Source organism: Arvicanthis niloticus, chromosome 5 (assembly GCF_011762505.2).
Source record: "Arvicanthis niloticus isolate mArvNil1 chromosome 5, mArvNil1.pat.X, whole genome shotgun sequence".
In the NCBI taxonomy this organism is placed as follows: domain Eukaryota; kingdom Metazoa; phylum Chordata; class Mammalia; order Rodentia; family Muridae; genus Arvicanthis; species Arvicanthis niloticus.
In genome coordinates this window covers 61,444,666-61,553,412 of record NC_047662.1, presented here as the reverse complement: position 1 = coordinate 61,553,412, position 108,747 = coordinate 61,444,666, and the positions used below count along the sequence as shown (strand labels likewise).

At 39.8% G+C, this 108,747-nt stretch overlaps 6 protein-coding genes and 1 long non-coding RNA gene across 7 annotated transcripts; all 7 read right to left on the bottom strand.

Annotated features, from left to right (window-relative positions):
• Positions 1-20,698: 20,698 nt before the first annotated feature.
• Ifnb1 (interferon beta 1) lies at positions 20,699-21,253 on the bottom strand. The gene has a single exon (XM_034504119.2). It carries the CDS (start codon positions 21,251-21,253, stop codon positions 20,699-20,701), a length of 555 nt encoding a protein of 184 aa, XP_034360010.1.
• Positions 21,254-22,683: 1,430 nt separating this feature from the next.
• On the bottom strand, positions 22,684-39,601 carry LOC143442229 (uncharacterized). The gene is made up of 5 exons (XR_013110242.1): positions 39,181-39,601; positions 26,172-26,308; positions 23,451-23,703; positions 23,226-23,344; positions 22,684-22,872 (listed from the first exon to the last, which is right to left on the bottom strand). It is a non-coding gene; the product is annotated as an uncharacterized LOC143442229 (long non-coding RNA).
• Positions 39,602-60,342: 20,741 nt separating this feature from the next.
• LOC117709023 (interferon alpha-9) lies at positions 60,343-60,915 on the bottom strand. The gene has a single exon (XM_034503076.2). The coding sequence runs from the start codon at positions 60,913-60,915 to the stop codon at positions 60,343-60,345; it is 573 nt and encodes a 190-aa protein (XP_034358967.1).
• A 12,035-nt stretch (positions 60,916-72,950) lies between these two features.
• Positions 72,951-73,523, bottom strand: LOC117709072 (interferon alpha-1-like). The gene has a single exon (XM_034503177.1). It carries the CDS (start codon positions 73,521-73,523, stop codon positions 72,951-72,953), a length of 573 nt encoding a protein of 190 aa, XP_034359068.1.
• Positions 73,524-76,955: 3,432 nt separating this feature from the next.
• Positions 76,956-77,471, bottom strand: LOC117709083 (interferon alpha-12-like). The gene has a single exon (XM_034503195.1). It carries the CDS (start codon positions 77,469-77,471, stop codon positions 76,956-76,958), a length of 516 nt encoding a protein of 171 aa, XP_034359086.1.
• A 5,970-nt stretch (positions 77,472-83,441) lies between these two features.
• On the bottom strand, positions 83,442-84,017 carry LOC117709081 (interferon alpha-12-like). Its single transcript, XM_034503194.1, has one exon. The coding sequence runs from the start codon at positions 84,015-84,017 to the stop codon at positions 83,442-83,444; it is 576 nt and encodes a 191-aa protein (XP_034359085.1).
• Positions 84,018-96,326: 12,309 nt separating this feature from the next.
• LOC117709454 (oogenesin-1-like) lies at positions 96,327-97,833 on the bottom strand. Its single transcript, XM_034503849.1, has 2 exons — positions 97,427-97,833; positions 96,327-96,834 (listed from the first exon to the last, which is right to left on the bottom strand). The coding sequence occupies exons 1-2, from the start codon at positions 97,831-97,833 to the stop codon at positions 96,327-96,329; spliced, it is 915 nt and encodes a 304-aa protein (XP_034359740.1).
• Between the last annotated feature and the right edge of the window lie 10,914 nt (positions 97,834-108,747).

The window sequence follows — 108,747 nt, the reverse complement described above, 5'->3', positions numbered from 1 at the left end:
ATTTCCCAATAATGATAAAGGTTTATGAGAGCATAATTATGTTTTAAGATTTCATGGATGTATAAAATACTACCATTATGCGATTCTCAGAAATTAAATTGGAGTTTATATCAACTAGAGCTTATTTTCATGTTCTTGGGGACATGGAGCAATAAATGGAACACCAGGAACCAGGACTTGTGGACTAAGATTACAGTCAATATGTCTCAGTCTTAAAACTGTGATAGCTTTACTGTTATTAAATGATTATAAAAGTGATTATGTGCTATTCAGTGTGTTACATATGAAAGAGAAATAAACTGTTTCTTAAATCTCAGAGACAATTTCTTTAATGTTTTCCATTTGCATGTAACAATTCTAAGCTTTATTCAATGCATATCTATAGATGATTTATGAAATAGATCTACAGTATACTTAATATTTGTAAGTGTATCATTGGCACTTAGTGTCTTGGCTATGGAGCAGTTTCCAAGTGAACACAAGAGATAGAGTGATAGAATGTGTGTGCATAGGTATGTGTTTGTGTGTGTGTGTGTGCGCGCATGTGTGCATTTGTGTTTGTGTGTGTGTATGTGCATGCATGTGTGTATATGATGTATAGGTATGTGTAGGTGTGTTGTTGGTCATGCGTGTGCTGCTTGTTTGGAGGCCAGAGGTGGACATTGGATATCATCCTTTATCTCCAGTTCTTATTTTGTTGTTTTCAAAATATTACTTTTCATCCATCTTATTTTTTGAGGCAAACTCTCACTGAACCTGGAGTTTAATGGGCTGGCTAGGCAGATTGGCTAGTGAAGGCCCTTCAGCTCTGGATTTATAGACAAGCAACTCCACAACCAGCTTTTATGTGGGTGCTGGGGATCCAAATTCAGGTCCTCATTAGCAAGCCCTTTACTGATCCCAGTCTTCTTAGCCTCACTGCTTTCAATGGATACAAATATTTCCAATTTGAAACTGTAACAAATTCAATTGATCTAGGCATTGAGATATGTATTTTATTCCCCAGCTGTATTATAAACTCTTACTAATAGACATCACTACCAACTCTCAAAGTGTGTCCAATAATTTCCTTAGCAGAAAATTACAGTACAGCATGGACAAATCAAAGAGTAAACAGTTTTTACCTGCTATCACCTTCCACAGACATACCATTTGCTAAATATTTGAGTATCTCAAACAATCCAACCTGGAATCCATATTATTGTGTATCTAATACCTGGTTTTTTAAATTTAATTTTATGGTTTTTTACTTATTCACTTTACATCCTGCTCACTGCCCCCCTCCTGGCCACCCCCTTCTATAATCCTTCCCTCATTCCTCCTCCCCTTCTCCTCTGAGCAAGTCTCCCACCCCGACCCTAGTATCCTCCAACCCTGGCTTTTCAAGTTTCTGTGAGGCTAGACACTTCTTCCATTGAGGCCAGACAAGGCAGCCCAGCTAGAAGAAAATATCCCACATACAGTCACCATCTTTTGGAATAACCTCTGTTTCAGTTGTCCCAGACCCACATGAAGACCAAGCGGCACATCTGCTACCTATGAGCAGGAGGCCTAGGCCCAGCCTGTGTATGTTCTTTGGTTGGTGTTTCAGACTCTGAGAGCCCATAGGGTCCAGATTAATTGACTCTGTTGGTCTTCCTGTGGCGCTCCTATCCCCTTCAGAGCCCGAAATCCTTCCTCCTATTCTTCCATATGAGTCTCCAAGCTTCATCCACTGTTTGGCTGTGGTGTCTATATCTGTCTGAGTCAGCTGCTGGGTGAAGCCTCTCAGAGGACAACTTGCTCTTATCTGCAAGCATAACAGAGTATCATTAATAGTTTTAGGGATTGGTACTGGGATTGCCTGTGGGATGGGTCTCAGGTTGGGCCAGTTGTTGGTTGGCAGTTCCCTCAGTCTCTGCTCCTCCTCCCTTGCCTGCATTTCTTGTAAGCAGGATAAATTTGGGGTTGAAAGTTTTGTGGGTGGGTTAGTGTCTCTATTTCTGCACTAGGGTTTCTGCCTGGCTACAGGAGGTGGCCTCTTCAGGTTCCCTATCCCCAGTGTAGTGAGTCACAGCTAAGGTCACCCCCATTTGTTCTTGGACACCTCTCTATCACAATTCTCTGTCTCATCCTGAAGATGCCCCTACTTCCTCACCCCTGTCAGCTGCAAATTTCCCCTCATTCTCATGGCCATCACTCCTGTTCTTCCACACACTTGGTCCTGAACTCCCATCCCGGTGCCCTCCCTCCTTCTGCCTCTTATGACTATTTTATTCCCTCTTCTAAGTGACATTCAAACTTTTTTGCTTAGGTCTTTTTAGCTTCCTCGGGTCTATGGAGTGTAGCATGGTACCTGTATTTTATGGCTAATATCTACTTATAAGTGAGTACATCCCATACATGTTATTGTGAGACTGGGTTACCTCACTCAGGATGATATTCTCAAGTTCCATCTATTTGCCTGCAAAATTCATGATGTCTTTGTTTTTAATAGCTGAATGGTATTCCATTGTGTAGACGTAGCAAATTTTCTTTACCCATTCTTCAATTGAAAGATATCTAAGTTGTTTCCAGTTTCTGGCTAATTATTTTCCCTGTGGTTTTGTTTTTTAATTGTTAGCTTATAAAATGGAAAAGCTATGTTCTTAATTAAAAGTACTGTTTCTGAGCAATCTTGATTTTCATTATTTTTATATTTTCATGGTTTTCAAATTTGTTGTAATCATCTTATTTATAAAACAAGAAGAAACTGTGTCATTGAATGTGTACTTCAGAATAAGAAACATGATCTAATAATAGGAGATATTTGTCTGGGGTCAGTTTTCCACATGCTATCCTGGAAAAATGAAATTCCTTCCTTGGCAGTTTGTGTTGATGTCTTGTCTACAGATGACAGAATTGTTTACTTCTCAACATTTTACCCAAGCATAACAATTCATATTTGTTGGTTTATGGTTCATACCTTGTGTTCTTGCCTAGAGTTTCATACACTCCTAGCCACACTGATGATCACATGACTTTACTCCTAGAGGAAAAAAATGCCATCTTTTCTGGGGATTGCATCCTAGGAGAAGGGACAATGGTATTTGAAGACCTCTGTGATTATATGAACTCCCTAAAAGACTTACTCAAAGTCAAAGCTGACATCATATATCCAGGTGAGTGATGTCTTTTACTGAAAGTCAAAGCTGACATCATATATCCAGGTGAGTGATGTCTTTTACTGAAAGTCAAAGCTGACATTACATATCCAGGTGAGGGATGTATTTTGGTCTAGCAAGCCACTCTTTTCCCATGACAAGGACTGTCCATTTGACTTACCTCTGAGTTGAAACATGAGACAACGTGGAGATTTTGTATTAGCATATACTAATTGTTTGAGTACTAGGTTCGATGATGGCATTTTCATGCACGTATTATATAGCAGACCTTGAGTGGACTTACCTGCATTACCCTTTTCTACACCCCTGTCACTGTTCCTTTCTGCAACTTTCATTTCTTTAAAGATTTTATGTTTTAATAATATGTGTTTTGGGGAATGCATATCATGGAAGCTGGAAGAGGGTGTCAGATCCCCTGGAGCTGGAATTGCAGGCTGTTAGTTGTGATCCTACTGACTTGGGTGCAGGGAACGGAGCCCAAGTCTTCTGTAACAGTAGTACATATTCTTAACCTGCCAGCCAGCATTCCAGCCTCTCAGTGCTCTTTTTTTTTTTTTTAAATAAGTAGATTCTGTGTATGAGTGAAATGTGATAGTTGACTTTCTGAGATTGACATATAATTCATCCATTTTCTAGCAGATAAAATGATTTCATTCTTTATAGTATAATAATATTCTGTTGTATATAGATACTTGTTTTCATTTTCTTTCATCCATTGACAAGCACTAATGCTGATTCCAAAAACTTGCTATTGCAATTAGTGTCACGATGACATGAACATTTAGGTATGTGTCTTGGCATGAAACTGTTGGTTTCTTTGAGTACATACCCAACAGTGGTACAATTAGATCATGTGATACTACTATTTGCAAGTTGATTGTCTGGTTGGTTGGTATGGTTTGGTTGGTTAGTTATATTGGATTGGTTTGTTTGTTTATTTGGTTGGTTGGTTGGTTGGTTGGTTTGGTTTGGTTTGTTTGGTTTGGTTGTTTTTTTGGTTGTTTGTTTGTTTGTTTGGTTGGTTGGTTGGTTGGTTGATTGGTTTGATTTGGTTCATTGGTTGGTTAGTTTGGGTTCAGTTGGGTTGGTTTGTTTGTTTGGTCCGTTGGTTGGCTTAGTTTTTTACAGTATTGAGGATGAAACCTAGGAACTTTTACATGATAAGCAAGTATACTACCTCCAAGCTATATCCCAGCACTGTTTTTCATTTTATGGGGAACCATATTGCTTATTTCTGTATTAACCACACCAATTTACAGTTTCATGAGCAGTGTTTAAAGGTTCTCTTTTCCTATATCCTAACTAGCATTTCTTGTTTTTTTCTTTTCTTTTCTGAAGATAGCTCTTCCAACTGGAATGAAGTAAAACCTCAGTGTAGTCTGGATTTGCATTTCTCTGGTGGCTGATGGTATTAAATATTCTTTTCATGTATTAGCTATTTGTACTTCTTTTGAAAATTGTTTCTTTGAGGCAGTTTTGGTTATGATGATGTGTGCTGCAACCATAGTACTTAAGGCAGGAGGATTACATGATAAATTACTATAAATTCAGTAACACAGCAGATACTAAGCCAGGCAAGACAATGTAATGAGATCCTGTCTCTATTCATTTTCCCACTTGCTGACTGCATTATTTGTTCTTTTGGTGTTTTGTTATTTATTGTGTATGTGTGCATGTGTGTACATATGAGAGAGAGAGAGAGAGAGAGAGAGAGAGAGAGAGAGAGAGAGAGAGAGAGAGAGATTGATTAAGAAAGTGACCAACCTCCATGGCAGGTCAGTGGCTGGCAGTTCCTCTCAGTCTGGAGGCTTCCTTCACACTACTGATTGTTTCCTTTTTGTCACAGAGCTTGTTTGTTTGTTTTTGAGACAGGGTTTCTCTCTGTAGCCCTGGATGTCCTGGAATTCACTTTGTAGACTAGGCTGGCCTCAAACTCAGAGATCTACCTGTCTCTTCCCTTCACGTGCTGGGATTAAAGGTGTAAATCACCACTGCCCAGCTGGCACAGAGGGTTTTAATCTCACATCTTCATCAGTTCTTGTCCATTTCCTTGAGCTGTACAGTCTTTTTCAGAAGTCTCTCTATGTTTTCCCTTAAAAGTATTTGCCTCATGTTTAGCTCGAGTGGTTTCAAAGGTTTATGTCGTACAACAAGATCCTTGATCCATTTGAGGTGTTATGGTTTGGTTTGGTTTGGTTTGGTTTGGTCTGGGTTTTTGTCTTTTTGTTTTGTTTCTTTTTTGGTACAAAGTGAGAGACATAGATTTTGCTTCATTCTTCAACTTATGTGTATCCAGGTTCCCTCACTGAGTGCTGAGCAGATGTCTTTTTAACATGCTGTTTGGCTCTGTAGTATAGTATAGCTATACTACAGTATACAGAATACTGTAGTGTAGTGTAGCTATGGGGTTTACTTTGAGGTCCTTCAGCAGGCTGGGATCAAGTTTTGTGCCAGACCATACTGTTTTGGTTGTAGTAGCTCTGTAGTATAGTTTGAAATCAGATTCTATGATGCCATCTAGCACTGCTCAAGGATGCTTTGATTATTTGGGGTCTTTTGTTAATAAACTTGATAACTGTTGTTTCTGGTTAGATAAAGGATGTTACCAAAATTTTAATGGAAATTTGAACTGAATCTGTTTACCATTTTGGGTAATATGGCTGTTTTCACAATATTAATTCTGCCAATCCATAAACACAAATTTATGTCTTCTTCCAGTTATTTCTACAGTGCTTTATAGTTTTCATTATAGAGGTCTTTCATGTCTTATGTTAGGTTTATTCCTAGGGTTTGGTGTGGTTTTGTTGGCTTTGTTTTTGTTGTTATTGCTGCTGCTGTTATTGTTGTTATTGTTGATCAAGAGTAGGGAAGAGGTTACTGTGAGTAAGATTGTTTTCCTGGTTATTTATCTGACCCAGCTTTCTCCCTTAGGTCTTAGCGCATTAGGTCATGTTGTCTTTACGGAAGGATACCTGGGTTCTTCTTTACATTTGCATCTTCATATACTTGTTGCATTGGGACCATGGTACCTTAATCTAATAACAAAAAATGCTTTTAATTCACCTCCAGGCATTCTCTGATGGCAAGTGTGGTCAGCTTGACAGCATCTAGCATTTCCTTGGCTGTAAGTCTCCAGGCATACCTGGTCAAGTTCCAGTATCAACTAGAGCCAATCATGTCAAATCCTAAGAAGATGGCACTGAGGCATTGTTTCTGGCTATTATGACTAAAGCTGCTGTGAATATAGTTGAACAAGTCTCTATGGGATGTTGGAGCATCTTTTGGGTATATGCCCAGAAGTGGTATAGTTGATTCTTGAGGTAGAACTATTCCCAGTTTTCTGAGAAACCACCAAATTGATTTCCATAGTGGTTGTATAAGTTTGCACTCCCACCAGCAATGAAGAAGTGTTCTCCTTGCTCCACATCCTTGCTAATATTGATGTTGTAACAAAGCCAGTAATCTCAAACCAGACCAATGACTGGTTGCAATGAGCATTTGTGAGTGAAGATTGTTGGGGTCTGGGAATCGCTGTACAAACCGCACATACACCAACCTCAGTCAAATAGGGATGGTTCGTTGAATGCTATACCTCAAGATTATCAATCAGGGCCATGTTCCAGACTCGGGAGCTGAACTATGACCTCAAGTTACAGTCCTACAGGGCTTTCTAAGCCTGAGGTCTACAAACATCTGTGCTTAGTTATTCCACCAATCAGGATTTAGAAATAGGGGATTTTCTTTAGGGGTAGGGAAACATGTCTTTGTTGTACACTTATCCTGCTACCATTGGTTGGGTTATTCAACTGCGGCAGGGGACTTCCTTGCTTAGCTTTCATGTCTTAATTTGTCAACCTTAATGGGACTTCAGTTACCCATGTACAAGTCTCTTTCTGCCAAGAAGGATGCCAGTTCCCAGGGAGGTCTTGGGAACCTATTTTAAATAGTTTCTTATATCTCTTATGTTGGGGTCCACCTCAGAGGCAGCTTATAAAAACAAATACCATAAAAGCTTATACACAGTTACAGGAAGTATAACTAGGTGGTTTGTTCAGGCCCAAGCTTATTGTGAGTAACTATACAAATCAGTTTTACCAACTTGTATCATGATAGGTTTACAAGGGCACAGAACATAACAGAATATGTAATCAATTTGGGCATGAGAGAGTTTCCTAGTAGCAGCAGAAACATATGAGAAAGTTTCCTTATAATGGCAGACTAGCCAAATAACAGTTATCTAGGCCTTAACAAAGATGTGTAGGACAGAGGGATATACTGTGGAACACACTGTGACATATTACAACTTTCATGATGAGATGTTTCTATGCTTTGTTTTGTTGTTGTTATTTGTGTGTGTGTGTGTGTGTGTGTGTGTGTTTTATTTGGTGAGGAGTTTGCAATCCCATGAGGGGATGGGATTTACAATGTGAAATTCACAAAGAATCAATAAAAAGTAAGAGAGAGATACAGAGAGAGAAAGAGAGAAAAAAGAGAGAAAGAGAGCTCTCGAGAGCTCCAGCTTCTATTCCCTCAAAGGATCTGAGTTCAGTTCCCAGCACCCACATGAGATAGCTTACAAGAAAGTGCCTGTAACTCCAGCTCTATGTGATCTCATTCTCTCTTCTGGCTTTTGTGGACATCTACATGTATGTGTAAGTTCACACATAAAGCTACATACACACAGAGAGAGAGAGATAGAGAGAGAGAGAGCGAGAGAGAGAGAGAGAGAGAGAGAGAGAGAGAGAGAGAGAGAGAGAGAGAGAGAGAAAAGAGAATAATTACTGGCCAACATTAGCTCCAAATGCCACCTCTCTTTTATTGCCCTTTTCTCTGGGATCTTCCCTTCCTGTCATATAGCTCAGATGTTCAAAAAAGCCAGTTTTTCTTTCAAGGCACACAGGCATAGATAATTAGAAAATCTGGTCAGTCTCCCAGGCCCATCTGGCATTTCTTTTTACTATTGTAAATCGACAGCATGAACAAGCCAGGTGTCTAGCTCTTCTCCATGCAGTGCTTAGAAAGGGAGCCACTTAGACAGAGAACCACTTCGACCTGTGACCACTTAAAACTAATAATTACTGTGAGGTCAGCCAGTTCAGGAACTAGATAGAAGAGATATTAGCACTAAAGGACATTCATCATTTTGACCTCCTCCACTGTGTGTGTGCTTGTGTGTGTGAGTGTGAGCACACACACGTGCATGCACTAGCTACTGTGCAATTTTCCTTATTAGCTATCACACCCTGGACTTCCGGTGCTGAAGTTTTTAAGTGTCACTCACAATTATCCACTGTTTTCAAGCCACAGCCTGAAAGTGTAAATGACTGGGCCTATATAGACTACACAAATGTCATGTTGTCAGCCACACGGATGCCCTGAAGGTATTTTTGCCCATCTGCTGTGTAAGTCTGTTGCTGGCCTAGCTCCCTCCCTCTCTCATGGCGCATGTCCTGTAACAACCACTTGGAAGTTATGGGAAATTCCACTCTTCCAATAAATCCCATTTTCACATAACAGGTTGAAGCTGAGCTTCCCTGTTGCGTTCAGCTGATAGATGCTGAAGGTAGCTTCTGATGTCCCAATCTGTCTTTGCAAGGCACATGGGATGCTGGGTGGGAATAAGGGAGGCCCAATCAAGTTAAGGAAGAAAGGAGTGCCTTATTATTTTTGCTCAAGTCAGGCTGGCCGCTGAGGTGGTGTGTCTACTATACTAGCTAGGAGAAGTGGTCATGGGTGTTGGGAAAGATTTGTCTCCATCCTCTATGCGTTGGTAGCTCTCTCATATCTCTGTGATGTCCTTATTTTGCCTTTCTGCTCATTTTTACCTCTAAATCAGGGCTCCCTGTAGATAGGCCTTATGTCTCTGATATCCTGAACGCTGTAAACTGTCCAGTTCAGGCATGTAGATTGATGGATGCATATATGCACAGAAAGTGAATGATTTCTCTGCCGTCATCCATCCATCCATGTGAGGGTATTCCACACACAGTCTCCACTCACCAAATAGAGCTACAAAACACTGACCTGGCTGGAGCAATCAAACAGTGGCCTAAATCTGAATCTTGCTTTTGGTCCTTACCCAACACTTAAAGAAAATACCAAATTTTAATGCACAGATCTCTAGTATGCACGGGGACTGACATTTAGAGGATGTTCTGAGAAAGCTCATTATTCCCAGGACATTGTGACTTAGAGGTGTAGTTAGTCACATGGCCAACAGGTTATGTGCACCTGCCTGAGAACTTATATCACTTTAGAAACTTATTCCTGTATAAACGACTTGGGGCATTTGTAAAAGATATTCCTGCTATTTTGGCTTAGTTGAGAATGAGGGAGATCACTGATGGACATCCACCAGAGGCAAAATCCATTTTATGTACAACCAAGTGAATGACCATTATTCTTGACTGTCCAATATTTTTACTCAAAGCCTTTAGAAGGCCTTTGGCTCTAGAATTCCTAAAGTACTTAGTTTAAGGGTTATCTGTGTTTTGGTTTTCCCACATTGTGATCTGAGAAGTAATATGAAAAAGGCAAATGAGAATGTAAAGGGCTGGTAACAATCCATGTAATAAAACTTCTAAAGATGGAGGAGTGCCTGTATTTATTTCTCTCTCTGTCTCTCTGTCTCTCTCTCTCTGTGTCTGTCTCTCTCTCTGTCTCTCTCTGTCTATCTCTGTCTCTCTGTCTGTCTCTGTCTCTCTCTCTGTGTGTGTCTGTTTCTCTCTCTGTCTCTCTCTCTGTCTTTCTCTGTCTCTCTCTGTCTCTGTCTCTCTCTCTCTCTCTCTCTCTCTCTTTCTCTCTGTGTGTATTTAAGTTCACATACATGCACATTTTCATATGACTGTATAGGGAGTGTGGTCAGCCTTGAAGTCCAGGGTGGGGCACAAAACCCATTGAGTTTTCCATCTGTAGTCTGAGTTTAGGCAACAACATCTGTGGAACTGTGTGATGAGAAACAATGAGCTTCTTGGACATGGTGTCCAAAGGCAGGAGTCTATGTCATTCTCTCATTCTATAAATATATATTTGATAGCAATCAACATGGCATTTTATTGCCTAAATAATGGAATTACTGTATTGCTGTTCTAAACTATATAGAAAAGAATATGTGTTTAATCTAAACTTTCTACTTTGGCAGAAGAGTTGGGTTCTTAGTGATAGACACTGCTGTACTTCATAAAGAGAATAATGAATAATAATTTCCCAAGGAGAGGGTGGAGTGCTACCAGTTGTTGAGCACCTATTACACGCCAGGCATTGTTTGGGAAAAATACCTCTCAAGTAGCAGATGAAATATGTGACTGCCCACCACACTCTCCTTACAAGCAAACAGGAACTTGGGGTGAAACTAAAGGTTTAAAATGAAGCAATTTAGAAGAAAGAAAAAAAAAAACCAAATTTTTTTCAATCAGAGAAACCACCAGAATATGGCTCAGAAAGCTTGAGATCTTTGAGTTTAGTAAATTTTAGTCCATAGAAATAAAAAATATAGATAAATAGAAATAGAAAGAAAACGAATCCCTCATGTAGGCCACATTTATTACTTTAAGGGTGTGGTTTAGGACCAATATTAAGCTATGAAATTCAATGCTACGTCAGAGTTTAGCAAAGATCATGTTGTACCCCACAGGACCCCTCCCTGGTGTAGCCTGTCTTTCCTCAACTGGTATCAAGATTCCCACATACCCAACAGAGACAATTGGTCCCAAGCCAGCTGTATTTTAAGCTATTGACAAAGTTTATAGCAACCATGAGAGAGGGGGTAATTTTAGCATCTTTTGAAGAGCTCTGTGGCACTTGAATTGTTTGTTTTTCAAAATGAAACAAATGGGTTCATTGCATCATTTTAAGGAGCGTCAATGTAGTTTGTGCTCTAGCTTCCTGCTGCTGCAGACGAGGAAGCTGAAGTGTCTGGATGAATTCTCTGGACAAAACCAAACAGAAGAGTGGACACACAAAGTGATGCCCAGGGAGAAGACCGAAGCTGTCTCCTCCCTGTGTTACTGGTTGAATTGTCAGCTTACCACCCACATGCTGAAGTGTGAGCCCCTGGTACTTCACCACTTTGACCTGTGGAAATAGGGTTGTTGAAGGTAAATTTGGATGAGTCCTGCTGGAAGAGGGTGGGCCAAGAGAAGCGCTACCCTTGTATAAAGGGAGAGATTAGAGGACACATACACACAGGGAAAAACATGATAGACCGATTGTCAGCAAACCTTCAGGAGTTAGGAGAGAGGCACTAAATATCCTCACAGCCCCTAGAGAGAGGCAACCCTTCCAACACCTTGCCCTAAGACAGTTATCTCCTAGGACTGTGAGGCTGGATGTTTCTACTTTTCTACGCTACCAACTTGGGGGACTCTGTTACAGCAGCCTAGAAATCAGATATACCTCCTTTACAGTCAGTTGAAAGTTTGATGATATCCTTCATGGAATGGGAAGGCTTTCTACTGTTTGGAAAACAATTAAAATCTAATAGAAGCAATGCCCTGTGATGGTCTAAAGTTCACATTTATGGGAAAGAAATCAATCCATGTTAAGTTCCTCAAGTGATTTCTTAGGCCCAGCCAGTTCTGGAATGTCTCTGCTGCAGACACCCTGATTAGCACTCTTGAAGGTTCTGAGAGCATGGGAATTATGGCGGAGTAGCATCAGCTGCTGCTTCCGGTCTGATGAAGAACTGCACTTTCAGTCCCTTCAAACATTGGCCATCTGAGAGTGGTGAGACTGTATTGTGTCTGTGGAAAAAGGGAAGCTCAGATGAAAACTGAGAGGTTTACAAAGACCGGATCCAGTGATACATGTCTACAAACTCACTCTCAGTCTTGATTCAAGCCACCACGTTTTTGACCCAGCTCTTCAGCAACCTCTCCATTTCCGTCTTGCCCTCTTTCCATCTATCCAAGCTGACCACGCCACTTAAAAACCAAGCTTGCTAGGTCTTCAGCATGCACCCCAACTTTAATTTTCAGCTCCACTTCTGCCTGCTCCTACCTGGTCCCTGCTTTCTTGTAGCACCATACTTTATGACATTTCCTGGATTACCATGATAGTCTTTGCCCCTGTCTTTTCATTTAAAATGTTAGTACGGTTTCAAGTCCTAGTTCAAATCTCACCTTTATAAGTCTGGTCAGATCCTATCAGGTAGATGGAGTCGCTCTCCGCAGGGTTTCTGCAGGAAATTGCTCGTTGTTAGAATGGCGTTTATCAAGTTACCAACTTTAGACACATCTGTTTCCTTGTGGAAATGAGCTTCTTGAGTAGAGTGCCTGTATATGCTTATCTGTGTGAGCTCAGGGCTGACACAGCATCGGCTACTGCTTGCACTGAGGAAATGCTAGTTGAATTTCGTTGAATGACATAGCCATGTGCTTCTACTACATATTATCTGAATAAGTAAAGAGGTCAGTTAAAGTGAAAGCCCTAGTCATCTTTCTTTAGGTGTTCTACTGTACCTCAGGTTAAAATATCCACTAGGGGAGGGCTGAAGGTTGCTTCACAAATCCTTGACTTTGGTTATAACACAAGCATCAGTTTGTGGAGGCGGGGCAAGGAGTGGCCCAACCCGGCATGAGTTAGAACTCCTCTCTATACTTTAAAAGGTAAGCATATGGAGTAATCCTCACAAATCTTGGGTTATACTGAAAGATGGGTCATTGCCTGGGTCCATAAGTTTCTATATTATTTACAGATACCTTTACTATTTTCAGACTTAGTACAAACATACTGTGAGATTTATCTACTTCAGATACAGCTAAACAGTATTTTTATGCATGTGTCTTTCCCTCTTCTGTCCTTAGAGCTGGTTTTCTTTAATCAGGCCCGCCATAGAAGGGCACCACCTAGAGGCCAAACAAGCACAGGCTGCAAGCTGGATGTGGCAACTTGACCCTAAGAGTTAACAGTGGGCACACACTGTTAGTGCTTCTTCCTCCAGCATCCTAGCATGATTTTGGCCTATCCTATTACGTCCTATTTTGGGAACACATGTCTATTTCTGATTAGTGTTTGTGGGAATGAGATACCAACAAGAGGCTCAGGCAGGACAAATGTCCAATCAGAGAGTTAGGGATCTGCCCGACTCTCACAGGAAGAACTGATGGCCCTGATGCTGCTTGGCAAAAACAAGTGTCTCGTACAATGTGGAAAGTGCCACATGGTTCTCCTTCCTGCTCATGCTTCCCCATACCTGCATCCATCCTTTATCCACCTTTACCTTGACATTCCACACACTTGAAATAACTGGCCTTGCTTTTTAAGTAGCCACATATCGAAACTGGAATTCCAGGAAGGCGTTAGCCATGTGTACTATCATACATGTTCAACATATGAATACTTTCCCAACATCTGCCATTTTGGTAAAAGGGACATTTATGTAGATTTCATTATGACAAGAGTTCTTCATCAGCAACCTGATTATTTGGACTTGATTTTAGGAAGGGTGCTCTAGAAAGCACATCTAATTTGATATTAAGAAATTCCCATCATCTTTATTTGCTTTGAAGTTAAACATTGGACATTTTTTATTGGATCTGTGCTGGACTGAATCAGACAGCCTACTGGCGTCTCACAGCAACCCTGAAGAGCTTGGGGTAGTATTATTTCTAATTTACATCATGTCTCCAATATAATCCACTTAGCAAGTGGCTGAGTCCATCAGCTCTCAGATTTGTGTTACCCCATATTCTGGGCTTTTGTCAACAAAGTATACCCAGCTTTTCTTTTTTAAACATTTGAACCTTTAAAACCATAGCTTCTTATTCATTCATTAAGATTAGTAACATTTTCTGCTTTGAAAGTTGCCTGACCTCTGGATTTTTCCGCCAATACAATACATAAAATGAGCTAATCTGTTAAGAAGTGAAGGGAAAGAGAAATGTGTTGAGTCTCTCTACGGAACAGTGCAGCCCATTCTCATTCTTTAACATTCCCATGAGATAACGAAAGCAGCGTGGGTCAGACTTGAAAAGGAAACTGCACGCAGAGGTTTCATGCTTGTGCTGGATAAAACTGGCATGGTTGAAAGAAGGAAATGCAGCCAGCCAGGGAGTGTGATGACTCAGTGCAGACGGTTACCTCCCAGAACCTTCAGAGTAGAAGGCGGAGGAGCAGAAAGAGATGGGAATTTCTAGCTCCTATCCCTAGAGAGGAGGGAAGGGGGACTGCTCACTGCTCTTCTGAATGGAGATGGAAGCAGCCCCTTCCGTGATGAGCCTGAACAAGCCCCTAGTGGTTAGTGCGACTCTTGGTGCAAAGCCAGGGACTGTAAAACTGCAGTGTGAGCCACTGGGCAGTAGAACTTCATACCCCATCCCCACAACTATGACAGTGCTTTGTAGATGAATGAAAATATCAGTTGACTTGGAGGTAGACAGTAGCAGAGTGTGTCCTCTGGTACAATGATGCCTCTGTTTTTTGCCAGCCGATGCAGCCTGCTGAGCCTCATTGAGCCTCTCTTGGTTTCTTTGTATACAGAGATGCCTGAAAGGGTATCAGGAAGATTACGTAAAATTACCTATCTGATGTCTCTAAGATATCTTTCAGCAGAATCCATTGCAGAAAGCAATTCCTTAAGAAATATTATTTATCACTGTTATGTTTGTGTCATGATGAACTCAGGTGATCCAGCAGTTTTCCTTCTGAGCATGCATTGCAAAGAAGTCAAAGATGAGACTTGAACTAATGTTTGTATCCTCATGTTCACATTAGCAGTATTCACATTAACTAAGAAGAGGGGCAGAGACTGGGATAGATAGATAGATAGATAGATAGATAGATAGATAGATAGATGATAGAGAATGTTTGAATAGATAAATACAATGTGGTTGAGTGGTGTGTGTGTGGTGTTTGTGTGTTTGTGGTGTGTATGTATAATGGATATGGTGTTTTTTCTGTGTTTATGTATTATGTATGTGTTGTATATGTGGGGTGTACATGTAGGATGTGTGTATGGCATTTGTGTGTGTGTGGTGGGTCTATAGGATCTATAGGGCCTATAGGGTGTGTGGTTTGTAGTGTTTGTGTGTGTGCTGTGTGGAGGATGTGTGTATGCGGTATGTTGTGTCTGTAATATGTTGTGTGTTGTATCTATGCTGTGTATGTGTGGCATGTGTGAGTGTCGTATTTGTACTTGCACAGAAGAACTTGAATTTAGTTAAAAAGTAAAACTGACACAATGAACTATATGTATCTACGACAAATACTTTGTTAAGTCTTGACAAGCATGTACTTTCTGAAACCATTACCACAATTGAGCTGGTGACCATCCATGTTCCAAGGCTCTGTGTCTCACATGGTTTCACTCCTTGATGCAACTGCCCAAAATTCCCAGGTAACAACCAATCCATTTTATGGCATGTAGATTAGTTTTTATTTCTAGGAATAGATTGATACAGAGTTTACTCCTTTTAGACCACTTTCTTTTTTAAAAAAATAATATTGTGCCTTTTCAAATTCTATATAAAGTATTTTGAGCATGTTAACTTCTCTATTCTCAGACCCTACTGCCCTACCCAACCCAACTTTGTGTCCTGTTTTGAAAAACTCATTCTTGGGTGTGGGGGCATCCCTGGAGTGTGGTCAACTGTCTAGTTCAACAACCCTTTTATATTCAGCATTATTATTTAGAGACTCATTAATGTGTCTGCATCTACTGGTGATTTATGGTTTCATGAATAGCATTTCATTATATGGATCTAATCATTCATCTATTTGAGATATGTGGCTTGTTTATTACTAGTTTCAGACTATTATAAAGCTCCTAGAATATTTATGTGTAATTCTTTGCTAGATAAAGCATTTATTTGAAAGAGGAGTTGTTAAATAAGATGTTTGATATCTATCTATCTATCTATCTATCTATCTATCTATCTATCTATCTATCTATCTATATCTTTTTAAGAAACTCCCAAATGGCTTTCCAAATCAGTCTACAGTTCTTATTTGGGAAATAGTGACGGAGAGTCACAGTTACTATATATTTTTGCCAATACTTGATTCTTCTTTCAACCTTGGCCTTCACAAGAAGTCTGTAATGTACCTCTTGTGGGTTAGATTGAATTAACTGAGCCTTGTCAAGTCTCACACCCTCTTGTTGTACCCGCCATGTATCTTCTTTGGTGAAGTGGTGGTTCAAAAATCTTGCTCATTCTTTAGCGGGCCATATTGCTTTTATACCACTGAGCTTTGGGAGTCTTTGTTGCGACGAATCATTTATCAGCTATATGTGACTGGAAGATCTATTCTTACAGTGTGTTTTGTCCTTTTATTTTTGAGTGAGCTGTATTTACTTTAAATTAATTATGATGGAACATGATTTAGAGTGTGCTTGGGGGCATTCTCAGAGCACTTGCACAGGGAGTTGTGCAACAGCAGGGATTTCCAACAACAGCAACTGACGCAGTGTGCTGAATGGAGAGAGTGCTTCGGTGGGAACACATTTCTGGAGTACTCTCCATCAAATCAATGAATGAGTTAAGTAATTAACTCAATCCCATTAATTAGGGGAAAGCTGTATGGCACTTCTAGTCCTGCACTGGTGTTTGCTTAAAACTATTAACTCTAGGAGACTTAAGCCAATTAAACCGGCATTTTAAAAACAACATGGAGAATGAAGGGATTCAGGGAAGAGCTCCTTTCAAAAGTCAACAGGCCTTGCAACAGACTTAGAGAAAATGTATGGATACAGCATTTATTTGGGAGAGGACTTGTTGAATCAGATGCTTGGCATATGTTTACCTTTTAAAGAAACTCCCAATGGCTTTCCAAAGCAGCCTACAATTCTTATTTGGGGAACAATAAACGAGAGTTGCCATTTCTGAATATTCTTGTCAATACTTGACTCTTCTTTAGCCTTGGCTGTCATAAGAAGTGTCTTCAGTGCATCTCTCATGGGATAAATTAAATTAACTGAGCCCGGTCAAGCCTCACACCCTCTTGTTCAACTTGTCAAGTGATGGGCAAGGGCGTAGTTCTGACCTACCTCCAACTGCTTGCTACCTCTTCACTTCTCACAATCAGAGAGAAACGACAGAAGTCCAAATTGGTTAGGACCTTGTCACCCCTACTAGGCAAATCTGCCAACTTCACACACAGATGCAGCCAAGCTGAGGTGGGCTGTCCTCAGAAGAGAAGTGACGACAGCAGGCCCTCATGATAGAATTGGCCACTTCACATTCCTTCCTAGCCTGACCCACTCCGAGTCTCCAAGCATGGCTTTACTATCTCTATGTATTTATCTGATTCTCGTGCATCTTATTTGATGGAGCCACCATTTAAATATATTACCATTTCATTGGACTGTTTTCTAACTATTGAATTTTCAGAGTATTTTAAATATATACATATGCAAACATTTTATCAGATAAGTTATTAGCAAATATTTTCTCTCAGTCCATGGCACACTCTTCCTTTTCTTAGAGCATTTTATAAGTAGATCTATAATCAGGTGTTATCTGAGTGCCTGGAAATGCTTAATGCCACTAGAATATCTAAATATTGGGGTTTTTGTTGTTGTTGTTATTAACTACAAGAAAGATAATGCCAACATGAGCTTATGCTTCACTGCATCTACATGCCCACACTGACCATGTGTCTAGGCAACACTTCTATATTTACATGTAGCCCATTGCTTTTGAGGATCTCTATACAACTCGTGAGCTTGAGAAGGCTGCCCTTACTAATCCACATCTGTAGAAACAATGGAGGCCCGAGAGGTGGAAGGGAGAGACAGTGTTCTGTCACTGCTTAGTCTTTGTTTTTCGTTTTTGTTTTTTTTTTTTCCTCACAAGTTTAGTTCATTACAAAAGTCTGGTCATCCACTATGCTCTTTTCCCATACTATTTGACATGTGGACCTGGGTGCTTTCTGTGATTTATATGCATTCTGCACACAAAAGGATTTTGAATAGTTTTATTTTGAGATGGAATCTCATGGGATCTCACAATGTAACTCTGCCTGGCCACCATGCCCAGCTCAAATAGCTGTCTCTGCTGGAGGTTTGGAAGAGATGACAGAGAGTGTCCTAATATCAGCATATACAATGGTGAGTTTTGAGTGACACTATCTGTTCTGAAGAGCCTGTTTTGTTTCCAACAGGAAGTTGTTACTTTCTGACTGACTTCAGGGAATATCACATAGCCAGGCAATTTGGGTTGTTTCCTCTGTCTCTCTTCTCAGAACAAATGAACACCTACAAACATGCTATCCTAAATCTTTTTATGTTTCTGTAACATAATACCCAAGATTGAGTAATTTGTAAATAAGAGAGGTTTATTTTGGTTCCCAATCAGGCAATCCCTAGAGTCTCATAATGGGAAGCAGAAGCAAAGATTGGTATGCATATGAGAAAATGGTTCTGAACATCCACTACACCTGGGTCATGCCTTCAAGAAACACATTAATTCACACACAGCAGTGCTAGACCTATAAGCCAAACCCCAGGTCCTACCTTGTACCACAGCTGCACTGAGGAGGAACTGAAGTTCTATTCATGAAGACACCAACATGCTGATTCTTAAACAGCATCACATAGATGCCTTTCTGTCTTTTGTGGTGCTATACTTAAAACTTCTAGGACCACCCTTCTACATCAAGTCTTTGTAGGTATCTTCCTAGACTATCATGCTTATGAGCGTTCTGATGCCAGCTAAAATAATATTACCTCACCACAGCGCACATGCACAGTTGCCTGCTTCAGCATATGGAGCTTTATGCTTGGGTTCTTCTGAGAAGAACTTTGCTCTTTGGAGGATTTTTCACTTATTCTCCGTTGGTGATGGACATACTTTCAGCATTCTGGATAGCTAGTAAGCTCAGCCAGGACCTTATTTTAAGTTATGCAGAAATAGCTTCCTCCCAGTTTATCTGTATGGCCCAGAGAAGACAGCAACATACACCATTCTCTTGGCTGTTCTGGACTCTGCCTAGCCTATGCACTTCTGTAGGCTGAACTCGTGCTTGACTCCCAGGCAGAAGGAAGCTGTGCTGAAGAAAAGCTCCTGGGAGGGCTGAGGTAGGAAGCTGCAGAAGACAAGAACTGTGTTTTCAGGGCATTTTATTGTTTTGGACTCACGGGTGCAGGCTCCTTGTTAGTTTCACCCTTCTTAGTTTCACCCCGTGCTGTCAGCACAGTAGTAGCTTGTCCCCTGCCAGAATTCTACTAAGGAGGAATTTTTAGATGAAGATCTTAAAGTTTTGTAATGGTCTCAGAGAAAATGCCTCAACCTCCATGATTCTTCACATTGTACTGCCTCTGGAAACCCTTCGTTTGTTAGCAAGAAGAACTAAGAGCAATTACTACATCCTTTTGAGACTTAGGTTCCTGGCTGCCCAGGAACATGAAGTAACAGAATTATTTCCACCCAAGAGGCATGTGTGAAGGGGATCAAATCACTTGTGTCCATAACTGTTTGCATGTGGCAGTAGGAGTCATAAAAGCCCAAGCTTCTAAGGGTTGGGTACAGGAACAAAACCTCACCAGTTGGCATATGCTGGCCAGATACCAGAAGAATTCCTTAAAAGTTTGATTTTTCTCAAGACAGTTGTTGGAGACATTGGTGTTGCCTGTCTTCCCTGAATGTCCCTTTTGCATATACTGTCTTGCTTCCCACTTAGAGACCAGGTTTGATTTGATCCATCCATCTTGAATTCGGCTCTGAGAGTTGCAGAAAAGATGGAAGCCAGAAGAATGAACCCAGGACTCTGTGTGAACAAAGTTGAGGGGCCAGGAGCAGATAATTCTGAGAGGTAGATGAAGAACAAGACTATGCAGATGTTGAGTAAAGAAGGGGCAAATACCCTCAGCTTCCCCAAGAAATCATGAGGAGCAAGGTAAAGGCATTTGCATTTAGTAAGGGTAGGAGTGTTTAGGGGCTCCTCATCCGTAGGCTTGGAGGCATATATACATTTAATAAACCTGCAGGGCAGATCATTTCTCTGATAGCAAAGATTTTTGGGTAAATAAAACAGCTGATATGTTCTACTGGGCCACCTCAAATGCCCAAGCAGGTTCTAACTTTATAAGCTCAGAGCCCCAGGAATAGGGTAGAAGCAGACAGTACCCCAGGTTCTGGCTTCAGAGCCACCTGCTTGCCACTTCCTTTATCAGTCCCATAGCAGGTGATATCACAATCATTTCCCTAGAAACTTTAGGTTTCCCATTGTTTCTTACCTTGTATAATGCATGTGTCTTCCTTTGATTTTAAATTCCTCAAATGCAGGAGCCAGAAACTACACTACTTTTTTTTTTAGGAGTACTTTATGAAAAACCCTTTATAAGAAGTGTCCAGCAATTATTAATATAGATGGCTAAAGAAATCAGTAGAAATTAAACTGCCATGTTGACTTTTGTATTATAAATATTTTATTTTTCTGAGGTTAAAGGTTTAAATAAAGAGTAGAAAATAATTTAAATTATAAATTAATAAAAATTCACTGTTTTCCTTTGACCTTTCAAATGCAGTAGGTTCACTACCAGTCACAAAGTCAGTCTCTGATGCTTAAAGATCGCCTGCGACCATCATCAGCTCTCAGAGGCATCGGCTGACAGCTCTTCAGTTCTGGAAGTTTCCAGTAAGTCTTAGAATGATGTTAAAGTTCCTGAAGATTTCTGCTCGGACCACCATCCAGGCATAGCTGTTGTACTTCTTGTCTTTAAGGTAACTTTGCATCCTCCAGTAGTAGCTCTTCAGGCGTCGAATCGTCGTGGATGTCTCCCAAGTCAATCTTTCCTCTTGCTTTTCTTCTAGTGTTTTATTCAGAAACTCTGTCTGCTGGTGGAGTTCATCCAAGAGGCTTTCAACAATAGTCTCATTCCACCCAGTGCTGGAGAAATTGCTTCTGAAGAGAAGAAAGACATTCTGGAGCATCACCTGGATGGCAAAGACAGTGTAACTCTTCTCCATCTGTGATGGTTGTATCGTAACCATAGGGTTCTTGAAGTTCGTCCTGTAGCTGAGGTTGATCTTTCCATTCAGCTGCCTCAGGAGCGTCTCACATGTCCGAATCCTTGTGCTTTGTTGGAACTGGAGCTCCTCATAGTCGATGGAGAGGGCTGTGGTGGAGAAGCACAGCAGGAGCGCAGCGTGGAGGATCCACCTGTTGGTCATGATGGAAGCTGAGCTGGTGATGGCTGATACCTGCAAGATGAGGCAAAGGCTGCCAAAGGCTGCAGTGAGAATGATCTTCCTTCATGGTCCGTGCTATTTATAAGGGATGGTCCTTTCTGCCTCAGAGGAATTTCCCACTTTCAGTTCTCCCTTTCAGTTTTCCTCTGTCATTTTTTTCTTATTCTAACAGCTCCTAATATTCATTTTTATTGAAGCTCCTGGCTATTTTATATATTATGTACTGGGTTAAAATACATATAAACTGTGAGGATTTATAAAACTTCATACAGTTTTACTAATTACTGGAGCAAAGGAAGAGAAATATCCAGGAGAGAAGAACGGAAAGCAGACAGCCCTGAAGATAAAAGGACTCATAATCAGCCCAAGTGTCAACTGAAAAGCCAGACAGAGTAGCTGCTCATTCAGGATGGCACAGCCTCTGCCCTATGAAATAGTGGGCTGGCTGGTGGGAGAGGGTCTCGGTGAGCTCCGAGGGGGCTTACAATAGTGTACTATAGGAGAAACATCACATCGATGAGCCATAGCTTCCCTTTGTGAGAGGACCCCCCCATGCTGCAGAAACTGCTTAAAGTGGGATCCTGTTTGAGCAGTGTAGGAATAAAAGAGACCAGGGAAGAAAGGGCTATTACATGGGCAACGGAGAAGCAAGCAGCCAAGTTTCCCAGCACTTCACCAAAGCAACAGAAGAGGGAGCTCTGAGAAGTGAGAAAAATCAACTCGGGCCACTTCTAAAAGAGCAAGGACAATAAAGGGCCACAGGAGAGAGTAAATACTGATTGGTCCAAATACAGAATTATTAGTAACACAGTGTCTCTAGAACAATGAAAATATTCCAGGATCTCGTGCACATAACACAGATCTCAGCAGCGATGCTCTCATTCGAGAGCTTGGCATATTAAGGAATTATTTAGAATAGTAAAAACCAGAGTGGGAAACGCTAGGAAAAATATCAGCATCTAGAATCCAACAATACATAAACATTATTAGATATTGACTAGGGGCGAAGTGAGCTTTGTTCAATATTGCAAGATACATAAAACATATGAAGTTGATTAGAAGGTCAAATGACCAAATAAAGGAATATGAAAAATGACATTGCAAAAAGGGTGGTCTATTGTATCAATACATGAATCTCAAGGCATAACAGGAAATACTGATAGTGTGACTGTAGCCAAATTATACATTTCTAGAATGGCAAAGCCACCCAGAAAGTCAGAGAAAGGGCAGTGTCAGAACCACCCTGGTGATGAACAATGAAAAACATCACTCTCTGCCCTCTCCAGGAGGTTCCCAGAAAATTATAAATAGCCAGGAAGAGAAACTTGAGGGATTGATAAAGATGATACCTGCCCACTGGGTTTAAAAAAAAATGTAAGTTAAACCAAAAAATAAAGTAGGCATTTTTATTTTATAATTTTAAATACACATTTATTTGGTGGGGTGAGGGGGGCAGGAATGAGGGAGTGTGAGTGTCACAGTGGGCAGATGGGAGGTAAGAAGACAACTTGTAGAAGTCGGTTCTCTCCTTTGATCATGTAGAATACTGGGATCTGCTGAGCCACCTCCCTGGCCGAGGTAATCAGCTTCATTAACCTTGTCTGCAAAGGGAACAGAGCAATCAGAGCTTTAATGTGCCATCAACTCAAAAGTTATACATTTATTCAAACATTGGAAGCTTATAGAGTTTGCTTTCCAAAGCCAGATGGAACAGGAATTCTTCTGCTTGACTTTAGCTTCGCCCACTGAAAGGTGTGTGTGGGGTGTCTGTGTTTCCTCTTGGGTCTGGGCAGACTTACATGTTTAAGAACCAGTGATGATTTGGAGGCTGGATCAGAAAGGTGAACATAACTTCTAATTTGTTTCCTGGAATTCTTGCTCATGAGGTTTTCAGCAACTTAGTATAAGCTATTGAGTAAGAAAGCCCAAATAAGCTGGTCATGAAGGCACAGACCTGTGGTCTCAGCTCCTCGGAGTCTGAAGCAGGAGGATTACAAGACCAAAGCCAGTCTGGTCTACACAGCAAGTCTGAGGCCATCTGTGCTGAATAGTTTTATGTTGACTTGACATAAGCTACATAAGAGAAGGAAACCTCAATTTAGAAACACGGCCATAAGACCCAGCTGTATTAATTAATAATTGAAGAAGGAGGGCCCAGGCTATTGTGAGTGGTGCTAACCTTGATCTGGGTTCTATAAGAAAGCAGGCTGAACAATCTGTGGGAAACAGGCTGTTGAGCAGCTTGTCTCCATGGCCTCTACATCAGCTTCTGGCTCGGTATCTGCCTTACTTGAGTTCTTGTCCTTACTTCCTTTGACGATGAACTGGCATGTGGAAGTATAAGCTGAATAAACCCTTGCTTTCCCAACTTGCTTTGGTCATGGTGTTTCATCACAGCAGTAGAAACCCAAACTAAGGCTACATTTGAAGACCTGTTTCAAAGAAACAGACAAACAAAAAAAGATCAAACAAGCTCACCAGAAAAAAACAATGTGGAAATTGCTAATTTCTTTCTAATTTAACAATTTAAACCAATAGAATTGTCCCTTTACCATGTCATATCATGACTGTCTTTGCAGAAGTGTGTGCTACATTGGTACAACAATGACAAATTCTCGTTACAGTATTTATCCAGTTTAAAAACAAATATTTATCTTTTGGAACTAATTAAGTAATACTATATTACAAATGAAATGGAATACTAGTGCCATCCAAGTGGAAGATTAGCTGACATGGGACTATGTCACATTGTTATTTAATGAAAATAACAATGCACGTATTAATGAATATAGTCTTATTTATTTGGTAAATTAAGAGAAAGGTGTATATGTATGTTGGTGTACGAATATGATTTTTTGGCAAGTACATACAATCAAGTATCATAGATGTTATAATGTGAAAAGGTTTAAGAAAAATCTTTTTCTCTTTCTCTTTGTACCTATAAACCTACTATGCAAGAGTGTAATGTCCTATAGTTGCAGCAGCATGACACAGGTCACAACTTATTCTATATTTTATGAAGAGCTAGAAGAGAGTCCCAAAATGAAGGCATTATACACATCCAAGAGGTTGTCTGACCATGCAGTTGTTAAATGGTCTCTGAAAGATGCTGTCTCCATGGAGGGCCCATTGATATAATCTTTAGGAGATAAGGCCCAGTACGAAGTCATTTGGTCATTGCTGGAAGGGAGTGTGACTACCCATTCCTCAGTTTGCACTCTGGTTGTGAAGTTTGTCAAAGTGCTCCATCAGGCCTTGATTGGCTGCATCACAGCCCCAGAGCAACGGAACCAACCAGCCATGGGCCTGAGCAGCAGAAATAAAACTCCCCTCTTTGCAAGTTCACTCTCTCAAGTGTGTGTTGCAGCAATAGAATGCTAGCACAGATGAAATTCTAACTACCTTGTTGCAATTAGTACACATTGTGTACACATAAGATTGCCACAGACTAGCCCATAAATATATACAGATATTGTTCGTACTAAACACCCAGTCATACTGAAAAGCAGGGCACAAAAAGCACTTATGATACAGCCATATATCCACAGAGGGAGGAAGATGAGCAAAAGGAGGCACAGCGACATCGTTACAGTCCTTTGTTTGGCTTATAAATGGAATGAATGGACTTTGCCTGCTTTTGTTCATTGTGTGGTTTCCTAACTTTTCACTGTTGAACATGTATTTTTCTTAAATAGATTAACCTACAGCAAAAAGTGGTCAAGGAGCCTTAGCTTCTGAGTCTATTCTGTCCCTCCTATAGCTTGCATTCTCTTTCAGACTTTTGGCTTTCTCATGCTAGCTCTTAGCTACTTCCTGATTTTAGAAAAAAAAAAAAAAAAAACCTACTCTCTGAATAAGTTTCTAAAATAATGATTTTTTTTCAAAAGCAAAGCTATCTGTCTGCTGTTGCATTTGTACACATCTAGTGACATTGGGGAGGCCTTAAGCCTGAAGCTAGCTCTCTTTTTTCTCCCCCACCTCTCTCTCTTTCTCTCTGCATCCTTGAAGTAACCTGGGATATACACGGCACACAAACCAATGTAGGGAGTTTCAGAAGTCATTCAAGGTAGTCAGCTTATTCGTTTTAGAAAGAAAGAGACTTGCAACATCACAGAGGGTTGTCTTTCGCTCCTACACACAGTGGCCTCAGATATTCCTCACTGTGTGGCCCTTGGAGAGCTCAGAGTCTGCTGGTATCACAGAAGGAGAGGCAGTGGCAGAGATGGCACATTACTTTCCATTTTTGAGGCCAGTTACTATGCCCTGATCTCTGAAAAGTTCTCATAGTAAATATTCGAGTGTATTTAATAGTCCACATAATGTAATTAGAAAAATACCAGAGGCAGGTTAGTTTTTACAAAGAGAACATTTGACTTAATACATAGTTGAGGTTCAATGTTCACAATTGACTAGCTATATTGGTTTGACCACAATGTGGCTGGAGAGAATAAAACTCTCTAAGGGATATTATGTAGTCCAATTTAGGATACTCTAAGGGTAGTGTATGAATCACTTATAACTACTGTATAAAGAGTAAAATGGAAAGTGCTTAAAATGAAACTACAGGTATAAAATCTGTAAACATATATAAAAATTACATCACAGGGCTCAGTGGTTAGGAGCACTGGCAGTTCTTCCAGGGGACTCAGATTTAGTTCCTAGCCCCCACATGGTAGCTCACAATTGTCTAATTGTTTCAGGGCATGTGACACTTTTTTTCTGGCCTCTACTGCATGTACACGATTCACATGCATAAGCAGTGGTAAACTCCTCATAGACATAAGTGAAAAATAAAGGTTTAAAAATAAATACAGTAACATTATACATAAAGTACAGCGTGGAGCTAAATGTGCCACATTTTTACATATGACTGAATTATGCCGTTAACAGGTTAAAGTACCTTGTCGTGCCTGTATTTTATAGTTGGTGTGGTGGTTCATGCCTTTAATTCCAGCATTTGAGAAGTAGATGCAGGGGGAGTACTTGAGCTCAAGAGTTCAAGGTTATTCTATTCTAGACAATGTAGCATGGACAAGTCTAAAAACAAAAAGAAAAACAAAAAACAAAACCAGATAACTCAATGGGTAAAGGTGCCTACCATCAAGCCTGATGACCTGAGTTTGATCCCCAGGACCCATGTGATGAGAGGAGAGAACTGACTCTTGAAAATTCTACCCTGACCTCTACTGTCAGCTGTGATGTAGATATGTCTCCAAATACATGCATACATAGATAGATAGATAGATAGATAGATAGATAGATAGATAGATACATACATACATACATACATACACACATACATACACACATATATATGTTCCTATACATACATTTTTAAAAGGTAATAACATAAGAAATAATAGCAAAGGCAGTAATTCTCATGATTACTACAGGGAAAAATCTGCATTACTATAAAGACAAAATAATAAAATGTAATATTAATGTAGATCACTGAAAACATTGAGATAAGAGGAAGAAAAGAGCTAAGAAAAGTTTTTATCTACCGATATTCATTTTAAATGGTAATGGCCTAAATTCTCAAAAACAAACAAAACAAAACCCTGGCATGGCTGAAAAGGTTTTTTAAAACACTTGTATAAAAACCACATTCACTGAGAGCAATTAGAAAAGTTATTCTCTGCACACAGCAATCAAGAGAGAACACAGACACATTAGATTAGAAACAACTGGGTTTTAAATACAAATCTCTACTGTGAGACAAGGAAGATTATTACACAATGTTAAAGGGACAGATTCATTAAAAGTGTGTGATTCTTGTAAATGTATATTCACCAAACACAAGAACACCAAAAATGTAAAGACTCTAGCAGTAGGTCTGAAGATGACATGCATACCAGTAATAGGACAGAGGGGCTACAGTATTTAGGACAATGTGTTAAGGAAAACAATAGTGAGGAAGGAAATAAATATAGCAATAATAATTAGAAATTTAAAATATAATTATACATAAAGATAACTGATAAATAATAAAAACATGATGGGTATGAGCTACATTTTAGGATGAGCTGGATTCACATTCATTTTTTTAAAAAAGATTTTGTCATACAATAGAAGAATAAATAAAGAACATAGACTCTCTTCTGGGAAGAGTATATTTTAGGCCACAAAGCAAGTCTTAATAGACCTAGGCAGACCGAAATGGCAATATTAAATATCACTTCTAATGGTATAAAACTCAAAGTTAGTAGCAGGAGGGAACCAGGAAAAAAGGTTGAAGTTGAAGAGCAGACTCCTGCACAGTCAATGAGTCAACAAGAGAAATTAAAAAAGGAAAGTAAAAACTGCCTGGAGGCACAAATAGAAACAGCACACCAAGCCCATGAAGTGTGGCAAAACTGGTTCTAAAAGGGAAGTTTATTGTGACAAGAAAAAAGGGGCATCTCAAACAACAAACCTAACTTTAAACTCCAAGGAGCTGTTAGAGAAGAACCAGTTAATCCTGTAGTTATAAAACAAAGATGACAAGGATAGCATGTCATACATGAAACAGAAACTACAAAAACAAGAGGAAAAAAACCCAATCCAGCCTTCAGTTGGCAGAATTTTGAAAAGAACAACCTGTGTGTCTAGAAGAAAAAAGCCCACCAGAAAAAAGAAGGAGATATTTCAACTGCTAACAGAAGTACAAAGGATCGTGAGAGACTACTGTGAAAAACGGAATAAGGCAAATAGCCAAAAATGAAATGGTCAAAATGCTTGTATACCACGTGACCCAAGTTGTGAGCAAGTAGAAACAGAACAGATAAATCCTGGCGAAAGAGACTCCAATCACAATCCAAAATCTCCCAGGATGGGAGGTGCTTTGCTGGAAAATTCCATGGATAGTTAAAGAGTGAACTCAGCACTTCTCAAGCCTTTCCAAACACTGAAGAGGATAGAACATTTTCAATGTACTTTATGAGGCCAAAACCACTGTGCTAGTTTGCTTCTCCACTGGGGTGGTAAACACCACTACTAGAAGCAACTTTGGGGAAGGAAAAGATTTATTGAGTTTATAGTTTGTCATCCATTAATGAGGAAAGCCAAGCCTGGAACTCAAGCTGGGAACCCGGAGGCAGGCACTGAAGCCAAGACCATGGAGGAGATGATATTTCCTAGAGACATGGTCCCAGCTCAATCAGACGGAGGCAATTTCTTGGTTGAGGTTCTCTGTTCCCAGGTAATTCTGGGCTGTGTTAAGTTGACAGCTGAAAAGCTAACCATGATATGATAGAAATGAAAAATTAATGAGTAGTATACTTAATGAGCAAAAATGCAAAAGTACCAGCAAACCAATTCAGCAACACAGCAGAAGGATGGTGTACCTCAGTGAAGTGGAATTTTGTACTATGAAAATCAGATGCCTGTGACAGCGTCTCTAGTTTGTACTGCTTGAGAGTCTAGACTTCTTGCAATTTGATTTGATGTCTGACACTAATTTGAAAAGATTATGACAGCATTTATTCTCTTTCTTTTCTCTGGCATCCCCAGTTTTATGCCTTACTTTTTATAATGGTAGTAAATTTCTGGCTAGTCTGGTCTGCTTCTTCCTACACAAGGCCTTGTTTTCACTGTTCTTTGGCACCAGAATTTCTGTTTGTATGTCTTCCCATTCAGGGATTCTTCCTTCAGCTTTTTCTTTTCTCCTAACAAGTTCATAGAAGGCACTCTGCATTCCCTAAACACTGTTCTTATTTCTATCCCCCTTGGGGTTCCTGTTAGTCTTGCTCTTTAACACTATTTTATCTGTTGATGATGAACCTTTGTTGTTTAAATTTCTAGTCTGGTAATTTCAACATCACAGACATTTGTGTTTCTTTCTGTCTCTTCAAATTTGTTGCCTTTCTTTTGTTTGGTTTTGCTTTCTAGTATGCCTTGAAGTTTTTCTGCTATACCTAGGACTTGAAAACTGGAAAAATGTGTTGGTAGGTTGGGCAGGGAGTGAGTTTTGTAGTCTTTTCATGACTGTTATTCATGACTGCTCCATGTTGTAAAGTGTTCCTGATCTAATTAAACAATAATGAGACTAAAATAACTCGCTTTGTCTCAACTTTTGCCCTCCTGGACCTATCATCCTCCAGTAGTGGTTGGCCATGAAAGGGGTTTGTAAATAACCTGACATTCTTTAACTGGCTATTCTACCTATTTCCCCGGCTATTCCAAGCAAGAGCCTACCATGGGACAAAAGAGAAATCTTCATGCCTCTCCCCCCTTGCTCCCTTACTGCCATATGATTAGCTTGTAAGCACACTACTGGATCTCTGGTTTCTTAGAGTAGAAAGTGCCCCTCTGTAGACCTCTTCCTGAGTGAATGATAGGTCCTCTGTCTATCTTCTTACTAAGTTTACTAGGAGGCTGTGCTGTAAAACTGAACTTATAAGAACTGCCCCACCCCCATCCCATTAGATGGAATAAGATGGTCAGAGTCTACTGGGGGTGGGTGGTCAAGGTCCACTGGGGATAGGTGGTCAGAGTCCACTGAGGGTGGGTGGTTAGAGTCCACTAGGGATGGGTAGTCAGAGTCCACTGGGGATAGGTGGTCAGAGTACACTGAGGGTGGGTGGTCAGAGTCCACTGAGAGTGGGTGGTTAGAGTTCACTAGGGATGGGTTTTTAGAGTCCACTGGGAATGGGTGGTCAGAGTCCACTGGGGATGGTGGTCAGAGTCCACTGGGGATGGGTGGTCAGAATCCACTGGAGGTGGGTGGTCAGAGTCTGCTGGGTATAGGTGGTCAGAGTCCACTGAGGGTGGGTGGTCAGAGTCCACTGGGGATATGAGGGTGGGTGGTCAGACTCCACTGGGGATATGAGGGTAGGTGGTCAGACTCCACTGGGGATATGAGGGTAGGTGGTCAGAGTCCACTGGGGATATGAGGATAGGTAGTCAGAGTCCACTGGGGGGGGGGCGGTCAGAGTCCACTGGGGATAGGTGGTCAGAGTTCACTGGAGGTGGTGGTCAGACTGGGGGTGGTGGTCAGAGTCCACTGGGGATAGATGGCGAGTTCACTGTAAATGGGCACTTTTTTCTTCCCATGTGGAAAACTAGGACAAGCTGGATTTGGCACTTCCCCTTTGCCATTTTGAAGGTCAGAACTGAAAGCAGTGTCACACTTCTCACATCCAGTCAGTCAGGGCCAGTAAAGTAAAGTCCCAGCTTGTTAGTCTCCAGGCAACTAGTTTCTCCCGAGGGAAGGTCTTAGGAAGAAAATGGAATCCTACAGAATGATTTATTTTCTCCTCCCCCAAACAGAAGCTGATGTTTACTGTAAGGATCAAGAAGAAAAAAGTATGGGCCATGCTGAAATTTTAATTCTTCATCATCTCCATGTCAATCATTTATTTATCAGCTATGGTCTCGTCTTCCTACCTCAGTACTGAAACGCAGCGGCTTCTACACCCTAGTGCTTAGCAAGTTCTCACCCCATGCATCCTCTCCTCAGCCTTTCCATTTGGGCAGCAGTTTAAGCTTTGTTTTCATTTCTTATCCACTGAAGAGAGCTGTTTTGTTATCTATTCTGTATTTACCTTTCAAACTTCTTATATACATGGTTGTCTTCAGAATCTCCCTGCCCAGAACATAGTGTTTTCATTGTGGTTCCCAAGGTTCACAAGCCCTCTGGGTTGCTGAGCAAAATGGTCTAGAGTGAGCAGGGCTTTTGTTGAAACCTGCACTGTTCATATGGAGGATTTTGATTTATTTGAAAGTAAGATGTCCAGAAGCCATGAATATTGCTATGTTGTTCTTTAAGTTGGTACAGATTTTTTCCCATCTTGTTAACCAATGAGGATTAAGCAACTTATTTATTCTTTGAGAATTTCACAGGTGTGCAATATATTATTCCCCCCTCCCCGCCACCCTGCCTTTTGCAAGGTCCTCAGGAAACCTCTACCCAACTTTGTGTGTGTGTGTGTGTGTGTGTGTGTGTGTGTGTGTGTGTGTGTGTGTGTTCCAGTATGTCCAACTAGTACTTCCTGGATATACATGCTTGTGGTTCATTCCTTGGAGCATGGGGATACCACTGTTATATTTTAAAGTGTGTGAGGGACGTTTAAGGATATGGTGACAGAAGAACATCATTGAGAAAAATCTGATATTGACAGAGGTACCTGCAAGGCCAAGGCAAATCAGCTGCTTTGTTACCTGAGAAACCACATTGATTTATTGAAGAAGTACTTGCTACTTACTAACTTACCAATGAATATTTACTGAGTACTCCATAAAGAAAATGCCTCTTATTAGTTAAATATTTGATAGCTTATATTAAGTGTAAAAATTAATTCTTCCACTTTATGAGCTTCTTCTGAACATATCTCCTATGTTTTGCTGTTGGCTTGATTGTCATATATCTGTGCCAACTTCCTGGGGTTTATATTTTCTGCTGATATTTTTTAACACTTCAGTACTGTGCACAAGAGCAAGGTCATGTTTTCATTACATACCCTAGTTTACCCTTATTTTGAATGAAAATAATTTTTCATTTCATGTACATAAGGTTTTATTTCAAATGAATATTTAAAACATTTCAATTTTAAATTGTAATGTGAAAAATATGCACATGTAGAAATACAGAAGAACAATCTCTTTAGGTTTTTCAGACAACTGGGACACCTCCCATTTCATGCCACCAGAAAAGTCACTGCTAGTTACTCCAGCCTGGTCCTCACAGACACAGAGTGTGGGATGCCTTGAGACTGCATTTGCTTTGCTGTTGTTTGCAAGTATTTTTAGTCATAGTAAATTAAAGATGAGTACTGTGGGCTTATAATATTAATTTTTTTCCTTTACTGACTCCCTTTTCAAAACATGGAGAAACAAATGTGGGTTTTTGTTTTGTTTTGTTTTGTTTTACTTGTTCGTTGGAAAAGGTAGCAATCATGACGCAGCTCCAGGCTGTATTTGAAGAAAAATTATTGGGGGATGGGAGACAAGAAAGACAAATAGTGGGAAGAGCATAGCTGAAAATCAATGCCCTCTCTGCTGACAGTTATGGCTTCACCCCAAACCCTACTCACACCAGAAAATTTTTGTTCAGCAACTCAGAGAGACTGTGAAACCAGGGAATCCCTCCAAGTCTACCTGCCCCCTCCTGGGGTGCCTGAAAGTGCTTCTGTCCAGGATTGGGGTTTTTCTGTATCCACAAGCAACATCTGGTAGAGGGAGATCTAGCTTTACTCTTGCCTTCCACCTGACAGATGATGTAGCCACCGACCACATGTTGATGGTTCCAGATACTTTCTATTCTTTTGTTTTGTTTTGTTTTGTTTTGTTTTCCCCAGCAGGGCTATCTTGTCATAAGCCTATCACCAGACTCATCTTTTGGGTTTCCCTTCTTGTCATTCACAGATCCAGCTGTTCACAGGCCACTTTACTGTGAGTTCTGTCTAAGTCTTCTCTTATTGTGGTTCAAGATGAGTTATATGTAAACTTCCCGTCTGAGCCTGTGCCCTTAGCAGACCTTGGGCATTAGCTCTGCACCCAGTCCAACAACATGCAGTAAAAACTCTACGACCATGTGCTCTAACATACCCAGGATCATAGGTAAGGAGGCTACAACATCTGCCCCATCACCTGGAGTAACTGGGAATGGCAGGATCTAGAGACACAGGAACCCCTGGCCAGCCAGTGGCACAGGTTCCTTCTGGTCTGAGTAGACCTTGCTGGACTCTCAGGTGCTCTAACATGCAGAGGATCACAGGATCTCAGGAGCTTGGTCACACCAGAATTTCAGAATCCCAGAGGTAGCTTGAATCCAAGGGGCTCTAACATACCCAGGATCTCAGGATCACAGGATCACAGAGACAGCTGGACTCTGAGGAGTTCTGACACAATCAGAATCATAAAGAGAGACAGGCTCCAGTCAGAGACAGCAAGGGCAGGTAGCACTAGAGATAACCAGATGGCAAGAGGCAAATGTAAGAACATAAGCAACAGAAACCAAGGTAACTAGGCATCATCAGATCCCAATTCTCCCATCATAGTAAGTCCTGAATACACCATCACAATAGAAAAGAAAGATTCAGATTTTAAATCAATTCTCATGATGATGATAGAGGACTTTAAGAGGGACATAAATAACTCCCTTAAAGAAATACAGGAAAACACAGGTAAACAGGTAGAAGCCCTTAATGAGGAAAGACAAACATCTCTTAAAGAATTACAAGAAAACACAATCAAACAGGTGAAAGAATTGAACAAAACCGGCCAGGATCTAAAAATGGAAGTGGAAACAATAAAGAAATCACAAAGGGAGACTACCTTGGAGATAGAAAACCTAGGAAAGAGCTCAGGGGTCATAGGTGCAAGCATCACTAACAGAATACAAGAGATAGAAGAGAGAATCTCAGGTACAGAAGATACCATAGAAAACATTGACACAATTGTCAAAGAAAATGCAAAATGCAAAAAGCTCCTAACCCATAACATCCAGGAAATCCAGGACACAATGAGAAGACCGAACCTAAGGATAATAGGTATAGATGAGGGTGAATACTCCCAACTTAAAGGGACAGTAAATACTTCAACAAAATTATAGAGGAAAACTTCCCTAACCTAAAGAAAGAGATGCCCAAGAACATACAAGAAGCCTACAGAACTCCAAATAGACTAGACCAGAAAAGACATTCCACCCATCACATAATAATCAAAACACCAAATGCACAAAACAAAGAAAGAACATTAAAAGCAGTAAGGGCAAAAGGTCAAGTAACATATAAAGGCAGACTTATCAGAATTATAGCAGACTTCTCACCAGAGACTATCAAAGTCAGAAGATCCTGGACAGATGTCATACAGACTCTAACACAAATGCCAGCCTGGTCTACTATACCCAGAAAAACTCTCAATTACTATAGATGAAGAAACCAAGATATTCCAAGACAAAACAAAATTTACCCAATATCTTTCCACAATTCCAGCCCTTAAAAGCACAATAGAGGGAAAACTCAAACACAAGGAGGGAAACTACACCCTAGAAAAAGCAAGAAAGTAATCTTCTATCAACAAAACCGAATGAAGATAGCCACACAAGCATACTTCCACCTCTAACAACAAAAATAACAGGAAGCAACAATCACTTTTCGTTAATATCTCTTAACATCAATGTACTCAATTCCCCAATAAAAATACATAGACAAACAGGCTGGAGATGTAAACAGGACCCAGCATTTTGCTCCATACAGAAGACACACCTCAGTAACAAAGACAGACACTACCTCAGAGTAAAAGGCTGGAAAACAATTTTCCAAGCAAATGGTCCCAAGAAACAAGCTGGAGTAGCCATTGTACTATACAATAAAATTGACTTTCATCCAAAAGTTATCAAAAAAGATAAGGAAGGACACTTCATACTCGGCAAAGGAAAAAAAAATCTACCAAGATGAACTCTTAATTCTGAACATCTATGCTTCAAATGCAAGGGCATCCACATTCATAAAAGAATTTTACTAAAGTTCAAAGCACACATTACACCTCACATAATAGGGGGATTTCAACACCCTACTCTCAGCAATGGACAGATCATGGAAACAGAAATTAAACAGAGACATAGTGAAACTAACAGAAGTTATGAACCAAATGGATTTAACAGATATCTATAGAACATTTCATCCTAAAACAAAAGAATATACCTTTTTCTCAGCACCTCATGGTACCTTCTCCAAAACTGACCAGTTTTGTGATAATCAGTCACAAAACAGGCCTCAACAAATAAGAAGATTGAAAAAAAATCCCATGCATCCTATCAGATCACCACAGACTAAGGCTGGTCTTCAATAACAAGAAAAACAATGGAGTCCCACATATACATGAAAGCTGAACAATGCTCTATTCAATGATAACTTGGTCAAGGAAGAAATAAGAAAACAATTTAAGACCTTTTAGACTTTAATGAAAATGAAGGCACATCATATCAAAACTTATGGGAAACAATAAAAGCACTGCTAAGAGGAAAATCCATAGCTCTAAGTGCCTACAAAAAGAAACTGGAGAGAGCATACACTAGCAGCTTGACAGCACACCTGAAAGCTTTAGAACAAAAAGAAACAAATACACCCAAGAGGAGTAGATGGCAGGAAATAATCAAATTCAGGGCTGAAATCAACCAAGTAGAAACAAAAGGAATTATACAAAAAAATCAACAAAACAAAAGGTGGTTCTTTGAAAAAATCAACAAGATAGATAAACCCTTAGCCAGCCTAACTAAAAGGCACAGAGACAGTATCCAAATTAATAAAATCAGAAGTGAAAAGGGAGACATAACAACAGAAACCGAGGAAGTAAAAAAAATCATCAAATCCTACTCCAAAAGCCAATACTCAAAAAAATTGGAAAATCTGGATGAAATGGACAATTTTCTAGGCAGATACCAGGTGCCAAAGTTAAATCAGGATCAGATAAACCATCTCAACAGTCCCATATCCCCTAAAGAAATAGAAGTTATTAAAAGTCTCTCCACCAAAGCAAGCCTAGTACTAGATGGTTTTGTGCAGAAATCTATCAGACCTTCAAAGAAGACCTAATACTAATACTCTTTAAACTATTCCACATAATAGAAACAGAAGGAACACTTATACCTAAACCAGACAAAGAACTAACAAAGAAAGAGAATGTCAGACAAATTTCTGTTATGAATATTGATGAAAAAAATACTCAATAAAATTCTTGCAATTCAAATACAAGAACACAGCAAAACAGTCATCCATCATGATCAAGTCAGCTTCGTCCCAGGGATTCAGGGATGGTTCAGTATATGGAAATTCATCAATGTAATCCACTATGTAAACAAACTCAAAGAAAAAAAACCACATGATTATTTCATTAGATGTTGAGAAAATATTTGACAAAATTCAACACCACTTCATGGTAAAAGTCTTGGAAAGATCAGGAATTCAAGGCCCATACCTAAACATCATAAAAGCAATATACAGCAAACCAGTAGTCAACATTAAAGTAAATCGAGAGAAACTTAAAGCAATCCCACTAAAATCAAGGACTAGGCAAGGCTGTCCACTCTCCTCCTACCTATTCAATATAGTACTGGAAGTCCTAGCCAGAGCAATTAGACAACAAATGGAGATCAAAGGGATATATATGAAAAGAAAGAAGTCAAAATATCACTATTTGCAGATGATATGATAGTATACTTAAGTGACCCCAAAAATTTCACCAAAGAACTCCTAAACCTGATAAACAACTTCAGCAAAGTGGCTAGTTATGAAATTAACTCAAACATATCAGTAGCTTTCCTTTACTCAAGGAATAAACAGGCTGAGAAAGAAATTAGGGGAATGACTCCCCCTTCACAATAGTCACAAACAATATAAAATGCCTTGGTGTGAGTCTAAGAACTTCAAGTCTCTGAAGAAAGAAATCAAAGATCTCAGAAGATGAAAAGTTCTCTCCCATGCTCATAGATTGGCAGGATTAATATAGTAAAAATGGCCATCTTGCTGAAAGCAATCTACAGATTCAATGTAATCCCCATTAAAATCCCAATTCAATTCTTCCTAGAGTTTTAAAGATTGGTTTTCAAATTCATTTGGAATAACAAAAATCCCAGAATAGTGAAAACTATTCTCAACAAAAAAGAACTTCTGGGGAATCACAATTCCTGACCTCAGACTGTACTACAGAGCAATAGTGATAAAAACTGTATGGTATTGGTACAGAGACAAGCAGGAAGATCAATGGAATAGAATAGAAGACCCAGAAATGAATCCACCAACCTATGGTCACTTGATCTTTGACAAAGAAATTAAAACCATTCAGTAGAAAAAAGACAGCATTTTCAGCAAATGGTGCTTGTTCACCTGGAGGTCAGCATGTAGAAGAATGCAAATTGATCTAACTTATCTCCCAGTACAACGCTCAAGTCTAAGTGGATCAAGGACCTCCACATAAAACCAGACACTGAAACTAATAGAGGAGAAAGTGGGCAAGAGCCTCGAACACATGGGCACAGGAGAAAATTTCCTAAACAGAACACCAATGGCTTATGGTCTAAGATCAAGAATTGACAAATGGGACCTCATAAAACTGCAAACCTTCTGTAAGGCAAAGGACACTGTCAATAGGACAAAATGGTAACCAACAGATTGGGAAAAGATCTTTACTGATCCTACATCTGATAGGGGGTTAATATCTAATATATGTGAAGAACTCAAGAGAAGTTAGACTCCAGACAACCAAATAACACTATTAAAAATGGGGTACAGAGCTAAACAAAGAATTCTCAACTGAGGAAACTCAAATGGCTGAGAAGCACCTAAAGAAATGTTCAACATCCTTAGTCATCAGGGAAATGCAAATCAAAACAACCCTGAGATTCCACCTCACACCAGTCAGAATGGCTAAGATCAAAAACTCAGGTGACAGCAGATGCTGGTGAGGATGTGGAGAAAGAGGAACACTCCTCCATTGTTGGTGGGATTGCAAGCTGGTACAACCACTCTGGAAATCAGTCTGGTAGTTCCTCCGAAAATTGGACATAGCACTACCTGAGGATCCAGCTATATACCACTCCTGGGCATATATTCAAAAGATTCTTTAACAAATAACAAGGACACATACTCCAGTATGTTCATTGCACCCTCATTTATAATAGCCAGAAGCTGGAAAGAACCCAGATGTCCTTCAACAGAGGAATGGATACCGAAAATGTGGTACATTTACACAATGGGGTATTACTCAGCTATTAAAAACAATGAATTCATGAAATTCTTAGGCAAATTGATGGAACTAGAAAATATCAACCTGTGTGAGGTAACCCAATCACAAAAGAACACATATGGTATGCACTCACTTGTAAGTGGATATTGGCCTAATAGCTTGGAATACCCAAGATACAAGACCAAATGAAGCTCAAGAAAAAGGAAGACCAAAGTGTGGGTGTTTCAGTCCTTCTTAGAAGGGGCAACAAAATACCCACAGGAGAAAATACGAAGACAAAGTGCGGAGCAGAGACTAAAAAAAAAAAAAAAAAAAAAAAAGCCATCCAGAGACTGCCCCACTTGGGAATCTATCCCATATACAGTCACCAAATTCAGACACTGTTGTGGATATCAGGAAGTACATACTGACAGGAACCTGATATAGCTGTCTCCTGAGAGGCTATGCCAGAGCCTGACAAATACAGAGGCAGATGCTCACAGCCAACCATTGCTCAGTCTGAGCAAGGGGTCCCCAATGGAAGAGTTAGGGAAAGGACTGAAGAAGCTCAAGGGGTTTGGAACCCCATAGGTAGAATAACAATATCAACCAACCAAACATCCCCAGAGCTCCCAGGGACTAAAAACCACCAACCAAAGAGTACACATGGAGGGTCCCATGGCTCCAGCTGCATATGTAGCAGAGGATGGCCTTGTTGGGCATCAGTGGGAGTAGTGGTCCTTGGTCCTGTGAAGGCTCGATGCCCCAGTATAAAGGAAATGTAAGGGCAGGGAGGCAGGAGTGGGTGACAGGAGTGGGTGGGTGGATGGGTGAACACCCTCATAGAAGCAGGGGAAAGGGGAAATGGGATGGGGGCTTCTAGGGGTGGGGAAGCCTGGAAAGAAGATAACATTTGAAATGTAAATAAAGAAAATATCCAATAAAAAAGATAAAAACAAACAAACAAACAAACAAAAAAGAGATGTGTTATGCCATACTATCACAACCTGGAAAATCACAGAAGAAAGTTATTTTCTTTTTGGTGTGTGATGACCATCTAAGAAGTTTTCACTTTCCTCACTCAAATTAGGAGGTCAGAAGATGCTCATGTGAGAGGTGTCCTGGTCCCCCCTCCCCCACCCCACAGAGGAAAGGAATGAGAACAGGAAGGCCTCAGGAAGAATCTCAGCAATGTGATTTGCTGAGCTCACCCCCCACCCCCCAATCTACTTGTTTCCTGTTACTAGGTCACCATGTCCACTTACCGATCACGATGCTACTTAAAAACCTTTGTTTGTCGTTTGTTTTGTCGAGGCTAGGTTTCTTTGTGTAGCCTTGGCTACCCTGCACCTAGCTCTGGTAACCAAGGGGGCCTCAAACTCAGATTGCTTGCTTCTGCCTCCGATGGCTGGGATTAAGGTGTGCCATCATGCTCAGCTTGAACCTTCAATTTTAAAGGTTCCCAAGTCACAGAACCTCGCTCAAACTATGCTTAATCTTTCCTTTTTAGAGTCTTATTTCAAGGTGTTGACCACAAACTTGTAACTGATTAAAAACCTTTTTTTTTTTCTTCCTTCTATACACAAAAGATGACCAGATGTTCCTTCAGCCTGCATTCCTTCCACAGTTGGTATGTTCCCATCAGTGTGTTAAGGATCCCGAGACACACAGGGTTGCTCACCCAGTGTCCTCCCCCACATGTTGTCAGGACTGCTGGTTATTGGATCATCCAGCCTGTCCCTGACAGACGCCAGTTGGCCCTGAGCCTGGGTTTACTTTTCCTCTGGCATTGCAGACAGCTCTGCACAGCTGCTCTCACATTCATTGTTAGCGATGGGTTTAGGGACTTGCAAGTGTCAACCTGACTGGACGATTAAATAGCAAGGTGTCTGTCATTTCTGGGTACTCTGTGATGTGTTTTCAGAGGGAAATGATGGGTGAGGTTGTGAACTGAATCAGGAAGATCAGAAGAGGGACCAATCACTTGAGGATTCAGGTAGAAAAAACGGGGCAGAGTGAGTGCCTTCCTCTATTTCCCCCTGCATTTGGACAAATGTCTTTTTCTGCCTCTGAACACAACTGCAGGATCTGTCAGCCTTTTTGACACCGATGGCCCCTAGAGTTCTTATTTGTCTTCGGATAGAATTATATTCTAGTCTTTCTGGTTCTGAGGCTTCCAAACTTGAACTGAGCTGTGCTCCTGGCATCCCCATCCCGGGGCCTTCAGCTTACAGGTGGCCTGTCCTGTGACTTCTCAGTTACTGTAATCACATGAGATGATCTCATAATAAAGCCACTCCTCTCTCCCCCTTTCTCTTCTCCTCCTTCTCTCCTGGGGTGAGCATAGCTGAAAAAGACGAAGTCCAGCCCCCCACCAACCCCCCCATCCCCACCCCGGCTAGTGTACACGTGCAGTGATCCATTCTCTGTTTGCTTCCTGTCTCAGTTTCTGGCCTTCTACAGAGAAACAGCCAAAGCAATACTCTCTGCATCGCTAAACTTAGAATTCAACTTAGCGATTTCCTCACTAAGGGTTGCCTAATGAACTATGAACCACGAGCACAAAAATAACAAAGAGGATGACACAACTGGCGAAAGGGAAACTAAACACGTTAGTTGTCAAACTGGATTTGAACGGGGCCAGGAGTTCCCTCCAGCCAGCCTGAAAGGAGACCAGCAATCTTCTCAGAACAGGGGATTTTTTTTTTCCCCTTTCTGGCTGTTTTATGCTTTTCTGATGAAAACTTTTAACTGCCCGAACACAAAGAGAAATAGGAAAGTGCTGAAGGTGCGACCTTGTAACCAGGCAGCATGTTGCCAAGAGCAATGGCACTAGCTGTAACTCGGAAATTTTGGCAAAAAGCTTGGTTCAGGCATCTGGCAAATGGCTCTCTCTTCCTCTTCCTTGTGAGAAATGAAGTGAGCCTGACAAAGTTAGTGACAAGTTAGTTCTCTTGGAATGGCTTTGCTTTTGCTCACAAACCTAGAATGTGCTAATGGTTATTAACATTTCCAATAGAAGATCCGAGGTGCACGGATCACTTACTTTAGCAGGCAGGTACCCTTCTAAGCAGATCAGTTAAACAAAACAATTAACCATAGTTTTATGACACAGTGCTCGTTTAAAATTTACGGCTAAGAAAACTGGTTACACATCAACTTTTCTTCTTTCCTTGTGGTAAAACACTAAATGTAGCCCTCTAGTTTAGGTGTCTAACAGAAACATTCAATACCTAGTGGGCTTCCCATCTTCCACTTCTAACCAAAGAAAGAACTTTTATTTCATTCCAACCCTTATGTTTTACTCATAAAACACCTATTGGTCAACTCGTTGCCTTAGCTCTTGCTTGCACAAACCAACCCTTCTTTCAGCTCATTCTTTTCACCTTCTCTTGCAAACTTCCATCAGCTCTAACATGGGGGTTACGTGCATGTGGGTGTCTCTCCATTTTACTCTCTGTTTTGGACCTATGAGTCTTTGCAAATGAGTCTGCTAGAAAATCCATTGTTCTGGGATTTGAGTTTGAGCTCCCAGTGATCAGTATAGCAGTCTACCAGAAATGTGGGAGTGTTCCTGTTTCTCCACATTTTCATTGATATGTGTTATTTCCTTATCTGATTCTAGGTTTTAAAAAAAAAATTAAAAAAAAAATGGGTCTGAAGTGGTACCTCATTCTGATTGATGAGAATCTCCCTAGTGGTGTTAATCGCATCCAATTTAAGATTTCTTGCCTGTGTCTTAGGATTAGTCAGGTGCATTCCTTTCTTCTTTCTTTTTCTCTCTCTTTCCTTCCTCTCCCTTCCCTCCCTCACTCCCTCCCTTCCTCTCTCTCTCTTTCTTCTTTCTCTCTTTCTTTTCTTTCTTTCTTTCTTTCTTTCTTTCTTTCTTTCTTTCTTTCTTTCTTTCTTTCTTTCTCCTCTCTTTCAGATAAGGCCTCTCATTGACCTAGAACATCCCAAGTGTTCCAGGCAGTGTGGTCAGTGAACCCCAGGGATCTGTCTGCCTCCATCTTCCTAGAGCAGGGAGTATACATGCAGGTGGTCACACCAGGCTTTGTAAAATGTGGGTTCTGGGAATCAGACAACTCAGGTCTTCATGCTTGTGAGACATTCATGTACAGACTGAGCTATGGCCCAAGTGCCCCATTTGTCTGTCTTAAAATTGGATTTTCTCCTTATTACTGGGTTCTATTAGTTCCTTCTGTAGCATTCTGGATTCCCTTGTGAGATATACAATTTACACACATTTCTCTTCTATACCTGGACCTTACATTTTCTTTTTTTTTTTTGGTTTTTTTTTTTTTTTTTTTTTTTTTTTTCGAGACAGGGTTTCTCTGTGTAGCCCTGGCTGTCCTGGAACTCACTCTGTAGACCAGACTGGCCTCGAACTCAGAAATTCACCTGCCTCTGCCTCCCAAGTGCTGGGATTAAAGGCGTGCACCACCACCGCCCGGCTGACCTTTCATTTTCTTGTTTTTATTACTTTTAATTTTTTTTTTACAGTCTAGTTGCTACCCTCCTCCTGGTCTGCCCTTCCACAGTTCTTCATCCCATTCCTCCTCCCTCTGCCTCCAAGAGGATGTCTGGCCCCCATTGCTAGGCCTTCCCACTCCCTGGGGCCTCAAGTATCACGAGGGTTAGGTATATCTTCTCTCACTAAGGCCAGACCAGGCAGTCCTCTGTTACATAAGTGGTGGAGGCCTCAGACCAGCTCATGTATGCTGCCTGGTTGGTGGCTCAGTGTCTGAAAGATCTCATGGGTCCTGGTTAGTTGAAACTGCTGGTCTTCCTATGTGGTAGTCCTCCTCTTCAGCTTCTTCCAGCCTTTCCATAATTCAACCACAGGGGTCCCCAACTTCAGTCCATTGGTTGGGTGTAAGTATCTGTATCTGTCTCAGTCACCTGCTTGTTGGGCCTCTCAGAGGCCATCCCTGCTAGGCGTCTGTCTGTAAGCACACATCAGTAATAGTGTCAGGCCTTGGAGCCTCCCTTTGAGTTGGATCCCAATTTGTGCTGGTCACTGGACCTCCATTCCCTTAGCCTCTTCTCCATTTTTGTCCCTGCAGTTCTTTTAGACAGGCACAATTCTGGGTCAGAGTTTTTGACTGTGGGATAGCAACCCCATCCATCCACTTGATGCCCTATCTTTCTACTGGAGGTGGACTCTATAGGTTCTTTCTCCTCACTGTTGGGCATTTTATCTAAGGTCCCTCCCTTTGAGTCCTGAGAGTCTCTCACCTCCCAGGTCTCTGGTACATTTTAGAAGATTTCCCCAGCATCTATCCCCCAACATTGCATATATCCATTCTTTCTGCTGGCTCTCAGGGCTTCTTTCCTATTCCCTTCCCCCCAAAACCTAATCATGGTCCCCTTGTCCCCTCCCCATCTCCCAAGCAGGTCCCTCTTTCCCTCTGCCTCCTGTGATTGCTTTCTTCTCCTTCCCAAGTGGGACTGAAGCATCCTCACTTGGGCCATTCAGCTTGTTAACCTTCTTGAGTTCTATAGATTGTATCCTAGGTATTCTATACTTTCTTTGCTAATATCCACTTATTAGTGAGTACATATCATGCATGTCTTTTTGGGTCTGAGTTGCCTCACTCAGGATGATATTTTTTAGTTCCATCCATTTGCCTGCAAAACTCATGATGTCCTCATTTAAGTAGCTGAATACTATTCCATTGTGTAAATGAACCACATTTTCTGTATCCATTCTTCCATTGTGGGACATCTGGGTTGTTCCAGATTCTGACTATCATAGATAAGGCTGATATGAACACAGTGGAGCACATGCCCCTGTGCATCTGTCTGTAGGGCATCTTTTGGGTATATGTCCAAGAGTGGTATAGCTGGGTCTTCAGGTAGATCTATTTCCAATTTTATGAGGTACCTCCAGATTGATTTGCAGATTGATTTGCTGGTGGGATTGCAAACAGGTATAACCAGTTTGCAATCCCACCAGCAATAGAGAAGTATTCTTCTTTCTCCATATCCTCAACAACATGTGCTTTCACCTGAGTTTTTGGTCTTAGTCGTTCTGATTGGTGTAAGGTGGAATCTCAGGGTCATTTTGATTTGCATTTTTCTGAAAACTAAGAACTCTGAACACTTTAAGTGCTTCTTAGTCTTGCTCTGTTGTGAATTATCTGTTTAGCTCTATGCTCCGTTTTTTGATTGGGTTGTTTGGGTTTTTTGGAGGTTAGCTTTTTGAGTTCTTAATATATTTTGGATATTAGCCCTCTATCAGATGTGGGATTAGTGAAGTTTTTTCCCAATCTTTAGGTCACTGATTTGTCCTACTGACTATGTCCCTCTGCCTTACAGAAGCTTTTCAGTCTCATGAGGTCCCATTTGTCAATTCGTAATCTTAGAGCCTGAGCCACTGGAGTTCTGCTTAGGAAATTTTCCCTGTGCCAATGAGTTCGAAGCTCTTGTCCACTTTCTCTTCTATTAGATTCAGTGTATCTGGATTTATGTTGAGGTCTTTGATCCACTTGGACTTGTTCTTTGTACAAGGTGACAATATGGATCTATTTTCATTTTTTTCTACAAACCAATTTCCAGTTAGACCAGCACCATTTATTGAAGATGCTTTCTTTTTTCCATTGTATATTTTTTGCCTCATTATCAAAAATCAAGTGTCCATAAGTGTATGGTTTTATTTCTGGATCTTCAATTCTATTCCATTGATCAACCTGTATGTTTCTCTACCAATACCATGCTGTTGTTATCACTATTGCTCTGTAGTACAGCTTGGATAAGATAAAACATTACAACTTTCTTCAGAGAACTTGAAACCAACACTAAAATCCTTTGAAACTCAGAAGACCAAATAGAGAAAACAACTGTAAGCCAGGGTAGGGAGGGTGGGGAGGGGAGGGAAGGATGGGCAATGCTGTTGCTATCTCTGTATCTGATTTCAAGTTGTCCTACAGAAGCTTACTAACAAACCCTGTGTGGAGATGACACAAAAGCAGACACAGACCCAGTAGACAGCCTTGAAATAAACCCACACAACCATAATCATCAGATTAAAGGTTTTGTTTTGTTTGTTTGTTTGTTTGTTTGTTTTAGTATGTATTTTTTTGTGTGTGAGTGTTTTGGCTGTATTTATGTATGTGCAGCACATGTGTGTTGGATGCTCACAGAGACTAGGTGGAGATACTGTGTGCCCTAGAACTACATTTCCAGATGATTGTGAGCTTCTATGTGGGTGCTGGGAATCATCTTATTATTATTATTATTATTATTTTTGCTAGACTCTGTTTCTGAATCTTGAGCTACTAGCTGACCATCAAGCCCTGGGGAATTTCCTGCTTTGCTGCCCAATTCTGGGATTTTGGCACTGTACCCAACTTGTAATGTGAGTTCTGGGCATACACACTCATGTTTTCATGATTATGTGGCAAGTCCTTTACTGACTAATCCATCTCCCCAGTCCCTAATGTTTTATATTATCTAACTTATAGTTATTTAGTTATTATAATTTAATTATGATTTTACTTGTCCAGTTCACTTTTCTAAATTTAATGCATTTCACTGGATTCTCATCAATATTAGTATTGATATTATTTAATGGTATCTCACTGATATCCATATCTCCAATGTTCCTTTTTGTACAGTCTTCCTCTGTGGCTGCCTATGTATATGTTTTATTCTTGTTTAAATTTAGGCTTCTCTCTATGCAGAATAATTATAAGATGTGTTCATTAATCCAATCAAGAACTCTTCTTTAGTAGGGGGTGTGTAAATATTTGTGTGAATTATTTTTACCATTTGTGTTTGGCTCTGACTGATGCAGATTAGTGCTTCACCGTCACGGTTTTCATCCTCAGCCCCATCTTTTACTCTCTGATTGTTCTTAGAGACTCTTTAGTAAAAACACCTTTACTGTCTCAATGGCTTCTATGAGCTTTTTCTGATTTTTCCTATTCTCACCAGGGTGGCTTGCTTTGTAGTCAGCACAGTGCTTGACAGACAGGATGGGGGTAATCATACAGGGAGTTCATGTTCACATAGCCAGAGATGAGGAGCTCTGAGGAGTTAGTGACTACAAATTGATGCCAGGTTTGAGAAGACACAGAGACTGACTTAGCAACTCTTGAGAGCACACTGGATTCAGTCTCACAGATCAGCTACCCTACTCCAAATGTAGTTGCGTGGTCAGTGGGATGGTAGTCAAGTTTAAGCCATTTTCATTTTAAGATCCAAAATTTATGAGCCTGACATTCATGACTTACTTGTAAACTCTCTCTGAGGATAGTCTCATTCTGCGTTTAAAACATTGAAAAGCTATAACCCTGTTTCTGTGGGAGGTCATGGTAGCTCTGGCATCTTCATGAAAGACTTAAATAAAGCAAGATGCATTTACAATAGAAAAATCAATAAAAGTTGTGTTTGCACATCACACTGGCTATTCCTTTAAGATGTCTCAAGCTTTACCCAAGAAGGCCCTGAGGCCTATTGGGTCTGAGTGCTGAGCTTAAGCAGCCTTTGGGTTATCTGTGCAGGCATCTGATGGGCTACCTTTGTTGATGTAACTCTAATGTCAAACTGGATCAACCTAAGACAATGGGAGAATAATGATTTTAAATGACATTCTTTCTCTGTCCTCCAGACTGTGTTTTTGTAGTTTCCTTTGACTGTCCAGTAGCCAAATATGTAAGCCTGATGTCATACTACCATCTACTGGAAAGAAGGAGAAATACTGGCTTTGAAAGGGCATATTAATCTACCATGACTTCCAGCAGGGCAGAAGGTAGCAAGTTAGCAGTAAACAAAAGGGCATTTTGGTGTCCTGTGCAACTAAGAACAAAGAACAAAAAGAAAGAAAGAAAAATGGCTTGTCCTTTCACTTCTAGATGACAGGAAATATTGAAACAGCACATAATCAGTTTTTGAAATTTGGTTTCTTCTTTGAAAAATCTGTACATCCTTCAATATTTTTAAAAACAATTATCTCATTTTATAAAATTTGAGTTTATTTGAGAATGTAGAAAAGCTTGAACAATATAAATTATAAAATATATAAAATATTTACAAGAATAAACACTTAGCTGGAAAAGTCTCACTGTTATAAATCAGAGGCTGCAGCTTGTATCTTACTTCACAAGTCTTGCAAGAGGATGGCCTAAGAGAATGCATAGAATCACAGAATATGGCACAAGAAGATTCTCAGAATCACTTCTAAGGCGCCTGCATTTTCTGCCATATAGGATATTGGAGCTGTGTCTTTTTTGACTAGTGTATAGAGAAATAATTAAAATGAAATGAAATTGTTTTATCTAAATAAAAACAATAAACACAATATTTTATGAAAATAATAATTACATAAGAAATATTGATGTAGATAATTATTTCCAAGTCTACAGAAATAAGAAAATTCATTGAAAAAATAAATGTAGGGGCCAAATAAGGTATATTTATTTCTATATATGACACTAATAAATGTTTCTCAGTTCATACTGCAGAATTTAAGCAATTGATTATGTTGCTAGTTGAAGATATTATCAACATGTTTTTAACAGCAAAAACATACATGTTGCCTACAAAATCTATTGGCAAATTTATTGAAGAATATGTGTCTTTATCCCAAAAGAGCTAAATGAACTGCCTAAATAGTATGCTAAATGAGAGAATAAAATCATTTCTTATGGCCTCTTAAAAAAAAGAAAAATAGCTTGTGATAGTTACCTATATATGCAAATGTATGCAAACATAAATCTGAACTTTACATTTTCGATATTCATCTTTTTACTCCAAAGGCCAATCTTGTCATTTTTAAGTTTTGTTAAATGCCCCTACCACCAAAGAAAATAATCACATAGAAACTGGTGAGAGTAACAGTGTGGATGTATTTTAATAGTTTTTATAAAGTGAAAACTTGATTCTCAGAGTTGTCAAACCTTGACGGCATTCCCAGTCCTGGAGGAACCTGAAGGGTCCAGGAGGGCCCAAATTTGCAGCTGATGAACAGTTTCTTGGCAAACTTGTCATTAAAATGTGTGGGGGCTGTAATACCAGGAGCATGCAGAGAAGACTTTGAAAATTTTACACTCTACAAAAAGGGAGGAGGACAAAAAGAAAATTTTTGAGAATAATTTTTCTAGAATATTGGAGACTAATCCAAATTTACTTTGGGGGAGCATGTATTTAAGAATAACAACAGAATGTCAGTGAGCAAATAGAGAGCCGCAGTGTTTTAACTTGTCCTAGTCTGACACGTGTTTTCAACTCATCAATATCCTTAAAGGTGACATCCCTCATTCTTGGTACGAGCAGGAAATGGATGAAGCGTGTTTTCAAGTCCCATTCCCAAAGGTTGTTATTGTTTGAGCACATGTTGTGTGACCATAAAGATCCTCACTTGCTGTCATCAGTTTTATTTTGTTTTGAGACAGAGTCTCTCTCTGAACCTGCAGATCATTGAAAGACAGGCTAGTCATCAAGTTCAAGGGATCTATCCATCTTTGCCACCCTGGGCTGTGAGTTCAGGCATTATCTGCTCTGCCTGGCTTTTATATGGGTACAGAGGAGCCAAATTCAGGTCCTCATACATGTGATGCCAGGATTTGACTAACTGAGCCATCTTCCCAAGGCTTGCTTTAACTACCTAAATATCAAAGCAAACCAAACAAAGCAAGCTAACAAACAAAACCCACTCCTTGTATTCATCTACAACAAATCAATAGCCCTACTCTTTTAGCAAATAGTAACATTTACTTTTATTATACACAATTTGAGCAAGTGGGGTATTTATATGATATCCTTCAAGAGTGAAGAGTGTAAAAAGAAAGAGTTTCTAAAGTCTTGATATAGGGCCAGAGACCAAAAAAATAGCACCAACACTTGCAACTATGATACGGTGTGTGTGTGTGTTTGTGTGTGTGTATGCATGTGTGTGTTTATATGTGTGTGAAGGCCACAGTGTGTAGGTGTATGGAAAAGGTAGACCAAAGAAAGTGAGTTCCTTTATTGGTTATGGATAATTTAAATAAATGAAAGTATGGTTAACTCAAAAAGGAAGCTTGCACGGTGGTGTTTAGGTAAGAGTAGACACAGATAATGAATAGAAGTGGAAGAACTTTGAAAAGGTGATCAATCTAAAAAAAATTAATCTAAATCTTTAAAGCAAAGACTTGATTGTTAAAACATTATTTCACCAGGGCTAAATGAAACAAAAATTACTGTGAAAAGACTACGTTATGGTTAAGAAATCTTTAAGTAAATGATCATTCTTTCATATTACACAATTGCAATTCACATCTATAAATTCAGTGTGCTAAATCATTTCATGCATTTAAACCAAGGAAAGTATAATGGACATATTTGTGAAGATATGACCAGCCCTACCCTAGCAGTGGGATTTGAGAAAACAAAGAATGTAAGTGTGAATTTCACTTCCTCCTTCATTTCTGGAATGTAGATTGCTTCCCTATCTTCTGTCCTTCCACTTTTAAGGAAATATTTAGAATAGATACATTTAAACATCCTCCAGAAAGTGGGCAGAATGAGCCAGGTGGGAGAATCACACAGATATGCCTTGAATAATTCAACAGTGTAATTCCATTTGTATCTTTTTTAATATTTGTCTAAGTATTTATTATATATTATATATTTATTTCTTTTTGAGGCAGGGCCTCACTGTGTAGCCCTAGGTGGGCCTAGAACTTTCTATGTACACCAAGTTAATTCTTGAACTCAGAGATCCATCTACTTCTGCCTCTCAAGCACTGGTATTAAATGCATGTGCCACAACTCCCTACCCTGTTTTATGATATTTTTAAAAAGTGGACATATTTTGATCGAAAATGTACATAGTGAGTAACAGCTGGAAAACAGTGGAAAAGAAGTGCCCTGTAGCAATTGCTGCACAATAGAATAATTTGGTAGCCATCCATGGGCAAAAGTGTCCTTGTGAGAGAACAGAGATCCTGGTAGGAGACAGTCCCAGAAAAGCACATGAGTAAATAAGTCACTTTCTTCTACCAGGGTGCAGGATCATTGACCATGTCCTGAAATAGCTACAGTCCCTGAAACAGCCACATAACCCTCTGGGCTTAGTTACAGTCCCTGAGACAGGCCCACGGCCTTGTAGATTTATTTATAAACCCTGAAATAGCCCCCATACCACTGTGAACTTGGCCAAAGCTCCATTTGGCATTGCCCTGCCACTAACACAATCTTCCATGGGATCCAGAGGGAAACACAGCTATTTGTGCTTTGGGTACTGGCTAGCTGAACTCAATCCCAGCTGTGGACTTTGAATTGACTAGTGACCTCATTTTAGCTCTTCATGGCCATAGACTGGAAGTGACCTTCCTCAGTCGGCACCTAAAGTGCCACACCCCTGTGGACTTCTATCATAGACCTCCCCCTCAGCTGTAGTGCAGGGGAGTCCTGTCTGTCCAGAAAAGGGTATACTCTTCTGTGTCCCTAAATGTATGAACACTGGCCTCAGGTCAACTGTAATCTGGAAGTGGCCCTGTGACTCAGTCTCAGCCATATTCATCTGTGATCTGGGGAAAGTACTGCCTATCTAGGGGCATACTGGTAGGACCACTTCTGGATACCCCGTGGAATTCATCCCCATATTTATATCTATGTATAGGTCCACTATCAGTGACTTTTCTGTGGAACTTAAAGCAGTCCCCTGTCCCAGAGTCAACCTTACTGTCCAGGGATTCTGATCTCATCCATTTAGGAAGACATCAAGATCTGTGCCCAACTTGAAGGACCAGGAAAGAATCCTTCCAACTGCAGACCATATTATAGAGTCAGAAACAGCCACATGATCTGGTCTCAATTCCACATGGTGATTTTGGAAGCAATCTATCAAACTGGGAGACCAAGGAGAGATGATCATTGTCTTCTAATAACTGCAGGCTCAATTGCAAGGGAGAAAGAACTAACAAACTCAAACTCAAAAACCAAACAATTAAGAGAAACAAAGGCATTAAAATGAGAGACAAAACACAGGAAACTGTAGTACCATATTAAACACATGGATGTGCAAATTATGGGAGAGAACACTAGAAGTTTTGAAAGATAAGAGCAGAATACAACTATGTGCTGCACATGACATTTTGGTTAATAACAGACCACATACATAATAGTGATATCATAGGGTAAAATGAAGCTGAAAAATTCATATTGTTCAGTAAACACATAGCTAAAGAAGAGATAAGAAAAGCAAATGTCAGGAGAAGAGAAAGAGAGATCCACCAATTCCCTCTAGAAGTCACCACAATGATAATAAGCTTCACACTTGAAAAACATTTTGACTATTATCACTCTCAGGAAACACCAACTGTCTCAGGACAGGTTTTTGTGATTTTAACATCTTACAATACATATGTGATGGCATCACCTGGCACCCTACTCCATGGACAAATTTCATGTCCAAAATTGTTTGAAATCATGACCTAAATATTGATAAGATTTCTTTGATGAAGAGGATTGCTCGTGGAGCCCTATCTGCTTAAAGTGAATCTGTGAAGAAAAAGAGAAGATTTCAAGCAAATACCACGATGTACCTCTGGATGGAGTGTCAATTCCCCGAAAAAAACTCCAGGGGCTTCCTCAGGGGGACTTTAGAGGAAGGGCTATATCACAGGAGTTGACTGCCTGTGGGGATCCTTGCCTGAGAACTTCCAGTGGGCCACGATGGGGGGAGAGGTATGACCATCCTGATAGTGTGTCTGAGTTTTTAATAAAAAAAATTTGAAAAGTAAAAGAAAATTAAATATTAAAACTGGAAAAAAAACTTCTAGGGGAAATACATAATTTTTTTTGTACTTTGTGTTTCTTTTAAGCTAAGTGTTATTAAAAAGATGTAAAGTGTTCTTAAAATGTTTTTAAAGTAAAAATGTGATAATATACTAAGCTGCTTTATTTTTAAAGTAATAAAACATTACACAACAAATTTGATCTCATTTACATCTCCAGTGCTGGGAAGTCTTCAGGAGCATACAGTGACAGCCTAGGCCTTGGCATCCACACACAGCCTCACTGACAGAGTGACTTGTGTTACTGAATGGCAAACACCTTACACAGTGTACTATTTGACATTTCACAGTTAAATTTAATGTAATTTTCTATTTGAAGTGTACTCTGTGACATTTGGAACAATGACAAAGTCATGGAATTAGGCATCTTTTGGGTCATATTCCCATTCTTAGGTGAAACATGTCTCTGGGACAGAGTATACTTAGCCTGTCAACAAGATAAAGAGAATCTTGAAGCATTTGTCTCCCTGAGAGTAAACACTTATCTCACATAAGGCAAGGGCCACAAGGCTGCCAGCATACTTCTCAACAAAACCTTAAATTGCTGGAAAGAATAGGAGGGCACACTCAAGGGTTCAAAGGGGAAACAAGCAAGATAATAATACAATACCTGGCCAAGATGTATAGATTCATAAATAACAGAGATAACGAACCATATTCCATGCAAGCAAAAACTGATGGAATACTCGCCTGTGGGAACAGCTTACAGGGAACTACTAATTGGTGATTTTCAAATTGAGATGTAACAACATACGAACATTTAAGACATCAATAAGGGTAATAGTAAATACACATCCAAGGTCAAGGTACTTTGATTCTGTAAGTAATATTTAAAAACAGAACTGAAATTGAAAAGCAAAAATGCATTGAAGTTTATTATAGAATAATAGTAATTATAACAGCAACAGATTAATTATACTTTTTTTTTTTTTTTTTTTTTTTTTTGGTTTTTCGAGACAGGGTTTCTCTGTGTAGTCCTGGCTGTCCTGGAACTCACTCTGTAGACCAGGCTGGCCTTGAACTCAGAAATCCTCCTGCCTCTGCCTCCCAAGTGCTGGGATTAAAGGTGTGCGCCACCACTGCCCGGCTAAGTATACTTCTAATATTAAACAATTATTTAAATAAAATGCTTTAAATGTTCATGGGTTCCTGCTAATATGACTAGTCTTTGTTTTCAGAAAACATATCTAAAGACAGGAAAGGAACCTCCCAGAGACATTAATCCACATGTTTTCCAGGACCCACTCCCCTCCATATCCCCTCTCCCACCCAGTTCCTCCCTCCATCTGCCTTCCATAATCATTCCATTCCCCCTTCCAAGTGAGACTCAAGCATCCTTGCTTGTGCCCTCCTTCCTGTCCAGCCTTCTTGGGTTTGTGGAGTGTAGTGTGGGCATCCTGTATACCCACTAATACCCACTTATATGTAAATACATACCATACATGTCCCTTTGAGACTGGGTATCTTCACTAAGGATGATAATCTCAAGATCCATCCATTTGCCTGCAAAATTCTTGATATCGTTTTTTTCATAGCTGAATAGTATTTTATTGTGTATATGTACCACACTTTCTTTATCCATTCTTCAGTTGAGAACATCTAGGTTGTTTCTAGTTTATGGCTATTATGAAAAAAGCTGCTATGAGCATAGTTGAGTGTCTTTGGGGGATGTTGAAGCATGTTTTGGGTACATGCCCAGGAGTGATATAGCTAGGTCTTGAGATAGAACTAGTCTGTTTTCTGAAAATACACCAAATTGATTTCCAAAGAGGTTGTACAAGTTTCCACTCCCACCAGCAATGGAGGAGTGTTCCCCTTGCTCCACATCCTCACCAGCATGTGCTACATCACTTGAGGTTTTTTTTTTTGTTTTTATCTTAGCCATTCTGACAGGTGTAAGATGGAATTTCAGAGTTGTTTAAACTCGGATTTCCCTGATGACTAAGGACTTTGAACATTTCCTTAAGTGTTTCTCAGCCATTTGAGATTCCTCTGTTGAGAATTTTCTGTTTAGCTTTGTGCCCCATTTTTAATTGGGCTATCTGAGCTGTTGGTGTTTAACATCTTGAGTTCTTTATAAATTCTGGATATTAGCACTCTGTCAGGTGTAAGGTTGGTAAAGATCCTTTCCCAAACTGTAGGCTGCCGTTTTGTCCTATTGACAGTGTCCTTTGCCTTTAATTTCATGAAGTCTCATTTATCAGTTGTTTCTTAGAGCCTAACCCAGTGGTGTTCTGTTCAGGAAATTGTCTCCAATATATTATCACTATGGTAAGCTGCAATACCAGATAAAGTACAAGTGAATGTTTGTTAATGTTACTTAACATTAAGGCTGTCACTCTTAGGAGGAATTTATTTCCCTTGTTGACCCTGATGCATCTTGCTTTCTTCTTTGTGTGCAATTTGCAACAATTCGGCACAGGCTGAGTTAGCAGTGAATGAACTCCTTTGGAGCTTCCTAGAACCAATGTGTACAGGAGCACGTGACTGCTTCACTGGGGCCACAAGTCCGTGTTAATGCACACACCCACTCTTTCTGCCTACCACTGAGGGCTATGGTGCTCTTCTGTGTGTGCCCATCATTCTTGGACCATCCTACTTCCTTCTGTTGGTTACCATGGAGATTCTAGTTCTAATGTCACGTCCCCAGCACCAACTCACTTCCTCATCTGTTTCCTCTGTTCCAGGTGACAAAACACCTCCCCCCACCCCACCCCCGCTGGCCTGGGCCTCACCTACCAGACTCCCTTTCTGAGAGCAGGCTTTCCAACATATTCATGGCCACAGTACTCTTTATGCTCTTTATGGAGGAAATGCTTCTTTGCCAAATAATAAGCTCCCCAGGGTCTTTACGGCTGCCAATTGAGGGCTTTAATGGAGGTCTTTAGCTCTCAGTAGTGACTGTCTCTCCAGATAACATACATATCAAAAATATCAACAGCTCTCAGATGGTGATAGTAAATGTTTGTGCTGTTTTTATAGTCTTCAGTAGTAAACCAATTCTTGTTTTTTTTCTAAGCACAAGTTTCACTGTCCAACTCTTAGACTACTGAACGCATGTCAGCCTCGGATTTCCTAACATTGGCATGTTGATGATGGCATCCTTCACTCGATGCTCAGTTCTCACAGTCAGTGCGAGTCTACTTGTTTGCTTTTCCTGTCGATAGCTCACTCAAACTACAGTAGCATGCAGGCTAACATGTTAAAGAGCATTTTTTCCTATTCATGATTTTTTAATTTTAGATTTAAGGAGTCACATCACAAGAATTTTACACACTCTCTCTTTGTGGTAGTTTATTGGCCAAGGTTTGTTTTTGCTCATCTGGTATTACTTTCTGCTTCATCCTGAGGTTAGAATTAAACCTGAGGAAGTCAAACAATGGGGTGACAGCACGTTTTTCTTCTATACTTTTTAAGACACACAAGTTTGGTGTGTGCCAAGATCTCACTATGTTGCCAGTGCTGGCCATTAACTCACAGATCTCTAGGTGTTGAGATATGGCCAAGTACTTCCAAATTTAGCTAAGATTTAAAAAAATTAATATCTTATTTCAACTTCTCTAGAAAGAAAAACCCCATAGCTGTTTGTTGACAAAATGGAAACAAATGTGAGTCCACCTGTCATGAAAGTGAAAGAAAAGTAACTTCTCAAAAATGTCTAAGTGTTAGAAAAAAATGGGGTGGGTGTTTTAATGAAAAAGAAGAAAGGCTAAGATTGACGAGCATAAAGGTGGACAGATGCATGTTCCTGTGAAAGATACAAAGAAGAACAGAGCCTCCCTGTCATGTCAATGGTCAGCCTCTGCCTTAGCAGACCCACCAGCTGATGCTGTTTGGTTTAATCTAGATGTGATCTCTGGGGGAAAAAAAGGAGTAAAAACAACCACCTCATAGGAGACTGGCAACCTGGTCCCAGTCACTAAAACACTAACCCAATCAGGCAGGAGAAAGAAAATAAATCCACCCAGTGAAAAGTCCACTCAGCCAATGAAAACACTACTTCAAGAAAAAGCTTAGAACTACGAGAAAGAAAATCTAATGTCCCCAAATCATTTACTTTAAAAAAAAAAAATTATCATGACCACAGCTTTCTCTCCCCCCACTCCTCCCCATTCCTCCCTCCTCTCCTCTTCTCCAGATCCACTCTCTCCAACCCCATCTCCCCCCAAAAAGAGCAGGTCTCCCAGGAATATCTAACAAACATGACATAACAAGTTGCAATAAGACCAGGCACAAATTCTCACATCACGGCTGGATTAGACAACCCAATAGGAGGAAAGGGTCTCAAGAGTAGGCAAAAGAGTCAGAGAAACCCCCCACTTCCTTTGTCAGGTGTCCCTGCTGAACAGCAAGCCAGCAACCATAACATACATGGAGGGAATGTACAAGAGACTGCAGATTCAGGGATTACTGCTTCAGTCTCTGTGAGCCCCTGTGAACCCTACTTAGTTGACTTCCCGGCCCACGCTCTCCTGTGTCCTTGACCCCTCTGGGTCCCACAATTCCTCCTTCTCCTCTTCATTTACTTTTAACCTGGAAAATAATGCTACTGTTTTACAATGATAATAGAATAATGTACTTCATATTCATTGTGGGTCATCTCTGATCTCAAAACACTGGAAAGATTTAGATAATATTCTCAGCAAAACCCTATTATGGATGGCATTTACTTTACAACTTTGGGGACGACAATACAAGTGCAGAAGGATCTAAACCCTCTGTATTCAGAAGTGCCTTAGTTCTTTTCTTTTTTAACGTTTTTATTGACTCTGTATATTTCACATCATGCATTCCAATCCCACTCATCTCCCCGAACTTTCATATCTTCACTCCACCCTTGCAACCCCCCACAAAGAAAACAAAAATAAAAAATAATAAAATTAAAAAGTTTAAAAAAAAAACCAACAAAAAACATCTTGTCGTGGAAGCTGAGGTGCGTCCCACAGTATACAAAACAGCTCTATTTGCAAATGCTTGTTGCTATGAGTCATTGGTCTGGTTCAAGGCCTCTGGTTTCTACTACATTGACAATACTGGATCCTCATTAGAACTCCTCTCCCATATCCTGTTGTGGCCTTGTGTCATGGAGATCTGCAGGACCAGCCCCTTCATGTGTACTAGCTGTTCACAGATGAGGTAGATGTTGAGGCGGAACAACTCAGAGCCCTGCATCAGGGCCTGGGTGAAAGCTGACCTGGTCAGCCCTCTAGCACTCTTGTGCCTGCAGGCCAGCAGCAGTCTGGCTTTGCCCATATAAGGGAAGGGCCACCTCTCCTGTGCTCAAGCCTCAGGCCTCGGAGAAGACTCATTTCCTCCCTCTCCCCCATCACCACCCAAGCCCAGCTCTACTGTGCTGGCCAGGCAAGGTGCAGGGACAGCTCTCCTGAGTGCTGCAGGCAGCAAGGGCCAGCTCTCAGACAAGGGGCAGGGCCAGCTTTCCTTTGTTCATGCTTTTGGGTCCAGCTCTCCCAGCATCACTACCAGTATCCGCTCTCCCATGTTGCCAGGCAAGTGGAAGGGCAAGCTCTGCACAGTGCTAGGACATCAACGTAGCCTCAGATCGAAGCCTGGGTCAGGGACATCTGCAGGGCCTTTGGTGGTAACACAGATGTCAGACATCAACACAGACTCAACAATAGGACCATGGGGCCCAGACATGGGCCCAGACATAAGCTGCAATGGCAGCATGGGTCTTGATGTCATCATAGCCTCAGGGCCCTCAGATTAGTATGTCCCTAGACATCAACACGTTCTCAGACAGCAGCCCAGATCACTGACATCTGGATGGCCTTCGGTGGTAACAGAGGCTACAGACAATAGCACAGATCCAAGCTATGGTAAGGCAGCAGCCCAGGCCTGGATATCCAGTTCCTGTGTATGACAAAGACTATGCTGCTTAGGTAACATGACACTTACCAGGCTCCATGACTCTCTAGAATGTTGAAAATGTTCTCTAGAGGGTAGCACCACATTGTGGTGCGCATCTAGGGCTACACTAGGGTTCTCTTTATGAGACAAGAAATCTCTCTGAGTCTCTGTTTCTCTCTCTCTCCCCCTCCCTCCTTGCTCTCTCTTCCTCTCCCTCCCTCTTCCTCTCTCCCCCTCTCCCTCCCATTGCCTCCATTCCTCCCTCCCCCTCTCTTTCTCTGTGTGTGTGTGTGTTTAGATGTGCTTGCCTGTGCACATGGACACCCAGTTCAGATGTCAGGTACCCTCCTCTATCACTCTCTATGATGAGTTCCTGACAGTGCCTCACACTGCCCTTCAAGCCTCCTGATTTGCCTAGGCTACTGGCCAGATCATTGGGGCTGTTTGCCTGACTCCCACAGTTGCTATGTTTCTGTGTCCTGCGCTACATCAGTGCTTACTGGCCACTGTAACTCAGAAATCAGCAGACACGGAGAACAGAATGTGGCCATGTTCACACCATTAATGCTGAAGCTTGACAAACTTGCCTGTCTCCAGCTATATCCCATGGACAGCTGCATGATGCTCCTTTGACACTTAGGGCTGTTCTCTCATGGACCAGATGTTCTTGTGTGGACTGGGCATGTGTTGAACAGTCTGGTCATGTGTGCAGGAAAGATAGCTCAGGACTTATTCTACACCCCATGCTCCTGTCTTAGTTCTTCCATTTTGTCTCTTGGTCCTCAAAATCTGTTGTATGAAAGAAAGCTATTAAATATAGTTGTGAAACACAATATGGCCATACATACTTTCTGGGCATGGTGATAGTATGAATCTGCTTCATAACATGTTTTCCATTATATAATCATAAAAGTGATGAAAATTACATTTAAAATGATCACCAGGGAAAGAATATAGGAGGTCATACCTGAACAATGTTAAACAGTCACACCGAGAGACAAATATACTGAATAATCACAATCTCCTCACCCACTTCAGTTATATGATTTGAAAGTCACCTTTGTCACTAGACTTTCCCCAGATACACAGACCACAAGTGTCTGTCCCTATAAAACCTAAAAGTCCTTTGCCTATTCCTGTGCACCCCCTGAGGACTCAGACATGGGGAACACTCATGTAAACATGTTCCTCATCCACAGTGACAGTAACAACTTTCTCCTGACCATGGAGTCAAGAAACAGGACTTGATATCAGAGAGAAATTTGCAATTGGCAGCTTACTCTTAGTAGCTCATAGTGGAAGCTGATGAAGCTCTAGGATTTCCTTGGCAGCACTACATACAGATGCGCGTTATCTTCCTCCCTTCGTGTGTTCTGATGACTCAAAGGGGCTGATGGGGCAAGAGGTCCTAGATATTGAGCAATGTTCATGCTCAATCACAGATCTTAACTCCAATAGGAATAAGAACTAGGTTATTCTGCATCGACTAATAGTGACCATGGCCTGGTATTACCCCAAGTGACATGATTTATTGTGGTTGCCTGAGTTCTTGAAGTCACAGATCAAAAAGAATATTCATGAATCAGTGCATTTACCAGACACATGATCCTGGTATCAAGTGGAGATGCTGTAGGTGCATACGCTATTTTACAGCGTTCCAACTCAGGGTTGATTTGTTCAGTTTCAGGATGCAGGCTGCAGGTTTTACCTACGGATCAAAAAGATAAAAGGTCCAACAGAGCTTGGTTACTGATCAAAACAATGCGAGCTTGGTTGTGAACTGCTACTAAAGGAATTCAGACTCTCCATTCTCCAGAGAACTTTCCTTATAGAAGCCTAGAGGGAAAGGACACAAAGTGACTTTTTGTGCACATTTATCTGTCCATTTTTCAGAAGACATGACCTATTGGACCTGAGAGGATTTTCCCTGTCTCAGCTAAGAACAGAAAGGAATGGAGTTTTCCAAACGGAAGTAGTTTCTTCTAGGGAAAAGCCTGTTTTAGTGTGGAGGAAACTGCCAGGAAACAGAATTCTGAGAACTTACCTGAGTTGGACACTGTTCTCTGCAGGTCATAGCCAGTAGGAGATTCTCCTATAGGGTGCCCTCCTCCTCAGCTTCTTTCATCCTTTCCCTAATTCAACCACAAGGGTCAGCAGCTTCTGTCCATTGGTTGGGTGCAAATATCTGCATCTGACTCATTAGCTGCTTGTTGGGTCTTCCAGAGTGCAGTCATGAGAGGTTAGAGGTCAGGTAGGGTGGGGGTTGGGGGCTGGGAATATCCTCATGGAGACATGGGGTGGGGAGGAGGTGTGGGATGTAGAACAATTGGAGGGTGAATGTGGGGGGGGGTGGAATAAAATCTGGAGTGTAAAAAATAAATAAATAAATAAATAAATAAATAAAACGAACATTGGAAAATTTTGAAGAGATACCAAATTAACAAGCAAAGTATTTTATAAAGCAAATTTATTTGAACATGCAATCATTTTTATTACAGATGATGGTTTGCTATATTAAAGAAAATATAAGATTTCAGGATTGAAAATAAATACCTTAAATTATATTAATAAGAAAATAAATATATAAATAGATAAGACATTACAAAAGAAACGCTTTTACATCCAGAAAAACTTGGCCCCGTTTTGTTGAAACATATAGGCAGGCTGATTATATTCACTAAAATAAATGAAAGTTTTTAAAGGAGAGCTTATAAAGTGAGATACAGTGCTCCTCTAGGACAGTCCTTTCTCCTCTCAAATCTCAGCACTCAGGACTCACTCCTTTTCCTCACTCAGTCTTGCCAGCAAGTTGGCTGAGGAAGACAGGGCTCTCCAGACTTCTGCTCTGACCACCTCCCAGGCACAGGGGCTGTGTTTCTTCTCTCTCAGGTACACAGTGATCCTGTGGAAGTATTTCTTCACAGCCAGCTGGGAGTCTTCCTGGGTCAGGGGAGTTTCCTGTATGCCCACCTGCTGCATCGAACAGGCTTGCAGGTCATTGAGCTGCTGATGGAGGTCAGTGCAGAATGAGTCTAGGAGGGTTTCCTCCCAAGCAGCAGATGAGTCCTTTGATGTGAAGATGTTCAAGATCTGCTGGGTCAGCTCTCTCAAGACAGGGATGGCTTGAGCCTTCTGCATCTGCTGGGCATCCACCTTGTCCAGGGGGAATCCAAAGTCCTTTCTGTCCTTCAGGCAGGAGAGAGGGGAGAGTCTCCTCATTTGTGCCAGGAGTGTCAAGGCTCTCTTGTTCCTGAGGTTATGAGCCTGAGACAGGTCACATCCTAGACAGCAGGTTGACCAGTAGCTCATCACCAGCAGGGCCATTAGGAAAGCATAGGACCTAGCCATGGTGGACCTTGCAGATGCTGTTTGTCCTCTGGGCTGTTTGGTCCTGATCCTTTCCCTCTAGGTTCTCTGAAGACCATCTTGTGTGGATGTGTCTTAAATAGGGCAAATACTAGTTTTCATTTTCTGAATGCCCTCCTCTCTTTCCACTTGTCTTTTCACTTTCTTTAACACATTCTCTGCTTGTGTCTGGGTGTTGATTTCTAATTCATTTTGGTTTTCATTATTGCCTCCTCTTTCTCTGCTACCCTCTGAAAGTTGTTTTATAGATTTTCATTTTCTAATTAGAATTTTCATTAACTGTTACACCACAGGTAAACATTGTTTATCTGAAATTTACACATTTGTTTTAACAAGAAAATCCCTTTAAAAGTTTTCTATAAAAGCTTTTGAAATTCATTTTACACTTAATTTTTGTTTCATTTATATTATTTACAAAATATTTAAATCATAATGTAAGGTGCAATAAAAATTTTTCTAAATTAAAATATGTTGATATAATGGTATGCTTTAAATTATTCTAACATTTAAAGTTTTAAAATTTAGTTCTTCATTTTACTTTCATTAAATGTAGTATAAACTTATGTAAAAGGTTAATTCAATTATCACTGTATTTTAGCTGTTTATTGCATGATTGTCATGAAATCCTCTGGGCTCAATGTATAAAATGGCTTGCTGTTCAAGCCTGACGAGCCAAGTTTGATTCCTGGAACTCCTGGTTACAGTAAAGATCAAGCACATGTAAGGTGGCCTCTGATCACATTATTCAGAACACTGTGCATTCTCTCTTTCTCTCTTTCTCTCTCTCTCTTTCTCTCTCTCTCTCTCTCTCTCTCTCTTTCTCTCTCTCTCTTATTCTCTCTCTCTTTCTCTCTCTTTCTCTCTCTGTCTCTCTCTCACACACAAACACACACACATACACACACAAACACACATTCACATATTCACACATTTACTTATTTGTGACAAAGATACCTTGTGTGTGCTGTGAACCTCTCCATTTTTCTTTGACATGTTGAATTCTGCAATACTAAGATTTCTTTTCGGTCTTTATAGGACCTCTTCACTGATTTTCTTTTTCATTGCATGCATAGTTATTCTGATTTTATTTGCTGTATTTGCACATGACCTTGTAGCTACCTGTGTCTCTGACTATTGACTTCAAATCTTTTTCAAGTAATTCAGCTCTTTGCTTTTTCTCTCAGAAATTTACCAGGCTCTTGCATTTTCATGACTCCAAAGGATCCAACAATTGAAATATAGGCTGATATAATCCCACTCTATAAGGATTAACACCAGTGTCTGCTGAGAGACCCCCATTTTCTTTCTTTTCTCTTTTCTGTCATTTAATATGGTTGAAAATAAAGCATGACTACTTATACTTCTTCTCAGTAAACTAAAAAGCCAAAACTTTTCTCCTGACTTATTTCATTTCCTTTACAATTTCACTTCTATTCAAATTCAATATCCATATAATTATTTGTCACCTCTCTTTTCTGAAAACCACTATGGGTATTAGTTTTTCAAACACAAATATTGTAAAGTTTTGGAGGCTTAATAAATAAAATAGGCAATGGAGCTATTTTATAAGGTTTTTCTTCTCAGTAGAGTTGTCATTAACCATTATAACACAGATATTCAACCAATAACTAAAATTTTCATACCTATGTCCAGATCAATTTTATCAGTGTATTTAAAAGTTATTGAATTTCATATTACCTTCAATTTTGTTTTTATTTATATCCATTACATGATTGTTTAAATTATAATTTATTGTATGTTGCTAATCAAAATTTTCCAAATTTAAAATATTGATTTATTTATATTTTAAATTTTTCAAACAACTAAAATTATTTTCTTCCAATTTCATACATTAACTTTAATTAATTAGTTGTATAAAACATTAATTTAATAATCACTGTGTATGAGCTCTTCATCCAATAATTTTCATGCCATTTTGAGGGCTCATTGAGTAAAATTTTTTGCCTATCTTGGCCCACAACTTAGGTAGAAGCCTATTGCTCTACAGCATCCCGTTAGGCAATCCCAGCCAAGAGCCATCCCATCACCCTCCAACACTCTTTAGAGCCAGGCCAGTTCACCCAACAGCCCCTCAACCGCTGTCTCCCTTCCCCAGTCCACAACACAGGTGGAAGCTTTCTGTCCTACCAAAGGCCATGCTGGGACCTGGTTCCCCAGAATCCACACCTGTATCCAGAACTCCCGAGGCCACGCCAGATACCAGAACTGCAGAAACCCAGAACTGCAGAAACCCAGAACTGCAGAAACCCAGAACTGCAGAAACCCAGAACTGCAGAAACCCAGAACTTCAGAGGCAATGCTGGCACCCCAAAACCCAGCAGAGACAGGGACTTGTTGGTCACCAGAACCACAGGGCACTCAGGCCAGAAGAACAGAAATGAAACAAGGAAAAATCATCCATCCAACAAAGATAAACTCAGAAAACAGTGCTTAAACGTAATATTACCTCAAACCCGTAGGATAGAGGCCACCATAACAACACAATCAATGACATCCAGGATGATATCACATCACCAAAGCCTAGCTATCCTATTATAGCAAATCCTGGCTATTTCAACACAGCTAAGGCACATGAAAATGACCTAAAGCCAATTTTATGAAGATGATAGAGGCCCTCAAAGAGGAAATGAATACATCCCCTAAGGAAACCCAGTAAAACACAAACAGTGAGAGGAATGCATGAGTCCCTTCAGGAAATCCAAGAAAGAAACAGTCATACAGGTAAAGGAAATGGCTCAAGACCTGAAAATGGAAACAGATACAAGAAAGAAAATACAAACTGGAGGACTCTTTGAGATGGAAAATCTAGTTAAACTAACAGAAACTATAGATGCAGGCATCATGAACAGTATACAAGCAATGGAAGAGGGAGTCTCAAGTGTGGAAGATACCATAGAAGACATTGATACATAATTCAAGGAAAATGTTAAATCTAAAAAATTCCCGACACAAACATTCATGAAATCTGGAAAAATAATGAAAATATCAAACTTTGAAATAATAGAAATGGAAGGAGAGAAAACTGGCTTGAAAACCTAGAAAACATATTTTTATCTGTTGATTGATTCTTTGTGGGGGTCACATCATGAACCCCAATCCCACTCATCTCCTGTTCCTTTGTACCTGTCCTCTACCCTTGTGACCCATCCAAAGGACAACAAATTAATCCCAGTAAAAAAATGGGGTACGGAGCTAAACAAAGATTTCTCAACTGAGGAAACACGAATAGCCGAGAAACACCTTAAGAAATGCTCAACATCCTTAGTCATCAGGGAAATGCAAATCAAAACTCAAAAATCTGCCTTCCTCTGCCTCCCAAGTGCTGGGATTAAAAGCGTGCACTACCACTGCCTGCTTTTGTTGTTGTGTTGGTTTTGTTTTGTTTTGTTTTGTTTTGTTTTGTTTTGTTTTGTTTTGTTTTGTTTTGTTTCAAGACAGGGTTTCTCTGTATAGCCTTGCCTGACCTGGAACTGACTCTGTAGACCAGGCTGGCCCGACCTAGTCTTTGCAAATGAATAAGAAAGTTCTGTATAGACAACCAAATAACCCTATTAAAAAATGGGGTACAGAGCTAAACAAAGAATTCTCAACTGAGGAAACTCGAATGGCCGAGAAGCATCTTAAGAAATGCTCAACATCCTTAGTCATCAGGGAAATGCAAATCAAAACAACCCTGAGATACCACCTCACACCAGATAATTAAGTAATAATGCAAGTTAACAGTCAATCAAATTCATGATATCATCTGATACTAAGCTGATTATCACAAAAATATACATCATGGGTTGTGCAGATAATAGGTATCTGGAGACAGGGCAACATTTGCTTGTTCAGATATATGAATAGATAGATGATCTTCAAAAAATCTCAGAGACTCACAGAATGTGGCACTTCAACATATTCTTATTAATTTAAAGCTTTTTTGACATTGAGGATATGTCAGCTCCTAGCAGCAGCCAATTTGACTTGGGGAAAGATGATGAGCATTGAAAGACCTCCATATGGAGTAACTTCAATTGTGGCAAGCTAGCCAGTAGGCAAAGAAAATGCCCTAACTTTATCTGCAGACAGAATTCTGTCCAGAAAGGACAGATTCAGGGAAGTTGATTGTCAAGCTTTGGCAAGACAGGGTAAGCAAGTCCATAATAATTGCTGCTTCATTAAAGATCTATCATATTCTGGATCAGAATGCTAAAGATAGATGTTATAGAGAATATTGGGGACTGTCTGCTGTATCTGTCATTTCTATAATGTTTTGGAAGCTGTGTCCTTATGCTTCCTGGATACTTAGGTCATACTTATTTCCTTACCAAGTCTCTGATGAGGTTTAAAACTAGATAGTCATAGTCTTACTATAAGCACAAGTTGTTTAGGATTTAAGAGAATGTTCTAGGTCTAAGGTATTTTTAGGATAGTAATACAAATTAGGATAAAATTTTAGTTAGATAGAAAACTCTGAACTTGCCAGGATAGAATAGCTAATAGAATAATTTCTCTTGAGTTGCCAAATATGACCAGACTGGAATTTTAAATGTATATTATACCTTATAATTCTCATAATTGTTTTATAATAATTATAATTGTATTCAATTTATATTCAAAAGAAAAAACAGCCTTTTATTGGACTAAAAAGGGGAATTGTAGAGAGATCATCTTATGCATTGTATGGATACATCACCTGTCAATTAAAAAGTCTATGGCCTATAGCTTAGGCAGGAAATAGAAGGTGGGACATGGGAGCAGAAAGAAGTCTGGGAGAGAAGGAGACAGGAAGATTCACTAGAAAGAGGTGATGAGACAGACACACAGTACCTGAGCATAGGTAACCAGCCATGTGCCAGAACATAGGCTAGAGTAAATGGGATATTTTAAGTTATATCTAGTTTCTGGGGACCAGCCTCAGCTGAGGCCAGGTTCCAGAAAAGAGTGGATTCAAGAGCAGTGAAGGGAAGAAAGGAAGGATCAGACATGGGACATCATTCATTTTATGAGAGACAAGACTGAAAGGGAGTACATCTCAGTATGGCTTCTCCTACTCTGACAACCTGCAACTCTTTCAGGCTTTATTTATACATAAAATCATTTTCTCAGAAATTTTATTCATTGACCACACAGCTTTTCAAAATACATTTTATTCTAAAGACTTCCTTGATTACATAAGAATATTGAGGAAGGAACAAAGCAAGCAAACAGCAATTTTATGAGAACTAAAAATTAACATTATGATAAAAATAAATTTTCTTTAAACTCAATATTTTCTTCCTTAATATTGGTGTTGTAAAGCCTTGCAGTTACAGAAATGCTAGACAGGATGCCATATGAATCTGATTCTGTTTCAGTTTGACATAAGATTAATGGATCAAAAGTTATTTCCTACTACCTATTATGTCAAACTTGGCTTTCTTCAAAAGTTCAGTTCCTACCCTTACTTAATTCTTCCTTTTCTTCATCTCTCTATATTTTTATATTTGGCATAAGAGCACCATACTTTTTCTTTGATTTTTAAAATATTGTGCAGCCCCTTGCTTAAGCAAAGGCAGTCTGTCAGAAAAGTTCTGGTCTAACAAATCTGTTCAGGAAGGCAAGCAGTTCACTGATCCAGGATGCCTTCCTCTGTGTCTCTGTCATGATCCCTCATTCAATACAATTTCTATTTTTATTACAATTTTTTAAAGAATAGGAGAACTTTAGGATTCCCTAAACTGCTTACTTTTGCCTTCAGGAAGGTATCAAGGCTTGTTATTAACTGTATGACTCAAATCTTTTCCTATTCATACATACTCCTTGTTTCTAAAGTTAAACAAACAAACAAACAAAAACCCTAGCCTTTCAACAACAATTTATCAGCTTCAAGAATTTTCCTAAGTTTTTCTTCTTTAACAGTTCTCAAATCTCCTGTCTCATGCTGACTAACAATAGTCTTTAACGATCTAAATGTTTATTTAAGTAATAAGTTCTTAAGAAAGACTCAAATTTCTGCATGATTTTCCTCAGGGAACTTTCATTAATTTCATTCTTGTTTACACTAGCTTTTTGTTAGCCCAGATCTAGCTTTTGGAGAAAGGCCTTTAACCATGAAAAGCATAAATAACCAAAGGTGTGTGGCAAATGTTCACCAATGGCTGTGAAGGATCAGTCCAGGTTGTCCAAGCACCAGAACTTTGACAAGCAGTGCCTACAGGATGCTTGACATTGCCATCTAGTCAAAGAGTCTAACTATATGGCTAATGTATTTATAAATATATTTTGAGTCTGAGTCTTACTTCTGGGGTCATGGGACTCAGAGGAAGAACCAGGCCTAACTTCTACAAGAATTGATGTAAATGTTTTCAAGGGTACATAGATAATAAATAAATAAATTCAGATCTTTCATCTCAATACTTGGGAGGCAAAGGAAAGGACAGAAATGTTTCTTGTGAGTTTGAGGCCAGCCTAATCTACAGAGAAAATTCAAGTCATCCTGGGTTACGTAGAGAAACCCTGTCTCCATAAATGATGATGATGATGATGATTCTAAATTATCAAATTAAGCTAGTTATAAGTTTGATGGTTATGGTAATATCGTATATCCTATTTAAGAGAGGTCAAAATAGAGCAGACCTAAATAGAAAAGGTGCTTCTGGGTTAAATAAGCCTATAGTTATGATGACTTCAAAGTGATAGACAAGGCTCTGTGTTTGTATTAACAGGAAAGAGGAAAAGGTTTTCATTGATCCCTCCAGTTGAAGACAGCTCTGAAACTAAGACAGGAAAATGTCTCCAACCAAAACTTCAGCTTGTATGATTAACAAAACTTGTTGGCTACAGAGTTCTCATAACTTATGATTGCATGCCATCCTTTGTATGGCATAGATGGAGATTTATCTTGCAGTTGGGCTATTCTCATATCATTGCAATTATATGCTCAAAATAGCTTCTAAAGAAAGACAGTTGTCTTTCACCTGCTCAAATGAAGAACAGGAAATTATCCATAATTGATCGTGTACCCTGCACACTCCATACAATTTTTTTTAGTAGAGCTATGTAAATGTTTTCAAGGGTACATAGATAATAAATAAATAAATTCAGATCTTTCATCTCAATACTTGGGAGGTAAAGGAAAGGACAGAAATGTTTCTTGTGAGTTTGAGGCCAGCCTAATCTACAGAGAAAATTCAAGTCATCATTGTTTGTAAGGTTTGTATCTTGTAGAATGGAGGACCAAAGAAGAAGCCCTGGCATGATCCATCCTCAAGAATGCTGGTATGCCTGACCTAGCCACAAATGCTGTTTCCTTGGAAAACTTGCTTCCAGCACAACTTCAAAAAAGGCTATTGATCCCAGATTACTTTGGTTCATTCAGTCTTTCAAGCTGTTCCAATCAAGACTTCAGTTAAGTTCTGAACTTTCTCAACACATAGATACTGGACAACAAATGATGCCAGTTAACTTTCTTTTGAGGCAGCCATTTCCCCCAATATTTTGCCCCCCCAAAAAAGGAATTCATTGCCCTAATTCAACAGGAAGCAATTTCAAGACAACCATCACCCCAATCCCTTAAGTTGAAGTGGAGGTTTTGGTAGTTTATGAATTATAGATATGTTGTTATTTTAGGGAATGATTACAAATAATTATGGTCTTGGATAGGAAGAAAATTAAATAGGAAACTTAGACTCAGATAGTTCTATCTTTCGTTTCCTTTTCTCTATCCTTTTTTCTTCAGGTAAGGGACTCTTAGCTAAGGGAAAGAGAGTGTTGGGTAACTGGGCTGTGGCACCAGACAGAAGAAATGCTAAGACTGATCTCAGACCCCAAGAATCTCAGAGAATAAAGATCAGGGAGTCTGGCTGCTCACTGTCCATTTCTACACCTGCTCTGAGACATATAACTACTAAGAGGACTATGGGAAGTTGCTCACATATTGCAACACTTAGAGTCCTTCCCTGTGGAAATAGAGCATCACTAACATCTCAAACTGAGCCAATAGGAAACACCTACCTCTAAATCCCACCCCACTCCTCAAAGCTTATATAGTCACTGTTCACATGGAATAAAGCATACAAGTTATTTCACCAAGGATCATCTGAGGGTGACTGTCTTTACTGAGTTGTAACACTTGGAGAAGAGTTCTCACTCCTGAACCATTTATCACTGAACCCTGGGCCTCCTTGGCTGGCCATGAGCATGCCACCATTGGCACCTCATGCCATTGTTGGCACTGGTACTGATGACAGACTCAGGACCTCAGCTACCTGCACCATGCAGGCCCAAACTTCCTCACTTCTCTTCTATGAACTGTAACACTCTCAGCATTCCCATGGATCCTATCCATCGCAGCTCCGTTTCACCCCTCCAGGGCAGATAGTGGATTACAGGGGGGTTGAAAAGAAAAATGGGATATAGAAATATTGTAAGAAATTGGGCAAATAGGGGTAAATTATTGAATGTACTCTTAAACCAAACATCATCTTATAGCCATAATCTTACATTAATACAGAATTTTGTATATTGATATAAAATTAAGGTTAACTTTGATATACATAATGTCTATGTTTCAATGTTTATTTATGCACTTACATAATTTTAAAAGATGCATAAAGTTCTAGTCTTTTTAAAGTTGGTATTGCAAACTGTTAGAGATGATAAAATGCAAGCTACAAATTAATAGGTGTGGTTAAGAAATACAAGTTAATAATTGGATAGTCAAACTCATAAGATATTAATATTAGTTAATTACAATACATTGTGTTCAAAGTTATCCAAATCATAAATAGTTAAATAAACCATGTTTGACCTTTCAGATACACTATAGATAGCTGGTCTTCAAAAACCTCATGATCCACAGAATATGGCATTTATTTCACTAATAAAAAAAATTTTTTTTTTACTATAAGACAGGTATATTCCTGACTGTACCACCATTTCACTTCAAAGAAGATGATGAGCATCAATAACCTCCATTATGGAGTTTCTTCAATTGTGGCAAGCTAGCTACTGGGCAAAGAAAATGCTCATGATTCAACTATAGACAAATCTGTCCAGAAAGGACAAATGGCTGCAGGGAAGTCAATTGTCGAGCTCGCCAAGATAGGGTAAGCAAGTCCTTTGCAATTTCTGTTTCACAAAAATCTGTCAGATATACTGGGCCAGAAGGCTAAAGATAGATGTTCCAATGTTATAGAGAACATTGGGAATATATATATATATATATATATATATATATATATATATATATATATATATATAAAATTTTTGGAAGCTGCATCCTCATGTTTCCTGCATACTCAAGTAATATTTATTTCCTTTTCAGGTCTCTGATAGAGTTGAAGAATAGATAGTCATAGTCTTACTACAAGCCTAAGGTCTGAAGGATTTAAGAAGATATTCTAGGTCTAAGAAGATGTTTTTAGGTTGATAATGCAAATTAGGATAAAATTTAGTTAAATACAAAACTTTAAACAAACCAAATAAGATAAATAATATAATATTTTCAAAAGTTGCCAAATATTATAGACTTGTGCCAAGAAACATCTTCAGCCTGGAGAGGGGTCCTGAGGAAGGAGTGTTTGGGAGCAGCAGAAGAAATTACCTGAAGTCAATTACGGGTACCAGCTGACAGCTCTGTGTTTTGCTTAAGCTGGCTTTTCAGATAGATGTGTAGATAGCTCAGCTCTTGCAGACCAAAGCCCAGTCTTTTATTTATATATCAGTTTAATGATTACCATAGGCTCCCTTTTGATTATCTCATGAATCAGCATTTTATAATCTTAGCCCCTTGATTCTTAGAAGACTGCAAGCACTTTTTTTTTTTAACACAGCAAATAAATTCAGAGATATGCCTGCCTTTGTAAGCACAGACAATAAGCTAGCTGAGTGGGATATAGCTCTGAGATCACTATTCCCACCATACCAGGATCTCAATTCTCTCTGTCCCAGGCTGACCTTGAACTCAGACATCTGACTGCCTTTGTATCTTTCTACAAGCTAGCACATTAGTGCAGTTGGCTTTCTTCTTATAGGTCTGTACATCTCATACAATTCATATTGTATCCTTATATTTTGCACAGTTGAGAAATTATACATTTATGAACTCAAATTTTCAAACTTCTATCCCACAGCCTAAAGGGGCTATCTTGAAGGTCAGGTCACAGTGTTCAATACCTTGCCGAGGAACACCAACATAGTATTTTTTCTGATAATTCGGTTTATTTTTTTACTCACTTTACATCCTGATCACAACCTTCCTCCTTCCTCTCTTGCCAGTCCCATTTTTACAAATCACTTCCCCCTATAACCCCTTGAGGTCACCCTCAGAGAAGGGGAGTGACTTTTTGGTACCATCCTACCATGAGACATCCAGTCCAAGCAGGACTAGGGAGAGATGGATGTGTATTTATATGATAAAATTAGACCATCTTGGAGGGTCTCTCCAACTATATAACAGATGACTTAAAGAATGTTCAGAAGTAGAGAAGTCAATAGTGTACTTGCATGTTCTACTTGATTTGTGAAAATTTTTACATGTGTTCCACAGTATATAATATATAGCAAATACACATTAATTTACCACAAAATTAATTTTTAAACAGAAGATAACACATGAAATTGTGAGGGAATAGAGGTGTTCTAAAGGATTTCTTTTATACATATTTTAAATCCCTGGTGAGGTTTGTTCCAAGGTACATTTCTTATACTGTTTTGACAACATTTGATTGTCAGATTTCTTCTTAGAATGATTGTTAGTTGTCACTAACAATGACAGGAAAGTTATTACAGTGTGCTGTAATTTCATACTGTGTACATGACTTCACTGATAATTATTATTCTAAACACTTAAATTCCTAGAAGTTGAGAGTAGAATAATAGGAACCAAAGTCAGGGAACATAGCTGCTGCTAAAGACTGAGGAAGAGTTGATCGAAGAGTTCCAAGTCACAATGAAGAAACTCTAGCAAGCCTGAGCATGGCAAACATGGCTCTGCCAGAACTTGCACTTCACCACCAGTCACTCTTCCTTGCTGAAAAGCATCAGATTATATTCATAAAGCTAGCCACCAAGGGCTATTCCCTTATTCGGCTGCTTTATTCACCTGAGGCTGACTACCAAGATCTAGCTATTAAAGAATTGAAAATCGGAAATCCCAAAGCAACCGAGTTGCTGTGCTAATTAAAATGTCCAATCAAAATTAAACACCTCCTGCTAAAACAGGGTTTCATCTTTTATCTATATAAAGGGACAATTGCCTATGGGCTTTCTCTGATTTCTTTCTATCCAGAGGCAGTCTTTTGTGCCCTATCCTCATGACAAGTATTGCTACGTTCTTCCTTATTTCTTCTTCATCTCCCTAGTTCTGTATGCTCTGTCTTTGTCTCTTATTCTCTGCCCTTTGTCTCTCCAGGTCAATTAAATCTCCTTTGTGCTGAGAACTTGGTCTTGAAGAGCCAATACCAGTCTCTTTACACAGGATAAAAGGAGCAAAAAACTCTGGCATTCTTCTGTACCGCATGCTGGTTGTACATACAGAAGAATATGATACAGTGGTGAAAAAGAAAAATTTAGGATTTTACCATCAGTGAATGAGAAGAATGTCATGAGTGTATCTTCTTACCTGAACACTATGAGATGTCACATGAATCAACAATACTTTACAACCTGGTTATGTATATAATTGACTTTACTGCAGAATACCAGTATAAACATAAAAATTTAAAAAGAATTAAAGAAAAAACAATTTTAAAAAGAATCATTTAGTAATTATTTATAGAAAAACTATTCCAAATAATAATGCTATATATGTTACATCACATAAACAGTTAAATAATAAATAAACAAATAAATAAATAAATAAATACTGAACAAATGCCTTTACAGCTACAACATTGCTCATTGTTGCTGAAATAGCTCAGCAACTTGCTTGAATTATTGCCAAAATGAGTGACAGTTTTGAGATGGCAGAGCCTGTGCAGTGAGGTGCACTGTCCAGGTCCAGGATAGTCATCTCCACTTTGGCTCAGGACTCACTTCTCCTCTCTCATTCTTGACAGCAATTTGGCTGAGGAAGTTGACAGGGCTCTCCAGACTTCTGCTCTGACCACCTCCCAGGCACAGGGGCTGTGTTTCTTTTCTCTCAGGTACACAGTAATCCTGTGGAAGTATTTCTTCACAGCCAGCAGGGAGTCTTTCTGGGATACGGGAGGTTCCTGCATCCCCACCTGCTGCATCACACAGGCTTGCAGGTCATTGAGCTGCTGATGGAGGTCAGTGCAGAATGAGTCTAGGAGGGTTTCCTCCCAAGCAGCAGATGAGTCCTTTGATGTGAAGATGTTCAGGATCTGCTGGGTCAGCTCTTTCAGGACAGGGATGGCTTGAGCCTTCTGCATCTGCTGGGCATCCACATTGTCCAAGGGGAATCCAAAGTCCTTTCTGTCCTTCAGGCAGGAGAGAGGGGAGAGTCTCCTCATTTGTGCCAGGAATGTCAAGGCTCTCTTGTTCCTGAGGTTATGAGCCTGAGACAGGTCACATCCTAGACAGCAGGTTGACCAGTGGCTCATCACCAGCAGGGCCATCAGGAAAGCACAGAGCCTAGCCATGGTGAATGTTGCCAATGCTTCTGGTCTTCTGGGCTGTTTGGTCCTGATCCTTCCCCTCTAGGTTCTCTGAAGGCCATCCTCTGTGGATGTGTCTTAAATAGGGCAAACACTAATTATCACTTCCAGAAATCTCTTCCCTTACTTCCCAATGATCTTTTCACTTTCTTTAACGCATTCTCTGTTTATGTCTGAATATTATTTTCTGAATTGTTTTGGTTTCCACTATTGCTTCCTCTTTCACTGCTTCCCTCTGAAAGCTGTTTTACAGGTTCTCTTTTCCTACTTAGAATTTTTATTAACTGTTTCATCACTCATAGTCTTTATTAGGAACTTACACATCTATTTTAAAAACAAAATCCCTTGTAAAAATTTCTTATAAAATTTATTGAACTTTATTTTACACTTAATTTTATATACATCTTTTACAAAACCATTTAAATCAAAATGTAAGGTATAATGCAAGTTTTTAAATTAAAATATATTGAAATAATTGTATACTTTAAAATTTTTCAATAGTTAAAGTTCTAAAATTGAGTTCTTTATGTTGCCTTCATTAAGTATAATATAAATTTATATAAAAGGTTAATTTAATGATCTCTGTATATTAGGTATTTATCTAATCATTGTCATGTCACCACAAGAACTTAATGTGTAAAAAGCCTTGTTATTAAGCTTGATGACCTAAGTTTGGTTCCTGGAACCTACAGTTGCAATAGAAAACCAACTTTCTCTCCATCAATCCCTCCCTCTCTTTTTCTCTACCTCCCTCCATCTCCTGCCCTCCCTTTTCCCTTCCCTTCCCTTCCCTTCCCTTCCCTTCCCTTCCCTTCCCTTCCCTTCCCTTCCCTTCCCTTCCCTTCCCTTCCTCTCTCTCTCTCTCTCTCTCTCTCTCTCTCTCTCTCTCTCTCTCTCTTCTCTTCTCTTTCTCTTTCTCCATTTTGGACATACTCAGCATTAGCTCCTTAGAAAATAATCCTCTAAGTTCCAAAAACACTAGGAATTCTCTTATATGAGAGTTTCTTTGAAACCTTGAACTGTATCATTTTTTTTAGTTCAATTAGTGTGTATGCATTTTTAGGAAAAAATTCAGTTGGGAGTCAAGATGTAATAGAAAGCAGTTGTACAGTGAACAGAACTGGGTAATGAGGAAAAAATGAGGAGCAGACATTGGGGCTTTCTGCATCAGGGAGGGGAAAACAAGGGCAGTGACACTGAAGATGGGGTCTGGGAAAGCAGGGGTTACTGGGAGATATCAGAGAGAAAGTTGTGTGTGTGCAAATATGTTCATAATTATATATAGTATGTACTGCAATTATACATCACACATACAGTACATGTATAATATAGAATTTTATTTGTAATTTCAGTTTCAATCTAGGAAACTTACCCCTATATAGTATTTGTAAGTTGTGAATTATTATTGAATATTGAATTCAGTGACTAATATTGAGTGTCCAATAATGGCTGAGATATTCAGGAAGTTCTGACAGACAGCAAGGGCTTTCAGTGCTTCAATTGTCTGTAGTTTTCCATTTACTCTTTCATCTTTCCTGAGGTGTTGGTTTGAAAAATCTCCACTTCTGTTTTATTTCTTTTTTCTACTTTCCTAGAAAGAAAAGGTGTTGGTTTGTGGCACTGAACCAAAAAAATACAATGCCATTGGAAATCAAAACTAAAAAAGGAACTGATGTGCCATTCAAATGACAAAGTAGTAGCAAAAATGTTAGCTACTAAGATAAAATGGACAAGATCTATGGTAGTTAAATGAAACAATGTCATGACATTGACTATATTTTTAAGTGATGCTCAGTGTCACTGCAATCCAAATAAAATGTTCAACAATGTTTCTCCCAGATGCATCACGTTTAGAATACAAATGGAACCACATAGACACCAAAGAATAAAAACAGTGTTGTATTCCTAATGTAACAATACCTGATCTGAAATTACAGCTTACATCTAAGACAAAGTTATTGCACTAACTAACCTTTACTTTACCACACAAAGCTCTTGAAGTCCATGCCAATAAACACAGAGACCCACGACTGGCATAAAAGGTTTATTTCCTGGCTGCGGGGATCATTGCAGAAGAGGAAGCAGAAGAATTGTTAAGAGCCAGAGACAGTGGATAACTGCAGCAAAGCGGTGTTCTTGGACACAACAGGGTAGTCACTCATGTGGCCTGAGAGTGGCCATGACTGAATGAACATGACCAAACCAGACAAAATATCAGCTTGGAAAATGGATGCAATTCCACTTCCATCTGAGGAACTATGTCAACTGATGATTGCTCAGAGACAGAGATTTAGGTGTCCTCAGGGATGGGCCCCTGAGAGCTGCTACCCATGCTCCAGGAGATGGCACTGTACCATGCACAACTAGAAGGACCAAGAAGAAGAACAAAAACAGATGGAATAAGAGAAAGAAAAGCAAAATAAGGAAGAGGAAGATAATGACTATTGTGATAAAGAAGAGGAACAGAAGAATGAATACATGGGAAAGGAGGAGAAAAGCCAGTGAAATTGAAAGGGTGTTTCAAAGGATTAATTACAGAGGTATTTCACATCCCTAGTGTGATTTATTCCAAGGGCTTATTCTTGAGGCTATTATGAGTGGGTCTGATTCCCAGTTTCTTCTTGGTATATTTGTGTGTGCTATATAGGCAGGCCAGTCATTTTTCTTGATCTATTTGCATTACTTTTTATGTTCTCACTCACATTAAGAACCCCAAGTGGCTAAACTAATTGATGATAAGAGTAGATGATAGATGCCAGAAGTCAGGAAACTCAGAAGTTTAATATTAGGAATGTTAGGTAAAAGGACTAACACATTATGACAGGAGCAAGATTCTCTGGCTTTTCACAGCACAGCATGCTGTCTCTACATCCAGAAGAATACTATATACTGGAGAAAATACAGGCAAAGCTTTAGTGTACACAAGTGTCTGGTTTGTTTTTGGACATTGTTTCTTTGTATAATTATTAAAGTGTAGACTATAATGTTAAAAATATTAGCAAATCTTAAAGATACTGAATTAACTAAGCAAAAGTGCTTTATAAGGCAATTTCATTTGAATATAAAATAATTTAATTACATATAATGCTTTGCTACATTAAGAAAATGTAAGATGGCAAGATTTACCATAAATATATTAAATTGTATTAATAGTCAAATAAATAAATAAATAAATATGACCAAATGGATGCAGAAACAAATGCTTTTACATATAGACAAACTTTGAACATTTTTACTGAAACATCTAGGCAGGTTGATTGTATTCATACCAACATAAGTGAGAGTTTTTAAAGGAGAGCTTATGACATGAGATGCAGTGTTTTTTAGTCCAGGGGAGTCTTCTCCACTTTGGCTCAGGACTCACTCCTTCTCCTCACTCAGTCTTGCCAGCAAGTAGGCTGAGGAAGACAGGGCTCTCTAGACTTCTGCTCTGACCACCTCCCAGGCACAGGAGCTGTGTTTCTTCTCTCTCAGGCACACAGTGATCCTGTGGAAGTATTTCTTCACAGCCAGCAGGGAGTCTTCCTGGGTCAGGGGAGGTTCCTGCATCCCCACCTGCTGCATCACACAGGCTTGCAGGTCATTGAGCTGCTGATGGAGGTCAGTGCAGAATGAGTCTAGGAGGGTTTCCTCCCAAGCAGCAGATGAGTCCTTTGATGTGAAGATGTTCAGGATCTGCTGGGTCAGCTGTTTCAGGACAGGGATGGCTTGAGCCTTCTGCATCTGCTGGGCATCCACCTTGTCCAGGGGGAATCCAAAGTCCTTTCTGTCCTTCAGGCAGGAGAGAGGGGAGAGTCTCCTCATTTGTGCCAGGAGTGTCAAGGCTCTCTTGTTCCTGAGGTTATGAGTCTGAGACAGGTCACATCCTAGACAGCAGGTTGACCAGTGGCTCATCACCAGCAGGGCCATCAGGAAAGCATAGGACCTAGCCATTGTGGATTTTGCAGATGCTGCTGGTACTCTAGGCTGTGTGGTCCTGAACCTTCCCTCTAGGTTCTCTGAAGATTATCTGGAGTAGTGAAAACTAGTAGAAGTAGTGAAAACTAGTAGTGAAAACTAGTAGTTTCCATTTTCTGAATGCTCTCCTCTCTCTTTCTAATTCTTTCTTAACTTTCTTTAATTCATTTTCTTCTTGTATCTGGAGTTTTCCTCTCAACTTTTTTGTCTTAATTATTTCTTTCACTTTCACCTCTCATTTCAATAAGGATGTTTTATAAGTTTTTATCTTTTTAAAAGAATTGTCATTAACCATTACAACACAGATATTTATCCAATGATTGAAATTTCCATTCCTAATATCCAGACAAGTTTTATCTACACATTGTATTAAAAAGTTATTGAATTTTATATTACAATCAATTTTGTTAGTATTTATATCAACTACATAGTTATTTAAAGTATAATCTTATGTATGATAATAACTTATTGTTTTTAATTTAATGGTATGCTTTAAAATGTTCAGTGTTTCAAGGCTAAAAATTAGCTTCTTTAAATTTCTTTTATTAATATTTTTATTTTATTTTTTTGAAAAGAAATATCCATCTTTATTTTTAATTTTTTTATGTGAAAATCTTTATTGGATATTTTATTTACATTTCAGATGCCATCCCCTTTCCCATTTCCCCTCCCTAGAAAACACCTATTCCAACCCCACTTTTGCTTTTATACTATTTTTTTAATGTTAATCAAAGGCTTTATAAGTTTGATAATGCTCAATATCAATCAGAAGTGTAACCTAATACCCAACTTAGATATATCTACTATCTTTGACTAGTGGGGACATGCAAACATCCACCTCCTCTTGTCACCTAGCTCCTCCTCTCCTTCTGCTCCTCTCCTTACTCCTCCCACCTTAGTGCCTCCTACATATCACCCTTCCTGTTAAAATAAAACTTTTCTCTTAGAATACAATTAGAGCATAACTATACCAATTTGTGTCAGTAAGATACAAGATAGACCTAATACCCAGTCCATCATTTTGTTGACGAAACAGAACCTCTGTCGTCCCTCCTAACTAAAAGTCTTAATTCTGAACCTGGCTTTTTTTCTTGGCTTTAGAATGAATGTCAGCTGAAAACCATCCTCTCAAAACTTTTCTCTCAAAGTAAATGGCAGGGATTTGCTATGACACTATAAGTCTTCAACCTGTCGGAAATCCAGAATGACTGAGTTAACTGAAATTATGGGAAGCACAAAGCATAGCTTCTAAAACTTAGCCAATTTATAGAGACCGCTGAACACCTGGACAGTTTCTATACTACAGAGTGTTGGAGCATCAAATCTTCAGCCTTCTGGCCCAGGATCATCTGACAGACCTAGTGATGCAGAATTATTAAGGGCTGATTACTCTGTCTTGGCAGATATAATCAGCTGACTATTCTGCAAGTGTGTCCTTTTCTGGACAGTTAATTTGTCTGTAGATGAAAAGAGGCAATTCTTGCCTAGTGGCTGTCTCACCACAACTGGAGTAACTCCAAAGGTGCTCAATTTCTTCTTAGAATCCAAGACAGGAAGATGTCAGGAGCAGACAGGTCTCTAATCAAAATGGACATTAATACAGAACTGTTTGTAACTTCAATTCTGTGTACTTATGATGTTTTGAAAACCACCTATCCATGTAAGGCAATCAGGACTATTGTTTGTTAACTCCTGTCAGCTAAATAAAATATAGAAAACACCCTAATAATAACTTAGAGCCATGAATTTGCTATAGGCCCTTAACTCACAGGCTAACCATCTCAAATCAGTTAAAAAAGTTAAAGAAGGACTGGGTCTAAGCCTAGTGTTCCTATATGTGTTATACAGGCACAATGCTTATGAGAGTAACAATATTAATCTCACTTTTATATTAATAAGAAGCTGATACCAGTGAAAACCTTAAATTTGAAATCAAAGTAAAGTTTGTACCATTTAAGAAATTATAACTTCATCTTAATAACAATTACACATATTTCTGCCAATAGGAGGTTATGACTATGCAATAAATCCTAGCTAATCCTCCCTGTTCCAACAAAACCACTACTTTTCCCTAGAAAGACAGCCCAATATTAATCACCTCAGTCCCCAAGCCCAGGAAATAGGGGTGCTGACTCTTCATCAACATCTTCAAGCTGATTATGGGCATAGAGATATTAGAAGAGGGGCAAGGGGAAGAGTAAATTGATAAGCCTCTGATGCTGTGTCTTCACTGCATCCAGCTGGACATCGGAGGTTCGAGCAGGTGTGCTCATCTCACTTGATGAGTAGATACACCAAGGCTGTGTATTCTGCAATATACAATTGTCAAAACAAATTTTAGTATCAAGATAATTTTTTGTTTGAATTCTGAAATCTAGTCTTGTGGTGGCCTGCCTCTGTCATGTCTAATCCATATAATTCTGGGAGTTTCTATGAGGGTGTACTACCACCATCCTCCCATTTTCGCCTCTCTGCTCTTAAATTCCCCAACACTAGGGAATCCAAACTTTTAGGCACCAAGGCCCTCTACTTCTGCTGATGCCTAACCCCTTACCCCATCCCCCCTCCTCCAATTACTCTGAGGGTGTGCCCCAACCATCCTCTCATTCCTACCTCCCTGCTCTTGAAATTCCCCAACACTAGGGAATCCAAACTTTCAGGTACCTAGGCTGTCCACTTCCACTGATGCCTGGGAAGGCCACCCTCAACTACTTATACAGGTGGAGCCATGAGTCCCTCCCTTTGTGTTCTCGGGCTGGAGATTTTAGAATGGCTACTCCAGCTTGTTCCTTAGGGCCATTTGCTTGAAAAATTGTTTTCCAGCCTAGACAGACTCTAAGGTAGAGTCTGTCTTTGTCACTGAGGCGGGTTTCCTGTATGCAAAATTCTGGGCCCTGTTTATGTATCCAGTCCATTAGCCTATGTCTTTTAATTGGGGGATTGAGTCCATTGATGTTAACAGATGTTAGGGAAGAGTGATTGTTGCTTCTTGTTATTTTTGTTATTAGAGGTGAAATTATCTTTGTGTGGCTATCTTCTTTTGGATTTGTTGGAAGAGGGTTACTTTTTTGCTCTTTCTAGGGTATAATTTCCGTCCTTGTATTGAAGCTTTTCTGCTATTATCCTTTGTAATGCTGGGTTTGTGGAAAGATATTGTGTAAATTTGGTTTTGTCATGGAATATCTTGGTTTCTCCATCTATGGTAATTGAGAGTTTTGCTGGGTATAGTAGCCTGGGCTGGCATTTGTGTTCTCTTAGGATCTGTATTTAATATTCTTTCTTTGTTTTGTGTATTTGGTGTTTTGATTATTATGTGATGGGAGGTATTTCTTTTCTGGTCTAGTCTATTTGGCGTTCTATTGGCTTCTAGTATGTTTATGGGCATCTCTTTCTTTAGGTTAGGGAAGTTTTCTTCTTTAATTTTGTTGAAGATATTTATTGGCCCTTTAAGTTGGGAATCTTCACTCTCATCTATACCTATTATCCTTACGTTTGGTCTTCTCATTGTGTCCTGGATTTCCTGGATGTTTTGTGTTAAGAACTTTTTGCATTTTGTGTTTTCTTTGACAGTTGTGTTGATATTTTCTATGGTATCTTCTGCACCTGAGATTCTCTCTTCTATCTCTTGTATTCTGTTGGTGATGCTTGCATCTATAACTCCTGATTTCATTCCTATGTTTTCTATCTCCAGGGTAGTGTCCCTTTGTAATTTCTTGATTGTTTCTAAGTCCATTTTTATGTCCTGGATGGTTTTGTTCAATTCCTTCACCTGTTTGGTTGTGTTCTCTTTTAATTCTTTAAGGGATTTTTGTGTTTCCTCTTTAAGGGTTTCTACCTGTTTACCTGTGTTCTCCTCAAGTTCTTTGAGAGTGTTATTTATGTCCTTCTTAAAGTCCTCTATCATCATCATTAGAAGTGATTTTAAATCTGAATCTTGCTTTCCTGGTGATATGGGGGAATTCAAGACTTTCTTGTGTGGGAGTACTAGGTTCTAATGATGCAAAGTACCCTGGGTTGCTGATGCTTATGTTCTTATGTTTGGGATCTGGATCTCCTTAGTGCTATCTGCCCTGTGTCTGACTGGAGCCTGTCTTTCCTATTATCTTGGTTGTATCAGAACTGTGTGGGGTGGGTATTACTAGGGTTAGAGCTGGGACCCAAGATCTGCTCAGTGCTCAGGCCCAGATCGGAAGGAACCAGTGCTCCAGGCCAGGAGTGACTTCCTGGGTTCTAGTGGGTCCCAGTTACTCCCTGTTTGGGGCGGGTATTGCTGTCTGCTTACCTAAGATACTGCCCAGGTTAGAGCTCCGGGGAGGCCTGTTTCCTCTGGGTTCTGTGAGATTGGGTGCAGAGGTGCTGCTGGGATCTGGAATCTTTTAAGAAAAATTCTAAAATAAACTATACCTGGCCCTATTTGGAAGCCTTCCTTTTGCCCTGGACATCATTAAGCACAGATAAGCATATAATTGGATAAGTCCATCAGTCAATGAATCTTCTTGGGGTATCTACTGATGAGCAAACTCAAACAATATAATTGGTGCTGGATGAATAGATTGAACAATTGGCAAACTCTGACTGGCCAAGAGAATGGGTTACATATTCTAGGGTTCCTTTTACACTACTCTTAGAGCTCTCTGAAAATTGAGTTTAAAGATAAGCACTCATACAGGGTACAAACCCAGGGGAATAGAGCACAGTAAATAAGGTAAATTGAGTAAAATAAATGTTTCCTACTTTATAGTGTAGATGTTGAAGCAGAATAAAAGAAATTTGTCTTTGCTATTCATAAAACGACTAGTTCGGGTACTTTATGTTTGTCTAGAATGCTTCCAGACTGCACACACTACCAGCCTAAAAGCAGATTGTCATATGTTGAATGTGTTTGCTATGGAGGAGACAATCTTCAGAATCTTAAATTGGAATTATAAGCCTGATAATAAAAGTAAAATCTGTTCTTGTTGTATTTTTTAATTAGAGCTGAAAATTTGACCCTGGACGTATAATGAAAACTTAAACCCATACTCTGTACTTCTTAGATAATCATGAGTCTCTCTGTGTTCTGTGAAACCTGTGTGAAAAAAGAAGCAATCTAGTTGCTAGTCAGTCAGAGCTTCCAAAGTGATCTGATTGCTAGTTGGTGAGAGCTAAGAAGTTCCCTGCACCACCAGGGCCTGACCCCCTCCCTCTACTGTGGATTCCTTATCTCCTCTGAGTGCTGTCCTGTCAACAATGCTCAGGAGAAGGTCCCCTACAGAGCATCCATCATGTTGTACTATTAAAGCCCAGGATGAGGGGATCAATTCAACTGAATGAGTATCTATACAAATGAATGAGGATCAATACAAATGAATGAGAATGTCTATTTCATCCATTCCATGAGAGCCAGTGCTCAGGTGATGACCTTGAGCCTCTGCTGCTGGTTGCTTCTCACTGTCTCCAGCACAGTGTGTGATGTTGAATGAAAGACACCATCAGTCACATTCTCAGCATGAATTATCCAAGTCTAAAACTCAAGGTGAATATTTGCAGTGCCTCCTGAGGCACTGTAAAAAAATTAAAAGTTAATTAAGAATTAAAGAAGAAACAGAGAAAAGATTTGTTTAGTAATAATTTATAGAAATGTATAACTATACCAAATTATGATGTAATACAATTATGATGCTACATAGTATAATAATTAAATAAATGTATACATAAATAAGTGAATGAATGAATGAAAAAATAAATAGATGAATAAATAAAGAAATTAATGAATAAATAAATAAATAAACTGAATAGAAGGATAACAAATGACTTTACAAATAGACACAGCAATGTGCATTACTGCGGAAACATCTAGATAACTTGTTTCAATTCATGTAAAACAATGACTAATATTTTTGAGATACCAGAATTTGAGCAGTGAGGTTCAGTGTCCTAGTCTATGACACTCCTTTCCATGTTGCCTTAAGACTCACTCCCCTCACTTAGTCTTGCCAGCAACTTGGCTGAGGAAGACAGGGCTCTCCAGACTTCTGCTCTGACCACCTCCCAGGCACAGGGGCTGTGTTTCTTCTCTCTCAGGTACACAGTGATCCTGTGGAAGTATTTCTTCACAGCCAGCAGGGAGTTTTCCTGCATCGGGGGAGGTTCCTGCATCCCCACCTGCTGCATCACACAGGCCTGCAGGTCATTGAGCTGCTGATGGAGGTCAGTGCAGAATGAGTCTAGGAGGGTTTCCTCCCAAGCAGCAGATGAGTCCTTTGATGTGAAGATGTTCAGGATCTGCTGGGTCAGCTGTTTCAGGACAGGGATGGCTTGAGCCTTCTGCATCTGCTGGGCATCCACCTTCTCCAGGGGGAATCCAAAGTCCTTTCTGTCCTTCAGGCAGGAGAGAGGAGAGAGTTTCCTCATTTGTGCCAGGAGTGTCAAGGCTCTCTTGTTCCTGAGGTTGTGTGTCTGAGGCAGGTCACATCCTAGACAGCAGGTTGACCAGTGGCTCATCACCAGCAGGGCCACCAGGAGAGCATAGGACCTAGCCATTGTGAGTCTTGAAGATGCTGCTGATCTTGTGGCCTGTTTGGTTTCAACCTTCCACTCTAGGTTCTCTGAAGACCATCTTGGGTGGATGTGTCTTAAATAGGGCAAAACACTAATTTTCATTTTCTGAATGCCCTCCTCTCACTTTCCAATGGACTTTTCACTTTCTTTACCACATTCTCTGCTTGAGTCTGGGCATTTGACTAAATCATTTTTGTTTTCATTATTGCTTCCTCTTTCACTGCTCCCATCAAAAACTGTTTTTACCAGTTTTCTTTTTCTAAGATTAATTTCTTTTCTTTTTTCTTTTTTTGTTTTGTTTTGTTTTTGTTTTTCAAGACAGGGTTTCTCTGAGTAGCTCTGGCTGTCCTGGAACTCACTCTGTAGACCAGGCTGGCCTCGAACTCAGAAATCCGCCTGCCTCTGCCTCCCAAGTGCCAGGATTAAAGGCATGCGCCACCACTGCCTGTAAGATTAATTTCTAATCTGTTACACCATAGATAAACTGTCTTTGTTTGAAACTTACAAATGTATTGTAAGATAAATTTTTCTATAAAATATTCCATAAAAGCTATTTAATTTCATTCTAAAAGTAATTTAGTAATCATTTCACATTAGCTGTTTATCTGAGGATGACATGCTGTCGTGAGCATTCAGGTTGTAAAATGGCTTGCCTTTCAAGGCTAATGAGTTGAGTTTGATTCCTGGAGATATTTATATCTCTTACAAAATATTTATATCATAATGTAGTATATGTTGTAAATTTTAATAAATTAAAATACACTGAAAATGGTATACTTTAAAATTTCTCAATATTTAAAGTTGTAAATTGTGTTCTTCAAGTTGCCTTCTTTAAATGTTATAGAAATTTATATAAAACTTATTTCAATAATCACTGTGTATTTGCTATTTATCCAATGATTTTAATGCAATCATTAAGATTCAGAAAAAGGCTAACTGTTAAACTTGATGAGGTAAATGTGATTCCTGGAACCCATGTTTAGAGTAGAGAACCAGTGCATGTACAAGAGCGCTCATCACAACATTCACAACATTGCAGGCTGGTCATGCGCTCTCTTCCTCACACGTTCACATATTCATACATGTACTCATTTGTGACAAAGGCAACTCATGTGGTCTGTGAACCTCTGTCTGCATTTTTTTGACATATTGAATTCATCAATTCTAAGATTTCTTTTCTGTATTTATAGGATCTCTTCACTCATTTTATATTTCATTGCATGGGTAGATATTCTGATTTTTTTTATTTATATATGATCTTCTAGCTACCTGTGTCTCTGACTATTAATTTCAAATCATATTCAAGCAATTCAGCACTTTACTTTTCCTCTCAAATCTCGAATCGACCAGGCTCATGCACTTTTGTAACCATAAAGGACCTTGCTAATGAAATCTAGGTCAATTGATAATCTCACTTTACAATAAAAAACACCACAGTATCTGCTGAGAGACCCTCATTATCTTTCCTTTCACCTTTTCATCATTTAACATGGTTGAAAATCAAGCACAACTAGTCATATTTTTTTTATTCTAACCCAAGAAACTGAGGAACCAAATTCTTTGCCTGACGAAATTCATTACCTTAAGTGAACCGTAACCCTAACCCTAATATCAGCGTAATTATTTGTCACCTCTCTTTTATGAAAATTACTATGGTTGCTATTTTTGAACACAAATATTGTAACACTTTGGAGACTTGCTTAATAAATAAAATAGGAAGTGGGGACTTTTCCAAGGCAGGAACATGCTTTTAGTAAATGCAGAAATATCTGATTGGTTTCCCAGAATCCATGTTAAAGCCTGGACCAGGGTGGATTCTTAGCTGGTATTGAGTATATGTGAGAATCCAGAGAAGTAGACTCTACCATGCTATCAAGTGGAGAACACAGAGGCAAATTGGAAGCAAAAGCTTTCTCTGTTCATATACTTATATAGGCTTCCAGCAGAAGGCCTGGCTCAAGGTTGAGGTGAGTCTTTATATCTCAAATATCAAGGATACTGTTGTGTTTTCCCATCTTGAAGTGAATTTTCCCTCTCAAAATTAAGAGAAACTAGCTCACAGGTGTGTACTACCTTTTGGGGTTTCAGGTAATGCTATGTGTAGTCAAGCATACAACCAATAATAGTAAAGACATTCTCAAAAGCCAGTCAAGCTAGCTGAGATGGTGAGCCCTTGCTTAAGAGAACATGCCACAGAAAATGAGGTAGAATGTGATTGAGGTAAAAACCTGACATTGATTGACATCTGGCCCCTCTGTGCGCACATGCAAATGCAAGCGCACAAGCATGCATGTACAATAGGGATTTAACAAGCTAATACAACATAACAATTGTATGTTATAAGACATGGTACACTGAATCTGACAGAAGAGAAAGTGGCAAATAGGCTTCAGCTCGTTGGCAAGTGCAAGGACTTTCTGAACAGGAGGCTGAAAGCAGAAAACAGTAACACCAGCAGTCACTAACTGAGACATCACAATGCTAAAAACTCCACTGTGACAAAGGATGGCATTACTCAGGCAAATTATGTAAAGATGTAGCTTTAGTTTTACAAACAAAATTATCTAATATTAAAACATGGTCATTGGTAAGATGCTAGCTTGTCTGTCTGTGTTCATAAGCACATACAGAGTTGCTCAGTGCTTTCACTCCGGCTCCACACTGCAGGCTCACTTTCCATGTGTGTCAAAGACCACACTGTTTAGGTGACATGTCACTAACCAGACTCCATAACTGGGTGTGATATTCACATAGTTCTCCAGAGGTGTTGTAAATACTGTCAAAATCATACCAAATTTTTATGCTCATTTCAATTACCTTGCATATTCATCCTTAAACACAGGATACTGTAGTATGTTTCAGCATCCTCCAAATTGTCTGTCTGTCTGACTGTCTGTCTCTCTGTCTCTCTCTCTCTTTCTCTCGGTTTCTCTCTCTCCTTTCTTTCCTTCTTTCTTTTTATTGACACAGTCAGCATTATCTCATTAGAGGAACATTCTCTAACTTCCAAATGGAAGAATATTCACAGGCATGAAAGATTATTTTAAAACATTGAACTACTTCCTCTATGGTGATTATACATTTTCAGAAAAAAATCAGGCAGAAATCAAAACATAATCGAGAGCATTTGAACAGTGAGCACAGCTTGTTAATGTAGAGTGAGTGAGCAGCACACACTGGGATGTTCTGCTTTGGGGAGAGGTAAACAAGGGCTGAGAGACTGAAAGGTGGGGTCTGAGACAGCAGGGAGGCACTGTGAGTCTATCAGAGAGAAAGCTGTGTGTGCACACATATGTACATATTTATATATAGAATTTACTGCTATTATACATCATACATACAGTACATCATATATAGTATAATATTTTACCTGTAATTCCAGTTTCACTTTCAACCTAGGACACTGATTGCTACATAATGTATTTGTAACCCATCAATTCTTATTGAATATTGAATTCAGTAATTAATATTTAGTGTACAATGTGTCTAATAGCTAAGATGTTCAGTCAGTTCTGACAGACAGGAATGGCCTTCAGTGTCCCAATTGTCTGTAGTATTGCATTTACTCTTTCACCTTGCCTGAGTGTTGGTTTGATGGTCTAAGTCTCCAATTCTGTTTTATTTCTTTTTTCTACTTTCCTAGAAAGAAAACCCTGATGTTGGTTTCTGGCACTGAACCAAAAAATGATGTCATTGGAAAGGAAAGCTAAAGAAAGGAATAGATATGGCATCTAAACAATGAAGTAGTAGCAACAAGCTTAGCTATTAAGATGAAATGGACCAGATGTATAGTCATTAAATAAAATAATGTTATAAAAGTGACTATTTTCAAGTGATCCTCAGGTTCAGTGCAATCTAAATCAAAATTTTAATCATGTTTCTCCCAGACATATCACTTTAAAAATACATATGGAGCCATGAAGATACCAAAGAATAAAGCAGTGCTGAGTTCATAGTGTCACAATACCTAATTTGAAATTACAGGTACACATCTAAGAGAGGGCTACTACACTGGCCAACCTTTACCACAGAACTTTAACACAGAGAGCCACAACTGGTCACTGAGCAGAAAATAGAAGGGTGATTTCCTGGCCTCAGGGATCATTGAAGAAGAGGTAGTAAAAGACTTGTTAAGAGCCAGAGGCAGTGGATGACGGCAGCAAAGATGTGTTCTTGAACACAACAGGTTAGTTACTCATGAGGGCTGAGGATGGTTATGACTGAATGAATGAGACCAAGCCAGACAAAATATCAGCTTGGAAAATGGAAGCATTCCACCTGTAGTTGAGGAACTATGGGAACTGATGGCTTCTGGGAGAGAGAGGTTCAGTAATCCTCACGGATGGGTCCCCTGAGAAAGGCTACCCATGCTCCAGGAAATGGCACTGTATCATGCACAACTAGAAGTTCAAATAAGATAAAGAAAAAGAAGCAGGAAGAATACCTTAAATTAATTCGAAAAGAAATAAATAAAAATATATAGAGATATGAACATTTGCATGGAAAACAAATGTTTTTAAATGTAGCCAAAATTTTCTCAGTTTTGCTGAAATATCTAGGCAGGTTTATTGTATTCATATCAAATAAATGTGAGTTTTTAAAGGAAAGCCTATAAAGCGAGATACAATGTCCTAGTCCAGGGGACTTTTCTCCATTTTGGCCAAGGACTCACTCCTTCCTTATTATATAAAGAACAAGTAGGACAACTTTTTATAACTTCTTTGGCTTGTTGCCAAGGAATGGAAAAATGTCTCTTTAAACCTTTCTTGTTAGTGGGATTTTTTTTTTTATGAAATTCCAAGGTTTTCACAGAGTTCCTATTAACAATTGAGCAATCTCTTCATTTTTGCCCAAGAAATTTGTTTGAGATAAAATATGGTTGCTATATGTTGGATAATTTCCGTTTTGAATTTTGTGCAGTTCTATGATTAATGATACTAATTCTGAATTACCACAAGTAACTGTATCACACATATGTATATATGTAACACAATCCTCTCCGCATATTGTGAGTCAGTAATTATATTGATAGGTTCATAAAACTCTAATAAAATGTGAGAATTGCATCTAATTTATACTTTTAAACAAATAATAAGGGCTTTAAATTGCTTTCCTTATATTTTTCAACTTATAACTTGTCATTTCTGCTTTATTTGCATCAGCATAAAATTAAGAAACTTCAGAAATTGGTGTTCCTTTTATTATGAGAGAAAGAATCAAAGGCCCTGTTCTTCTGCACAGTTCTGCTTTGCTAAAATGTCTTAGATTACAGTTGTCAATTGAGCCTTCAAGGGCTCTTTCCTTATTCAGCCACTTCATTCACGTGAGGCTGACTACCAAGGTCTAGCTAACAAGTGTTGTCCTTCAATCAAAAGCCTACTCATGACTTCCCTAATTAAGCTCTGCATTCAAAATTAAATACCTCACTCTTACACGGATTTTCTCTTTTTACCTTTGTAAACTGCCATTTGCCTATGATGGTCCATGTCTGTCTCCTCTCTATCCAGAGGCAGTCCTTTGTCACACCACCCTCAGGACAAATATCCTTCTCCCTAGATCCTTCCTCCTTCTCCTTAGTCCTCTAATGTCTTTGTCTCTTATTCCTTGCCTTTTGTGCTCAAGGACAAATATATCTCCTTTGTGCCAAGAACTTGGTCTCATAATATCTTGTGACAATACAAGTCCACAGAAATAAGATATTCTGGCTTACTACTGCACAGCATACAGGTTGTAAATACTGAAAAATATGATACACGGGAGAAAAAGAAAGACTTAGGATTTTACCATCAATGAATGAGAAGAACAAAATGGGTTTATGTACTTGTCTGAACACTATGCAATGTCACATCCACAATACTGTGCAGCTTGATTATGTATGTAATTTCTTTACTGCAATATACTATCTTAAACATTGAAACATTTAAAAAGAATAATGGAGAATAAAATCAGATTCATTTGGTAATAATTTATAAAAAAGTTAACAAACCAAAATGTGATTTAATATATGTAACATCAAATAATTAGTTAAATAATAAGTGAATAAATAAATACATAAATAAACAAATGAAAAATAATTAAGTACATAAGAAAAAATGAATGGAAGAACAATTGCCTTTGCAGAGAGACACAGCATTGCTAATTACTGTTGAAACATCTAGGCAACTTTTTTTCAAGTCATGTAAAAATGAGTAACATTTTTGAGATAGCTGAATTTGACAGTGAGGTGCAGTGTCCTATCCAGGAGAGTCCTCTCAACTCTGACTCAGGACTCACTCTTTTTCCTCACTCAGTCTTGCCAGCAAGTTGGCTGAGGAAGACAGGGCATTCCAGACCACCTCCCAGGCACAGGGGCTGTGTTTCTTCTCTCTCAGGTACACAGTGATCCTGTGGAAGTATTTTCTCACAGCCAGCAGGGAGTCTTCCTGGGTCAGGGGATGCTCCTGCACCCCCACCTGCTGCATCACACAGGCTTGCAGGTCATTGAGCTGCTGATGGGGGCCAGTGCAGAATGAGTCTAGGAGGGTTTCCTCCCAAGCAACTGATGACTCCTTTGAGGCAAGGCAGCTTGTCCCATCTGGGGTATAGGTAAGCAAAGGTGGGTCGGGAACATATGTTCAATACAGATTTCCAGTCACCATGATCAGAGCACTCAGCAAAGCTCACAGGTCAATATCATTCTTTGTCCCGGCATCAGCATGTCTTGCCTGTCGCTCTGGCAGCTACCATCCTCCTTCAGCATCCTGCAGAAAAACACAAACATGCCCTCTTCTCCATATTAGATACCTGATCAGGATCATGCCATATGCCAGTAAGTGGATCCTTCCCTTTCACCTATGCATAAGTATGACTAGTTGTTGGGTGCCATAGACACTTAGCAGAGTTCCTAGGCATCCAAATTATTTTTAAAATTTTAAAATAAAAAGAACATGATTTAAATATACTTGTGGTATACAGGGATATATCTCCCCCTTTTTTAATCTTATATTTGGTCTTTTCATAGTGTATATTATTTCTTGGACATGTTGTGTCAGAAAATTTTCTTTAACTAATGTATTAGTTTCTTCTATCCTCTCTTTTGCACCTGAGATTCTCTCTTCCATGTCTTTTATACTGTTGGTGATGCTTTCATCTATAGTTCGTGTTGCTGGGCTGGATTTTCTATGTCTAGCTTATGTGTTTTCTTCATCTCTTCTATTTCCATTTTCAGGTCTTAAACAATTTTCTGTATTTCCTTCACCTCTTTGATTGTATTTTCCTGGGTTTCTTTAAGGGATTTATGAATTTCCTCTTTACAGTCCTCTATCATATTTATAAGATTAGATTTAAGGTAGTTTTCTTGTGCTTCATCTCAGTAGAATATCCAGTATTGTCTGTAGTAGGATAGCTGGGCTCTGGTGGTACAATATTGTACTGACTGTTTTTGATTGTATTCTTACTCTGACTTTCAGATATCTGGGTTTGGGGTTATTATGAGTTTAGGTGCTAATTTTTGAGTTCATCTTTGTTTGAGATGGGTGGTTTGGGGATGCTTTAACCCTTGGTTTTTGTTTCTTTTCTGATATTCTGGAGTTTGGGTGATCAGTGAGTCTTCAGGCCCAATATGGTGTCTCCACTGGTGCTTTTGTGGGCTACATGAGATCTAGGGTTCTGGCTGCCAATGTTGCCTCTGGTGTTCCTAGAACTGCTTGACCTCTGGAAAAGCAGAAGTGTTCTGACCAAAATAAGAGCCAGAATAGGGAGACCAGGGTATGGGAAACAGTTTGGAATTGTTGAGTCTGCTTTAAGGGAAATGGAAAAACAGAGGTCAGGGTTTTACCTGGATTGCCGGCGCATCACGTCCAAGAAAGCAGACATAGTTGTTGGCCTAACTATAAAGCCAATGGGATAGGATGTAATTTAGAGATGTGGTATGTGCTTTAACAGGAGGTAGAAACAGTGGTAGAAACAGTGGTAGAAAGAGGTTGCTGGAAATTGAACTCAAGTCCTTGGAAAGTGCACTTTGTGTTCTAAGCACCTAAGCTATGAATCCATCTCTCAAAGTTTTATGAAGAAATGTTCCCACTATGTAGATGTGACTGGCCAGGATGGTGCTATGTAGACCTGGATGTTCCCAAACACATAGAGATCCTTTTGCTTTTCTTGCTGGAACACTGAAAATAAAAATGTGAACACTAGTGATTGGCTAATTATTTGTTTGGATTTTTCTTTTTGCTGTTTTGTTTGTTAGCATAGGCTAGACTCAGTGAAATGATAATGCCATTTGTGACACTTGAGTCAACATTCTGGATTAAAGCTCAGATTTTTTTTCTGAAATAATCAAATCTCTGACTGTCATGCAACACATTTTATGTACCTCAAATTCACAGACATCTGTCTGTTGCTGCCTCACAGATGTTTATTGTATGGGGCTATGCCTGGCTTTGCTTCCATTCTAGTTTTTCTTAACTGTATCCATTGTCCTGGGCTAGATTTTTCTGAAACACCTCTTTCTGTCAGAGATCTAAGGACCTTGTCTCACAGATTTAAAATTGTTTTTGAGAAATAGTTTTGCATAGCCCAGGCTGGCTTCAAACTTGCTAGTTAGCCAAAGATATCCTTGGACTTCTGCTCCTCATGCCACACACTTTTGAGTTCTGGGATGACAGGCATATCCCAACATGTCTTGTTTATACAATGCTGGAGATAGAGACCCCAGAGTTTGTAATTGTTTGCCAAAGACTCCTCTAACCCTATTACATACCAAGAACCACTACCTATCACTACCCTCCTGCCTCAGCCTTTTGAGTAGCTAACATAGCAGATGACTTACAGAGCACCCAATTTAGGTATTATGTATTCCAGAAAATATTTCACAGTTGCAACAAGATGTTTACATAAGGTTCTCTGAATATTTTTTTAGGAGGTTTGGTGTGGATGTCCCTACTGTCAAGGATAAAGTGATACCAACCTGACTCATATTCAGAATCATGTGGGTCATAGGCAACTAAAACTCAGCCAGGTGTGTTGGCTGAAAACAGTCATCTTATTAGGAAGAAGGCTGAGGTAGGAGGATTGCCAGGAGATGGTGTTTGAAATCAATTTAGGCTACAGAAAAAGATCCTGTCTCAAAGATAAATCTAAAACTAAGTACATAAGTAGCAACTAAATAAATAAAGTAAAATAGGTAGTTGATGTTCAAGCAAGTCTCAGGTATTTTGTTTTTCATAGAGAAAACATGTCATCCATCTAGACAGTGAACACAATTATATGTATTATCTGCTGGGATCAGGCATCCAATCAGATGGCAGTTTTTAGTTGTGAGGTAGATCTGGAAGGAAGATTTATGAGGAAAGAATGTCTCACTGCTTCAGAATCAGGGAAGTCTCTGGGAGTAGTGATGCCTACAGGTTATTGCTGCCTGAACTTGGGATTAATATCTTGTTATTAGGCCTCACTACCTGTAAATCACTTTCCTCCACTGGAATACTCCATCAGATCCAGAGTCACTAGGCAAAAGATGGGACAGAACAGCTCACATTAAGAGTCTCTTAAGATAATCTGGTTGAAGACACTAATTTTGAGAGTAAATGCAGAGGCTTTGTGTTTTTTTATTGTTGTTGTTGTCATCTGAGAGAAGGTCTCGCTAAGGTAGCCCTGGCTGGAACTTAATCCTTAGATCAGGCTGGCCCCCAACCCATTGAAATCTCCATGTTTCTTCCTACAGAGCGATGGGACTAATGCCATGTGCCACCACACCTAGCCAGTAAGACAGTTTCAAATCCATCTGATTAACTTTCATTCTTTCTGTTTTCTTCTTTCAAAAAAAAAAAATACATAAGTTTCTACTTATGTACCTTTTGACATAGATTTTTATTTATATTCAGGTTATACCTAAACATCCATGTGTGTTTTGTCACTGAAAATACCTTCCTTTTCTAGCATGTATTTATAAAGAACTACCAATCTAGTTTTTAGAGTATTTCACATTATTTTCTTAAGAAACTCTGTACTCATCTCTCTAATGAAAGCAGAAATATTCTACAAATTCCCATTTTCATTACTGTTAGGCCTTAGTACACTGAATGTGCCTGAAGAATGACAACAAGGCTCATTAAACTCTCATCCCTCTCCCTCTCTGCTCCACCCTCCAACCAAAACCTGACTTCTGATTGGTTGCTTGTGTCCCACACTAATGTCTAGAATTATTTTCATTATCTCTACTGATAGAGTTCCCTTTCTGAAAGCCAAAAAATTGACTCTAGCCTGAGAGTCCAGAGCCCATTCAGTGTATCATTCCCCACTGCCATGTCTTATTTATTTAACATTTTTTAATAAATTGAGTGAAGTGCTATGTATGTCCTTTGTTTGGGGGTAGGTTGGTTTGTTGGTTTTGTTTTGTTTTTTGATACCAGGGTCTTGATCTGTAGAATAAATTAAAACTCCAACTCTCAGATATTCTACTGCCTGAGTGAAGGGACTGTAGCCAGCTTGACAATGACAAACATGGCTCTGGCAGCCCTTGCCCTTGTCCCCCCATTCCATCTGCCTTGCTAAAACCCATTAGATTACATTTCTAAAGGCAGCCAGCCCTCTTGTACCATTCCTTTATTTGGGCATCCTACTTGAGGCTCACTCCCAAGGCCCAAGCTCTGAAGTATAGCAATCAAAAGCCTTTGTGGCTTTTGGGTTACCTAATTATCATTAATTGTCCCCAATTAAAATTAAATCTCTCATTCTCACATGGGGTTTACCCTTTTACGTTTATAACATGACTTTTGCCTATAGACTAGGTATTCTGTCTTTTCTCTACCCAGAGGCAGTCCTTTGCTCTTGTTCAGTCCTCTCTCTTCCCCATTCCCTTTCCTTCTTCCTTGTCTCCCATCTCCTGTCTTTGTTGCTTACTCCTTTCCCTTTATCGCTCTGAGGCAAATAGATCTCCTTTGTGCTGAGAACTTGACTTGGTCTTAGGGTATCTCGGGCTGACTCTGAGGTTCTCTACATAATGGTTCATTCCTAACTCCAGCCAGAAAGTCTTCTTTGCTCTATGGGCATCCCTCCAGAAAACTCATAGTTTTAAATTGTCTTGAGCTATTCATAATACCTCAAGAAGAACATGCCGATACATTCTTTTTAAAGAAAATAGCCTGGTATGGAGGTGCACATATTTATTCTCAGCACTCCAGGGGCTCTAGAGAGGAAAAAATAAGACCCATAACAGCCAGTGAAGCTGAGCCTTGGGGCATTAGGTCCAGAGACTTTGGTTGGGCAGGATATCAAAGAGATGCACTAAAAGGTGAGTAAGTACACTGATAAGTTCCATGTAGAACATTATCTTCTCCTCAACCTGCTGTGAGACGTCTCACTATCTTAAAGAAGCTGCACTGCACATAAAGTTTGGGAGGCCCCTGTGTGGACCCGTCACAGTAAACAGGTGACAGTGTCTCCTTCTATCTCCAGAAAAACAGATTTAGGGCTCTAGTTGAATGGTGTTAGGACATAGTTTTCTGCCTAAGGAGTTAAGCTCCTCTTAGCCAACATATAAATTGTTCTGGAAGTATGAAGAAATAGATAGGCCCTTCTCACTTCTTCTCTAAATGTTCGTATGTTGCAAATAGTCTTCCAGCAATGGTTAAATACAAAAACATGGCTCCCGAAATGTGCCTGCTTTGGCATTCACTTTGTCCTCATTTTTCTGACTCCAGAAGAAACCTGTCTCCTCATCCCGTTATTCTCCCTATCTCACTTCATTACTGCTCTGAATGCACTACATACTAATTTGTTTCCCAAACACTGAGTACTGTGTGAAACTGTGTGCTCTGGATCCCACTGATAAGACCTACACAGCTCTGAAATTGACCTAATTATGGTGAGGAGGAATGAAGAAGAAACCAGACAGTTACAGAGATGGTGAAAATGAGGTGGCTGTATGCTCTGATGGAGAAAACTGGCAACCCAGAAAGTTATATTTATTGTATCCAGTCAACATAGGGGAATGAGCTCTTCATGGAAGGGTGCCTCTATTGTAACACTCTCAAACTACAATAATCCTAGAAAAGGAAAGAAGGCTTGATATTTTCTTCAGCTGCAACATCCACTCACCAGCTCAGAGGAAGAGCTTGACTTTCCAGTGTGTCTCAGACCTTGAGATGCTTGACATATCCATGCTCCTCTCAGCAAGAGACATTCACTTAGGATTTCTTCAATTGCCAGTACTAAGCTTCCATTTCTCAGTTTCACAATTAACCTTACCCTATTTAGCACTGGAAAAGGCAATGTTGGGTCTCCAGACCACAGACAAAGAACCCATTACACTTAATGCATTGCAATGTAGAAAAGGTGACTCTCTTGGGCTGTCTTTTGGTCGAGTATATCCAGAAGCTCAGGGCCAAAATTTTCTAATCTCTGTGTTATAACTCTACGCATGTTATCATAGCACTCCCGAGGGGCAGGGTACTGTGTCTGACTCAGCAGCCTCAGCTTGGCTGTATGCTCTAGAAGTTGTTTCAAAACAGGTAGAGAGAGTTCATTTTCACAGAAATTGATCTTTGTGAGGTGGGAGCATTGGCTTAGGCCAGGCAGGAGAGCGCCGAAATGACGGTCTGTCATGCCACATGACTGTAATTCCAGGGATTGCAGGGTATCCTTAACTCTCTCAAGGAGAACCCCAAGAGGCTCAAGGGATAAAGTATATAAATATATAGAACTCAGGTTCAGATATTTGAGCTTACAACTATTCAGGCAATGGGGCAGGTAATTCAAGTCAGTCTGTGAGAGGTTACAGTAAGTGAGGCACAGGGTCTCCAAAGGATTCTTCAGGCACCTGGGGAGAGAACAAATGATTGCTTTCTGAAAAATAGTGTTGAAGAGGGTTAGTGGGATTGACAGTGTAGCAGATGACACTTCTCCAAGTCTCATTCTGACTATATATTGCTGTCAACCCCCAGGACATACCCTCTGTTGTCTGCTCACACAACTCACAGCATTCTAATCTGAGGCCTATAGATACTACCACAGGCACGATTCAGAACATGGCAGGAAACCACAGCAATGGCTATATCAGGCCAACATGGTACAAACAGGAAGGACTACCCCAAACAAAATTGAACTTCTAGTGCTGTTTTTAAGAGTTCTTAGAACACTGTTTCTCCAAAGGCCAGGGTCCTGTCTTCACCTCCATCCCCAGTGTTGCATATTTCTCATCTATTCAACCAGTTTCTGGACTCAAAACCTCTCACACATGAGCTACTAGAGGCATGCTTGTGCTTGATCATACAAATCTTGGCACAGAGCCCATCTGCTCAGATATGCCATGATTCTAACAGTGCTAGGTTTATGGTGACCAGACCACCATGGACTCCCATAATCAGAGGGAGGGGGTTATAATCTGCTGGACCCTCTGGATCCTTTCTTACCTGAGGCATTCTTTCAGATTTTCATCTATAAAGAAGATATTATTTAGATAGAGATTCTGGAGACAGTGGAATGAGGGAAGTTGAGAAATCAACCTGCTCATTTTCTTCTCATCAAAATCATCACAACCATCCAGAGTGATGATATCTGTAATGTCAGTTAGAATGAGCGTAAGAAGGTTCTTCATCTGTCTCATGTAGGGACTAAGAAATGCCACGTTGTCTATGCAGATACAGCTTAGCTCCAGCTCCTGCAGGCAGTATGTATCTATACTTTGGAAGATTTCTATGAATGTGGCTTTGCATAAGCCCTGAATCTGAAGCTTTCTACAGCATACATGAATGGAATCTTTTCTCTGTTGGGCCAACTGCAATAAGTATGTAGCACATTGATCAAGTCTGCCCTCCATGAGTTTGAAGTCAGTTGTCACCTTCAAACATTTCTTCACTCCACAGTCAGGACTGTTCTTCACTGGCTGCTTCTGTGTCATGAACTGTGGTAAGCATTCACCTTTGTGGGATCCGGTCCATATCCTCCAAAATTCATAGTGTTCATTCCTCAAACTGAGCACTCTGAGTTTGTACCTCCTGTGAGAGAAATGACTATACTTCTCAGAAGATAAGACAAGACACAATTTACAGTCTGATTCTCTTCTACATCTCACACTTCAGCTGTTTCTTCCAAAACTTTGCTTTTTCCTGTGCCTAGAATAAAACCCAGGGACTCATGCTCAGTAAACAAATAGCATTCTTTGCAAGAGGCATCTTTAACCTTGTCTTACTTCCCTTCATTCCAGGTCTCTTAATTCCAACATCATTTCGCTTGTATCTTTCAGGCATGCATGGAAAGGCCCATTCCACACTGACTGTGTCTACTTTTTTTCTGTATTCTACATTAGGCATTATTTGCCCAGATAGCTGAAACCTAGCCCAAGCCTCTACATCCTGCTGCCTGCTGCCTCCGAAAGCCTTTGATCCATGGTTTGCCAAATATTTCCTGTCTCTAGTTGCCCCTTCTCATCACCCAGAGAACCTTCCTCCACCCTAGTGATCCTGCCTACCTGAAGCGAACCTTTTGTGCAAGCAGTATATCTAGTCCCTCAAGCACAGCCTTCAAGATTGGGGTCTTTTATCAGTGTTCCTACAGGAAGGCATGGGAAGGGCTACCCAGGTATCATGGCTCTTAAGATCTTTGTCTGTCCATCAGTGAAGGCCTCCTTAAACATCTCTGGTAACAGCTCCTTGGGTAGGTCCTCAAGTGCAAAACTTGTCAAGGCTTCCTCCCTCAGTAGCTTCTGTCTTGCCAGCTGTAGGAGGGTTAGTGGAGAGTAAAGATTCATTGTGTCCTCTTCTAAAGAGTCATCCTAGGGAAGCAGGAAAGAATTATACCAGTAATGACAAGAAACTTAGGAAGTCCTTCTGCCCACCCAGTGAGGGCTAGATCTCAGCTACCTGTATTCTTGGCTGTCTTGCAACTTGCTTTATAGACCACACTGGCCTGGACCTCCCAGAGATTTGCCTGCCTGTACCTCCCACGTGCTGGCATTAAAGATGTGTTCCACCACTGCTCATCCTGTGCCACCCATAGCATGTCTAATGCAGAACTGTTTGGCCCTGCCTTTGTTGGTTTGAAAGCCTCTCTGTTGGTGTGAAGTCTCTCCAAAGTATCCTAGTTCCCAAAGGCCACACCCACTTGCAGTCACAGCTGGGGTGAATACATCTCACTGGGAAGGGATCACCAGGAACCCTGAAGGCTCAGTCAGTTGTTTGATGACGAATAGACTGTGCTTAGCTCTCCAGGCACTCAAAGAAAGCAAAGGCAAACAGTTTCCAAAATTTCCACAATCTCTTTCCAACCAGCTATACTACATGGAATAAGTCACAGAACCTTTGAAATTTCCATCATTAAATATTGACATCAATCTTTGATCATCCCCCACACTGGCCTTTTGGAGGAGGCATCAGAAAGGCTACAAGCTTGAGCTCTGCACACTACAGAGTTAAATAGAGTGGGAAAGAAACACTAAAGTCAGTAAGCCTGCAGTAGCCATTGCCATGGTCCAGAGCTCTTTATAAAGCGTCCAGACAAGAAGAGAAGAGACTATGAGGTGGAGATTACAAATCACATGCTGAAGGTAAGAGGCTCACTAGCTCAATGCCTTAATTGGTTACTTCTACAGCACCAGAAGAGCTTGCCTGAGACATGCGGAAAGTAGTGGAAGACAAAACAAACAAACAAATAAAAAAAAAGAAGGAGAAGGAGAAGGAGGAGGAGGAGGAGGAGGAGAAGGAGAAGGAGAAGGAGAAGGGGAAGGAGACGGAGATGAAGAAGAAGAAAGTAAGAAAAAGGAGCATGAGTTATTTCAACTGATAGGTTTTTCATTTAAATAATAAAAAGAAGCAGGATTCTTCCTGAACTTTTGAGCAGATCCTGAGTTCCAGGGAAAGAAGGGACCAAGTATCAATCAGCAGACGGAAATACCTTGATTTTGTTTGTTTGTTTTGTTTTTCTTCTTTGAGACATGGTTTTATCCATAGGCTGTTTTGAAACTTTCTTTATAAATCAGGCTGGAATCAATCTTTGAGACCATCCAGCCTTTGCCTCCCTGTTCTAGGCAAGGGTACTTATGGGAGGATAAGAGGGAAGAAAGCTGTGATCAGGATATAAAGTGTATTAAATATATACACACAGAGACACACACAAACACACACACATATATATGCACATATACCCACATACATACACACACATATATATGCACATATACACATACATACACACACACATACACACACACACACACACACACACACGTATATATGTTTCTTCCTGCAAGTTTGAGGATATCCTGAGTTCCATGAAAATAAGAAATATCATTGAGCAGATGCAAATATCAGTTGTTTCTTTTTAGTATTTTGTGTGTATTTGTTTGCTTGTTTTGCCTTATTTGTTTATTTAGTTATTTAATTAATGTATGTGAGTCCATTGTTGCTGTCTTCAGACATACCCGAAGAGGGCATCAGATTCCATTACAAATGGTTGTGAGCAAGATGTAATTGCTGGGAATTGAATTCGGAACCCCTGTAAAAGTGCTCAGTGCTCTTAACCACTGAGCCATCTCTGCAGCCTCTTGTTTTGTCTTTTTAAAGGCCCATATAATCCCTGGCTGTTTGACACTCACTATAGAGATCACTTAGGCTTCAAATGCCGAGATCATTCTGCCTCTGCCCTCCTGTTGCTGGGATTAAAGGCACACCCAAAAATGCCAGGCTTAAAGTGACATGAAGATCAGCAGTCCAGGCATTTAAGTAACTCACAGCTGTCATTGCAGCCTGGATTGCCTTGAATTCAAGATCACTCTGATAACCTTAGCAAGACTGTCTCAAAAAATAAAATTAAAACAAAACAAACCCCCCCCCCCCAGAAACCACAATAATGCAGTTAATAATTAGATATAATTGGGAACACACTTGGATATTCTGGTAAAGCAGCCCTCGGGTGGCTGAGGCAGGAGAATCTCTTAGCGTTTCATTCCATTCCTCCTCCCTGTTTCCCCCAAGAGGGTGCCCCACACACCAGCCATCCCCCTCCCTGGGCCTCAGGATTAGGCACATCTTCTCCCACTAAGGACAGATCAGGAAGTCCTCTGCTATGTATGTGCCAGAGGCCTTGGACCAGCCTGGTATGCTGCCTGGTTGGGTGGTTCAGTAGATGGGAGCGCCCAGGGGTCCAGGTTAGTTGAAACTGCTGGTCTTCTTATGAGGTCACCCTCTGCTTCAGCTTCTTCAGTCCTTCCTCTAATTCATCCATTGAAACATCTCGAATGGCCAACAAGCACTTTAAAAAAATGTTCAAAGTCCTTAGTCAAGCAAATTAGAAATGCAAATCAAAATGACCTTGAGATTTCACCTTACACCAATCAGAAAGACTAAGATCAAAAACTCAAGTGACAGCACATGTTGACAAGGATGTGGAGGAAGAGGAACACTCCTCCTCTGCTGGTGGGATTGCAAACTGGTACAACCACTCTGGAAATCAGTCTGGCAGTTCTTCAGAAAATTGGAAATAGTTCTACCTGAAGTCTCCGCTACACCACTCCTGGGTATATATGCAAAAGATGCCCTACCATACTACAAGGACACATGCTCCACTATGTTCATAGCAGCCTTATTAATAGTAGCCAGAAGCTAGAAACAACCTAGATGTCCCTCAACAGAAGAATGGATGCAGAAAATGTGTTTCATTTACACAATGGAACACTATTCAGCTATTAAAAATGAGGACATCATGAATTTTGCAGGCAAATGGAACTAGAAAATATCATCCTGAGTGAGGTAACCCAGACCCAAAAGGACACACATGGTATGTACTCATTGATAAGTAGATTTTAGCCAAGAAGTACAGAGTACCTGGGATATAGGCCAGGCAATCTTATATAGAGATAACTCATCTCAAAATAGAAAAACCAAGTTACACACACACACACACACACACACACACACAAAATTTCAAGTGAGGCCAAGGCTAGACTAGGTTCCAGGAGATGATGTATCCTGAAGGAGCTGAGGGACTTACCTGATCTGGACACTTGTGACAGATAACCATATTCAGGCAGGGAAAGGCTTTGATCCCAGGCTCCAAGAGACCTAGAGTGGCAGTGGTAATTGTCTCTTTTAAAACAATAAAATGTGTTCAGTGTCTTTTTGCCTTGACAAGAGGCTGGTCACATTGCCTTCTCCTGAATAATTCAAAGGAGTCCCCAGTGGGACAAAAGTTAATTGTGTCTGTGTCAGTTTCTGTTAGATACCCCATTTGCTGAGACTGATGAGTGTTTGGATGTGAGACCTTTAGAGAGTACAACAGGGCACACTGTGTTCTCTCCTATTGCAGACCAGTGAGTCCTGCCTACTGGTGGTTCCTGGGATGGGTGAGACTTTCAGTTTCTAAGACATACCATGAAGATATGAGTGCTTTACCAGGCCCTTTCTGACTGGGGTATGTCCTTATGGACAGATGTGCTGAAATGATGTCCCTGAGAGACCAAATTTTCTGGTTTATACTCCATCTTAGAGAACCTGACCTAAGTAAACTCAGGTAAACTAACAGACCAGTACCTTGCATTAGTTTTCAAGCTACACCCACCCACCCCAAACAACAAAACCCAAGACCAGCTTCAGTTTCTAGACTCCAGGTTAACATCCCCCCAACAAATTCAGCATTTCCAAGTTAACCCTCAGCAAGCCCACCTCTGCCTAAAAACTACCAAGCTAACCCCCAACAAATTCTGTATCTCCAGGTTAATATCCTTCAACAAATTCAGCATTTCCAGGTTAACCCCCAGCAAGCTCAGCCTCTGCCTAACAACCACCAATGGAGAGAGAAGCAGAAGTTAAGTATATGGTTTGACTACCAGCACCAGCCAATTATGCAAAAGGCCACAGTAGCACACCAATTTGATTCTTGTCAGGCTAGAAACACTCACCCCTTTCTTGCTCCTTTCTATAAAACATTGCCCTGATGAATGTTCAGGGCTTTTTCTCTACTGGTTCTGTCCTCTGGGTGAGCAGTGAATCAAGCCCTAGCTAGCTGGAATAAAAACCCTGGTGTGATTGCATCAGATAAGCTCCTGACTGGTCTTTTGGGGTTCATGAACATTTCCTGGCACTACATCCTGAGATTCTGGATACAGAGAGCCTAAAGGCAGCCCAAGGAAGTCCAAAAAGCAGCAGCTTCAGTCCAGTCCTCTTGGCAGGCAGAATCAGCTGCTGTAGTTCAATTCTGAGGAAACTGCCAAGCTTGTTAACTAGCCTAAGGTGAGTCCATATATGCAGCAAACAGCTGCAGGAACCCCATGAGCAGTTCTTGGAGAGTTTCTCTCAATGGTGGCATTACCCCAAGTTGAGCTTAACAATGCTGTGGACCAAGGCATGCTGTTAGTGAAGAATAGTGAGGAGGAGCAAAGCAAACCAATGCTCAGTGCTTGTCTCCCACTGTCTGTGGGGTCATATTTACTCCTTTATCAAGGGTTCTTTTATGTGTCTGCTATATCAAAAACATCCTTTCATCTATGTTTGCTTCAGAAAAACTTTCTTTCCCATATCTGCTCCAGCAAAACACCCTTTCACCTGTGTCTGCTTCAGGAAAACTCTTTCACATGTCAGCTTCAGGAAGTCATCCTTGCACCTGTGAGCCCCAGTAAAACATAATTTGACATAAGTAACTTTTCAAAGAAACAAGAATTTTCCACCTCACTTGGGAAGCAGAGGCAGGGAGATCTTTGAGTTCAAAGCCAGCCTTTTCTACAGAGAAAATTCCAGGACAGCCAGGGCTACAGAAATAAACTGTATAAACAAAGAGAGAGAGAGAGAGAGAGAGAGAGAGAGAGAGAGAGAGAGAGACCAAAAAATAAATAAATAAATAAATAAAAATACTATCTAAATAAAAAGAATTTGTGAACATTTAATCAAAAGATTGCCTCAGACACCTGAACATAAATAAAATACTACTTAGAAATCATCTTCATAGCATACACTAAACAACTTGACAGCACACCTGAAAGCTTTAGGATAAAAAGAAGCAAATATACCCAAGAGGAGTAGACGGCAGGAAACAATCAAACTCGGGGCTGAAATCAACCAAGCAGAAACAGAAAAAACTATACTAAATATCAACAAAACCAGGAGCTGTTTTTTGAGAAAATCAACAAGATAAACCCTTAGCTAGACTAACCAAACAGCACAGAGACAATATCCAAATTAATAAAATCAGAACTAAAAAGGGAGACATAACAACAGGAACTAAGGAAATTTAAAAAATTGTCAGATCCTACTACAAGGCCCTATACTCAACAAAATTGGAAAATCTGGATGAAATGGACAATTTTCTAGACATACCAGCTACTGAAATTAAATCAGAAGCAGATAAACCATCTAAACAGTCCCACAACCCCTAAAGAAATAGAAGCAGTCATTAAAAGTCTCCCCACCAAAAAAAGACCAGGACCAGATGGTTTTAGTACAGATTTCTATCAGACCTTCCAGGAAGACCTAATACCAAATCTCTTCAAACTATTCCACAGAATAGAAATAGAAGGAACAATACCCAATTTATTCTATGAAGCTACGATTATGCTCATACGTAAACCTCAAAAAGACCCAACAAAAAAAGAGAACTACAGACCCATCTCTCTTATGAATATTGATGCAAAAATACTCAATAAAATTCTAGCAAATCGAATCCAAGAACACATCAAAACAATCACCCATCATAATCAAGTAGGCTTTATCCCAGGAATGCAGGGATGGTTCAATATTCAGAAATCCATCAATGTAATCCACTACATAAACAAACTCAAAGAAAAAAACCACATGATCATCTCACTAGATGCTGAGAAAGCATTTGACAAAATTCAACATCCCTTCATGGTAAAAGTCTTGGAAAGATCAGGAATTCAAGGCCCATACTTAATAACATAGTAAAAGCAATATACAGCAAGCCAGTGTCCAACATCAAACTAAATGGAGAGAAACTTGGAGCAATCCCACTAAGATCAGGGACTAGAAAAGGCTGCCCACTCTCTCCATACCTATTCAATATAGTACCTGAAGTCCTAGCTAGAGCGATTAGACAACAAAAGGAAGTCAAAGGGTTACAAACAGGAAATGAAGAAGTCAAAATTTCACTATTTGCAGATGATATGATAGTATACTTAAGTGACCCTAAAACTTCCACCAGAGAACTCCTAAACCTGATGAAAAACTTCAGCAAAGTGGCTGGATATAAAATCAACTCAAACAAATCAGTAGCCTTCCTCTACTCAAAGGATAAACAGGCTGAGAAAGAATTTAGGAAAATGACACACTTCATAATAGTCACAAATACTATAAAATATCTTGGAGTGAATCTAACCAAGCAAGTGAAAGATCTGTATGACAAGAACTTCAAGTCTCTGAAGAAAAAAATCAAAGAAGATCTCAGAAGATGGAAAGATCTCCCATGCTCCTAGATTGGCAAAATTAATCTAATAAAAATGGCCATCTTGCCGAAAGCAATCTACAGATTCAATGCAATCCCCATCAAAATTCCAAATCAATTCTTCATAGAGATAGAAAGAGCAATTTACAAATTCATTTGGAACAACAGAAAACCCAGGATAGCAAGAACTATTCTCAACAATAAAAGAACTTCTGGGGGAATCACCATCCCTAACCTCAAACTGTACTACAGAGCAATGGTGATAAAAACTACATGGTATTGGTACAGAGACAGGCAGGAAGATCAATGAAATAGAACTGAAGATCCAAAAATGAACCCACACACCTATGATCACTTGATCTTTGACAAAGGAGCTAAAACCATCCAGTGGGAGAAGGACAGCATTTTCAACAAATGGTGCTGGCTCAACTGGAGGTCAGCATGTAGAAGAATGCAAATCAATCCATTCTTATCCCCTTGTACAAAGTTCAAGTCCAAGTGGATAAAGGACTATCAAATAAAACTAGATACACTGAAACTAATAGAAGAGAAGGTAGGGAAGACCCTCGAACACATGGGCACAGGGAAAAAGTTCCTCAACAGAACATCAATGGCTTATGCTCTAAGATCAAGAATCGACAAATGGGACCTCATCAAATTGCAAAGCTTCTGTAAGGCAAAAGACATTGTCAATAAGACAAAATGGCAACCAACACATTGGGAAAAGATCATTACCAATTCTATATCCAATAGAGGGCTAATATCTAATATATACAAAGAACTCAAGAAATTATACTCCAGACAACCAAATTACCCTATTAAAAATGGGGTACAGAGCTAAACAAAGAATTCTCAACTGAGGAAACTCGAATGGCCGAGAAGCACCTTAAGAAATGCTCAACATCCTTAGTCATCAGGGAAATGCAAATCAAAACAACCCTGAGATACAACCTCATACCAGTCAGAATGGCTAAGATCAAAAACTCACTCAGAGGGTGGGGAGGTGGGGGGGTAGGTGGGGCCACATCCTCATAGAAGCATGAGGAGGGGGGGTGGGATAGGAGGTTTCTGGGTGGTGGGGGGAAGCGGGGTTAGGGGATAAAATCTGAAATGTAAATATAATATCAAATTTTAAAAAAGGAAAAAATAAAAAAATCAAGTGGTAGTAGATGCTGGCAAGGATGTGGAGAAAGAGGAACACTCCTCCATCGTTGGTGGGATTGCAAGCTGGTACAACCACTCTGGAAATCAGTCTGGCAGTTCCTCAGAAAATTGAACATAGCATTACCTGAGGATCCAGCTATACCACTCCTGGGCATATACCCGGAAGATGCTCCAATATATAACAAGGACATATGTTCCACTATGTTCATAGCAGCCTTATTTATAATAGCCAGAAGCTGGAAAGAACCCAGATGTCCTTCAACAGAGGAATGGATACAAAAAATGTGGTACATTTACACAATGGAGTATTACTCTGCTCTTAAAAATAATGAATTTGAGAAATTCTTAGGTAAATGGATGGAACTAGAAAATATCATCCTGAGTCAGGTAACCCAATCACAAAAGAACACACATGGTATTTACTCACTGATAAGCAGATATTAGCCCAAAATCTTGAAATAGCTAAGATTCAACTCACAGACCACATGAAGCTCATGAAGAAGGAAGACCAAGTGTGGATGCCTTGGTCCTACTCAGAAGGAGTAACAAAAATAGTCAAGGCAGCAAACATGGAGACAAAGTAGGGACAGAAACTGAAGGAGGGGCCGTCTGGAGACCATTCCACCTGGGTATCCATCCCATGTGCAGTCACCAAAGGTAGACACTGATGTGGATGTCAGGAAGTGCATGCTGACAAGAGCCTGATATTGCTGTCTCCTTAGAGGTCTGCCAGAGTCTGACACATTCAGAGGCAGATGCTCACAGCTGACCACTGATCTAATCAAGGGTTTCCCAATGGAGAAGTTAGAGAGAAGACTGAAGGAGCAGAAAAGGTTTGTGGCCCCATGAGGAGAGCAACAATACCAACCAACCAGAGCTCTAAACCACCAGTCTGGGAGCACAAAGGGAGGGACCCATGACTCCATTTGTACATGTAGGGGAAGATGGCCTTGTCGCACATAGATGGGAGAGGAGATCCTTGGTCCAATGAAGGTTGAACACCGAGTGGGGGGAAATTCTTGGGTGGGGAGGTGGGAATGGAGGTGGGTAGGTGGGGGCACATCCTCATAGAAGCATGAGGAGGGGAGATGGGATAGGAGGTTCCTGGGTGGTGGGGGAATGGGGTAAGGGGATAAAATCTGAAATGTAAATATAATATCCAATAAAAAATGGAAAAAAAGTAAATCTCCAAAATTTTTTCTAATATTTGTGTTTGAAAAAATAATGGCCTTAGTGATTTTCAGAGAAGAGAGATGAGAAAAGTGCAAAACACAGATCTCACTCCAATTGAAATAAGTTCTAGGTTATTATGCAGCAATTCAGAGTTACCATGGCCTGGAACATGGATTTATGTTACACCAAGTGGCATGTTCCCTTCCAGAAGAAGTTACTTCAACTGGTGAAGTCACAGGTCAAAAGACAGTCCCAAGTCAGGGCATTTACAGAACCGTTGTTGTTGGTATCAGCAGCAGAGCAGCAGGTTGACAACCTCTTCTGTGTGTTCAGATGGTATTTTACAGCTCAGTGTTGGTTGTCCCAGTTTCACCATGCATTCCACAAGGTTTATGTACTGATCAAAATGGTGGGAGCTTGGTTGTCAATAGCTATTTAGAGTACTGCATACTCCAGAGAACTTCTACCTGTGTGGACCTGAGATGGTTTTTCTCTACATATGATGAGAATTGAGGGGAATGGATTCTTCCAAACTGAAGTAGGTTCTTCTAGGGAAAAGCCTGTTTTAAGTATGGAGGAAACTCTTCCAGGAAACCCAAGTATGATGTGAAACCTTACCAAAGTTAGACTTTGTCTGTCTTTTTGCAGGCCATGACCAGTATCTGCCTTTCTTTCTTTCTTTCTTTCTTTCTTTCTTTCTTTCTTTCTTTCTTCCTTCCTTTCTTTCTTTCTTTCTTTCTTTCTTTCTTTCTTTCTTTCTTTCTTTCTTTCTAAATGTTCTTTACCATTGAAGAATTTATTTCCTTCCCTCATTCCCACTCTTGCATCCTCCCTGTCTCCTTCCCTCCCTTCTTTCTGTTTTCTTTCTTTTTTCCTTCTTTTCTTATTTCCTTCTTTCTTTTTATTGACACAATCAGCATGAACTCACTACAGAATTATTGTCTAACTTCCAAATAGGAGAAAATTCCCTTACATGAAAGATTCTTGCAGATGTTAAACTACTTAATTTTGG

What these genes read in the sequence shown, in the direction of transcription:
- Ifnb1 (XM_034504119.2), bottom strand. Translation starts at nt 21,253, where the DNA reads ATGACCAACAGGTGGATCCTCCACGCTGCGCTCCTGCTGTGCTTCTCC.
- LOC117709023 (XM_034503076.2), bottom strand. Translation starts at nt 60,915, where the DNA reads ATGGCTAGGTCCTATGCTTTCCTAATGGCCCTGCTGGTGATGAGCTAC.
- LOC117709072 (XM_034503177.1), bottom strand. Translation starts at nt 73,523, where the DNA reads ATGGCTAGGCTCTGTGCTTTCCTGATGGCCCTGCTGGTGATGAGCCAC.
- LOC117709083 (XM_034503195.1), bottom strand. Translation starts at nt 77,471, where the DNA reads ATGGCTAGGTCCTATGCTTTCCTGATGGCCCTGCTGGTGATGAGCCAC.
- LOC117709081 (XM_034503194.1), bottom strand. Translation starts at nt 84,017, where the DNA reads ATGGCTAGGTCCTATGCTCTCCTGGTGGCCCTGCTGGTGATGAGCCAC.
- LOC117709454 (XM_034503849.1), bottom strand. Translation starts at nt 97,833, where the DNA reads ATGGAGGGCAGACTTGATCAATGTGCTACATACTTATTGCAGTTGGCC. An exon ending in AATCTGAAAGAATGCCTCAG is followed by an intron (nt 96,835 to 97,426) that starts GTAAGAAAGGAT and finishes TTCTCTCCCCAG; the next exon opens with GTGCCTGAAGAATCCTTTGG.